Source organism: Oncorhynchus mykiss, chromosome 9, assembly GCF_057628025.1.
Source record: "Oncorhynchus mykiss isolate SJ-2025 chromosome 9, ASM5762802v1, whole genome shotgun sequence".
In the NCBI taxonomy this organism is placed as follows: domain Eukaryota; kingdom Metazoa; phylum Chordata; class Actinopteri; order Salmoniformes; family Salmonidae; genus Oncorhynchus; species Oncorhynchus mykiss.
In genome coordinates this window covers 6080919-6225097 of record NC_143030.1, presented here as the reverse complement: position 1 = coordinate 6225097, position 144179 = coordinate 6080919, and the positions used below count along the sequence as shown (strand labels likewise).

At 46.0% G+C, this 144179-nt stretch overlaps 5 protein-coding genes across 12 annotated transcripts in view; 1 reads left to right on the top strand and 4 right to left on the bottom strand.

The window, feature by feature from the left end:
* Window positions 1–12799: 12799 nt before the first annotated feature.
* Window positions 12800–21367, bottom strand: LOC110532886 (uncharacterized). Its single transcript, XM_036987079.2, has 7 exons — window positions 21079–21367; window positions 20051–20482; window positions 17728–17751; window positions 15674–15753; window positions 15093–15183; window positions 13703–13819; window positions 12800–13213 (listed from the first exon to the last, which is right to left on the bottom strand). Exons 1-7 carry the CDS (start codon window positions 21110–21112, stop codon window positions 13062–13064), a joined length of 930 nt encoding a protein of 309 aa, XP_036842974.2. The 5' UTR covers window positions 21113–21367; the 3' UTR covers window positions 12800–13061.
* A 5036-nt stretch (window positions 21368–26403) lies between these two features.
* On the bottom strand, window positions 26404–37782 carry anapc10 (anaphase promoting complex subunit 10). Its single transcript, XM_036987080.2, has 6 exons — window positions 37620–37782; window positions 33528–33643; window positions 33189–33279; window positions 30682–30802; window positions 27490–27560; window positions 26404–27374 (listed from the first exon to the last, which is right to left on the bottom strand). Exons 2-6 carry the CDS (start codon window positions 33640–33642, stop codon window positions 27215–27217), a joined length of 558 nt encoding a protein of 185 aa, XP_036842975.1. The 5' UTR covers window position 33643; window positions 37620–37782; the 3' UTR covers window positions 26404–27214.
* Window positions 37783–44554: 6772 nt separating this feature from the next.
* otud4 (OTU deubiquitinase 4) lies at window positions 44555–89494 on the bottom strand. Of its 3 annotated transcripts, XM_036987082.2 has the most exons (21): window positions 88928–89494; window positions 88327–88410; window positions 87763–87813; window positions 87598–87644; window positions 87334–87406; window positions 87154–87235; window positions 80979–81153; window positions 74118–74166; window positions 71926–72031; window positions 69163–69227; window positions 68974–69074; window positions 68769–68878; window positions 68341–68506; window positions 63323–63482; window positions 62938–62985; window positions 60014–61022; window positions 59571–59834; window positions 53405–53445; window positions 52465–53284; window positions 51697–51794; window positions 44555–45549 (listed from the first exon to the last, which is right to left on the bottom strand). In XM_036987082.2, the coding sequence occupies exons 1-21, from the start codon at window positions 89072–89074 to the stop codon at window positions 44938–44940; spliced, it is 4308 nt and encodes a 1435-aa protein (XP_036842977.2). In that variant the 5' UTR covers window positions 89075–89494; the 3' UTR covers window positions 44555–44937. The 3 variants fall into 3 exon arrangements, 2 of the variants coding, with proteins under 2 accessions (XP_036842977.2, XP_090039478.1); XR_016483033.1 differs by lacking the exon at window positions 63323–63482 and having other exon boundaries at window positions 88928–89481; XM_090183352.1 differs by lacking the exons at window positions 63323–63482; window positions 80979–81153; window positions 87154–87235; ... (3 more) ...; window positions 88327–88410; window positions 88928–89494 and having other exon boundaries at window positions 74118–74147.
* Window positions 89495–90043: 549 nt separating this feature from the next.
* LOC110531330 (SMAD family member 1) lies at window positions 90044–108128 on the top strand. 4 transcript variants are annotated; one of them, XM_036987083.2, is made up of 9 exons: window positions 90050–90193; window positions 92073–92513; window positions 92587–92802; window positions 95541–95822; window positions 96012–96131; window positions 98823–99044; window positions 102948–103108; window positions 103940–104035; window positions 105870–108128. In XM_036987083.2, exons 2-9 carry the CDS (start codon window positions 92330–92332, stop codon window positions 106011–106013), a joined length of 1425 nt encoding a protein of 474 aa, XP_036842978.2. In that variant the 5' UTR covers window positions 90050–90193; window positions 92073–92329; the 3' UTR covers window positions 106014–108128. The 4 variants fall into 4 exon arrangements, with proteins under 4 accessions (XP_090039477.1, XP_036842978.2, XP_090039476.1 ...); XM_090183350.1 differs by having other exon boundaries at window positions 92045–92513; XM_036987084.2 differs by having other exon boundaries at window positions 90050–90647.
* A 6476-nt stretch (window positions 108129–114604) lies between these two features.
* LOC110531324 (uncharacterized) overlaps window positions 114605–144179 on the bottom strand; it is a 55767-nt gene continuing 26192 nt past the window's right edge. Inside the window, exons 7-11 of one of the 3 annotated variants that reach the window (XM_090183349.1) lie at window positions 136745–136885; window positions 134826–134946; window positions 121735–122004; window positions 119081–119131; window positions 116631–116757 (exon numbers count right to left, since the gene is read on the bottom strand). In XM_090183349.1, the coding sequence (XP_090039475.1) occupies window positions 119083–119131; window positions 121735–122004; window positions 134826–134946; window positions 136745–136885 (581 nt within the window). In that variant the 3' untranslated portion in view covers window positions 116631–116757; window positions 119081–119082. Of the gene's footprint in view, window positions 116758–119080; window positions 119132–121734; window positions 122005–134825; window positions 134947–136744; window positions 136886–144179 lie in introns of all 3 variants that reach the window. The other 2 variants (XM_090183347.1, XM_090183348.1) reach the window with 2 other exon arrangements.

The window sequence follows — 144179 nt, the reverse complement described above, 5'->3', positions numbered from 1 at the left end:
TCAGTGGTCCTCAATGTGTTGGAGTCAGTGGTCCTCAATGTGTTGGAGTCAGTGGTCCTCAATGTGTTGGAGTCAGTGGTCTGCCGTAGACTGTAGGCTGCATCTCACTGTAGTAGACTGTAAACTGCATCTCACTGTAGTAGGCTGCATCTCACTGTAGTAGACTGTAGACTGCATCTCACTGTAGTAGACTGTAGACTGCATCTCACTGTAGCAGACTGCATCTCACTGTAGTAGACTGTATCTCACTGTAGTAGACTGCATCTCACTGTAGAAGGCTGCATCTCACTGTAGTAGGCTGTAGGCTGCATCTCACTGTAGTAGACTGTATCTCACTGTAGTAGACTGTAGACGGCATCTCACTGTAGTAGACTGTATCTCACTGTAGTAGACTGTAGACGGCATCTCACTGTAGTAGACTGTATCTCACTGTAGTAGACTGTAGACGGCATCTCACTGTAGTAGACTGTATCTCACTGTAGTAGACTGCATCTCACTGTAGTAGACTGTAGACTGCATCACAGAGACGCTCAGTTACATACATGATGTTACATGCTACTACAGTTACATACATGATGTTACATGCTACTACAGTTACATACATGATGTTACATTCTACCACAGTTACATACATGATGTTACATTCTACCACAGTTACATACATAATGTGATGTTACATACTACCACAGTTACATACATGATGTGATGTTGCATACTACTATAGTTACATACATGATGTGATGTTACACACATGATGTGATGTTACATACTACTACAGTTACATACATGATGTGATGTTACACACATGATGTGATGTTACATACTACTACAGTTACATACATAATGTGATGTTACATACTACTACAGTTACATACATAATGTGATGTTACATACTACCACAGTTACATACATGATGTGATGTTGCATACTACTACAGTTACATACATGATGTGATGTTACACACATGATGTGATGTTACATACTACTACAGTTCCATACATGATGTGATGTTACATACTACTACAGTTACATACATGATGTGATGTTACATACTACTACAGTTACATACATGATGTGATGTTACATACATGATGTGATGTTACATACTACTACAGTTACATACATGATGTGATGTTACATACTACTACAGTTACATACATGATGTGATGTTACATACTACTACAGTTACATACATGATGTGATGTTACATACATGATGTGATGTTACATACTACTACAGTTACATACATGATGTGATGTTACATACATGATGTGATGTTACATTCTACCACAGTTACATACATGATGTTACATTCTACCTCAGTTACATAATGTGATGTTACATACTACCACAGTTACATACATGATGTTACATTCTACCACAGTTATGTACATGATGTGATGTTACATTCTACTACAGTTACATACATGATGTTACATTCTACTACAGTTACATACATGAGGTGATGTTACATACATGATGTTACATTCTACCACAGTTACATACATGATGCTATGTTACATACATGATGTTACATTCTACCACAGTTACATACATTATGTTATATTCTACCACAGTTACATACATGATGTGATGTTACATACTACTACAGTTACATACATGATGTGATGTTACATACTACTACAGTTACATACATGATGTGATGTTACATACATGATGTGATGTTATATTCAACCACAGTTACATACATAATGTGATGTTACATACTACTACAGTTACATACATAATGTGATGTTACATACTACTACAGTTACATACATGATGTGATGTTACATACTACTATAGTTACATACATGATGTGATGTTACACACATGATGTGATGTTACATACTACCACAGTTACATACATGATGTGATGTTACACACATGATGTGATGTTACATACTACTACAGTTACATACATGATGTGATGTTACATACTACTACAGTTACATACATGATGTGATGTTACATACATGATGTGATGTTATATTCAACCACAGTTACATACATAATGTGATGTTACATACTACTACTGTTACATACATAATGTGATGTTACATACTACTACAGTTACATACATGATGTGATGTTACATACTACGACAGTTACATGCATGATGTGATGTTACATACATGATGTGATGTTACATACATGATGTGATGTTATATTCAAACACAGTTACATACATAATGTGATGTTACATACTACTACAGTTACATACATAATGTGATGTTACATACTACTACAGTTACATACATGATGTGATGTTACATACTACTATAGTTACATACATGATGTGATGTTACACACATGATGTGATGTTACATACTACCACAGTTACATACATGATGTGATGTTACACACATGATGTGATGTTACATACTACTACAGTTACATACATGATGTGATGTTACATACTACTACAGTTACATACATGATGTGATGTTACATACATGATGTGATGTTATATTCAACCACAGTTACATACATGATGTGATGTTACACACATGATGTGATGTTACATACTACCACAGTTACATACATGATGTGATGTTACACACATGATGTGATGTTACATACTACTACAGTTACATACATGATGTGATGTTACATACATGATGTGATGTTATATTCAACCACAGTTACATACATGATGTGATGTTACACACATGATGTGATGTTACATACTACTACAGTTACATACATGATGTGATGTTACATACTACGACAGTTACATGCATGATGTGATGTTACATACTACTACAGTTACATACATGATGTGATGTTACATACTACTACAGTTACATACATGATGTGATGTTACATACATGATGTGATGTTACATACTACTACAGTTACATACATGATGTGATGTTACATACATGATGTGATGTTACATACTACTACAGTTACATACATGATGTGATGTTACATACTACTACAGTTACATACATGATGTGATGTTACATACATGATGTGATGTTACATACTACGACAGTTACATACATGATGTGATGTTACATACTACGACAGTTACATACGTGAATTGATGTTACATACTACCACAGTTACATACATGATGTTACATTCTACCACAGTTACATACGTGATGTGATGTTACATACTACCACAGTTACATACATTATGTTACATTCTACCACAGTTACATACATGATGTTATATTCTACCACAATTACATACATGATGTTCCATACTTGATGTGATGTTACAAACTACTACAGTTACATACATGATGTGATGTTACATACTACTACAGTTACATACATGATGTTACATACTACTACAGTTACATACATGATGTTACGTATACTACTAAATACTACTACAGCTACAGTTGAAGTCAGAAGATTACAAACACTTAGATTGGAGTCATTAAAACTCGTATTTCAACCACTCCACAAATTTCTTGTTAACAAACTATAGTTTTGGCAAGTCGGTTAGGACATCTACTTTGTGCATGACACAAGTACAGACAGATTATTTCACTTATAATTCACTGTATCACAATTCCAGTGGGTCAGAAGTTTACATACACTAAGTTGACTGTGCCTTTAAACAAATTGGAAAATTCCAGAAAATCTTGACATGGCTTTAGAAGCTTCTGATAGGCTAATTGACACTCGCATTAACATCTGCTAACCATGTGTATGTGACAAATACATTTGATTTGATTTGATTTTGACATCATGGGAAAATCAAAAGAAATCAACCAAGATCTCAGAAAACAAATTGCAGACCTCCACAAGTCTGGTTCATTCTTGAGAACAATTTCCAAATGCCTGAAGGTACCATGTGGTGTTTATACGTTCAAGTATAATCATGGCTTTAGAAGCTTCTGATAGGCTATTTGACATAATTTGAGTCAATTGGAGGTGTACCTGTGGATGTTTTTTTCAAGGCCTACCTTCAAACGCAATGCCTCTTTGCTTGACATCATGGGAAAATCAAAAAAGAAATCAGCCGAGACCTCCACAAGTAAGGTTCATCCTTGGGAGCAATTTCCAAACGCCTGAAGGTTTATCTGTACAAATAATAGTACGCAAGTATAAACACCATGGGACCACGCAGCCATCATAACGCTCAGGAAGGAGACGCGTTCGTTCTGTCTCCTAGAGATGAACATATTTTGGTGTGAAAAGTGCAAAATCAATCCCAGAACAACAGCAAAGGACCTTGTGGAGATGCTGGAGGAAGCAGGTACAAAAGTATCTACATCCACAGTAAAAACGATTCCTATATCGACATAACCTGAAAGGCCGCTCAGCAAGGAAGAAGCCACTGCTCCAAAACCGCCATTAAAAAGCCAGACTACGGTTTGCAACTGCACATGGGGAAAATTATCGTATTTTTTGGAGAAATGTCCTCTGGTCTGATGAAACAAAAATATAACTGTTTGGCCATAATGTCCATCGTTATGTTTGGAGGAAAAAGGGGGACGCTTGCAAGCCGAAGAACACCATCCCAACCGTGAAGCATGGGGGTGGCAGCATCATGTTGTGGGGGTGCTTTGCTGCAGGAGGGACAGGTTCACTTCACGGAAAATTATGTGGATACATTGAAGCAACATCTCAAGACATCAGTCAGAAAGTTAAAGCTTGGTCGCAAATGGGTCTTCCAAATGGAGAATGACCCCAAGCATACTTCCAAAGTTGTGTCAAAATGGCTTATGGACAACAAAGTCAAGGTATTGTAGTGGCCATCACAAAGCCCTGGCCTCAATCCCATAGAAAATTTGTGGGCAGAACTGAAAAAATACGTGCGAGCAAGGTGGCCTACAAACCTGACTAAGTTACACCAGCTCTGTCAGGGGGAATGGGCCAAAATTCATCCAACTTATTGTGGGAAATTTTTGGGAGGCGATCCGAAACGTTTGACCCAAGTTAAACAATGTAAAGGCACTGCTATCAAATACTAATTGAGTGTATGTAAACTTCTGACCCACTGGGAATGTGATGAAAGAAGTAAAAGCTGAAATAAATCACTCTCTCTACTATTATTCTGACATTTCACATTCTTAAAATAAAGTGGTGACCCTAACTGACATAAGACAGGGAATTTTTACTAGGATTTAATGTATTTGGCTAAGGTGTATGTTGTATGTATGATGTTACATTCTACCACAGTTACATACATGATGTGATGTTACATACTACCACAGTTACATACATGATGTGATGTTACACACTACTACAGTTACATACATGTTACATACTACTACAGTTACATACATGTTACATACTACTACAGTTACATACATGTTACATACATGTTACATACTACTACAGTTACATACATGCTACATACTACTACAGTTACATACATGTTACATACTACTACAGTTACATACATGTTACATACTACTACAGTTACATACATGTTACATACTACTACAGTTACATACATGTTACATACTACTACAGTTACATACATGATGTTACATTCTACTACAGTTACATACATGATGTTATGTTACATACTACTACAGTTACATACATGATGTTACATACTGCTACAGTTACATACGTGATGTTACATACTACTACAGTTACATACATGTTACAGTACATACTACTACAGTTACATACATGTTACATACTACTACAGTTACATACATGTTACATACTACTACAGTTACATACATGTTACATACTACTACAGTTACATATATGTTACATACATGGTGTTACATACTACTACAGTTACATACATGTTACATACATGATGTGATGTTACATACTACTACAGTTACATACATGATGTGATGTTACATACTACTAAAGTTGCATACATGTTACATACTACTAAAGTTACATACATGTTACATACTACTGCATTTGCATACATGATGTTACATACTACTACAGTTACATACATGTTGTGATGTTACATACATGATGTGATGTTACATACTACTACAGTTACATACATGTTGTGATGTTACATACTACTACAGTTACATACATGATGTGATGTTACATACTACTACAGTTACTTACATGATGTGATGTTACATGTAGGAAACCAAAGTTGTCAGTGAATTAAAAATATTTGTATTGTTCATCTGGTGTCTCTCTGTTTAATGGCCAAGAAGGATATTTGCAGATTACTGCCCTGAGTTTACAAAACGTTAACGAGCACACATCTATGTGGCCGGGTGTGGAGCCAGAGACAGCAGTGGGGTCAATCTGTAGAACCCAGTTCCCTACATAGATCATTTTAAGCTTTCTGCCCATATAATACATATCAATGTCCCGGGAAAGTTGGTGGTTGTTTACAATGTCATTCCAGTCACATTGCGACAAACTGTCACATCGCATATTGAGCAACAACTGTCCCGGTTTAGGGACACCGATCCTGTAGAGGTTTTAATGTATTTCTGTAGCTGATGATCCATCATGTATGACATTCCTGGGAGTGTGTAAACATACATGTTTTATAACCATAGCATTTTTGTATGTTCTCTATAGTTATGCACAGTGATCAATTCAGCACATTTGGGCAAACTCCTGTCAGACTTGATACAAAATATTCTGTAGTGATGTAATTCTTCACTGGATCGGTCTGAAGCATTGCGCGCGCACTGCTGCCATCTTGTGGACAACATCTAAATGACATCTAGAATCCTACATCACTGTCTGGCCTTTCTCTTGCATTTCAAAGATGGTGCAAAATAAATTATAATTTTAAGCGGATGATTTTTCTGTTTGTATTCATCTTTCATCTAATGTGTTATATTATCCTACATTAATTTCCCATTTCCAAAAACTTCAAAGTGTTTCCTTTCAAATGGTACCAATAATATGCGTATCCTTGCTTCAGGTCCTGAGCTACAGGCAGTTAGATTTGTTACATTTTAGGCTGAAATTGGAGGGAAAAAAAAGGGGTCCGATCCTTATTAACCTGTCTCCTCCCCTTCGGTCTTGTCTTGATTAAGCTGGAGGAGCCATTCAAGTATTTTTTTTATCACTAATACAGTCTAATAAGCTAAAATCCTCTGGTGACAGAAATCACATGTGACGTCCCACAAGGTTCAATTTTGGGTCCGGTACTGTTCCGTTTATATACAGTACCAGTCGAAAGTTTGGACACACCTACTCATTTAAGGGTTTTTCTTTATTTTTTACTATTATCTACATTGTAGAATAATAGTGAAGACATCAAAACTATGAAATAACACATTGTGTAGTAACCAAAAAAAAGTTTTAAGCAAATCAAAATCTATTTTATATTTGAGATTCTTCAAAGTAGCCTTGATGACAGCTTTGCACACTCTTGGCATTCTCTCAACCAGCTTCATGAGGTAGTCACCTGGAATGCATTTCAATTAACAGGTGTGCCTTGTTAAAAGTTAATTTGTGGAATTGCTTTCCTTCTTAATGCGTTTGAGCCAATCAGTTGTGTTGTGACAAGGTAGGGGTGGTATACAGAAGATAGCCCTATTTGGTAAAAGACTAAATCAATATTATGGCAAGAACAGCTCAAATAAGCAAAGAGAAACGACAATCCATTATAATTTTAAGACATGGTCAGTCAATCTGGAAAATTTCAAGAACTTGCTGCAAAGAAACCACTACTAAAGGACACCAATAAGAAGAAGAGACTTGATTGGGCCAAGAAACACGAGCAATGGACATTAGACCTGTGTAAATCTGTCCTTTGGTCTGATGAGTCCAATTTGAGATTTTTGGTTCCAACCACCGTGTCTTTGTGAGACGCAGAGAAGGTGAACGGATGATCTTCGCATGTGTGGTTCCCACCGTGAAGCATGGAGGAGGAGGAGGTGTGATGGTGCTTTGCTGGTGACACTGTCAGTGATTTATTTAGAAACCATTTCCTTGCAGTCCTCCCTCTCTCTAAACCATTTCCTTGCAGTCCTCCCTCTCTCTAAACCATTTCCTTGCAGTCCTCCCTCTCTCTAAACCATTTCCTTTCAGTCCTCCCTCTCTCTCTCTAAATCATTTCCTTGCAGTCCTCTCTCTCTCTAAACCCTTTCCTTGCAGTCCTCCCTCTCTCTCTAAACCCTTTCCTTGCAGTCCTCCCTCTCTCTCTAAACCCTTTCCTTGCAGTCCTCCCTCTCGCCACAAAGATTGACAAAGGGAGGATGGGACGCTAAAATAATTCCCACCAAACTGAGTAAAACCTCTTCTGAACATTTACCTCTCCACACATTACCCAAACACATACATTACCCAAACACATTACCCAAACACATACATTACCTCTCCACGCTTTACCCAAACACATACCTTACCTCTCCACACATTGCCCAAACACATACATTACCTCTCCACACATTGCCCAAACACATACATTACCTCTCCACACATTACCCAGACACATACATTACCTCTCCACACAAACATTACATCTCCACACCAAACACATACATTACCTCTCCACACATTACCCACACACATACATTACCTCTCCACACAAACATTGCCTCTCCACACCAAACACATACATTACCTCTCCACACATTACCCACACACATACATTACCTCTCCACACATTACCTAAACACACACATTACTTCTCCACACATTACCCAAACACACACATTACCTCTCCACGCATTACCAGACACACACATTACCTCTCCACACATTACCCAAACACACATTACCTCTCCACGCATTACCCAGACACACACATTACCTCTCCACACATTACCTCTCCACACAAACATTGCCCCTCCACACCAAACATTTCCTCTCCACACAAAACACATACATTACCTCTCCACACCAAACACATACATTACCTCTCCACACATTACCCACACACCATACATGACCGCTCCACACATTACCCAAACACGCATATTACCTCTCCACACATTACCCAAACACACACATTATCTCTCCACAAATTACCCAAACACACACATTACCTCTCCAAACTTTGCCCAAACATGTACATTACCTCTCCACACATTACTTCTCCACACATTACCCAAACACACACATTACCTCTCCACACATTACCCAGACACACACATTACCTCTCCCCACATTACCTCTCCACACAAACATTACATCTCCACACCAAACACATACATTACTTCTCCACACATTACCCAGACACATACATTACCTCTCCACGCAAACATTGCCTCTCCACACCAAACATTACCTCTCCACACCAAACACATACATTACCTCTCCACACATTACCCAAACACACACATTACCTCTCCAAACATGACCCAAACACGCATATTACCTCTCCGAACATTACCCAAGCACATACATTACCTCTCTGCACATTACCCAAACACATACATTACCTCTCCACACATTACCCAAACACATACATTACCTCTCCACACATTGCTTCTCCACACATTACCCTGACACACCATACATTACCTCTCCACACATTACCCAAACACATACATTACATCTCCACACATTACCCAGACACATACATTACCTCTCCACACAAACATTACACCTCCACACCAAACACATACATTACCTCTCCACACATTACCCACACACATACATTACCTCTCCACGCAAACATTGCCTCTCCACACCAAACACATACATTACCTCTCCACACCAAACACATACATTACCTCTCCACACATTACCCACACATACATTACCTCTCCACACATTACCTAAACACACACATTACTTCTCCACACATTACCTCTCCACGCATTACCAAACACACACATTACCTTTCCACACATTACCCAAACACACATTACCTCTCCACGCATTACCCAGACACTCACATTACCTATCCACACATTACCTCTCCACACAAACATTGCCCCTCCACACCAAACATTTCCTCTCCACACAAAACACATACATTACCTCTCCACACCAAACACATACATTACCTCTCCACACATTACCCACACACCATACATGACCTCTCCACACATTACCCAAACACGCATATTACTTCTCCACACATTACCCAAACACACACATTACCTCTCCACAAATTACCCAAACATACACATTACCTCTCCAAACATTGCCCAAACACGTACATTACCTCTCCACACATTACTTCTCCACACATTACCCAAACACACACATTACCTCTCCACACATTACCCAGACACACACATTACCTCTCCACACATTACCTCTCCACACAAACATTACATCTCCACACCAAACACATACATTACTTCTCCACACATTACCCAGACACATACATTACCTCTCCACGCAAACATTGCCTCTCCACACCAAACATTACCTCTCCACACCAAACACATACATTACCTCTCCACACATTACCCAAACACACACATTACCTCTCCAAACATGACCCAAACACGCATATTACCTCTCCGAACATTACCCAAGCACATACATTACCTCTCTGCACATTACCCAAACACATACATTACCTCTCCACACATTGCCCAAACACATACATTACCTCTCCACACATTGCTTCTCCACACATTACCCTGACACACCATACATTACCTCTCCACACATTACCCAAACACATACATTACATCTCCACACATTACCCAGACACATACATTACCTCTCCACACAAACATTACACCTCCACACCAAACACATACATTACCTCTCCACACATTACCCACACACATACATTACCTCTCAACGCAAACATTGCCTCTCCACACCAAACACATACATTACCTCTCCACACCAAACACATACATTACCTCTCCACACATTACCCAAACACATACATTACCTCTCCACACATTGCTTCTCCACACATTACCCTGACACACCATACATTACCTCTCCACACATTACCCAAACACACACATTACCTCTCCAAACATTACCCAAACATGCACATTACCTCTCCACACATTACACATACACATACATTACCTCTCCACACATTACCCAAACACACACATTACCTTTCAAAACATTGCCCAAACACATGCATTACCTCTCCACACATTACCCAAACACACACATTACCTCTCCCCACATTACCCAAACACATACATTACCTATCCACACATTACCCAAACACATACATTACCTCTCCACACATTACCCAGACACACACATTTTCTCTCCACACATTACCTCTCCACACAAACATTACATCTCCACACCAAACACATACATTACCTCTCCACACATTACCCAGACACATACATTACCTCTCCACACAAACATTGCCTCTCCACACCAAACATTACCTCTCCACACCAAACACATACATTACCTCTCCACACATTACCCAAACACATACATTACCTCTCCAAACATTGCCCAAACACATACTTTACCTCTACACACATTACTTCTCCACACATTACCCTAACCGATGCATTACCTCTCCACACAACCATTACCTCTCCACACCAAACACATAAATTACCTCTCCACACATTACCCAAACACACACATTACCTCTCCGCACATTACCCAAGCACATACATTACCTCTCCGCACATTACCCACACACATTCATTACCTCTCCACACATTACCTCGCCACACATTGCCCAAACACATACATTACCTCTCCACACATGACCTATCCACTCATTACCTCTCCACACAAACATTACCTCTCCACACCAAACACATACAATACCTCTCCACACATTACCCAGACACACACATTACCTCTCCACACATTACCCCAAACACACACATTACCCAAACACATTACCCAAACACAGATATTACCTCTCCACACATTGCCCAAACACGTACATTACCTCTCCACACATTACCCCAAGCACACACATGACCTCTCCAAATAAAATATTATTGGTCACATACACATATTAAGTAGATGTTATTGCGGGTGTAATGAAATGCTTGTGTCTCCAGCTCCAACAGTGCAGTATTATCTAACAATACACACATATAAAGTATAAAGTCATGAATTTAAGGGAGGATGTAAATATTGGGACGAGCAGTGTCGAAGTGGCATTGACTGAAATACAGTAGAATAGAATACAGTATGTGTACATGTGGCTAGGGCCGTGCTCCATCTGCTGTTTCCCCTGTAGTCCACGATCAGCTCCTTTTTGTTTTTGTTGACGTTGAGTGTGAGGTTATTTCCCTGGCACCCCACTCTGCCAGGTCCCTCACCTCCTCCCTGCAGGCCGTCTCGTCGTTGTTGGTAATCAGGCCTACTATGATTGTGTTGGAGGCGTGCATGGCCACGCAGTCATAAGTGAACGGGGAGTACAGGAGAGGGCTGAGGATCAGCACAGTGGAGGTGTTGTTTTCTACCTTCACCACCAGGGGGCAGCCCGTCAGGAAGTCCAGGACCCAGTTGCGCAGGGCGGGGTTTCAGACTCAGGACCCTGAGCTTAACGATGAGCTTGGAGGTTACTATGGTGTTAAATGCTGAGCTGTAGTCAATGAACAGCATTCTTACATAGGTATTCCTCTTGTCCAGATGGGATAGGGCAGTGTACAGGCGATTGCATCGTCTGTGGATCTATTGAGGCAGAGCGGTATGCAAGCTGGAGTGGGTCTAAGGGTGTCAGGTAAGGTGGAGGTGATATGATCCTTGACTAGTCTCTCGAAGCATTGAAGTGGGTCTAAGGGTGTCAGGTAAGGTGGAGGTGATATGATCCTTGACTAGTAGTCTCTCAAAGCATTGAAGTGGGTCTAAGGGTGTCAGGTAAGGTGGAGGTGATACGATCCTTGACTAGTCTCTCGAAGCACTTACACGATGACAGAAGTAAGTGCTACGGAGCGACAGTCATTTAAGTTCCACGCGTCAACCCAAACACACACACACATTATTACATCAAGACACCACGTCAACTCCTCTGTTAAGTACTTTTATTTTTTTTATTCTAAAACCACGTGGCATCGCTCTCTTGGTATTGTCACGCTCAAAAAACATTATTAAAATGAATTACAGTATCAGAAATAGGAAAGTAAAAACTGATTTGGAGCCGTTTACATTCTGACATTTTATAGATCAAATAAAGGTGCTATGTACATCTTGATCTCGGTGAAGACGTTATCTGGACATACAGGGTCGAAGGTCAGGGCCGGAGCCGAGTAACACCATGTCACTCAAGGGTCAAAGGTCAGGGCTGGAGCCGAGTAACACCTTGTCACTCAGGTCGAGGTCCAGGCTAAAGCCAACCCTTTTTATGGGCGGAGTGACATCACTGGCACAGAAGTTGTTGAAGCTGTCTCCATCACTATCACCATGAGCCTGCTTCTCTCCTTCTGTTAGAGACGAAGAGAGACAGACAAACAGAGAGAGAGAGAGAGAGAGAGAGAGAAACAGAAAGAGACAGAGAGAGAGAGAGAGAGAGAGAGAAACAGAAAGAGAGAGAGAGAGAGACAGAGAAACAGAAAGAGAGAGAGAGACAGAGAGAGAGAAACAGAAAGAGACAGAAAGAGAAAGATGGAGATATCAGTTTTGCTCACAGTATGTTTTCACGTATCACTGACACCAGGGGACTACAGACTTAGTCTCTCCTTACTGTTCTCCCCAGTCTATTCCTGACACCAGGGGACTACAGACTTAGTCTCTCCTTACTGTTCTCCCCAGTCTATTCCTGACACCAGGGGACTACAGACTTAGTCTCTCCTTACTGTTCTCCCCAGTCTATTCCTGACACCAGGGGACTACAGACTTAGTCTCTCCTTACTGTTCTCCCCAGTCTATTCCTGACACCAGGGGACTACAGACTTAGTAAGAGTTTCCATTACCGTTCTCCCCTGTAGAGCCAGTCTCTCCAGCCCCCATAGCTGAGCCGTTAGCTACAGGGCTCATAGCATGGGGATCCTCATCACCACCCTCTCTCTCAGACTCCCAGATCTCCTGATCTAAACATATGGATATTACAGAGCATTCAGAAAGTATTCAGACCCCTTGACCCCCCCACCTCATCAATCTAACACACAATACCCCTTAATGACATCACAATACCCAATTATGACATCACAATACCCCATAATGACATCACAATACCCCATAATGACATCACAATACCCCATGACGACATCGCAATACCCTATAATGACATCACAATACCCCATAACGATGTCACAATACCCTATAATGACATCACAATACCTCATAATGACATCACAATACCCTACAATAACATCACAATACCCTATAATGACAAAACAAAAACAGGTTTAGACATTTTAGCAATTATTGTTTTTAAATACGGAAATATAACATTTGCATAAGTATTCAGACCCTTTACTCAGTACTTTGTTGAAGCACCTTTGGCAGCGATTACAGCCTTGAGTCTTCTTGGGTACGACGCTATAAGCTTGTCACACCTGTATTTGTGGATTTTCTCCCATTCTTCTCTGCAGATCCTCTCAAGCTCTGTGAGGTTGGATGGGGAGAGTTTTTGCTCTGACATGCACTGCCAACTGTGGAACCTTATATAGACAGGTGTGTGTCTTTCCAAATCATGTCCAATCAACTGAATTTACCACAGGTGGACTCCAAGTTGTAGTAACGTCTCAAGGATGATCAATGGAAACAGGATGCACCTGAGCTCCATTTTGAGTCTCCTAGCAAAGAGTTTACACTTTTCTCTACATTTGTGTACATTTCTAAAAACCTGTCTGTTCTTTGTCATTATAGGGTATTGTGTTTCGATTGATGAGGGGAAAAAAGTTACTGGTTACCAAATAGTAATGCCACCATGGTTACCAAATAGTAATGCCACCATGGTTACCAAATAGTAATGCCACCATGGTTACCAAATAGTAATGTCACCATGGTTACCAAATAGTAATGTCACCATGGTTACCAAATAGTAATGTCACCATGGTTACCAAATAGTAATGCCACCATGGTTACCAAATAGTAATGCCACCATGGTTACCAAATAGTAATGCCACCATGGTTACCAAATAGTAATGTCACTATGGGTACCAAATAGTAATGTCACTATGGGTACCAAATAGTAATGTCACCATGGTTAACAAATAGTAATGTCACTGGGTACCAAATAGTAATGTCACCATGGTTACCAAATAGTAATGTCACTATGGGTACCAAATAGTAATGTCACCATGGTTACCAAATAGTAACGCCACCATGGTTACCAAATAGTAATGTCACCATGGTTACCATTGTTGGGTTCGAAGGTTCCGGGTTGTTCCATGCAGGTGAGGGGGGTGTCGTGGTCATAACCTGGATACTGCAGATCAAACGAGTACCTCTGTGGAGAAACAATAATATCAGCATAGCGTAATTATCAGACACGTACCTCTGTGGAGAAAAGATCACATCCACATCTTAACGGCGACCAAAACACCAGTAATATTGAATGGTTATCAGACAACATAACCATTGTACATTAATTATCAGACAGATCTGAAGACTTGTATGGAATGTGACTCGATGACTGTGACCCACCTAGAACCTTTCAGAATTCATATTTCCTCATACCACTCCAGGTAAACAATATCGTTTTTCCCCCTTTCTTTTACCAAAGCCTTGGAGGAACAGACTGCAAAACATAGCCTTCACAACAAGTAAAGCCCTGAGTCTTCCTTCACTATGTAATACAGTAACAGGGTTGTGTTTTAAAGCCCTGAGTCTTCCTTCACTGTGTAATACAGTAACAGGGTTGTGTTTTAAAGCCCTGACTCTTCCTTCACTATGTAATACAGTAACAGGGTTGTGTTTTAAAGCCCTGGATGTCTCACCCTGGACTTCTTCCTCAGGATATAGAGAATCACCACCAGACACACAACAGCCAACAATATGAGAAACAGGATTACATAGCCTACAGGAGAGAGAGAGGGGGGGGGGGGGGTAGAGGGTGAGAGAGAGAGAGGGGGGTAGAGAGAGAGAGAGGGGGTGTAGAGGGCGAGAGAGAGAGAGAGAGTGTAGAGAGAGAGGGAGAGGGCGAGAGAGAGAGTAGAGAGAGAGGGGGGGTAGAGAGAGAGGGGGTAGAGAGAGGGAGAGGGGGTAGAGAGAGAGGGGGGGTAGATAGAGAGGAGGGGGGTAGAGAGAGAGGGGGGGTAGAGAGAGGGGGGGTAGAGAGAGGGGGGGTAGAGAGGGGGGTAGAGAGAAAATGGTGGATGGAGAGAGAGGGGGGGTAGAGAGAGGGTGGATGGAGAGAGAGGGGGGTAGAGAGGGTGGATGGAGAGAGAGGGGGGGTAGAGAGGGTGGATGGAGAGAGGGGGGTTAGAGAGAGAGGGGGTTAGAGAGGGAGGGGGTAGAGAGAGAGGGGGTAGAGAGAAAGGGGGTAGAGAGAAAATGGTGGATGGAGAGAGAGGGGGGGTAGAGAGGGTGGATGGAGAGAGAGGGGGGTAGAGAGGGTGGATGGAGAGAGAGGGGGGTAGAGAGGATGGATGGAGAGAGAGGGGGGGTAGAGAGGGTGGATGGAGAGAGAGGGGGGTAGAGAGGATGGATAGAGAGAGAGGGGGGGTAGAGAGAGAGGGGGGTAGAGAGGGTGGATGGAGAGAGAGGGGGGTAGAGAGGGTGGATGGAGAGAGAGGGGGGTAGAGAGGGTGGATGGAGAGAGAGGGGGGGTAGAGAGGGGGGGGTAGAGAGAGAGGGGGGTAGAGAGGGTGGATGGAGAGAGAGGGGGGTAGAGAGGGTGGATGGAGAGAGAGGGGGGTAGAGAGGGTGGATGGAGAGAGAGGGGGGTAGAGAGGGTGGATGGAGAGAGAGGGGGGTAGAGAGGATGGATGGAGAGAGAGGGGGGTAGAGAGGGTGGATGGAGAGAGAGGAGGGTAGAGAGGGTGGATGGAGAGAGAGGGGGGTAGAGAGGATGGATGGAGAGAGAGGGGGTAGAGAGGGTGGATGGAGAGAGAGGGGGGGTAGAGAGAGGGGGGTAGAGAGGGTGGATGGAGAGAGAGGGGGGGTAGAGAGAGGGTGGATGGAGAGAGAGGGGGGTAGAGAGGGTGGATGGAGAGAGAGGGGGGGTAGAGAGGGTGGATGGAGAGAGGGGGGTTAGAGAGAGAGGGGGTTAGAGAGGGAGGGGGTAGAGAGAGAGGGGGTAGAGAGAAAGGGGGTAGAGAGAAAATGGTGGATGGAGAGAGAGGGGGGGTAGAGAGGGTGGATGGAGAGAGAGGGGGGTAGAGAGGGTGGATGGAGAGAGAGGGGGGTAGAGAGGATGGATGGAGAGAGAGGGGGGGTAGAGAGGGTGGATGGAGAGAGAGGGGGGTAGAGAGGGTGGATGGAGAGAGAGGGGGGTAGAGAGGATGGATAGAGAGAGAGGGGGGGTAGAGAGAGAGGGGGGTAGAGAGGGTGGATGGAGAGAGAGGGGGGTAGAGAGGGTGGATGGAGAGAGAGGGGGGTAGAGAGGGTGGATGGAGAGAGAGGGGGGGTAGAGAGGGGGGGTAGAGAGAGGGGGGGGTAGAGAGGGTGGATGGAGAGAGAGGGGGGTAGAGAGGGTGGATGGAGAGAGAGGGGGGTAGAGAGGGTGGATGGAGAGAGAGGGGGGTAGAGAGGATGGATGGAGAGAGAGGGGGGTAGAGAGGGTGGATGGAGAGAGAGGAGGGTAGAGAGGGTGGATGGAGAGAGAGGGGGTTAGAGAGGATGGATGGAGAGAGAGGGGGTAGAGAGGGTGGATGGAGAGAGAGGGGGGGTAGAGAGAGGGGGGGTAGAGAGAGGGGGGTAGAGAGAGGGGGGTAGAGAGAGGGGGGTAGAGAGAGAGAATGTTGTGAATAGGGCTGCAGTTCATTCATAAACATTTGTCAAACAAAAAAGTTTTAAAAAATGACTCAAAATTCCTATTGGTCCTATATACCTGCAATGTCACTTCCCCTTGTAGCTGAAACACAAAACAAACACAGAAACAATGTCATCAATATATCATTTATATACAGTGTTATACACACAGACCAGAGAGACAACTGAAAGGTATCATGTAAAAAGCACAGACTGGTGTGTGTGTGTGTGTGTGTGTGTGTGTGTGTGTGTGTGCGTGCGTGCGTGCGTGCGTGCGTGCGTGTGCGTGTGTGTGTGTGGTTAGAGAGACAGGAAGACAGTTAACTAGCTTCAGGCCTGCAGCTACCGAACAATGCTTTGTTCTACTCACACCGACGAGTAGAACACAGTGCAGGAAGGGGAGGACCATCCTCCTCAGTCAATTTAATACAAATTAAAATTGTGAAAACATTGTTTTAAAAAAGTTACCCTTTTTTTTTTATAGATAAAACTATACTAAATATATTTACGTCACCAAATACTTATATAAAACACTGTGTTGCAATGAAGGTCTACAGTAGCCTCAACAGCACTCTGTAGGGTAGCACCATGGTGTAGCCAGGGGACAGTTAGCTTCCATCCTCCTCTGGGTACATTGACTTCAATACAAAACGTAGGAGGCTCATGGTTCTCACCCCCCTTCCATAGACTTACACTGTAATTAGGACATCTTCCGGAGGACGTCCTCCAACACCTATCAGAGCTCTTGCAGCATGAACTGACATGTTGTCCATCCAATCAAAGGATCAGAGAATGAATGTAGTACTGAAAGCATAAGCTACAGCTAGCTAGCACTGCAGTGCATAAAATGTGGTGAGTAGTTGACTCATAGAGAGAGAAAGACAATAATTGAACAGTTCTGATCAAATACATTTCCTCCAGAAGCGAGAGAGAGATGGAGAGATAGCTATATTTGGCTTTATTTATTTTTAAACTTTCGCTGTGAAAGTGAACGCAGCTGGCTAGTTTAGTTACTGAAAACACCCGGCTCAAACAAAAGAGAGAAAGTCATTTATTTTCTTCCTGTTTTACTTATCTAGCAAGTGCAGCTAGCTAGTTTAGCCTACTCAAACACCCGGCTCAAACAGAGGGATGCCATGTTAGCTAGCTGGCTATAACAGAGGGATGCTATATTAGCTAGCTGGCTATAACAGAGGGATGCTATGTTAGCGAGCTGGCTATAACAGAGGGATGCTATGTTAGCTAGCTGGCTATAACAGAGGGATGCTATGTTAGCTAGCTGGCTATAACAGAGGGATGCTATATTAGCTAGCTGGCTATAACAGAGGGATGCTATGTTAGCGAGCTGGCTATAACAGAGGGATGCTATGTTAGCTAGCTGGCTATAACAGAGGGATGCTATGTTAGCTAGCTGGCTATGACAGAGGGATGCTATGTTAGCTAGCTGGCTATGACAGAGGGATGTTATATTAGCTAGCTGGCTATGACAGAGGGATGTTATATTAGCTAGCTGGCTATGACTATCCAACACAACACTGGAACTCTTCCAAGTCAAGGTAAGTGTTTTGATTTTACAAATGTATTGCCACTGGGGCCCACTGGTGTAACTGCTAAACCGCTTGCTGACTGTACTGAATGATTGTAGCGGGTTTACTAACGCGTTAGTTCTAGTAGCTATGTTGACCATGACGTGACAACGATGTTAAGACTTTTTTTTATTTACAATGACGGCCTACCGGGGAACAGTTCAGGGGCAGAAGGACAGATTTTTACCTTGTCAGCTCGGGGGATTCAATCTTTCGGTTACTAGTCCAATGCTCTAACCACTAGGCTACCTGCTCTCACCACTAGGCTCTAACCACTAGGATACCTGCTCTAACCACTAAGCTCTAACCACTAGGCTAGCTGTTCTAACCACTAGGCTCTAACCACTAGACTCTAACCACTAGGCTACCTGCTCTAACCACTAGGCTACCTGCTCCAACCACTAGGCTACCTGCTCTAACCACTAGGCTCTAACCACTAGGCTACCTGCTCTAACCACTAGGCTCTAACCACTAGGATACCTACTCTAACCACTAGGCTCTAACCACTAGGCTACCTGCTCTAACCACACTAGGCTACCTGCTCTAACCACTAGGCTACCTGCTCTAACCACTAGGCTACCTGCTCTAACCACTAGGCTCTAACCACTAGGCTACCTGCTCTAACCACTAGGCTACCTGCACTAACCACAGGGACTAAAGACAGACAGGGAGAGAGAGCAGGGACTAAAGACAGACAGAGAGAGAGAGAGCAGGGACTAAAGACAGACAGAGAGAGAGAGCAGGGACTGAAGACAGACAGAGAGAGAGAGAGCAGGGACTAAAGACAGACACACACACACATAAGTTGTCCGTTACCTGGTAATGATGTTGTGGTTTCCGTGGTCGCAGTGGTCTCCCTGCCCTGTGATTGGCTGAGGGCTGTCAACCCTGACGATGTAGTCTGGGCGGTCTGGTTGGCTGTAGAGGGGGTCAGGCTGGCTGTAGAGGGGGACAGGTGGGCTGTAGAGGGGGTCAGGCTGGCTGTAAAGGGGCTCAGGTTGGCTGTAGAGGGGGTCAGGCTGGCTGTAGAGGGGGTCAGGCTGGCTGTAGAGGGGGTCAGGCTGGCTGTAGAGGGGCTCAGGTTGGCTGTAGACGGGGTCAGGCTGGCTGTAGAGGAGGTCAGGCTGGCTGTAGAGGGGCTCAGGCTGGCTGTAGAGGGGGTATCAGTAGGGGTGGAGGTGGAGTTGTTGGATATGCTGCCTTCAACAGAAACTTCCTCTGCTCTGGACCCCATCAGCACCAGGAGGCCTGGAGGACAGGAGAAATAGAGAAAACAGCTAATTCAGACTCATCCGACACATGCAGACTAAACATATCACAGTGATATGGTGGGAATGGATGGAAAGAGAGAGATAACAGAGAGGGAGAGATAACACAGAGAACAGAGAGAGAGAGAACAGATAGAGATAATTGAGAGAGAGAAGAGAGAGAGATAACAGAGAGGGAGAGATAACAGAGAACAGAGAGAGATAACAGACAGAGATAATTGAGAGAGAACAGAGAGGGAGAGAACAGAGAGAGATAACAGAGAGGGAGAGAGAGAACAGAGAGGGAGAGATAACAGAGAGAACAGAGAGAGATAACAGAGAGGGAGAGAGATAACAGAGAGAGATAACACAGAGGGAGAGATAACACAGAGAACAGAGAGAGATAACAGAGAGAGAGAGAAATAACACAGAGAACAGAGAGGGAGCGATAACACAGAGAACAGAGAGATAATTGAGAGAGAGAACAGAGAGAGAGAGAGAGAGAACAGAGAGCGATAACAGAGAGAGAGAGAGAACAAAGAGATAATTGAGAGAGGAAATAAGTGTTGTAGAACAATAAACAATTGATAAACTCACCCAGGACATAGATCTGAATGCAGATCGATGGCATATTGATGATTTATCACCTTATGGGTTTGGACAGTACCAAGTCTGTCACACGTGTAGAGACGAAAGTAAAGTCTTTTTCTCCTCAGCGTCTCTCTCTGACAGGAATTGAGTCACAGACCACAAACCGCTAGCTGGGCTGTCTCTTAGTAGACTATAGTCACTTCTCCTCGGCTCCTCTGTATCCTCATATTAGATGAAACCAACATACTGTAGGTATTCAACTCTGACCCTACGAACTCTGCAGTTTTCACTTCTACCTGATTACTAATATAACCCAGGTCTAAATCAGGCCCTGAGTAGAGGGGAATCACTAAATCAGTCTCTGATTAGAGGGGAATCACCCAACCGGTTTCCCAGGTCTAAATCAGTCCCTGATTAGAGGGGAATTACCCACCCGGTGTCCAAGATCTAAATCAGTCCCCGATTAGAGGAGAATCACCCACCTGGTGTCCCAGGTCTAAATCAGGCCCTGAATAGAGGGGAATCACCCACCTGGTGTCCCAGATCTAATTCAGTCCCTGATTAGAGGGGAATCACCCACCGGGTGTCCCAGGTCTAAATCAGGCCATGAATAGAGGGGAATCAACCACCTGGTGTCCCAGGTCTAAATCAGTCCCTGATTAGAGGGGAATCACCCACCTGGTGTCCCAGGTCTAAATCAGTCCCTGATTAGAGGGGAATCACCCACCGGGTGTCCCAGGTCTAAATCAGGCCCTGAATAGAGGGGAATCACCCACCTGGTGTCCCAGATCTAATTCAGTCCCTGATTAGAGGGGAATCACCCACCGGGTGTCCCAGGTCTAAATCAGGCCCTGAATAGAGGGGAATCAACCACCTGGTGTCCCAGGTCTAAATCAGTCCCTGATTAGAGGGGAATCACCCACCTGGTGTCCCAGGTCTAAATCAGTCCCTGATTAGAGGGGAATCACTCACCTGGTGTCCCAGATCTAATTCAGTCCCTGATTAGAGGGGAATCACCCACCCGGTGTCCCAGGTCTAATTCAGTCCCCGATTAGAGGGGAATCACCCACCTGGTGTCCCAGGTCTAAATCAGTCCCTGATTAGAGGGGAATCACTCACCTGGTGTCCCAGGTCTAAATCAGTCCCTGATTAGAGGGGAATCACTCACCTGGTGTCCCAGGTCTAAATCAGGCCGTGATTAGAGGGGAATCAACCACCGGATGTCCCAGGTCTAATTCAGTCCCTGGTTAGAGGGGAATCACCCACCGGGTGTCCCAGATCTATTTCAGTCCCTGATTAGAGGGGAATCACCCACCCGGTGTCCCAGGTCTAATTCAGTCCCTGATTAGAGGGGAATCACCCACCCGGTGTCCCAGGTCTAAATCAGGCCCTGAGTAGAGGGGAATCACCCACCTGATTAGAGGAGAATCACCCACCTGGTTAGAGTTGAGTTTGAGAGCTGTGGTGGATGGGTGCTGGCAAAGTTCTGTTTTCACTTGCACAGTTGGTTGATGAAGGGGAGACAGACGAGGGAGAGGAAGCTGCTTAAGACTATTGAAACACAACCCTGGCCCTCCCCTCTGACAGGAGGCTCACTCTCTCTCTGGCCCTCCCCTCTGACAGGAGACTCACTCTCTCTCTGGCCCTCCCCTCTGACAGGATGCTCACTCTCTCTCTCTGGCCCTCCCCTCTGACAGGATGCTCACTCTCTCTCTCTGGCCCTCCCCTCTGACAGGATGCTCACTCTCTCTCTCTGGCCCTCCCCTCTGACAGGATGCTCACTCTCTCTCTCCGGCCCTCCCCTCTGACAGGATGCTCACTCTCTCTCTCTGGCCCTCCCCTCTGACAGGATGCTCACTCTCTCTCTCCGGCCCTCCCCTCTGACAGGATGCTCACTCTCTCTCTGGTCCTCCCCTCTGACAGGATGCTCACTCTCTCTCTGGCCCTCCCCTCTGACAGGATGCTCACTCTCTCTCTCTGGCCCTCCCCTCTGACAGGATGCTCTCTGTCTCCCTGTGGTTCTCTCTCAATTTGCATTTGAATTCAAAGAGCTTTATTGTCATGGGGAAACATATGTTAACGTTGCCAAAGCAAGTGAACTAGATAATAAACAAAAGTTAAACAAAAAATGAACAGTAAACATCACACTCACAACAGTTCCAAAATAAGACAGACATTACAAATGTCATATTGTGTGTATGTACAGTGTTGTAATGATGTGCAAATAGTTCAAGTACAAAAAATAAATAAACATAAATATGGGTTGTGTCTACAATGGTGTTTGTTCTTCACTGGTTGCCCTTTTCTCGTGGCAACAGGTCACACGTCGTGCTGCTGTGACGGCACACTGTGGAATTATCAACACGTGGATTTGTTTCCGAATTCTTTGTAGGTCTGTGCAATCTGAGGAAAATGTGTGTCAGGAGGTCAGGAAGTGCAGCTCAGTTTCCACCTCATTTTGTGGGCAGTGAGCCAAGTGTGCCTACGACGGTCTTTCTCAAAAGCAAGGCTACGCTCACTGTGTGTGCTTCTCTCGGGCTCTCGCTCTGTCAGGAAGTAGACTTAACAAGGACGTTGTGTGCAGGTTGTTTCCAGGCAGAATTCAACCTCGTCTCCTTTACAGGCCACTGACAACTCAAAGGGGAATATACAGTACCAGTGTGCTGCCTTCAAATGCTCCCTGGAATCTCTTATTTCCCAGTTGTGAGGTCATAAATGTATAGATACAGTACCAGTCAAAGGTTTGGACACCTACTCATTCAAGGGTTTTTCTTCATTTTTACTATGTTCTAGAATTAATAGTGAAGACATCAAAACTATGAAATAACACATATGGAATCATGTAGTAACCAAAAAAAAAGTGTTCAACAAATAAAAATATATTTTATATTTGAGATACTTTAAAGTAGCCACCCTTTGCCTTGATGACAGCTTTGCACACTCTTGGCATTCTCTCAACCAGCTTCATGCGGTAGTCACCTGGAATGCATTTCAATTAACAGGTGCCTTGTTAAAAGTACATTTGTGGAATTTATTTCCTTCTTAATGCGTTTGAGCCAATCAGTTGTGTTGTGACATGGTAAGGGTGGTATACAGAAGATAGTCCTATTTGGTAAAAGACCAAGTCCATATTATGGCAAGAACAGCTCAAATAAACAAAGAGAAACGACAGTCCATCATTACTTTAAGACATGAAGGTCAGTCAATATGGAACATTTAAAAAACGTTGAAAGTTTCTTCAAGTGAAGTCGCAAAAACCATCAAGCGCTGTGATGAAACTGGCTCTCATGAGGACCGCCTCAGGAAAGGAAGACCCAGAGTTACCTCTGCTGCAGAGGATAAGTTCATTAGAGTTACCTGCACCTCAGGTTGCAGCACAACTAAATGCTTCACAGACACATCTCAACATCAACTGTTCAGAGGAGACTGCGTGAATCAGGCCTTGATGGTCAAATTGCTGCAAAGAAACCATGACTAAAGGACACCAATAAGAAGAGACTTGCTTGGGACAAGAAACACGAGCAATGGACATTAGACCGGTGGAAATCTGTCCTTTGGTCTGATGAGTCCAAATTTGAGATTTTTGGTTCCAACCGCCGTGTCTTTGTGAGATGCAGAGTAGGTGAACTGATGATCTCCATGTGTGGTTCCCACCGTGAAGCATGGAGGAGGAGGAGGTGTGAGGGTGCTTTGCTGGTGACACTGTCAGTGATTTATGTAGAATTCAAGGCACACTTAACCAGCATGGCTACCAACCACAGCATTCTGCAGCGATACGCCATCCCATCTGGTCTGGGCTTAGTGGGACTATCATTTGTTTTTCAACAGGACAATGACCCGTAACACACCTCCAGGCTGTGTAAGGTCTATTTGACCAAGAAGGAGAGTGATGGAGTGCTGCATCAGATGACCTGGCCTCCACAATCACCTGACGTCAACCCATTTGAGATGGTTTGGGATGAGTCAGACCACAGAAAAAAAGCCAACAAATGCTCAGCATATGTGGGAACTCCTTCAATACTGTTGGAAAAGCATTCCAGGTGAAGCTGGTTGAGAGAATGCCAAGTGTGAAAAGTTGTCATCAAGGCAAAGGGTGGCTACTTTGAATAATCTCAAATATATTTTGATTTATTGAACACTTTTTTGGTTACTACATGATTCCATATGTGTTATTTCATAGTGTTGATGTCTTCACTATAATTATACAATGTAGAAAATAGTAAAAATAAAGAAAAACCCTTGAATGAGTAGGTGTTCTAGAACTTTTGACTGGTCCTGTGTATAAAATGGAAAATGTCAAAGTGCCTCATTTAAAACCCACCCCTTGCATGCTATCCATCCAACCACGCCTCATATCCTGTGCTGCAGTACCAGAGTCTCCCTTCAGGAGGGGAGGCAGTGCCTCCTGCTGGTTAAACTGTGGTATAACACTGGATTAGGCTTGGACCTATAGCTAGTAAAAGCAGACCTATAGCTAGTAAGAGCAGACCTATAGCTAGTAAAAGCAGACCTATAGCTAGTAAAAGCAGACCTACGGGGATCAAACTCAAAACACATTTAATTCAACAACAGACAGAGAGATACATTCATTCCCAGTCAGACAGCGGGTCTAGTCACACGGGAGTAAACCTTACATGGTCTCGTTGAAGTCTTCAAATCATCTTTACATCAGACACCAACCGAAAGACAGGCCATCAGACTAATATGGAATTAACAACATCAATAACACACAGAGAGATGCCAACACGGCACCCTATTCCCTATATAGTGGTACTACTATAGACCAGAGCCCTATTCCCTATATAGAGCACTACTATAGACCAGAGCCCTATTCCCTATATAGAGCACTACTATAGACCAGAGCCCTATTCCCTATATAGAGCACTACTATAGACCAGAGCCCTATTCCCTATATAGAGCACTACTATAGACCAGAGCCCTATTCCCTATACAGAGCACTACTTTAGACCAGAGCCCTATTCCCTATATAGTACACTACTTTATACCAGAGCCCTATTCCCTATATAGTGCACTACTTTATACCAGAGCCCTATTCCCTATATAGTGCACTACTATAGACCAGAGCCCTATTCCCTATATAGTGGTACTACTTTAGACCAGAGCCCTATTCCCTATATAGTACACTACTTTATACCAGAGCCCTATTCCCTATATAGTGGTACTACTTTAGACCAGAGCCCTATTCCCTATATAGTGGTACTACTTTAGACCAGAGCCCTATTCCCTATATAGAGCACTACTATAGACCAGAGCCCTATTCCCTATATAGTGGTACTACTTTAGACCAGAGCCCTATTCCCTATATAGTACACTACTTTATACCAGAGCCCTATTCCCTATATAGTACACTACTTTATACCAGAGCCCTATTCCCTATATAGTGCACTACTATAGACCGGACCCCTATGTGTGTTCCTATGGACCCTTGTCAATAGTAGTGCACTATATAGGGAATAGGGCTCTGGTATAAAGTAGTGCACTATATAGAGAATAGGGCTCTGGTATATAGTAGTGCACTATATATAGGGAATAGGGCTCTGGTCTATAGTAGTGCACTATATAGGGAATAGGGCTCTGGTCTATAGTAGTGCACTATATAGGGAATAGGGTCTATACTAGTGTACTATATAGGGAATAGGGCTCTGGTCTATACTAGTGTACTATATAGGGAATAGGGTCTATACTAGTGTACTATATAGGGAATAGGGCTCTGGTCTATAGTAGTGCACTATATAGGGAATAGGGCTCTGGTCTAAAGTAGTGCACTATATAGGGAATAGGGCTCTGGTCTATAGTAGTGCACTATATAGGGAATAGGGCTCTGGTCTATAGTAGTGCACTATATAGGGAATAGGGCTCTGGTCTAAAGTAGTGCACTATATAGGGAATAGGGTGCCATTTGGGATGCATCAGAGACAGTAATACGTTGAGTGGCTCCATGTAATCTTAAATGAAAAGGATTTCAGGTTAACTTGAAAATTAGAATAATATTTCACTTTTTTTAAAAAAATTAGCATTCCAATTCCCTTATTTGTCAACACTGTACACTTAAGGGTTCCACCCGGAACTCTGGAAAGTTCTAGTCGGAACCCTGAGGAGGTTCCACCCGGAACCCTCAGTGTCATCTGATGGTGCGGTACATCATGAAGTCGACCGTGGTGCATCTTGGGAACTTGCCGATGGAGCTCTCCTCCACGGGGGTATATACTTTGATCTGTCTCATGTGCGTGTCTCTGCCGTTCTGGTGGTTGGCTAACACAGCGATCTGGATCATGAACGTCCTGACAAATGAAATCATTAGAAACATTAGGACAGAGAATTTAACATATAGAAAGAATATCATTGGTCAAAGCAGTGTGTTTGAGACACTTGTCAGAACAACACATAGAAATGTACCTGATGGGGTTGTTGACTGTGTCCAGAAGAGGGATGTGGATCCAACCGCTAGGCTCTACCATCTCTAACTGCTGCAGTGGGGGGAGGAGGAGGAAGAGGATGAAGAGGAGGAGGAAGAAGAGGAGGAAGAAGGAAGAGGAGGAAGAGGAGTGAGGAGGAGGAAGAGGAGGAGGAAGAGTCATTCACAATGTTCCCGGCGTTGTCTGTTGTGACATCATTCACTATGTTCCCGGCGTTGTCTGTTGCGATAGGGACTGTTATGTTAGGCTTCTCAAGTAGAAGTCTAAAAAGTTGGACCCATTCCAAAATGGACCTGGGGCTTTCCCACCCGGACAAATATGCATAAATACATTTATCAATATAGAGACCAGTTCCTTATAGACATGGATCCGAGTGAGGGAAGCAGCAGAAAAGTCTATTTGTAAGCTACTTTATTAACCAGAGCTGATACAGCTCAAGAGAGAGAGAGGAGGGGCCTTGAGAGAGAAAGAGCGAGAGAGAGAGGGGCCGCGAGAGCAGGGGGAGGAGGGGCTACGAGAGCGAGAGCAGGGGGAGGAGGGGCTACGAGAGAGAGAGCAGGGGGAGGAGGGGCTACGAGAGAGAGAGCAGGGGGAGGAGGGGCTACGAGAGAGAGAGCAGGGGGAGGAGGGGCTACGAGAGCGAGAACAGGGGGAGGAGGGGCTACGAGAGAGAGCATGGGGTGGAGGGGCTACGAGAGAGAGAGCAGGGGGAGGAGGGGCTACGAGAGAGAGAGCAGGGGGAGGAGGGGCTACGAGAGAGAGAGCAGGGGGAGGAGGGGCTACGAGAGCGAGAACAGGGGGAGGAGGGGCTACGAGAGAGAGCAGGGGGAGGAGGGGCTACGAGAGAGAGAGCAGGGGGAGGAGGGGCTACGAGAGAGAGAGCAGAGGGAGGAGGGGCTACGAGAGAGAGAGCAGGGGGAGGAGGGGCTACGAGAGAGAGAGCAGGGGGAGGAGGGGCTACGAGAGAGAGAGCAGGGGGAGGAGGGGCTACGAGAGAGAGAGCAGGGGGAGGAGGGGCTACGAGAGAGAGAGCAGGGGCTACGAGAGAGAGAGCAGGGGGAGGAGGGGCTGCGAGAGAGAGAGCAGGGGGAGGAGGGGCTGCGAGAGAGAGAGCAGGGGGAGGAGGGGCTACGAGAGAGAGAGCAGGGGGAGGAGGGGCTACGAGAGCGAGAGCAGGGGGAGGAGGGGCTACGAGAGAGCGAGCAGGGGGAGGAGGGGCTACGAGAGAGCGAGGAGGGGGAGGAGGGGCTACGAGAGAGAGAGCAGGGGGAGGAGGGGCTACGAGAGCGAGAGCAGGGGGAGGAGGGGCTACGAGAGCGAGAGCAGGGGGAGGAGGGGCTACGAGAGCGAGAGCAGGGGGAGGAGGGGCCTTGAGAGTGACAAGGAGGGAGGGATAGACAGCAACCAACCATAACAAGCCGACTCACGCTGGAATACTAACTTTTAGCTCGTCACAGCTAGTTAATTTATCATCCAATATGATGATTTAATACCCGTCTTGAATGCATCAATTGAGCATGTGCTTCCTTCAGCTACAAATAATATCACCTCCATTCAGACGACTGAATAGCAGCCTAGCTGTTGGCTCTTGGTCATTGTACCATATACTTCTCATTTCAATTTTAATTCCATCTTCCCGCTGATTAGATCATGTCCTAGCTTGCTTTGGCACACGGAGGGCTCTACGAATGTAGCGGAGCTCTTGGTGACATTGTGATTAGCCCCGAACAACGACAAGCTACACAACGCGACTCGTTGAGCAGTGGAGAGATCACACACCGTTAACGTTTTAAATCCACGGCTTCTCTGTCCATCGCCGACGTAGTCGACTGGGAGGCCAGAATGTTCCCAACCTGGAGATTTAAAACGACGACGGAAGATCCTACTGGTTTATGGATCCAACCATCTATAGAGTTCCCGGCTGAGCCTCACAAAATGTTTGTTTCAAATCTCCACAAGTTTAGATTAGAATTTTGATTACAACGTGCCCAAAACACACAGACTACAATGCCACCCCCCTCCCAACCCCACTCTGCTATACTTATGGTATACAACACAGAGTAGGCATAGCCTACAGACCGATTTAGTGGTTCTATTTAAAACATGTAATGTTTGTTGAATTCATTGGGGTTCATAGTGCCGGGGTCTCGTATCGTTAATGCATTAGTAATAACAGTTAACATGTAGACACTGATACATATAACAGCTATAACATCACATAACAGCTATAACATGACATAAGTTATAACATGTAGACACTGATACATATAACATGTAGACACTGATACATAACAGTTATAACATGTAGACACTGATACATAACAGTTATAACATGTAGACACTGATACATAAGTTATAACATGTAGACACTGATACATAACAGTTATAACATGTAGACACTAATACACAACAGTTATAACATGTACACACTGATACATAACAGTTATAACATCATATAACAGTTATAACATGTAGACACTGATACATAAGTTATAACATGTAGACACTGATACATAACAGTTATAACATGTAGACACTGATACATAACAGTTATAACATGTAGACACTGATACATAACAGTTATAACATCATATAACAGTTATAACATGTTATAACTGTTATGTATCAGTGTCTACATGTTATAACTGTTATGTATCAGTGTCTACATGTAGACACTGATACATAGCAGTTATAACATGTAGACACTGATACATAACAGTTATAACATGTAGACACTGATACATATAACAGTTATAACATGTAGACACTGATACATAACAGTTATAACATCATATAACAGTTATAACATGTAGACACTGATACATAACAGTTATAACATGTAGACACTGATACATAACAGTTATAACATGTAGACACTGATACATAACAGTTATAACATCATATAACAGTTATAACATGTTATAACTGTTATGTATCAGTGTCTACATGTTATAACTGTTATGTATCAGTGTCTACATGTAGACACTGATACATAGCAGTTATAACATGTAGACACTGATACATAACAGTTATAACATGTAGACACTGATACATATAACAGTTATAACATGTAGACACTGATACATAACAGTTATAACATCACATAACAGTTATAACATGTAGACACTGATACATAACAGTTATAACATCACATAACAGTTAAAGTTCTTACTCTGATCTCCTGCAGGTTGTGGAAGTTGTTTCCTACTCTGACAGAGATCTTACTGGGAGTGTAGCTCTCGTCTGACTTGTAGTCTGCATACATACACAACATCTTCACTGTAGTCTTTCTCCTGAGGAGAGGAGGAGAGAAGGAAGAGATGAATGATGATCTTTCTCCTGAGGAGAGGAGGAGAAAAGGAAGAGATGAATGATGATCTTTCTCCTGATGAGAGGAGGAGAAAAGGAAGAGATGAATGATGATCTTTCTCCTGAGGAGAGGAGGAGAAAAGGAAGAGATGAATGATGATCTTTCTCCTGAGGAGAGGAGGAGAAAAGGAAGAGATGAATGATGATCTTTCTCCTGAGGAGAGGAGGAGAAAAGGAAGAGATGAATGATGATCTTTCTCCTGATGAGAGGAGGAGAAAAGGAAGAGATGAATGATGATCTTTCTCCTGAGGAGAGGAGGAGAAAAGGAAGAGATGAATGATGATCTTTCTCCTGAGGAGAGGAGGAGAAAAGGAAGAGATGAATGATGATCTTTCTCCTGAGGAGAGGAGGAGAAAAGGAAGAGATGAATGATGATCTTTCTCCTGGGGAGAGGAGGAGAGAAGGAAGAGATGAATGATGATCTTTCTCCTGAGGAGAGAAGGAAGAGATGAATGATGATCTTTCTCCTGAGGAGAGGAGGAGAGAAGGAAGAGATGAATGATGATCTTTCTCCTGAGGAGAGAAGGAAGAGATGAATGATGATCTTTCTCCTGAGGAGAGGAGGAGAGAAGGAAGAGATGAATGATGATCTTTCTCCTGAGGAGAGGAGGAGAGAAGGAAGAGATGAATGATGATCTTTCTCCTGAGGAGAGGAGGAGAGAAGGAAGAGATTAATGATGTATGTTGGAGATGCCTTCATTGAGATCCTGATTGACTAATTCAGTCACAGGCAGAAAGTCAGGCAGGCAGGCAGACAGGGAGAAAGGCAGGCAGGCAGGCAGGGAGGGAGAAAGGCAGTCAGGCAGGCAGTGAGGGAGAAAGGCAGTCAGGCAGGCAGTGAGGGAGAAAGTCAGGCAGGCAGGGAGAAAGGCAGTCAGGCAGGCAGGGAGGGAGAAAGTCAGGCGGGCAGGGAGAAAGGCAGTCAGGCGGGGAGGGAGAAAGGCAGTCAGGCGGGGAGGGAGAAAAGCAGTCAGGCGGGGAGGGAGAAAGGCAGTCAGGCGGGGAGGGAGAAAGGCAGTCAGGCGGGGAGGGAGAAAGGCAGTCAGGCGGGGAGAAAGGCAGTCAGGCAGGGAGAAAGGCAGGCAGGCAGGGAGAAAGGCAGGCTGGCAGGGAGAAAGGCAGGCTGGCAGGGAGAAAGGCAGGCAGGCAGGGAGAAAGGCAGGCTGGCAGGGAGAAAGGCAGGCTGGCAGGGAGAAAGGCAGGCAGACAGGGAGAAAGGCAGGCAGACAGGGAGAAAGGCAGGCAGACAGGGAGAAAGGCAGGCAGACAGGGAGAAAGGCAGGTAGGCAGGCAGGGAGAAAGGCAGGTAGGCAGGCAGGGAGGGAGAAAGGCAGTCAGGCAGGGAGAAAGTCAGGCAGGCAGGGAGAAAGGCAGTCAGGCAGGCAGGGAGGGAGAAAAGCAGTCAGGCAGGCAGGGAGGGAGAAAGTCAGGCAGGCAGGGAGAAAGGCAGTCAGGCAGGCAGGGAGGGAGAAAGTCAGGCAGGCAGGGAGAAAGGCAGTCAGGCGGGGAGGGAGAAAGGCAGTCAGGCGGGGAGGGAGAAAGGCAGTCAGGCGGGGAGGGAGAAAGGCAGGCTGGCAGGGAGAAAGGCAGGCTGGCAGGGAGAAAGGCAGGTAGGCAGGCAGGGAGAAAGGCAGGTAGGCAGGCAGGGAGAAAGGCAGGTAGGCAGGCAGGGAGAAAGGCAGGCAGGCAGGGAGAAAGGCAGGCAGGGAGAAAGGCAGGCAGGGAGAAAGGCAGGTAGGCAGGGAGACAGGCAGGCAGGGAGACAGGCAGGCAGGCAGGCAGGTAGAAAGGCAGGCAGGTAGAAAGGCAGGTAGGCAGGGAGACAGGCAGGCAGGGAGACAGGCAGGCAGGCAGGCAGGTAGAAAGGCAGGCAGGCAGGGAGAATGGCAGGCAGGCAGGCAGGGAGACAGGCAGGCAGGCAGGGAGAAAGACAGGCAGGGAGAAAGGCAGGTAGGCAGGGAGACAGGCAGGCAGGGAGACAGGCAGGCAGGCAGGTAGAAAGGCAGGCAGGCAGGGAGAAAGGCAGGCAGGCAGGGAGGGAGAAAGGCAGGCAGGCAGGGAGGGAGAAAGGCAGGCAGGGAGGGAGAAAGGCAGGCAGGCAGGGAGAAAGGCAGGCAGGCAGGGAGAAAGGCAGGTAGGCAGGGAGAAAGGCAGGTAGGCAGGGAGAAAGGCAGGGAGAAAGGCAGGCAGGCAGGGAGACAGGCAGGCAGGCAGGGAGAAAGACAGGCAGGCAGGCAGGCAGGCAGGGAGAAAGGCAGGCAGGCAGGGAGAAAGGCAGGTAGGCAGGGAGAAAGGGATACAGACTGTACCTAAACTGGATGTTGACTAGGTGTGGCTGGGATCCATCAGACTGCCAGTATGTCTCCAAGTTATCATCTCTCAGCTGGTCCACACCAAAACCTAGAGGGAGGGGGGCAGAGTCAGTGTATGAGTTCACCAGTCAGCTGACTAGAGGAGCAGAGAAAGAACACCAGGGATGAGTTCATCAGAGACGGAGGAAAACACAAGGGTTGAGTTCATCAGACAACAAACAAACTGAAACCCGGGAGGGACTGTCCTGAATGGTCCAATAACTAGTTTTCATTACCTTTGCAAAACATTGTTTTTGCTACAGTGTGCACTAATGAATAGAACCCAACAGAACTCACCTGGTTTACAGGAAGACAGAGACCACACCGCCTGAGAGCCGATCTCCCGGACCGTCCCGGTCCTCTCCAGCTGCTTGGGGTCAGAACCTGGCGGGGTCTTACTGGGGGTCGCCATGCTACACACACACACACAACACAGGAAGGAACAAAAACCATTGAAAATAGAATGAATTACATCAGAGGTTGCAGCCCCAATCGCTGTTGTCTGATAGGGTGGATGGTGGCGGCGTTGACAGCTCCCGCTAGGACAGCTTTACGGTGTTAATCATTACCTTGCTTGATCCCGGAGTTGCTCCGATCACTCCCTACGACTTATTAAAAATACCTATTATGTAGGTATTCTTATCTTGTATTAGTTATTATTAGCTGTATGGATGTAGAACAGTAAGTGTAGTTAAGTAGGATGGGGGCAGCCATAGCTGTACGGATGTAGAACAGTAGGTGTAGTTAAGTAGGATGGGGGCAGCCATAGCTGTACGGATGTAGAACAGTAGGTGTAGTTAAGTAGGATGGGGGCAGCCATAGCTGTATGGATGTAGAACAGTAGGTGTAGTTAAGTAGGATGGGGGCAGCCATAGCTGTACGGATGTAGAACAGTAGGTGTAGTTAAGTAGGATGGGGGCAGCCATAGCTGTATGGATGTAGAACAGTAGGTGTAGTTGAGTAGGATGGAGGCAGCCATAGCTGTATGGATGTAGAACAGTAAGTGTAGTTTAGTAGGATGGAGGCAGCCATAGCTGTACGGATGTAGAACAGTAGGTGTAGTTAAGTAGGATGGAGGCAGCCATAGCTGTACGGATCTGGAACAGTAAGTGTAGTTGAGTAGGATGGAGGCAGCCATAGCTGTATGGATGTAGAACAGTAGGTGTAGTTAAGTAGGATGGGGGCAGCCATAGCTGTACGGATGTAGAACAGTAGGTGTAGTTAAGTAGGATGGAGGCAGCCATAGCTGTACGGATCTGGAACAGTAAGTGTAGTTGAGTAGGATGGAGGCAGCCATAGCTGTATGGATGTAGAACAGTAGGTGTAGTTAAGTAGGATGGGGGCAGCCATAGCTGTACGGATGTAGAACAGTAGGTGTAGTTAAGTAGGATGGAGGCAGCCATAGCTGTACGGATGTAGAACAGTAGGTGTAGTTAAGTAGGATGGAGGCAGCCATAGCTGTACGGATCTGGAACAGTAGGTGTAGTTAAGTAGGATGGAGGCAGCCATAGCTGTACGGATCTGGAACAGTAAGTGTAGTTGAGTAGGATGGAGGCAGCCATAGCTGTATGGATCTGGAACTGTAAGTGTAGTTTAGTAGGATGGAGGCAGCCATAGCTGTATGGATCTGGAACAGTAAGTGTAGTTGAGTAGGATGGAGGCAGCCATAGCTGTATGGATCTGGAACAGTAGGTGTAGTTTAGGAGGATGGAGGCAGCCATAGCTGTACGGATCTGGAACAGTAAGTGTAGTTGAGTAGGATGGAGGCAGCCATAGCTGTATGGATCTGGAACAGTAGGTGTAGTTTAGGAGGATGGAGGCAGCCATAGCTGTACGGATCTGGAACAGTAAGTGTAGTTTAGTAGGATGGAGGCAGCCATAGCTGTATGGATCTGGAACAGTAAGTGTAGTTTAGTAGGATGGAGGCAGCCATAGCTGTACGGATGTAGAACAGTAAGTGTAGTTTAGTAGGATGGAGGCAGCCATAGGTGTATGGATCTGGAACAGTAAGTGTAGTTTAGAAGATGGAGGCAGACATAGCTGTATGGATCTGAACAGTAAGTGTAGTTTATTAGGATGGAGGCAGCCATAGCTGTACGGATCTGGAACAGTAAGTGTAGTTTAGTAGGATGTAGACAGCCATAGGTGTATGGATCTGGAACAGTAAGTGTAGTTTAGTAGGATGGAGGCAGCCATAGCTGTATGGATCTGGAACAGTAAGTGTAGTTTAGTAGGATGGAGGCAGCCATAGCTGTATGGATCTGGAACAGTAAGTGTAGTGTAGGAGGATGGAGGCAGCCATAGCTGTATGGATCTGGGCGGACCGACGAGAGACGGCAGAATGTCTGACAAACGCAGGGAGACGGCAGAATAGGTGCCTAGAGTTTTCAAGAGCTAGACAAAAACACAGGTCATCTAAAGCAGGGGTGTATAAATTCCAAATGTACCACACGGATCTAGATGATGTCGTAGCCTTTGATCGCATAGCTACAGCAGAGGTACGGAGGTAAAATCATTGACGTAATGATTTGAGTTTGTAGAATATATTTTTCTAGTTGTAAACACAATTTGCAAAATGTGTAACTGATGAGTGGTGAACATGAAAAGAATCATCTGTATTTGTAAACACATTCCCAAACTTGTAAACTTAAAAATTTGCGAGCAATCTAGATTTGTCCACTTTGCAGCATATCAATTTTGCACACTCTAAACCATTTACAATTGTCGTCCCGTGAAGGCCTGATCAGGTCAGACTGATGTGGTGTACTCATTAATGCCATCGGATTAATTCCGGAACATATTCCAGTCTGTGCAAAACAGTCCTGTAGTTTAGTATCCGCTTCATTGGACCACTTCCCGTTGAATGCGTCACTTGCACTTCCTGTTTGAGTTTTTGCTTGTAAGCAGGAATCAGGAGGATAGAGTTATGGTCAGATTTGCCAAATTGGGGGGAGAGGGAGAGCTTTGCACGCGTCTGTGTGTGTGGAGTAAAAGTGGTCTAGAGTTGTTCCCTCCCCCCTCTGGTTGCACATGATGGTAGAAATGAGGTGAAACAGATTTCAGTTTTCCTGCTTTCAGAGCGCCGCCTCTACTGGGAGCACGCCGCCGCACGCCGCCTCTACCGGGAGCACGCCGCCTCTACCGGGAGCACGCCGCCTCTACCGGGAGCACGCCGCCTCTACCGGGAGCACGCCGCCTCTACCGGGAGCACGCCGCCTCTACCGGGAGCACGCCGCCTCTACCGGGAGCACGCCGCCTCTACCGGGAGCACACCGCCTCTACTAGGAGCACACCGCCTCTACTAGGAGCACACCGCCTCTACCAGGAGCACACCGCCTCTACCGGGAGCACACCGCCTCTACCGGGAGCACACCGCCTCTACCGGGAGCACACCGCCTCTACCGGGAGCACACCGCCTCTACTAGGAGCACACCGCCTCTACCGGGAGCACACCGCCTCTACCAGGAGCACACCGCCTCTACTAGGAGCACACCGCCTCTACTAGGAGCACACCGCCTCTACTAGGAGCACACCGCCTCTACTAGGAGCACACCGCCTCTACTGGGAGCACACCGCCTCTACTGGGAGCACACCGCCTCTACTGGGAGCACACCGCCTCTACCGGGAGCACACCGCCTCTACCGGGAGCACACCGCCTCTACCGGGAGCACACCGCCTCTACCGGGAGCACACCGCCTCTACCGGGAGCACACCGCCTCTACCGGGAGCACACCGCCTCTACCGGGAGCACACCGCCTCTACTGGGAGCACACCGCCTCTACTGGGAGCACACCGCCTCTACTGGGAGCACACCGCCTCTACTGGGAGCACACCGCCTCTACTGGGAGCACACCGCCTCTACTGGGAGCACACCGCCTCTGGTGGTAAATAGACAGCTATAAAGAATATAGATGAGAACTCTCTTGGTATATAGTTTGGTCTACAGCTTATCATGAGATACTAACCCTCACGCCAAACAACATGTGACAATTACAGTTCTGAGATATCATTACCTACCTTATTAAATTAAATTTAAAAAAAATTGCCCTCATGGTTTGAGATTGCAATGCAGTGACCTGGATTCAAATGTTCCTGCGGTCACAACGCGAAATACTAAGCACTATTTTATCACGGCGAACTATCACGGCTTGTGGCTACAAGGGGAAAGCAGAGGACTTTTTCATTCAAGCCTGAAGTGACGTGCGCTAGTAGTACGCAAAATACAGTATCGATTACCATGGGAGTTGGCAACATGACAATAACAAGTATCACGTCGATAACCCTTTACGCATCTCTGTCGAGTTAGCTAGCTAGCTATGTTATTAACAGTCATGCAAAACCATTTGTGCCAGAAACAAGAACGTTCTTATACACAGTTAGTTATATTACCTTACTCCGATGTCGTGGTTTTCCTTTTTCGTTTTTAACTAATCGTAGATGGCATTTGTTTAATGAAATATGAAATTACTGTTGCTTTTTTTTGCTACTTCGAATCTCCCACTTCTCGCTCCAGGTTTGGTCGCATGTTGATGACGACACAGGAAGTGGAGACACTTCTGTCGCACAACAATGTCTTTCTCGCGCGATCTTTTCCTTCCGACTTCTCTCCTAGATCGAACGAAAGAGCATTTATGTAACTCTCTTTTTCTGTCTCTCCCTTGAAATTAAGTTGTAAAGTTAGACCTAGACACTGATCTTGGGACAGTTATTCTCCCCTTTGGTGAGGGTTAGGGCGTGGGGGTTACACTGATCCTAGACCTGTGCTTAAGGGCAGTTCTCAAATGTCCTGTTATGCATCTTACATACATTGTCCATCTGTGGTACCAGTATGAGGTGTGATAAAGGCCGTAAATGAACCGCAGGGGGAAACTGAACGCATTACAAACTCCTTGTTGAACGTGTGAACACAAAAACAAAAAAAATCTGATGTTTTTTCTGTCACACTTTGAGGTTTTATATATAAATTATTTTTAAATTCATTGATTGAAAAAGTTTTAGGCTAGAACTTTATTTTGTATTTATTTAACTAGGCATGTCAGTTAAGAACAAATTCTTATTTACAGTGATGGCCTACCGGGAAACAGTGGGTTAACTGTATTATTCAGGGGTAGAAGGACAGATTTGTACCATGTCAGCTCAGGGATTCGATCGTGCAACCTTTCGGTTACTGGCTTACATATCCCTTTCTATTTGTGCCACTTCCCAGCTCAGTGAGACTACTGAACGCATGTCTACTGCCTGCATGACCCGTGAAAGTCTGATTCATTTCGTTCGGTTTACTCGAGTGGCCTGCGCCGCCTTGCATATACTCCAGAATGTTATGAAGATCAGATGAAATGTAAAGTCCCTCTTTGCCATGCAAATTAACTGAATCCCCCAAAAAACATTTCCACTGCATTTCAGCCCTGCCACAAAAGGACCAGCTGACATCATGTCAGTGATTCTCTAGTTAACACAGGTGTGAGTGTTGACGAGGACAAGGCTGGAGATCACTCTGTCATGCTGATTGAGTTAGAATAACAGACTGGAAGCTTCAAAAGGAGGGTGGTGCTTGGAATCATTGTTCTTCCTCTGTCAACCATGGTTACCTGCAAGGAAACACGTGCCGTCATCATTGCTTTGCATAAAAAGGGCTTCACAGGCAAGGATATTGCTGCCAGTAAGATTGCACCTAAATAAACCATTTATCAGATCATCAAAAACTTCAAGGAGAGGTTCAATTGTTGTGAAGAAGGCTTGGGTTGCTCAAGAAAGTCCAGCAAGTGCCAGGACCGTCTCCTAAAGTTGATTCAGCTGTGGGATCGGGGCACCACCAGTACAGAGCTTGCTCAGGAATGGCAGCAGGCAGGTGTGAGTGCCTCTGCACGGACAGTGAGGCGAAGACTTTTGGAGGATAGCCTGGTGTCAAGAAGGGCAGCAAAGAAGCCACTTCTCTCCAGGAAAAACATCAAGGACAGACTGATATTCTGCAAAAGGTACAGGGATTGGACTGCTGAGGACTGGGGTAGTCGTTTTCTCTGATGAATCCCCTTTCCGATTGTTTGGGGCATCCGGAAAAAAGCTTGTCCGGAGAAGACAAGGTGAGCGCTACCATCTGTCCTGTGTCATGCCAACAGTAAAGCATCCTGAGACCATTCATGTCTGGGGTTACTTCTCAGCCAAGGGTGTGGGCTCACTCACAATTTTGCCTAAGAACACAGCCATGAATAAAGAATGGTATCAACACATCCTCCAAGAGCAACTTCTCCCAACCATCCAGGAAGAGTTTGGTGACGAACAATGCCTTTTCCAGCATGATGGAGCACCTTGCCATAAGGCAAAAGTGAGAACTCAGTGGCTCAGGGAACAAAACATCGATATTTTGGGTCCATGGCCAGGGAACTCCCCAGACCTTAATCCCATTGAGAACTTGTGGTCAATCCTCAAGAGGCGGATGGACAAACAAAAACCCACATATTCTGACAAACTCCAAGCATTGATTAAGCAAGAATGGGCTGCCATCAGTCAGGATGTGGCCCAGAAGTTAATTGACAGCATGCCAGGGCGGATTGCAGAGGTCTTGAAAAAGAAGGGTCAACACTACAAATATTGACTCTTTGCATCAACTTCATGTAATTGTCAATAAAAGCCTTTGACACTTATCTGTCACATGATCTCAGTATATATACACACCTGTTCTGAAAGGCCCCAGAGTCTGCAACACAACTAAGCAAGGGGCACCACCAAGCATGTCGCACCATGAAGACCAAGGAGCTCTCCAAACAGGTCAGGGACAAAGTTGTTGAGAAGTACAGATCAGGGTTGGGTTATAAAAAAATATCTGAAACTTTGAACATCCCACGGAGCACCATTAAATCCATTATTAAAAAATGTATTGAATATGGCACCACAACAAACCTGCCAAGAGAGGGACGCCAACCAAAATTCACAGACCAGGCAAAGAGGGCATTGATCAGAGAGGCAACAAAGAGACCAAAGATAACCCTGAAGGAGCTGCAAAGTTCTACAGCGGAGATGGGAGCATCTCTCCATAGGACCACTTTAAGCCGTACACTCCACAGAGCTGGGCTTTACGGAAGAGTGGCCAGAAAATAATAAGCCAACATGTTTGGTGTTCGCCAAAAGGTATGTGGGAGATTCCTCAAACATATTGAAGAAGGAACTCTGGTCAGATGAGACTAAAATTGAGCTTTTTGGCCATCAAGGAAAATGCTGTCTGGCGCAAACCCAACACCTCTCATCACCCCGAGAACACCATCCCCACAGTGAAGCATAGTGGTGGCATCATCATGCTGTGGAGATGTTTTTCATTGGTTGGGACTGGGAAACTGGTCAGAATTGAAGGAATGATGGATGGCGCTAAATACAGGGAAATTCTTGAGGGAAACCTGTTTGTCTTCCAGAGATTTGAGACTGGGACGGAGGTTCACCTTCCAGCAGGACAATGACCCTAAACATACTGCTAAAGCAACACTCAAGTGGTTTAAGGGGAAACATTTAAATGTCTTGGAATGGCCTAGTCAAAGCCCAGACCTCAATCCAATTGAGAATCTGTGGTATGACTTAAAGATTGCTGTACACCAATGGAACCCATCCAACTTGAAGGAGCTGGAGCAGTTTTGCGTTGAAGAATGGGTAAAAATCTCAGTGGCTAGATGTGCCTGGCTGATAGAGACATACCCCAAGAGACTTGCAGCTCTAATTGCTGCAAAAGGTGGCTCTACAAAGTATTGACTTTGGGGGGGGGGGGAATGGTTATACACGCTCAAGTTCAGTTTTTTTTGTATAATTTCTTCTTTGTTTCACAAAAAATAGTTTGAATCTTTAAAGTGGTGTTGTGTAAATCAAATGATACAAACTCCCCCCCCAAAAAATATATTTTAATTCCAGGATGTCAGGCAACAAAATAGGAAAAATGTCAAATCACCAATAACATTTGATTTGAATGTAGTGCATGGAGACTCTAAAATGGATTAAAACAATTCTCTCAAAGTGAAAACAGGTTTGTATTTGTTTTTGCTAAATTTATTAAAAATATAAAACTTATTTACATAAGTATTCAGACCCTTTACTATGAGACTCGAAATGGAGCTCAGGTGCATCCTGTGGCCATTGATTGAGATGTTTCTTCAACTTGAGTCCACCTGTGGTAAATTCAATTGATTAAATGTCACTTGGAAAATACACACACCTGTCTATATAAAGGTCTCATAGTTGACAGTGCATGTCAGAGCAAAAACCAAGCCATGAGGTCAAAGGAATTGTCCGTAGAGCTCTGAGACAGGATTGTATCGAGTCACAGATCTGGGGAAAGGTACCTAAACATTTCTGCAGCAATTGAAGGTCTCCAATAGCACAGTGGTCTCCATTATTCTTAGATGGTGGATTTGTACTTCTTCCAAGACACTTCCTGGATCTGGCCGCCTGGCCAGACTGAGCAATCGGGGGAGAAGGGCCATGGTCAGGTGGTGGATCAAGAACCCGATGGTCACTCTGAAAAACCTCCATAGTTCCTCTGTGGAGGGATCTGAATACTTTCCAAATACACTGTGTGTGTGTGTGTGTGTGTGTGTGTGTGTGTGTATGTATACTCCCGTTCAAAAGTTTGGGGTCACTTAGAAATGTCCTTGTTTTTGAAAGATAAACCATTTTTTTGACCATTAAAATAAAATCACATTGATAATGTTGTAAATGAATGTAGCTGGGAATATCTACAGTTGAAGTCGGAAGATTACATACATTTGATCTCAGTTTTTCACAATTCCTGACATTTAATCCTAGTAAACATTCCCCATTTTAGTTCAGTTAGGATCACCACTTTATTTTAAGAATGTGAAATGTCAGAATAATAGTAGAGAGAATGATTTATTTCAGCTTTTATTTATTTTTATTTCTTACATCACATTCCCAGTGGGTCAGAAGTTTGCACTCAATTAGTATTTGGTAGCAATGCCTTTAAATTGTTTAACTTGGGTCAAACGTTTCAGGTAGCCTTCCACAAATTTACAAGAAGTTGGGTGATTTTTTTAGCCCATTCCTCCCGACAGAGCTGGTGTAGCTGAGTCAGGTTTGTAAGCCTCCATGCTCACACAAGCGTTTTAAGTTCTGCCACAAATTTTCTATAGGATTGAGGTCAGGGCTCTGTGATGGCCACTCCAATACATTGACTTTGTTGTCCTTAAGCCATTTTGCCATAACTTTGGAAGTATGCTTGGGGTCATTGTCCATTTGCAAGACCCATTTGCGACCAAGCTTTAACTTCCTGAATGATGTGTTGAGATGTTGCTTCAATAGATCCACATAATTTTCCTGCCTCATGATGCCATCTCTTTTGTGAAGTGCACCAGTCCCTCATGCAGCAAAGCACCCTCACAACATGATGCTGCCACCCCCGTGCTTCATGGTTGGGCTGGTGTTCTTCGGCTTGCAATCCTCCCCCTTTTCCTCCAAACATAACGATGGTCATTATGGCCAAACAGTTCTATTTTTGTTTCATCAGACCAGTGGACATTTCTCCAAAAAGTACGATCTTTGTCCCCATGTGCAGTTGCAAACCGTAGCCTGGCTTTTTAATGGCGGTTTTGGAGCAGTAGCTTCTTCCTTGCTGAGCGGCCTTTCAGGTTGTCGATGTAGGACTCATTTTACTGTGGATATAGATACTTTTGTACCCGTTTCCTCCAGCATCTTCACAAGGTCCTTTGCTGTTGTTCTGGGATTGATTTCCACTTTTCGCACCAAAGTACGTTCCTCTCTAGGAGACGGAACGAGTCTCCTTCCTGAGTGGTATGATGGCTGCGTGGTCCCATGGTGATTATACTTGCGTACTATTGTTTGTACAGATGAACCTTCAGGCATTTGGAAATTGCTCCCAAGGATGAACCAGACTTGTGGAGGTCTCGGCTGATTTATTTTTGATTTTCCCATGATGTCAAGCAAAGAAGCGCTGAGTTTGAAGGTAGGCCTTGAAATACATCCACAGGTACACCTCCAGTTGACTCAAATGATGTCAATTAGCCTATCAGAAGCTTCTAAAGCCATGACATCATTTTCTGGAATTTTCCAAGCTGTTTAAAAGGCATAGTCAACTTAGTGTATGTAAACTTCTGACCCACTGGAATTGTGATACAGTGAAATATAAGTGAAATAATCTGTCTAAACAAATGTTGGAAAAATTCCTTGTGTCATGCACAAAGTAGATGTCCTAACCGACTTGCCAAAACTATAGTTTGTTGACAAGAAATTTGTGGAGTAGTTGAAAAATAAGTTAAAAGGACTCTGTGGTTGAAAAACGAGTTTCAACCAACCTAAGTGTAAGTAAACTTCCAACTTCAACTGTATATAGGCGTACAGAGGCCCATTATCAGCAACCATCAATCCTGTGTTCCAATGGCACGTTGTGTTAGCTAATCCAAGTTGATCATTTTAAAAGGCTAATTAATCATTATAAAACCCTTTTGCAATTATGTTACACAGCTGAAAACTGTTGTTCTGATTAAAGAAGCAATTAAAAACCGGCCTTCTTTAGACTAGTTGAGTATCTGGAGCATCAGCATTTGTGGGTTCGATTACAGGCTCAAAATGGCCAGAATCAAAGACCTTTCTTCTGAAACTCGTCAGTCTATTCTTGTTCTGAGAAATGAAGGCTATTCCATGCGAGAAATTGCCAAGAAACTGAAAATCTCGATCTCGTGCAACGCTGTGTACTACTCCCTTCACAGAACAGCACAAACTGGCCCTAACCAGAATAGAAAGAGTGGGAGGCCCCGGTGCACAACTGAGCAAGAGGACAAGTACATTAGAGTGTCTAGTTTGAGAAACAGACACCTCACAAGTCCTCAACTGGCAGCTTCATTAAATAGTATCCGCAAAACACCAGTCTCAACGTCAACAGTGAAGAGGCGACTCTGGGATGCTGGCCTTCTAGGCAGAGTTCCTCTGTCCAGTGCCTTTTCAAATGATAAACTTGGATTAGCTAACACAACGTGCCATTGGAACACAGGAGTGATGGTTTCTGATAATAATGGCCCTCTGTACTCCTATGTAGATATTCCATAAAAAAAATCAGCTGTTTCCAGCTACAATAGTCATTTACAACATTAACCATGTCTACACTGTATTTCTGATCAATTTGACGTTATTTTAAATGGACAAGAATTGCTTTTTTAAAAATTGTTTTTTTTAAAGTACATTTAAGTGACCCCAAACTTTTGAACGGTAGTATAAGTATAAGTATATATATATATATATATATATATAATCCCATTTATATATATTTACTGACGCGTCAGAAATAATTTTTTCTGAAACAGAAAAGAAAGGAAATGTCTAATAGAGCAAACTTTTATTAAATGAAAATTCAAACATCTAAGTGGAATAACATCTACCTGGAATAACATTAACTACCTGTGCAGGATTAACATCTTTCAGAGGAGATAGTCTGTATCCCAAGTGACACCCTAATCCCTATATAGTGCACTACTTTTGACCAGGGCCCTATGGGGGGTAGTGCACTATATATGGGATACAGCCTGAGTCCAGAAAGCAACAATAACACGGAGACACTTGACAGATTTTTTTTTCTTTTTTAAAAGAGGAGTCCAACGACAGCTATATAATCCCACAAACCAGACGATTAAAATACCAAATCAGAAAAAAACAAAAATATAAACAACCCCCCCCCCAAAAAAACATATCAGCCAATCAAATCTCACAAATCTGTATAAGGGGGGTTCCTCATCCCACTAGAGTTGCCTGCCTCTCTGCCATTGGATTGCTGTTGATTGTAGTGGTAGCTCCTCCCCCGACCCCTCACATTTTGTCCTTTAGAGGTGGCGTCGCCCCCTCTTCCTTCCTGCTTCCTGTCCCCTCGGTCTTGCTCCCGGAAACCTTCCCTGTTATCTCTCCTCCCCACTCCTCGGTAACCTCCTACCCCCCGTCTCTCCCCCCTCCAACGGTTCTCTCTATACCCTCTGGCTCCTCCTCCCTCCTCGTGTCCTCCCCTCCCTCCTCCACCTCTGAAGGAGCGACTGTAGAACTTCTTTCCGTTTCTGAGGGTGTGGTCATTAGGGTCTAGCCACTCCCCTCCCTCCCAGTCTCGGTCCAATGATGTTACGCCGCTTGGGGCCTGGGGTACTAAATATGAAGTCACGCCCCAGCTCCCCCCCGTCGTCTCATTGGTCGTTTTCATGTTAAACTCCGCCCCGCTCTGGGTCATGGGGGCGTCGCCCGCACCCTGCATCGCCATGCCGACGGATACATCCTTGAACACGGTCTGGGCACTTACTGTTGTTATCAGGTGACCCTCGGGGACCCATGTGACCTGAGAGAGGTAAGAGAGATTAGTAACAGTACAGTACAAAATCAGAAACACTGAACATACACAGATGAAATCAACAACAACAAAATCCCTAAAATTTAAGTAGATCAAAATACACATTTGGGTAGAGTGTCACTGACATCCACCTTGAGGGGTTATAAGATTGGTGGAATCATTTCAAAAGTTGCATAAACACACAGACTAACAAAATGAAATAATGGACGTTTGCCTAAAAGTGTATTTTGAACACAGCAGAGTTTCAGAATAGGTGATTAGAGAGACGACCATAAATCATGGAGAACAAGATCCTGCACCCTCAACATAGTAAGGGAAACAGCCAACTTGTACCGCCATTCAATGGAAAGGAAGTGGATTCATGTCTGTTTGAGCAGGATTCCCTAAAAAATGGCCGCCAGACATTTGGTCACTGCTCTTCCAAAGTGTTCTGGTGAGAAACGCTCAGAAAATGTACCGTCGCTTTCCCTCTCGACCAGAGTCCAGATTATGACACTGTTATAAAAGATGTTATCAGCCTCCCGGGTGGCGCAGTGGTTAAGGGAGCTGTACTGCAGCGCCAGCTGTGCCACCAGAGACTCTGGGTTCGCGCCCAGGCTCTGTCGTAACCGGTCGCGACCGGGAGGTTCGTGGGGCGACGCACAATCGTCCGGGTTAGGGAGGGTTTGGCCGGTAGGAATGTCCTTGTTAATCGCACACCAGCGACTCCTGTGGCAGGCCGGGCGCAGTGCGCACTAACCAAGGTTGCCAGGTGCACAGTGTTTCCTCCGTGTCTCTTGTCGAAGTGTAACAGGTGATATAAGGGGCTGGCCCAGGTGATATTTAGGGGCTGGCCCAGGTGATATTTAGGGGCTGGCCCAGGTGCTATTTAGAGGCTGGCCCAGGTGATATTTAGCCCAGGTGATATTCAGCGGCTGGCCCAGGTGATATTCAGCGGCTGGCCCAGGTGATATTTAGCCCGGGTGATATTCAGCGGCTGGCCCGGGTGATATTCAGCGGCTGGCCCGGGTGATATTCCGCGGCTGGCCCGGGTGATATTCCGCGGCTGGCCCGGGTGATATTCCGTGGCTGGCCCGGGTGATATTCCGCGGCTGGCCCGGGTGATATTAGGGGCTGGCCCAGGTGATATTAGGGGCTGGCCCAGGTGATATTCAGCGGCTGGCCCAGGTGATATTTAGCTGATGGCCCAGGTGATATTAGGGGCTGGCCCAGGTGATATTTAGCTGATGGCCCAGGTGATATTAGGGGCTGGCCCGGGTTATATTCAGCGGCTGGCCCGGGTGATATTCAGCGGCTGGCCCGGGTGATATTCAGCGGCTGGCCCGGGTGATATTCAGCGGCTGGCCCGGGTGATATTTAGCTGATGGCCCGGGTGATATTAGGGGCTGGCCCAGGTGATATTTAGCTGATGGCCCAGGTGATATTAGGGGCTGGCCCAGGTGATATTCAGCTGATGGCCCAGGTGATATTAGGGGCTGGCCCAGTTGATATTCAGCTGATGGCCCAGGTGATATTAGGGGCTGGCCCAGGTGATATTTAGCTGATGGCCCAGGTGATATTAGGGGCTGGCCCGGGTTATATTCAGCGGCTGGCCCGGGTGATATTCAGCGGCTGGCCCGGGTGATATTCAGCGGCTGGCCCGGGTGATATTTAGCTGATGGCCCGGGTGATATTAGGGGCTGGCCCAGGTGATATTTAGCTGATGGCCCAGGTGATATTAGGGGCTAGCCCAGGTGATATTCAGCTGATGGCCCAGGTGATATTAGGGGCTGGCCCAGGTGATATTCAGCTGATGGCCCAGGTGATATTTAGCGGCTGACCCAGGTAATATTTAGCTGATGGCCCAGGTGATATTAGGGGCTGGCCCAGGTGATATTTAGCTGATGGCCCAGGTGATATTAGGGGCTGGCCCAGGTGATATTTAGCTGATGGCCCAGGTGATATTAGGGGCTGGCCCAGTTGATATTTAGCTGATGGCCCAGGTGATATTCAGCGGCTGGCCCAGGTGATATTCAGCTGATGGCCCAGGTGATATTAGGGGCTGGCCCAGGTGATATTCAGCTGATGGCCCAGGTGATATTAGGGGCTGGCCCAGGTGATATTCAGCTGATGGCCCAGGTGATATTTAGCGGCTGACCCAGGTAATATTTAGCTGATGGCCCAGGTGATATTAGAGGCTGGCCCAGGTGATATTAGGGGCTGGCCCAGGTGATATTAGGGGCTGGCCCAGGTGATATTAGGGGCTGGCCCAGGTGATATTAGAGGCTGGCCCAGGTGATATTAGGGGCTGGCCCAGGTGATATTAGGGGCTGGCCCAGGTGATATTAGGGGCTGGCCCAGATGATATTCAGCTGATGGCCCAGGTGATATTTAGCGGCTGACCCAGGTAATATTTAGCTGATGGCCCAGGTGATATTAGAGGCTGGCCCAGGTGATATTTAGCTGATGGCCCAGGTGATATTAGGGGCTGGCCCAGTTGATATTTAGCTGATGGCCCAGGTGATATTAGGGGCTGGCCCAGGTGATATTCAGCTGATGGCCCAGGTGATATTAGGGGCTGGCCCGGGTGATATTCAGCGGCTGGCCCGGGTGATATTCAGCGGCTGGCCAGGGTGATATTTAGCTGATGGCCCAGGTGATATTAGGGGCTGGCCCAGGTGATATTTAGCTGATGGCCCAGGTGATATTAGGGGCTGGCCCAGGTGATATTTAGCTGATGGCCCAGGTGATATTAGGGGCTGGCCCAGTTGATATTTAGCTGATGGCCCAGGTGATATTAGGGGCTGGCCCAGGTGATATTCAGCTGATGGCCCAGGTGATATTTAGCGGCTGACCCAGGTAATATTTAGCTGATGGCCCAGGTGATATTAGAGGCTGGCCCAGGTGATATTAGGGGCTGGCCCAGGTGATATTAGGGGCTGGCCCAGTTGATATTTAGCTGATGGCCCAGGTGATATTAGGGGCTGGCCCAGGTGATATTTAGAGGCTGGCCACTCACATTGGGTGTCTTTTAGGGCCCAGTTGTTGTTGCTAGTCATCTTCCAGTGGACCCCCCATGAGTGTCTTTCAGAACCCCTCCTAAAACCCCACCTGGTTCATTCTGGTTGTTGTCAGTGACTTAGTTTGGTTTTCTAGCTGGGGAACGTAACATTCCAGAAATGAGCCGAATAATCTTTTTTGCAAAATGTTAAAATTATTAACACAGTGGACCATACAGCCCATCTATAGTGTAACATAGTGGACCATACAGCCCATCTATAGTGTATTATTGTAACATAGTGGACCATACAGCCCATCTATAGTGTAACATAGTGGACCATACAGCCCATCTATAGTGTATTATTGTAACATAGTGGACCATACAGCCCATCTATAGTGTAACACAGTGGACCATACAGCCCATCTATAGTGTAACACAGTGGACCATTCAGCCCATCTATAGTGTAACATAGTGGACCATACAGCCCATCTATAGTGTAACATAGTGGACCATACAGCCCATCTATAGTGTATTATTGTAACATAGTGGACCATACAGCCCATCTATAGTGTACCATAGTGGACCATACAGCCCATCTATAGTGTATTATTGTAACATAGTGGACCATACAGCCCATCTATAGTGTACCATAGTGGACCATACAGCCCATCTATAGTGTATTATTGTAACACAGTGGACCATACAGCCCATCTATAGTGTAACATAGTGGACCATACAGCCCATCTATAGTGTAACATAGTGGACCATACAGCCCATCTATAGTGTAACATAGTGGACCATACAGCCCATCTATAGTGTATTATTGTAACACAGTGGACCATACAGCCCATCTATAGTGTAACATAGTGGACCATACAGCCCATCTATAGTGTACCATAGTGGACCATACAGCCCATCTATAGTGTATTATTGTAACATAGTGGACCATACAGCCCATCTATAGTGTATTATTGTAACACAGTGGACCATACAGCCCATCTATAGTGTAACATAGTGGACCATACAGCCCATCTATAGTGTAACATAGTGGACCATACAGCCCATCTATAGTGTAACATAGTGGACCATACAGCCCATCTATAGTGTAACATAGTGGACCATACAGCCCATCTATAGTGTAACATAGTGGACCATACAGCCCATCTATAGTGTAATATTGTAACACAGTGGACCATACAGCCCATCTATAGTGTAACATAGTGGACCATACAGCCCATCTATAGTGTATTATTGTAACACAGTGGACCATACAGCCCATCTATAGTGTAACATAGTGGACCATACAGCCCATCTATAGTGTAACATAGTGGACCATACAGCCCATCTATAGTGTAACATAGTGGACCATACAGCCCATCTATAGTGTAACATAGTGGACCATACAGCCCATCTATAGTGTAACATAGTGGACCATACAGCCCATCTATAGTGTAACATAGTGGACCATACAGCCCACCTATAGTGTAACATAGTGGACCATACAGCCCATCTATAGTGTAACATAGTGGACCATACAGCCCATCTATAGTGTAACATAGTGGACCATACAGCCCACCTATAGTGTAACATAGTGGACCATACAGCCCATCTATAGTGTAACATAGTGGCCCATACAGCCCATCTATAGTGTAACACAGCCTGGGGTTGGTCCATCTGCATTTACCACAGGAAGAAAAATAACATTACTGTGGTTGACTAGATGGTATACAGTATACAGTTGACTAGATGGTATACAGTATACAGTTGACTAGATGGTATACAGTATACAGTCAAAAGTGACTTTAAGCAGCAGGTGAGGAGAACTAACTCCCGCAGGTGAGGAGAACTAACTCCCGCAGGTGAGGAGAACTAACTCCCGCAGGTGAGGAGAACTAACCCTGCAGGTTAGGAGAACTAACCCAGCAGGTTAGGAGAACTAACCCTGCAGGTTAGGAGAACTAACCCAGCAGGTTAGGAGAACTAACTCCCGCAGGTTAGGAGAACTAACCCAGCAGGTTAGGAGAACTAACTCAGCAGGTTAGGAGAACTAACTCCCGCAGGTTAGGAGAACTAACTCCCGCAGGTTAGGAGAACTAACTCCCGCAGGTTAGGAGAACTAACTCCCGCAGGTTAGGAGAACTAACCCAGCAGGTTAGGAGAACTAACCCAGCAGGTTAGGAGAACTAACCCAGCAGGTTAGGAGAACTAACCCAGCAGGTTAGGAGAACTAACCCAGCAGGTTAGGAGAACTAACTCAGCAGGTTAGGAGAACTAACTCTGCAGGTTAGGAGAACTAACTCTGCAGGTTAGGAGAACTAACTCTGCAGGTTAGGAGAACTAACTCTGCAGGTTAGGAGAACTAACTCTGCAGGTTAGGAGAACTAACTCTGCAGGTTAGGAGAACTAACTCTGCAGGTTAGGAGAACTAACTCTGCAGGTTAGGAGAACTAACTCTGCAGGTTAGGAGAACTAACTCTGCAGGTTAGGAGAACTAACTCAGCAGGTTAGGAGAACTAACTCCCGCAGGTTAGGAGAACTAACCCAGCAGGTTAGGAGAACTAACCCAGCAGGTTAGGAGAACTAACCCAGCAGGTTAGGAGAACTAACCCAGCAGGTTAGGAGAACTAACTCCCGCAGGTTAGGAGAACTAACTCCCGCAGGTTAGGAGAACTAACCCAGCAGGTTAGGAGAACTAACCCAGCAGGTTAGGAGAACTAACCCAGCAGGTTAGGAGAACTAACCCAGCAGGTTAGGAGAACTAACCCAGCAGGTTAGGAGAACTAACCCAGCAGGTTAGGAGAACTAACCCAGCAGGTTAGGAGAACTAACCCAGCAGGTTAGGAGAACTAACCCAGCAGGTTAGGAGAACTAACCCAGCAGGTTAGGAGAACTAACTCTGCAGGTTAGGAGAACTAACTCTGCAGGTTAGGAGAACTAACCCAGCAGGTTAGGAGAACTAACCCAGCAGGTTAGGAGAACTAACCCAGCAGGTTAGGAGAACTAGGTTAAAGTTAGGAAAAGGGTAAAGGGTTAGCTAAAATGCTAACATTCTCTCCGACCATGCACCTTTTATTTTTATTTTTTTTTTACAATACTTTGGCAAACGATGTAGCCCACTTAGTCAGGACGCCAATTGCTGCTCCATCAAGACTTACCTGCTCAGTAGGAGGAAGAGGGTTCACTAGCAGAATGCCAGCCGTCTTCATGTCTCCCTGTCCTCTGTCTGCGAAGCCTGCAAGAACAGTCTGTAAAGCTGAGACAATAACCCGAACATTAGAGACCGACCAAACCGTCCACTTATATCGTTGATTACCATAAATAACTTTAAAAAAAAGGTCCCTACTAGAGAAATGTGAGGCTTGAAATTACCTCTAAATCCTGTTAGTAAAGTGAGAGAACGTGTTCAACCTCTAAATCCTCTCTGTTAGTAAAGTGAGAGAATGTGTTCATCCTCTAAATCCTCTCTGTTAGTAAAGTGAGAGAACGTGTTCATCTCTAAATCCTCTCTGTTAGTAAAGTGAGAAAACGTGTTCATCTCTAAATCCTCTCTGTTAGTAAAGTGAGAGAATGTGTTCATCTCTAAATCCTCTCTGTTAGTAAAGTGAGAGAACGTGTTCATCTCTAAATCCTCTGTTAGTAAAGTGAGAGAATGTGTTCATCTCTAAATCCTCTCTGTTAGTAAAGTGAGAGAATGTGTTCATCTCTAAAACCTCTCTGTTAGTAAAGTGAGAGAACGTGTTCATCTCTAAAACCTCTCTGTTAGTAAAGTGAGAGAACGTGTTCATCTCTAAAACCTCTCTGTTAGTAAAGTGAGAGAATGTGTTCATCTCTAAATCTGTGTAAACAAGTAAAAAGAGTGATAAGTTGGAAACAAAAAACGAAACAAAATCGATCACATAAAATGTAGAGAGGTCCACACTCACCTCTCTCTGTGTTGGAAGCAGTAGTACTAGACAAGGTAGTAGCATCAGTAGTAATATTGACAACAGAGGTAGTATTAGCATTAGGGATCTCCAGGGGGCTGTGGCTGGACCTCATACCCAGGGAAGAGGCACCGCTGGCGGGGCGAGGATCCAGCGGTCCTTGGGTCTGGTTCCCACTGGGCAGCCTCGGGGGAGGGTACCCCAGAGCCGCTGATTGGTACTGGGGTACGGAGGGAGGGGAGGCGGCTGGAGCTGGAGTGTAGGGCTGAGCTTGAGAGGTGTGGGTAGAGGATTGGGGTGCAGTCGGGTACTGGTTGGGAGGTGCAGTCGGGTACTGGTTGGTAGGTGCAGGTTGGGGTGCTTGTGGAGAGTATTGTGTCAGGGGTGTGGGTACAGAACATACCCCAGCGTAGGCGTTCGGTCGCGGGGTAACGTTGCTACACCAGGGTAGAGAGCCAGCCATACGTGGCTGGAACGGCACGGGCTGGGTTGAGGCAGGGTGAAGGTGGCGGTTGGAAGGGTACCCCAGGGCGGAGCGCCCATCCTGCCCGTATCTGAACTCCATATGCTGGGGAGGTTCTGCAGCCAATTGGGGGGTTGATCTCTGGAGGTTGTCATGCAGATGGAGGCCCCCCAAACCCGAGGAGGAGGGGTACTGAGGGTGGGGGTGTCCGTACCCCTCCTGGGGCGCGGTGGAGGGGTGGGAGGGGTACCAGTGGGAAGAGGGGAGGGAGACTGAGGGTAGTTTGGGCTGCATGCTGTAGGCCTGGTGAAGAGGGAGGATGTAAGAGTGGGGGGGCCACATGGGGTTGGTGAACGCCTGGAGGGGGAAGGGAGGGAGGGGGGAAAATAGTGCAAGTGTTTTGGTCAGTAGCGTATTTACAGACACTTGTTAAGAGCTACCAAGATACGCTGCTAGGCAATGTAGTATGGTCATTACCTTCACACCAAGGTTGAAGAAAAACCTCAGGATGTTGACATCTGTAGAGAGAGCATTTAAACATAAAAAAAAAAAGAGGTTTTGTCAGATATTATTCATCGTAATCAGACAGGTGTTTTACATGGACGATACATTGGGGATAATATAAGTACTGGAAACAATAGAACACTGTGAAGACTCTGGGAAACCAGGCCTGGTATTCAGAGCCGACTTTGAAAAGGCTTTTGATAAAGTACGACTAGAATTTACATATAAATTCCTGAAATATTTTACATTTTTGGAGAATCTCTTATATAAACGGGTTAAAGTTATGTATAGTACCACCAGGTGTAAAATAGTAAATAAATGGCTACTTCTCAGAAAGTATAAACTGTCAAGAGGAGTAAAACAAGGTTGTCCACTATCAGCATATATATTTAATATGGCCATCGAAATGTTAGCTGTTAAAATTAGATGCAATATTAATATGAAAGGCCTAGAAATGCAGGGCTGAAACGCCAGGCTACCTGCCTCTAACCACCAGGCTACCTGCCTCTAGCCACTAGGCTACGCTACCTGCCTCTAGCCACTAGGCTACGCTACCTGCCTCTAGCCACTAGGCTACGCTACCTGCCTCTAGCCACTAGGCTACGCTACCTGCCTCTAGCCACTAGGCTACGCTACCTGCCTCTAGCCACTAGGCTACGCTACCTGCCTCTAGCCACTAGGCTACGCTACCTGCCTCTAGCCACTAGGCTACGCTACCTGCCTCTAGCCACTAGGCTACGCTACCTGCCTCTAGCCACTAGGCTACGCTACCTGCCTCTAGCCACCAGGCTACCTGCCTCGAACCACCAGGCTACCTGCCTCGAACCACCAGGCTACTTGCCTCTAGCCACTAGGCTACCTGCCTCGAACCACCAGGCTACCTGCCTCGAACCACCAGGCTACCTGCCTCGAACCACCAGGCTACCTGCCTCGAACCACCAGGCTACCTGCCTCTAGCCACTAGGCTACCTGCCTCGAACCACCAGGCTACCTGCCTCGAACCACCAGGCTACCTGCCTCGAACCACCAGGCTACCTGCCTCGAACCACCAGGCTACCTGCCTCGAACCACCAGGCTACAGTGCCTTGCGAAAGTATTCGGCCCCCTTGAACTTTGCGACCTTTTGCCACATTTCAGGCTTCAAACATAAAGATATAAAACTGTATTTTTTTTGTGAAGAATCAACAACAAGTGGGACACAATCATGAAGTGGAACGACATTTATTGGATATTTCAAACTTTTTTAACAAATGAAAAACTGAAAAATTGGGCGTGCAAAATTATTCAGCCCCTTTACTTTCAGTGCAGCAAACTCTCTCCAGAAGTTCAGTGAGGATCTCTGAATGATCCAATGTTGACCTAAATGACTAATGATGATAAATACAATCCACCTGTGTGTAATCAAGTCTCCGTATAAATGCACCTGCACTGTGATAGTCTCAGAGGTCCGTTAAAAGCGCAGAGAGCATCATGAAGAACAAGGAACACACCAGGCAGGTCCGAGATACTGTTGTGAAGAAGTTTAAAGCCGGATTTGGATACAAAAAGATTTCCCAAGCTTTAAACATCCCAAGGAGCACTGTGCAAGCGATAATATTGAAATGGAAGGAGTATCAGACCACTGCAAATCTACCAAGACATGGCCGTCCCTCTAAACTTTCAGCGCATACAAGGAGAAGACTGATCAGAGATGTAGCCAAGAGGCCCATGATCACTCTGGATGAACTGCAGAGATCTACAGCTGAGGTGGGAGACTCTGTCCATAGGACAACAATCAGTCGTATATTGCACAACTCTGGCCTTCATGGAAGAGTGGCAAGAAGAAAGCCATTTCTTAAAGATATCCATAAAAAGTGTTGTTTAAAGTTTGCCACAAGCCACCTGGGAGACACACCAAACATGTGGAAGAAGGTGCTCTGGTCAGATGAAACCAAAATTGAACTTTTTGGCAACAATGCAAAACGTTATGTTTGGCGTAAAAGCAACACAGCTGAACACACCATCCCCACTGTCAAACATGGTGGTGGCAGCATCATAGTTTGGGCCTGCTTTTCTTCAGCAGGGACAGGGAAGATGGTTAAAATTGATGGGAAGATGGATGGAGCCAAATACAGGACCATTCTGGAAGAAAACCTGATGGAGTCTGCAAAAGACCTGAGACTGGGACGGAGATTTGTCTTCCAACAAGACAATGATCCAAAACATAAAGCAAAATCTACAATGGAATGGTTCAAAAATAAACATATCCAGGTGTTAGAATGGCCAAGTCAAAGTCCAGACCTGAATCCAATCGAGAATCTGTGGAAAGAACTGAAAACTGCTGTTCACAAATGCTCTCCATCCAACCTCACTGAGCTCGAGCTGTTTTGCAAGGAGGAATGGGAAAAAATTTCAGTCTCTCGATGTGCAAAACTGATAGACATACCCCAAGCGACTTACAGCTGTAATCACAGCAAAAGGTGGCGCTACAAAGTATTAACTTAAGGGGGCTGAATAATTTTGCACGCCCAATTTTTCAGTTTTTGATTTGTTAAAAAAGTTTGAGATATCCAATAAATGTCGTTCCACTTCATGATTGTGTCCCACTTGTTGTTGATTCTTCACAAAAAAAATACAGTTTTATATCTTTATGTTTGAAGCCTGAAATGTGGCAAAAGGTCGCAAAGTTCAAGGGGGCCGAATACTTTCGCAAGGCACTGTACCTGCCTCTAGCCGCCAGGCTAGGCTACCTGCCTCTAGCCGCCAGGCTAGGCTACCTGCCTCTAGCCGCCAGGCTAGGCTACCTGCCTCTAGCCGCCAGGCTAGGCTACCTGCCTCTAGCCGCCAGGCTAGGCTACCTGCCTCTAGCCGCCAGGCTAGGCTACCTGCCTCTAGCCGCCAGGCTAGGCTACCTGCCTCTAGCCGCCAGGCTAGGCTACCTGCCTCTAGCCGCCAGGCTAGGCTACCTGCCTCTAGCCGCCAGGCTAGGCTACCTGCCTCTAGCCGCCAGGCTAGGCTACCTGCCTCTAGCCTACCTGCCTCTAGCCGCTAGGCTAGGCTACCTGCCTCTAGCCTACCTGCCTCTAGCCGCCAGGCTCTAACCACTAGGCTACCTGCTCTAACCACTAGGCTACCTGCTCTAACCACTAGGCTACCTGCTCTAACCTCTAGGCTACCTGCTCTAACCTCTAGGCGACCTGCTCTAACCTCTAGGCGACCTGCTCTAACCTCTAGGCGACCTGCTCTAACCTCTAGGCGACCTGCTCTAACCTCTAGGCGACCTGCTCTCACACCAGTCTTTTCAAACCACAATCTGAATCCCTCCACAGCGTCAGAGGATCTAGATACTTTTAGAATCTGAATCCCTCCACAGCCTCAGAGGATCTAGATACTGTTAGAATCTGAATCCCTCCACAGCCTCAGAGGATCTAGATACTGTTAGAATCTGAATCCCTCCACAGCCTCAGAGGATCTAGATACTGTTAGAATCTGAATCCCTCCACAGCCTCAGAGGATCTAGATACTTTTGCTAACCTCTCTGGATTAAAACCAAATTATGTACTATATTACTTATTGGATTACTAAAAAATAGTAACTTTTACATTACCGTGTAGGATAATATTTGTAAATAATATCATAAATAGGACTGGTGGAGTTGAGTCACACATGCAGCTAACAAAAATATATGGAAATGTAATTTTGGGTAGAGCAGACAACAGACTAAAAACAAATTGTAGAATTACCACAAAAATGCAAGAGGAAGGGGGAGAAAGTAAGGAGCTTGTATGTCGGCCCTGAATTAAAGACCAAAATCGGCTAAAGAAAATTGTGATAAATAAAAAAAAGTATACCAGTTTAATTTAAGGATTACAAAAAAAATGAACAGCTGTGCCATATAGATTGGAGGCCAGTTGGGAGGAGATTGTAGACGTACCGATTCCATGTCACATGGTTTATGAACTGATACGCAAAACAACACCAGATTCAAAACTTTAATTTTTAAATTTAAAATTATAGAAAATTCTTGCAAGCAATAGAATGTTCTATATGGGTGATGCAACCATCTCAGCTCTGCAGATTTTGCTGCGAAGAGGCAGAATCATTAGATCATTTGTTTTGGTACTGTCCATACGAAGCTCGTTTTTGGTCATTGGTCCATGAAATGGACTGAAGAATTGCAACATTTACCTGGAGCTAACTCTGCAATTGCACTACTGGGGTGATTTGAAAAGTTATAATCAATCAATAATACTCTGAGTAAAAAAAAAATAAAAAATAAATGTATCTTTAAATTTACAATCTGTAGAATATATGAGAACAGAAAGGTTCAGAGCTTTTGTGAAACAGCAAAATATGACAAATAGAAATCAAAACTGGATGGTGGTCAGAGATAGATGGGAGGGGTTGAGGGGAGATGGGAGGGGTTGAGGGGAGATGGGAGGGGTTGAGGGGAGATGGGAGGGGTTGAGGGGAGATGGGAGGGGTTGAGGGGAGATGGGAGGGGTTGAGGGGAGATGGGAGGGGTTGAGGGGAGATGGGAGGGGTTGAGGGGAGATGGGAGGGGTTGAGGGGAGATGGGAGGGGTTGAGGGGAGCTGGGAGGGGTTGAGGGGAGATGGGAGGGGTTGAGGGGAGATGGGAGGGGTTGAGGGGAGATGGGAGGGGTTGAGGGGAGCTGGGAGGGGTTGAGGGGAGCTGGGAGGGGTTAAGGGGAGATGGGAGGGGTTGAGGGGAGATGGGAGGGGTTGAGGGGAGCTGGGAGGGGTTGAGGGGAGCTGGGAGGGGTTGAGGGGAGCTGAAGGATGGGACTGGATGGTGTTCAGAGATAGATGGGAGGGGTTTAGGGGAGCTGAAGGATGGGACTGGATGGTGTTCAGAGATAGATGGGAGGGGTTGAGGGGAGCTGAAGGATGGGACTGGATGGTGTTCAGAGATAGATGGGAGGGGTTGAGGGAGGCTGAAGGATGGGACTGGATGGTGTTCAGAGAGCGATGGGAGGGGTTGAGGGGAGCTGAAGGATGGGACTGGATGGTGTTCAGAGATAGATGGGAGGGGGTTGAGGGGAGCTGGGAGGGGTTAAGGGGAGATGGGAGGGGTTGAGGGGAGATGGGAGGGGTTGAGGGGAGATGGGAGGGGTTGAGGGGAGATGGGAGGGGTTGAGGGGAGCTGAAGGATGGGACTGGATGGTGTTCAGAGAGAGATGGGAGGGGTTGAGGGGAGCTGAAGGATGGGCCTGGATGGTGTTCAGAGATAGATGGGAGGGGTTGAGGGGAGCTGGGAGGGGTTGAGGGGAGCTGAAGGATGGAACTGGATGGTGTTCAGAGAGAGAGATGGGAGGGGTTGAGGGGAGATGGGAGGGGTTGAGGGGAGCTGAAGGATGGAACTGGATGGTGTTCAGAGATAGATGGGAAGGGTTAAGGATTGCTGAAGGGTGGGACTGGATGGTGTTCAGAGATAGATGGGAGGGGGTTGAGGGGAGCTGAAGGATGGGACTGGATGGTGTTCAGAGATAGATGGGAGGGGTTGAGGGGAGCTGAAGGATGGGACTGGATGGTGTTCAGAGATAGATGGGAGGGGCTGAGGGGAGCTGAAGGATGGGACTAAAACAAACTTAATATAACTATTGTAAAATAGATTGAGTCTGTAAAATGTATATATCAGAGGTGGGACCAAGTCATTGTTTTACAAGGCACAAGTAAGTCTCAAGTCTTAGCACTCAAGTCTCTCCAAGCCTCCCCAAGTCTCCCCAAGCCGTTAAATGAAGAGTTTGATGCGCTGCACACTGTTTAATAGCATAATGTTTTATATATTTCAGCTTGGAGAGGCTTGGGGAGGCTTGGGGAGGCTTGGGGAGGCTTGGGGAGGCTTGGGGAGGCTTGGAGAGGCTTGGGGAGGCTTGGAGAGGCTTGGGGAGGGTATCAAGTCAGATCGAGTCAAAAGGCTCAAGTCCAAGTTAAGTCACGAGTCATTGGTGTCAAAGTCGAGTTGCAAGTCATCATATTTGTGACCCGTGTCATGTGACCCCGAGTCCGTGTCATGTGACCCCGAGTCCACACCTCTGGTATGTATGAGCTGGAAGTAGAAGCCTAAGTGTTGTTGTCCATTAGTTAACGGGTGGTAGGGTTAGGGGACAATAATAAAATATATATTTCACTACTCACCTCGTGGCAGGTCCTCTCCCGTGTGGATATAAGAATAAGGGGGAGTCTGGACTATCTCTTCCCTGTCAGACAAAGGGAACCCTGGGAACAAGGGGTCTTGGTAGAGATGAGCCAGCTGGTGGAACGACAGGGGGGGCTGGGTGACAGTCTGGGGCTGGAGGGGGGCTGGGGAGAGCCCGGGGGGAAGGGAAGGGTGGGAGGAAGGATGAGGAGGGTGGTTGGTGGGGAGGAAGGAAGTGGGGGGAACACCGATGTGGGATAAAGCTGTTGAAGAGGAGAGACAATTTTATTTGTACTTGTTCTTTAACAAATCCTGCCAAGGTGGCAGCATTGAGATGAACTGAGAGGTAAACTACAAGGAGAGACAAGTAAAATCACTTCTTTATTAGGGAACATAGAAAACAAACACAAAAAGGTGAGTGGAACACTTTAGGGGATGTTACCTGGGGTGTAGGCTGAGGAGACCTCACTGGATGTAGGATCCAGGGAGAGGGGGGGCTGGGAGAGGGTGGGCTGGGAGAGGGGGGGCTGGGAGAGAGAACATTGGGGTACATAGGGTTGACCAGATTGTGGAAGAGAGGAGGGGTGGGTGAGATTGAGAGAGGGGGGGTTGAGAGGGACAGTCTGTATTGTCTGAGGGGATTGGTCCACCGTGTCGGGCACAGAAGTCACCGTGTTGGGCACAGAAGTCACCGTGTCGGGCACAGAAGTCACCGTGTCGGGCACAGAAGTCACCGTGTCGGGCACAGAAGTCACCGTGTCGGGCACAGAAGTCACCGTGTCGGGCACAGAGGTCACCAGAGGTAGGGCAGTTAAAACCCCAGACACAGGTGGGACGAGGTGAGGGGTGGGGACGACAGGAACAGCAGCAGTTGTTTTAGGCCAGGATTTGACATGGATAGGGGTGGAAGGAATGGTGGTTGGAGGAAGGCTGGGAGTAGCAGGAAGGTTAGGAGTAGCAGGAAGGTTAGGAGTAGCAGGAAGGTTAGGAGTGGGAGGAAGGTTAGGAGTAGGAGGAAGGTTAGGAGTAGGAGGAAGGTTAGGAGTGGGAGGAAGGTTAGGAGTGGCAGGAAGGTTAGGAGTGGCAGGAAGGTTAGGAGTGGCAGGAAGGTTAGGAGTGGCAGGAAGGTTAGGAGTGGGAGGAAGGTTAGGAGTGGCAGGAAGGTTAGGAGTGGCAGGAAGGTTAGGAGTGGCAGGAAGGTTAGGAGTGGCAGGAAGGTTAGGAGTGGCAGGAAGGTTAGTAGTGGCAGGAAGGTTAGGAGTGGCAGGAAGGTTAGGAGTGGCAGGAAGGTTAGGAGTGGCAGGAAGGTTAGGAGTGGCAGGAAGGTTAGGAGTGGCAGGAAGGTTAGGAGTGGCAGGAAGGTTAGGAGTGGGAGGAAGGTTAGGAGTGGGAGGAAGGTTAGGAGAAGGAGGTGATGGGGTCTTCCTCTCCTCCTCTAGTGTTGATCTCCTCTACAAAACACAACAGGTAAAGATTAGCATCAAAAACACCCACAGGCCCTCCAGACAGACAGACACAGAGACAGACAGACGCACCCACAGGCCCTCCAGACAGACAGACACAGAGACAGACAGACGCACCCACAGGCCCTCCAGACAGACAGACAGACACAGACACACCCACAGGCAGACAGACAAACCCACAGACAGACAGAAACCCACCCACCCACCCACAGGCCCTCCAGACAGACCCACCCACCCACAGGCCCTCCAGACAGACCCACCCACCCACAGGCCCTCCAGACAGACCCACCCACCCACAGGCCCTCCAGACAGACCCACCCACCCACAGGCCCTCCAGACAGACCCACCCACCCACAGGCCCTCCAGACAGACCCACCCACCCACAGGCCCTCCAGACAGACCCACCCACCCACAGGCCCTCCAGACAGACCCACCCACCCACAGGCCCTCCAGACAGACCCACCCACCCACAGGCCCTCCAGACAGACCCACCCACCCACAGGCCCTCCAGACAGACCCACCCACCCACAGGCCCTCCAGACAGACCCACCCACCCACAGGCCCTCCAGACAGACCCACCCACCCACAGGCCCTCCAGACAGACCCACCCACCCACAGGCCCTCCAGTCAGACCCACCCACCCACAGGCCCTCCAGACAGACCCACCCACCCACAAGCCCTCCAGACAGACCCACCCACCCACAGGCCCTCCAGACAGACCCACCCACCCACAGGCCCTCCAGACAGACCCACCCACCCACAGGCCCTCCAGACAGACCCACCCACCCACAGGCCCTCCAGACAGACCCACCCACCCACAGGCCCTCCAGACAGACCCACCCACCCACAGGCCCTCCAGACAGACCCACCCACCCACAGGCCCTCCAGACAGACCCACCCACCCACAGGCCCTCCAGACAGACCCACCCACCCACAGGCCCTCCAGACAGACCCACCCACCCACAGGCCCTCCAGACAGACCCACCCACCCACAGGCCCTCCAGACAGACCCACCCACCCACAGGCCCTCCAGACAGACCCACCCACCCACAGGCCCTCCAGACAGACCCACCCACCCACAGGCCCTCCAGACAGACCCACCCACCCACAGGCCCTCCAGACAGACCCACCCACCCACAGGCCCTCCAGACAGACCCACCCACAGGCCCTCCAGACAGACCCACCCACAGGCCCTCCAGACAGACCCACCCACAGGCCCTCCAGACAGACCCACCCACAGGCCCTCCAGACAGACCCACCCACAGGCCCTCCAGACTGACCCACCCACAGGCCCTCCAGACAGACCCACCCACAGGCCCTCCAGACAGACCCACCCACAGGCCCTCCAGACAGACCCACCCACAGGCCCTCCAGACTGACCCACCCACAGGCCCTCCAGACTGACCCACCCACAGGCCCTCCAGACAGACCCACCCACAGGCCCTCCAGACAGACCCACCCACAGGCCCTCCAGACAGACCCACCCACAGGCCCTCCAGACAGACCCACCCACAGGCCCTCCAGACAGACCCACCCACAGGCCCTCCAGACAGACCCACCCACAGGCCCTCCAGAAAGACCCACCCACAGGCCCTCCAGACAGACCCACCCACAGGCCCTCCAGACAGACCCACCCACAGGCCCTCCAGACAGACCCACCCACAGGCCCTCCAGACAGACCCACCCACCGGCCCTCCAGACAGACCCACCCACAGGCCCTCCAGACAGACCCACCCACAGGCCCTCCAGACAGACCCACCCACAGGCCCTCCAGACAGACCCACCCACAGGCCCTCCAGACAGACCCACCCACAGGCCCTCCAGACAGACCCACCCACCGGCCCTCCAGACAGACCCACAGTTTGAAATAAAGACAATTCAAAGTGTTTAGAATGTAACTCACCATGCCTCTGCCTGTCCTCTTCTTCCCCTCACTGGCATTAGACACCACCTGAGAGCGAGACAGAAAGACAGCAGGGGCAGAGACAGAGGGGACAGAGACAGCGGGAGAAGTTTATCACGGGTTAAGTATAGTCTTAACAAAAAAACATGTTGACCCACGCCTCCTCCTCGCCCCCCCAGACACACGCCTCCTCCTCGCCCCCCCCAGACACACGCCTCCTCCTCGCCCCCCCCGACACACGCTCCCCCCCCCCCCCAGACACATGCCTCCTCCTCACCCCCCCCAGACACACGCCTCCTCCTCACCCCCCCCAGACACACGCCTCCTCCTCACCCCCCAAACACACGCCTCCTCCTCACCCCCCAAACACACGCCTCCTCCTCACCCCCAGTGCAGGGAAGCTTCTCTCATCCCGTAGCGCCATCTCCAGCAGGGCCATGTTCCTCTGCTCCTCCTCTTTGGCTTGACGCTGTGCCTCTGATAGACCAAATGCTGCTACTGCTGCTACTGATGCTGCCTCTGACACAGAGCTGGAAGAGGGTCTCCTGATACACAGTCAACAACCAGCCACCACAGTCAATAACCAGCCACCACAGTCAATAACCAGCCACCACAGTCAATAAACCAGCCACCACAGTCAATAAACCAGCCACCACAGTCAATAAACCAGCCACCACAGTCAATAAACCAGCCACCACAGTCAATAAACCAGCCACCACAGTCAACAACCAGCCACCAGTCAACAACCAGCCACCACAGTCAATAACCAGCCACCACAGTCAACAACCAGCCACCACAGTCAATAACCAGCCACCACAGTCAACAACCAGCCCACACAGTAAATAACCAGCCACCACAGTCAATAACCAGCCAACAACCAGCCACACAGTCAATAAACCAGCCACACAGTCAATAAACCAGCCACCACAGTCAACAACCAGCCACCACAGTCAACAACCAGCCACCACAGTCAACAACCAGCCACCACAGTCAACAACCAGCCACCACAGTCAACAACCAGCCACCACAGTCAACAACCAGCCACCACAGTCAACAACCAGCCACCACAGTCAACAACCAGCCACCACAGTCAATAACCAGCCCACACAGTCAACAACCAGCCACCACAGTCAATAACCAGCCAACAACCAGCCACACAGTTAATAAACCAGCCACACAGTCAATAACCAGCCACCACAGTCAATAACCAGCCACCACAGTCAATAACCAGCCACCACAGTCAACAACCAGCCACCACAGTCAACAACCAGCCACCACAGTCAATAACCAGCCACCACAGTCAACAACCAGCCCACACAGTCAATAACCAGCCACCACAGTCAATAACCAGCCAACAACCAGCCACACAGTCAATAAACCAGCCACCACAGTCAATAACCAGCCACCACAGTCAATAACCAGCCACCACAGTCAATAACCAGCCACCACAGTCAATAACCAGCCACCACAGTCAATAACCAGCCACCACAGTCAACAACCAGCCACCAGTCAACAACCAGCCACCACAGTCAACAACCAGCCACCACAGTCAACAACCAGCCCACACAGTCAACAACCAGCCCACACAGTCAATAACCAGCCACCACAGTCAATAACCAGCCACCACAGTCAATAACCAGCCACCACAGTCAATAACCAGCCAACAACCAGCCACACAGTCAATAAACCAGCCACCACAGTCAATAACCAGCCACCACAGTCAATAACCAGCCACCACAGTCAATAACCAGCCACCACAGTCAACAAACCAGCCACCACAGTCAACAAACCAGCCACCACAGTCAATAAACCAGCCACCACAGTCAATAAACCAGCCACCACAGTCAATAAACCAGCCACCAGTCAATAAACCAGCCACCACAGTCAATAACCAGCCACCACAGTCAATAACCAGCCACCACAGTCAATAACCAGCCACCACAGTCAATAACCAGCCAACAACCAGCCACACAGTCAATAAACCAGCCACCACAGTCAATAACCAGCCACCACAGTCAATAACCAGCCACCACAGTCAATAACCAGCCACCACAGTCAACAAACCAGCCACCACAGTCAACAAACCAGCCACCACAGTCAATAAACCAGCCACCACAGTCAATAAACCAGCCACCACAGTCAATAAACCAGCCACCACAGTCAATAAACCAGCCACCACAGTCAATAACCAGCCACCACAGTCAATAACCAGCCACCACAGTCAACAACCAGCCACCACAGTCAACAACCAGCCACCACAGTCAATAACCAGCCACCACAGTCAACAACCAGCCCACACAGTCAATAACCAGCCACCACAGTCAATAACCAGCCAACAACCAGCCACAGTCAATAAACCAGCCACCACAGTCAATAACCAGCCACCACAGTCAATAAACCAGCCACCACAGTCAATAAACCAGCCACCACAGTCAACAACCAGCCACCACAGTCAATAACCAGCCACCACAGTCAATAACCAGCCACCACAGTCAACAACCAGCCACCACAGTCAATAACCAGCCACCACAGTCAACAACCAGCCCACACAGTCAACAACCAGCCACCACAGTCAATAACCAGCCAACAACCAGCCACACAGTCAATAAACCAGCCACCACAGTCAATAAACCAGCCACACAGTCAATAAACCAGCCACACAGTCAATAAACCAGCCAACACAGTCAATAACCAGCCACCACAGTCAATAACCAGCCAGTCAATAACCAGCCAGTCAATAACCAGCCAGTCAATAACCAGCCAGTCAATAACCAGCCAGTCAATAACCAGCCAGTCAATAACCAGCCAGTCAATAACCAGCCAGTCAATAATCATCCAGTCAATAATCATCCAGTCAATAACCAGCCACACAGTCAATAACCAGCCAGTTAATAATGAGTAACAGTGCATTTGGAAAGTATTCAGACCCCCTTGACTTTTTCACACATTTTGTTAAGTTCCGGCCTTATTTTAAAAACGGATCCCATAAAACATGTTCCTCATCAATCGACACACACCCCATAATGACAAAGTGAAAACAGGTTTATTCATTTTTGCAAATGTCATTAAAAAAATAAAATAAAACAGAAATACCTTATTTAAATAAGTATTCAGACACCTTTTGCTAGAAGACTCAAAATTGAGCTCAGGTGCATCCTGTTTCCATTGATCATCCATCACAGTCCAACTGTGGTAAATTCAGTTGTGGTAAATTCAGTTGATTGGACATGATTTGGAAAGGCAAACACCTGTCCATGTGTGACCGACAACCTGGATTCGGTCTTAAGTAGCAAAATTTTAAAATGTTTTTATTTTAAATTTTACATTGGATAAAAGTAGAGACTCAGCGCTAGAAAATGGTATATCCGACACTACACCCGAGGAACAATGGGAAAGTAATTCTGCTTGTAAAGTTGCTAAACTTGTAACCCCACTTTTGAGAAATTGGCCCGTGAATGTTTTGGTACTACTAAAGGAGAGCTCGTCTTTGTCTACACCCATTCAGCATTGTTCACACCCTCTGAAGCTTTAGCCCCACCCATTCAGCATCGTTCACACCCTCTGAAGCTTTAGCCCCACCCATTCAGCATCGTTCACACCCTCTGAAGCTTTAGCCGCACCCATTCAGCATCGTTCACACCCTCTGAAGCTTTAGCCCCGCCCATCTCTTTAAGGATTCACATGTGAGGCCATGTACTAAACACATGCTATATCAAATAAATGTTTATTTGTCACATGCACAAAATATAGCAGGTGTAAAAGGTACAGTGATTGTTTTTGATATTGCTACTATGCACTAAGAGTCCCAAAAAAATATGTTATTGTTATTAGATGATGCTTACCCGACAAACTTGTCTAAATTGATTAAGATTGAATCCTACTACACCGGCTCTGACGCTCGTCTGATGTGGCATGGGCTTGAAAACTATTACGGACTACAAATGGAAACCCAGACGCGAGCTGCCCAGTGACGGGAGCCTACCAGACGAGCTAAATGCCTTCTATGCTCGATTCGAGGCAAGCAACACTGAAGCATGCATGAGAGCACCAGCTGTTCTGGATGACTGGAAAAAAACGGTGCGGTAGAAAGAGCTGTCAACACTGAACAGCTCACATTATAGACAGAAGCTTGCTACATGGCAGACCAATCCAAACTCATCTCTCTCGGCATGTCCAGCCCATACATTATTTAAGCCAATCATGGCTAGTGGGAAGGCTGCTTGCTTATTCCAAAGCAAATAGTCATTTAACTATTTTATTCGTATTTATGGATGGAATACAAGTTTGTTATTAAGGCACATGAAAGTTCACATGTCCCAGAAGGCATTTCTGCCCCAAAACGCATTTTGATAAAACTTTTAATTAAGTGAAGCGCGACATACGCGAAACGATTCACATTAGGTCCCACAGTTGACAGTGCACGTCAAAACAAAACCCAGCCATGAGGTCGAAGGAACTGTCCGTAGAGCTCAGAGACAGGATTGTGTCGAGGCACAGATCTGGGCAAGAGTACCAAAACATGTCTGCAGCATTGAAGGTCACTGACAGAGCTCCAGAGAACCTTCCAGAAGGACAACAATCTCTGCAGCACTTCACCAAATCAGGCCTTTAAAAAGGTAGAGTGGCTAGATGGAAGCCACTCCTCAGTAAAACGCACAGGACAGCCCGCTTGGAGTTTGCCAAAAGGCACCTAAAGTCTCTCAAACCATGGGAAACAAGATTCTGTGGTCTGAAGAAACAAAGATTGAACTATTTGGCTTGAATGCCAAGCGTCACGTCTAGACGAAACCTGGCACCATCCCTACGGTGAAGCATGGTGGTGGTAGAATCATGCTGTGGGGATGTTTTTCAGTGACAGGGACTGGGAGACTAGTCAGGATCGAGGGAAAGATGAACAGAGCAAAGTACAGAGAGATCCTGGATGAAAATCTGCTCCAGAGCGCTCAGGTCCTCAGACTGGGGTGAAGGTTCACCTTCCAACAGTACAAAAACCCTAAGCACACAGCCAAGACAACGCAGGAGTGTCTTCGGGACAAGTCTCTGAATGTCCTTGAGTGGCCCAGCAAGAGCCCGGACTTGAACCCGATCGAACATCTCTGGAGAGACCTGAAAATAGCTGTGCAGCAACGCTCCCCATCCAACCTCACAGAGCTTGAGAGGATCTGCAGAGAAGAATGGGAGAAACTCCCCAAATACAGGTGCGCCAAGCTTGTAGCTTCATACCCAAGAAGATTTGATTGTGTAATCGCTTCCAAAGGTGCTTCAACAAAGTACTGAGTCTGAATACTTATGTAAATGTGATATTTCCGTGTTTTTGTTTTGTAATTTATGGGGAAATTGTTTGTAGATTGATGGTTTATTTTCCCATCTGTGTAAAAATGTAGTATTGGGGTCCAAACAGACCTGGTGTTGGTGCTCCGGACACCTCCCTCCTCTACGGTGGCCTGCAGGGGCTTCTGGACACCGCGGCCACCACTTTGGGAGGGTCCTTTAGCCTGGGAGACAGACGGCGTTGCCGACGGCGTTGAAGCCTTCCCTGACTTCCTCCCTCTTCCCCTGCCCTCCCAATCTGGAGAGAGAGAGAGAGAGAGAGAGAGAGAGGGAAGAGTTGAGAGTGTTCAACAACAGAACACTAAAACAACTATATTCCAGAACACAAGAGATCGATCAAAGACTCTCGAATCCAGAGCAGGAAAAGGTGCAAGAGGTTTCATAGAGTTAGTGGCTAGGGGACATGTGTAATGCCCTTACCAAAGACTAGGGGGCAGACGTAGGGGACATGTGTAATGCCCTTAACAGAGATTAGGGGGCTATCGGACAGTTGTCCTTACCAGAGTTTGGAGCAGAGCCGTTGTTCAGTCTCTTTCCGTCTCGGGCCACCGTGCTCCAGGACAACGTCTCATCTGTGGGGGGGCGCAGGTTCCAGAGGGACACAGTGTGTCTGGACAAACACACAAATTAATGTTATATAAAAAAAAATAATAATTAAGAGTAAATCAGAGAACAAAGATAATATAAAAAGGAGAGATGACCTACTTCTTGCCCAGTTCCTCTATGAAGACAGTGACGGGCCCGTTGTCAGGCGACACTTCCTGGATGTAGGCGCCATAGTAACGCCCACCGTTGTCAAGGCGAACCTAGAGGGGGCGGGACAGAACAACACTATCAGAGAGCATCCACACAAAAAAAAAATAGTCAGTGGAGAGAAGACCACACACACCGTACCTTGCACTTGTCTCCCACTGTATACTGCATCCCAGCGGCGATGCAGAAATCCAGCTTCTGCTGAGCTGAAACAGGAAGTAACCAAGTTATAACAGGTGAACAAGATCACCATGACACCACCACAGGTACCAAGGTTACTATAGTAAATGACAACTGAAACAAACAAAACAAAAATACAATTGAAAAACTATTAAGCCCCAAAAAATAAAAACTTTTGTATTTGATAAAAAATAAAACGTCTGGAGTGATGAATCACGTGTCACCATCTAGCAGTCCGACAGACAGATCTGGAGTGATGAATCACGTGTCACCATCTGGCAGTCCGACAGACAGATCTGGAGTGATGAATCACGTGTCACCATCTGGCAGTCCGACAGACAGATCTGGAGTGATGAATCACGTGTCACCATCTGGTAGTCCGACAGACAGATCTGGAGTGATGAATCACGTGTCACCATCTGGTAGTCCGACAGACAGATCTGGAGTGATGAATCACGTGTCACCATCTGGCAGTCCGACAGACAGATCTGGAGTGATGAATCACGTGTCACCATCTGGCAGTCCGACAGACAGATCTGGAGTGATGAATCACGTGTCACCATCTGGCAGTCCGACAGACAGATCTGGAGTGATGAATCACGTGTCACCATCTGGCAGTCCGACAGACAGATCTGGAGTGATGAATCACGTGTCACCATCTGGCAGTCCGACAGACAGATCTGGAGTGATGAATCACGTGTCACCATCTGGCAGTCCGACAGACAGATCTGGAGTGATGAATCATGTGTCACCATCTGGCAGTCCGACAGACAGATCTGGAGTGATCAATCACGTATCATCATCTGGCAGTCCGACAGACAGATCTGGGTTTGCCGGATGCCAGGAGAACGTTCCCTGCCCTAATGCATATTGCCAACTGTAAAGTTTGGTGGAGGAGGAATAATGGTCTGGGGCTGTTTTTTTCATGGATCGGGCCCCTTAGTTCCAGTGAAGGGACATTTTAACACTAGGACATCCAATTACATTCTACACGATTCTGTGCTTCCAACTTTATGGCAACAGTTTGGGGAAGGCCCTTTCCTGTTTCAGCATGACAATGTCCCCGGTGCACAAAGTGAAGTCCATACAGAAATGGTTTGTTTAGATCGGTGTGGAAGAACTTGACTGGCCTGCACCGAGCCCTGACCTCAACCCCATCGAACACCTTTGGGAAGAATTGGAACACCGACTGCGATCCAGGCCTTAATCGCCCAACATCAGTGCCCGACCTCACTAATGCCACAGTCCCCGCAGAAATGTTTCAACATCTAGTGGAAAGCCTTCCCAGAAGAGTGGAGGCTGTTATAGCAGCAATGTTCCAACATCTAGTGGAAAGCCTTCCCAGAAGAGTGGAGGCTGTTATAGCAGCAACTCCATATTTAAGCCCATGATTTTGGAATGAGATGTTGGACGAGCAGGTGTCCACACACTGTTAGTCATCGGGGGAGGCAGGTATCCTAGTGGTTAGAGTAACCGAAAGGTTTCAAGATCGAATCCCCGAGCTGACAAAGTAAAAATCTGTCTTTCTGCCCCTGAACAAGGCAGTTAACCCCACTGTTCCCCTGAACAAGGCGGTTAACCCCACTGTTCCCCTGAACAAGGCGGTTAACCCCACTGTTCCCCTGAACAAGGCGGTTAACCCCACTGTTCCCCTGAACAAGGCGGTTAACCCCACTGTTCCCCTGAACAAGGCGGTTAACCCCACTGTTCCCCTGAACAAGGCGGTTAACCCCACTGTTCCCCTGAACAAGGCGGTTAACCCCACTGTTCCCCTGAACAAGGCGGTTAACCCCACTGTTCCCCTGAACAAGGCGGTTAACCCCACTGTTCCCCTGAACAAGGCGGTTAACCCCACTGTTCCCCTGAACAAGGCAGTTAACCCACTGTTCCCCTGAACAAGGCAGTTAACCCCACTGTTCCCCTGAACAAGGCAGTTAACTCCACTGTTCCCCTGAACAAGGCAGTTAACCCCACTGTTCCCCTGAACAAGGCAGTTAACCCCACTGTTCCCCTGAACAAGGCAGTTAACCCCACTGTTCCCCTGAACAAGGCAGTTAACCCACTGTTCCCCTGAACAAGGCAGTTAACCCACTGTTCCCCTGAACAAGGCAGTTAACCCACTGTTCCCCTGAACAAGGCAGTTAACCCCACTGTTCCCCTGAACAAGGCAGTTAACCCCACTGTTCCCCGGTAGGCCGGGTCATTGAAAATAAGAATGTGTTCTTAACTGACTTGTTAAATAAAGGTAAAACAAAAACATTTAATGCAGTGACCGACTCATAGATTGACAGCACGTACAGATGACCGACTCATAGGTTGACAGCACGTACAGATGACCGACTCATAGGTTGACAGCACTCACAGATGACCTGCTCATAGGTTGACAGCACGTACAGATGACCGACTCATAGGTTGACAGCACGTACAGATGACCGACTCATAGGTTGACAGCACGTACAGATGACCGACTCATAGGTTGACAGCACGTACAGATGACCGACTCATAGGTTGACAGCACGTACAGATGACCGACTCATAGGTTGACAGCACGTACAGATAAACCTACTCACAGGTTGACAGCACGTACAGATGACCGACTGCTGTATCAGCAGTCAGACGAGCTGTCTGGACAAAGTGCTTTCTATATCCCTCGTCTTTTAAATGACCGAAATCCTTCTTGACGTAATTGATGGGAATTGGATTTAAAGTATCTTAAAAACGTACCTCTCTTGGACTTGACCCAGACATCGTACTCAGTGTTTCTGTAGAGGAAGGGGTTGAGAGAACGTCTGACCCTGTTGGAGAAGGGTGGGCCTCGACTTCCTCGACCCTGAAACACACAGCAATAAACAACCAGGGATGTGACAAATGTATAATTCTGATTAATAACGTTTAAACTGCCATCAAAAAATAATAATAATAATTAAAACTATAAGGGAAAAAAATGATTAAATTACACAATTCACAATGCAGAATAACGGTCCAATTAGGCCGTACACCACAGTTCATTAGATACACCCATCTAGTACTGGTCCAATTAGGCCGTAGACCACAGTTCATTAGATACACCGATCTAGTACTGGTCCAATCTAGTACTGGTCCAATTAGGCCGTAGACCACAGTTTATTAGATACACCCACCTAGTACTGGTCCAATTAGGCCGTAGACCACAGTTCATTAGATACACCCATCTAGTACTGGTCCAATTAGGCCGTACACCACAGTTCATTAGATACACCCATCTAGTACTGGTCCAATTAGGCCGTAGACCACAGTTCATTAGATACACCGATCTAGTACTGGTCCAATCTAGTACTGGTCCAATTAGGCCGTAGACCACAGTTTATTAGATACACCCACCTAGTACTGGTCCAATTAGGCCGTAGACCACAGTTCATTAGATACACCCATCTAGTACTGGTCCAATTAGGCCGTAGACCACAGTTTATTAGATACACCCATCTAGTACTGGTCCAATTAGGCCGTAGACCACAGTTTATTAGATACACCCATCTAGTACTGGTCCAATCTAGTACTGGTCCAATTAGGCCGTAGACCACAGTTTATTAGATACACCCATCTAGTACTGGTCCAATTAGGCCTTAGACCACAGTTTATTAGATACACCCATCTAGTACTGGTCCAATCTAGTACTGGTCCAATTAGGCCGTAGACCACAGTTCATTAGATACACCCATCTAGTACTGGTCCAATTAGGCCGTAGACCACAGTTTATTAGATACACCCATCTAGTACTAGTCCAATTAGGCCCGTTATTAGTACTGGGTCGTACCCCCCTTCGCCTCCAGAACTGCAGTCATATACCTTTGAAAGCGTGTCGGCTACGCCTTGTTTGTCTGGAAGGGTTTACTGCGGCTTTTTAGATTCAGACAAAAAAATATCTATATATATTTGTAATAACTTCCCTGGTTAATGGTCGATGCACCATTTAACTCGTCTGTAAAGGAGTACCGCTTCTGAAGCGGGACTAACTTCCATCACTAGGCAACCAGAACTGTCAATCAAATAATAGAGCTGCCTGCCTTCTGCCTGGCAACAAAAACAAATAATACTTTTTAGAAGTTAGTTAATCGCCAAATATATTTAATAGAAAACTCATTTTTTGAATCCACTCCTAGGATAGGCTATTTATAGGATATAAATAAATAAAATATATAATAAATATGTTTTTTTTAATTTATATAGATATACACACAGTACCAACCAAAAGGTTTGGACACTCAACTTATTCAAGGGTTATTCTTTATTTTTTACTATTTTCTACTCTCTAGAATAATAGTGAAGACATCAAAACTATGAAATAACACATATGGAATCGTGTAGCAACCAAAAATAAAAAACTTTGAAATAAATCAAAATATATTTGATGAGATTCTTCAAAGAAGCCACCCTTTGCCTTGATGACAGCTTCACACTGCTTCTTGACACACCTCTCGCTTAACCCAGAAGCCAAAGCGTCGGAGGGAAACACTGTCCAACTGGCCGACCGAAATCAGCTTGCAGGCCCGCCATAAGGAGTCGCAAGAGTGCGATGGGACAAGGAAACCCCAGGCCAGCCAAACCATCCCCTGACCCGGACGACGCTGGGCCAACTGTGCGCCAACCTCATGGGGCCAGCTGTGACACAGCCTGGGATCAGCCTGGGATCAAACCCGGGGCTGTAGTGACACCTCAACGCGATGTAGTACTGAACACACACTGGCATCATCAGCGAAAAAGAGAGTAGCCAGCTGCATTGTTGATTTTAATTTTTTTCCCCGTTCGGGATTTTGAAACGTTCAGGATACCAATTTAACATAACGGTTCATTACAAATCAATAACCAATAAACAGAGAGAGATCAATAACAGAGAGAACAGAGAAAGAAGCCTACTCTACTGTGTGTGTTATAGTTACCTTAGCGGTGAGTCCCCGGGCTGCAGGTCCAGCTGGTCCATCCTGGCTCCTGTGGATCACAACGACATAAATATTATATATTCAGACCCGGGTTTCCGTGGCGACGGATATTTAACCGGACGCGTTTTTTAAAATTTACTGAACATTTGAGAAATTTACCGGACCCATATAAATTTAGTGCTTAAAGCCGATTAGATAATATAGTAAATCGTTAAGATTTAGAATATGGTAAGTCACATGAACAGAACATGCAAAAAAAAAATCGAGGATGCAACGATGTGCAATCCTTAGAAAATTCTGATAAAAATAACTGTCCACATCTATACTGAACAAAAAATATGAACGCATATGTTGGTGAAGTGTTGGTACAACGTTTCATGAGCTGAAATATAAGATCTCAGAAATGTTCCATATGAACAAAAATAAAGCTTATTTTTCTTCTCAAATTTCACGTCACAAATTTGTTTACACCCCTGTTGGTTTTTTTGCCAAGAGAATCCATCACACCTGACAGGTGTGTTATATCAAGAAGCTGATTAAACAACATGATGATTACACAGGTGCACCTTGGGCTTGGGACAATAAAAGGCCACTCTAAAATGTGAAGTACTGTCACAGAATGTCACAGATGTCTCAAGTTGAGGGAGCGTGCAGTTGGAATGCTGACTGCAGGAATGTCCAGCAGAGCGGTTGCCAGATGTTCATTTCTCTACCATGAGCCGCCACCAACGTTGTTTTAGAGAATTTGGCAGTACGTCCAACCGGCCTCACAATTGCAGACCACATGTAACTACGCCAGCCCAGGACCTCCACATTCAGCTTCTTCACCTGTGGGATCTTCTGAGACCAGCCACCCAGACCGCTGATGAAACTGTGGGCTTGCAAAACCAAAGAAGTTCTTCACAAACTGTCAGAAACCGTCTCAGGAAAGCTGGTCGTCCTCACCAGGGTCTTGACCTGACTGCAGTTTGGCGTCGTAACCGACTTCAGTGGGAAAATGTTCACCTTCGATGATCACTGGGACGCTGGAGTAGCTCTTCACAGATGAAACCTGATTTCAACTGTACCAGGAAGACGGGCCACAATCAACAGCCTGATCAACTCTATGTGAAGGAGATGTGTCACGCTGCATGGTGATCAAATGGTGATCCACACCAGATACTGACTGGTTTTCTGATCCACACCAGATACTGACTGGTTTTCTGATCCACACCAGATACTGACTGGTTTTCTGATCCACACCAGATACTGACTGGTTTTCTGATCCACACCAGATACTGACTGGTTTTCTGATCCACACCAGATACTGACTGGTTTTCTGATCCACACCCCTACCTTTATTTTTAAGGTATCTGTGACCAACAGATTCATTTCTGTATTCCGAGTCATGTGAAATCCATAGATTAGGACCTAATTAATTCTATTTAAATTGACTGATTTCCTAAAATGAACTGTAACTCAGTAAAATATTTTTAATTGTTGCATGTTGAGTTTATATTATTGTTCAGTGTAGTTTCCCTAAGCCAACAAGACGAGTAACGAACCGCGAAATCACTAGCCAACAAGACGAGTAACGAACCGCGAAATCACTAGCCAACAAGACGAGTAACGAACCGCGAAATCACTAGCCAACAAGACGAGTAACGAACCGCGAAATCACTAGCCAACAAGACGAGTAACGAACCGCGAAATCACTAGCCAACAAGACGAGTAACGAACCGCGAAATCACTAGCCAACAAGACGAGTAACGAACCGCGAAATCACTAGCCAACAAGACGAGTAACGAACCGCGAAATCACTAGCCAACAAGACGAGTAACGAACCGCGAAATCACTAGCCAACAAGACGAGTAACGAACCGCGAAATCACTAGCCAACAAGACGAGTAACGAACCGCGAAATCACTAGCCAACAAGACGAGTAACGAACCGCGAAATCACTAGCCAACAAGACGAGTAACGAACCGCGAAATCACTAGCCAACAAGACGAGTAACGAACCGCGAAATCACTAGCCAACAAGACGAGTAACGAACCGCGAAATCACTAGCCAACATGTCAATCTACTATAGTAAGGAACATCAGAATCACTAGCCAACATGTCAATCTACTATAGTAAGGAACATCAGAATCACTAGCCAACATGTCAATCTACTATAGTAAGGAACATCAGAATCACTAGCCAACATGTCAATCTACTATAGTAAGGAACATCAGAATCACTAGCCAACATGTCAATCTACTATAGTAAGGAACATCAGAATCACTAGCCAACATGTCAATCTACTATAGTAAGGAACATCAGAATCACTAGCCAACATGTCAATCTACTATAGTAAGGAACAGCAGAATCACTAGCCAACATGTCAATCTACTATAGTAAGGAACATCAGAATCACTAGCCAACATGTCAATCTACTATAGTAAGGAACATCAGAATCACTAGCCAACATGAACATCAGAATCACTAGCCAACATGTCAATCTACTGTCAAACCCTAGTAAGAAAGTTGATCCGCCTGTCCAAACAGACTCTGGGACAGTTGTGGGACGATAGATTCCCAAATTCATACAATCAGCAGGCCTAAGCTACATGATTATTATTTTTTTTAAAGTCTGATGCAAGAGATCAGAACATTTAGATTAAAATAAGTTTTATAATGTGAAGAAGTAATAGTTTATTAAGGCTACGCGCAAATGTTCTTTCCCATAATGCAATTAGCAGTAAAACACCATTGTGAAAAGGGCATATCATGCGAACGTCTTCGTGTGACCAGATACCCCGGTTAGAAAGGATGGGGGCTCTAACATGCAACAACTAGCGGTGGGTTGTTAATATGAAGTTGGGTTGACTCACATTTTTACTGAGGAATAGGATTGTTACATTTAAAAATATATATATATTTGACTAGGCAAGCCAGTTTAAGAACAAGTTCTTATTTTCACATTACCACTGGGTGCAACGCTACACGCGATAGTTTTATTAAATCGCGTGGATGTTTGTGTAATTGAAATCCATGTGTCCAAGTCAAAACATCTTATTTTTTTATGTCCTCGTGATATTTTGACATCCGCACCAGGTGGCTTATAGCAGCAACCAACTAGTATAGGCTTCCTATGTGGTACAGCTGTACCCACAGAGCCTATAGCAGCTGTACCCACAGAGCCTATAGCAGCTGTACCCACAGAGCCTATAGCAGCTGTACCCATAGAGCCTATAGCAGCTGTACCCATAGAGCCTATAGCAGCTGTACCCACAGAGCCTATAGCAGCTGTACCCATAGAGCCTATAGCAGCTGTACCCATAGAGACTATAGCAGCTGTACCCATAGAGACTATAGCAGCTGTACCCACAGAGCCTATAGCAGCTGTACCCATAGAGCCTATAGCAGCTGTACCCACAGAGCCTATAGCAGCTGTACCCACAGAGCCTATAGCAGCTGTACCCATAGAGCCTATAGCAGCTGTACCCATAGACTATAGCAGCTGTACCCATAGATACTATAGCAGCTGTACCCATAGAGCCTATAGCAGCTGTACCCACAGAGCCTATAGCAGCTGTACCCACAGAGACTATAGCAGCTGTACCCATAGAGACTATAGCAGCTGTACCCACAGAGCCTATAGCAGCTGTACCCATAGAGACTATAGCAGCTGTACCCACAGAGCCTATAGCAGCTGTACCCATAGATACTATAGCAGCTGTACCCATAGAGACTATAGCAGCTGTACCCACAGAGCCTATAGCAGCTGTACCCATAGAGACTATAGCAGCTGTACCCATAGAGCCTATAGCAGCTGTACCCATAGAGCCTATAGCAGCTGTACCCATAGAGACTATAGCAGCTGTACCCATAGAGCCTATAGCAGCTGTACCCATAGAGACTATAGCAGCTGTACCCATAGAGACTATAGCAGCTGTACCCATAGAGCCTATAGCAGCTGTACCCACAGTGTCTCTAATCCAGTCAACATTAAGTCCTGACGTTGTTTAGCTGGAATATGATCCTGGATGTAAACTCCAACTCCAACCCCCAGATCTATTTCTGTCCCTCCTGAACATATTGTATCCATGTAGAGAGATCTCAGCATCCTCAAAGGAAGAGTCCAAGTGAGTCTCTGATAGCCGCCAAGACATGAATATTGTCTGACTGCACCTAGACAGCATATTTCATGAATTTTTATTCCTTTAATCCGTATATATTCTAGTGAGCAATTAACAGATCTCTGTTATATTTACACGTCCAGACATGAATCGGCAGTTGGAATCTGAGAGAGATAATCAGCGTGTGTGTGTGTGTGTGTGTGTGTGTGTGTGGCTAGAATTACGTGTAATGTCTTTTTAAGTTGTTGCAGTATATCTGATATTTGTCTCAAACACTGTTCCCTCCTCTGTTGCTTGGACCAGGTCTCTCTTAAAAAACAAACATTTTTTGTTTTTGTTTTACCTCAATGAAATTTAGCAAACGGCACATGGACAACGAAAGAAAGTTGATATAATTGCCTCCACAGACATGTTTTGTTCCCCCCCCCCCTCCACTAGGCTACTTTGAAATGCAAGGTAAAGACATGCCTTATATAATATGTAGTAAAAATGTTCCAGGTTTCAAACAATTAAGTAAATGGTTTTCAAAAAAGCTGCATACTGCCTCCAGCTCTTTGCAGAGGGGTGCGTGAGGCGCCGAGGAAGAGGAGGCCTTCCGTTGACACTTGCTTGTTTGATATGCTGAAGCAGCAACTCTCACTCCCCCCGACAGAGCCCTAGAGAGGAAAATCTCTCTGTACGCCTATGATAAGATACATAAAATATACTGTAAAAAAAAAAACGCCAATTTAATTTTGAATAAATTATGCAAATTAACATTTAGACCAATAAGCGTGACCAGTCAAATGCATTTCCATTCACTGGTATGTCCATCAGTGTAGAGTCTATAAAGCATTATGTCCATCAGTGTAGAGGTTATAAAGCATTATGTCCATCAGTGTAGAGGTTATAAAGCATTGTGTCCATCAATGTAGAGGTTATAAAGAATTATGTCCATCAATGTAGAGGTTATAAAGAATTATGTCCATCAATGTAGAGGTTATAAAGCATTATGTCCATCAGTGTAGAGGTTATAAAGAATTATGTCCATCAATGTAGAGGCTATAAAGCATTATGTCCATCAATGTAGAGGCTATAAAGCATTATGTCCATCAATGTAGAGGCTATAAAGCATTATGTCCATCAATGTAGAGGTTATAAAGAATTATGTCCATCAATGTAGAGGTTATAAAGCATTATGTCCATCAATGTAGAGGCTATAAAGCATTATGTCCATCAATGTAGAGGCTATAAAGCATTATGTCCATCAATGTAGAGGCTATAAAGCCTAATGTCCATCAATGTAGAGGCTATAAAGCATTATGTCCATCAATGTAGAGGCTATAAAGCCTTGTGTCCATCAATATAGAGGCTATAAGGCCTAATGTCCATCAATGTAGAGGCTATAAAGCCTAATGTCCATCAATGTAGAGGCTATAAGGCCTAATGTCCATCAATGTAGAGGCTATAAGGCCTAATGTCCATCAATGTAGAGGCTATAAAGCCTAATGTCCATAAATGTAGAGGCTAATAAACATTATGTCCATCAATGTAGAGGCTATAAGGCCTAATGTCCATCAATGTAGAGGCTATAAGGCCTAATGTACATCAATGTAGAGGCTATAAGGCCTAATGTCCATCAATGTAGAGGCTATAAGGCCTAATGTCCATCAATGTAGAGGCTATAAGGCCTAATGTCCATCAATGTAGAGGCTATAAGGCCTAATGTCCATCAATGTAGAGGCTATAAAGCCTAATGTCCATCAATGTAGAGGCTATAAAGCATTATGTCCATCAATGTAGAGGCTATAAAGCCTAATGTCCATCAATGTAGAGGCTATAAAGCATTATGTCCATCAATGTAGAGGCTATAAAGCCTTGTGTCCATCAATGTAGAGGCTATTAAACAAAATACCAATTTTATTTCTCAGCCTGTCACTTATTATTGTATTGTATTGTTTTGTTTATATATACACTTTTATTTATCTATTTTATTATTATTTACAAAAATATTTTTGTTGTTTTGTTGTCAAAAGTCAGCTATTACTGGCTGCCGGAGACTGGGATTCCCATCTAATGGATAAAAAGAGATGGTTCATCCACATTCCTAAATGACATATTGGTTTCCTTACCCGGTGAGCTGAATATGGACACGATACGACAGCAACCCATGCTTTGGTTTTGGTTAACCTGGACACCGTTTCAAATGCTAACATTATAGCATCTGTGGCTCAAATTCAATGCAAGTCAACGGTAACCATATTAGCATTTTCATGTTTCGTGTCCAAATCATCCCCATCTAAAAATAGATTGTGTCAATTAAGTTTAAATCTAAATCATTTGGACATGAAACATGGAATTGGGCATATAGCTACTATTGACTTGCATTGGGTTTGGTTCTGTAAAAGAGCCGTCCCTAGAACAGTTCCTAGAGCCGTCCCTAGAACAGTTCCTAGAGCCGTCCCTAGAACAGTTCCTAGAGCCGTCCCTAGAACAGTTCCTAGAGCCGTCCCTAGAACAGTTCCTAGAGCCGTCCCTAGAACAGTTCCTAGAGCCGTCCCTAGAACAGTTCCTAGAGCCGTCCCTAGAACAGTTCCTAGAGCCGTCCCTAGAACAGTTCCTAGAGCCGTCCCTAGAACAGTTCCTAGAGCCGTCCCTAGAACATTTCCTAGAGCCGTCCCTAGAACAGTTCCTAGAGCCGTCCCTAGAACAGTTCCTAGAGCCGTCCCTAGAACAGTTCCTAGAGCCGTCCCTAGAACAGTTCCTAGAGCCGTCCCTACCAGAGAGCGTCCTCTCCCTCCAGGTCCGACTCGTCGCTGCTACGACACTGCTCGTTGTCCGGGTCGTCTTCGAGAAGGTCGTTACCACGGTTACCGGTACCGCCCTTCAGACAGGGAGCCACCACGGAATGGTCCGTGCCACACACGCGCTCATAGAGGAGCTCGTACAGGACGGCTGCAGAGAGAGAGAGAGGGCAGGACACACACACACACACAGAGACACACACACACAGAGGCACACACACACAGAGGCACACACACACAGAGGCACACACACACAGAGGCACACACACACAGAGGCACACACACACAGAGGCACACACACACAGAGGCACACACACACAGAGGCACACACACAGAGGCACACACACACACACACACAACATCAGTAAAAACAACCTGTTGACTGCCTTGTTATTCTGTTGATAGATAAACCTTCGCCCCAACATATATTTCAAAGGCAAGTACTCCAGGAAGGTTTGAACTGCCTGGTTGCAGATCTGTGGTCATTGACCACACGAGGAGGCAAAACAGTACAGCCAGCTAATAGCACAAACCTAAAATGGTGAAATGACTCATCGGAATTCACAGTGGCAGACAGAGGGCAGTGTTCTTCACAAGAGAGGGGGGTTCCATTAACCTGGTCCCAAACAGAGAGAGGGGGGGGGTTCCATTAACCTGGTCCCAAACAGAGAGAGGGGGGGGGGGTTCCATTAACCTCGTCCCAAACAGAGAGAGGGGGGGGGGGGGGTTCCATTAACCTGGTCCCAAACTGAGAGAGGGGGGGGGTTCCATTAACCTGGTCCCAAACAGAGAGAGGGGGGGGGTTCCATTAACCTCATCCCAAACTGAGAGAGGGGGGGGGGGGTTCCATTAACCTCGTCCCAAACAGAGAGAGGGGGGGGGGGGGGGGGTTCCATTAACCTGGTCCCAAACTGAGAGAGGGGGGGGGGGTTCCATTAACCTCGTCCCAAACTGAGAGAGGGGGGGGGGGTCCATTAACCTCGTCCCAAACTGAGAGAGGGGGGGGGGGGTTCCATTAACCTCGTCCCAAACTGAGAGAGGGGGGGGGTCCATTAACCTCGTCCCAAACTGAGAGAGGGGGGGGGGTTCCATTAACCTCGTCCCAAACTGAGAGAGGGGGGGGGTCCATTAACCTCATCCCAAACTGAGAGAGGGGGGGTTCCATTAACCTCGTCCCAAACAGAGAGGGGGGGTGGTTCCATTAACCTCGTCCCAAACAGAGGGGGGGGGGGGGGGTTCCATTAACCTCGTCCCAAACAGAGGGGGGGGGGGGGGTTCCATTAACCTCGTCCCAAACTGAGAGGGGGGGGGGTTCCATTAACCTCGTCCCAAACTGAGAGGGGGGGGGTTCCATTAACCTCGTCCCAAACTGAGAGGGGGGGGGGGGTTCCATTAACCTCGTCCCAAACTGAGAGAGGGGGGGGGTTCCATTAACCTCATCCCAAACTGAGAGAGGGGGGGGGGTTCCATTAACCTCATCCCAAACTGAGAGAGGGGGGGTTCCATTAACCTCATCCCAAACTGAGGGGGGGTTCCATTAACCTCATCCCAAACTGAGAGAGGGGGGGTTCCATTAACCTCATCCCAAACTGAGAGAGGGGGGTTCCATTAACCTCATCCCAAACTGAGAGAGAGGGGGTTCCATTAACCTCATCCCAAACTGAGGGGGGGTTCCATTAACCTCATCCCAAACTGAGAGGGGGGGAGGTTCCATTAACCTCGCCCCAAACTGAGAGGGGGGGGGGGTTCCATTAACCTCGTCCCAAACTGAGAGAGGGGGGGGGGGGTTCCATTTACCTTGTCCCAAACTGAGAGAGGGGGGGGTTCCATTAACCTCGTCCCAAACTGAGAGGGGGGGGTTCCATTAACCTCGTCCCAAACTGAGAGGGGGGGGGTTCCATTAACCTCGTCCCAAACTGAGAGAGGGGGGGGGGTTCCATTAACCTCGTCCCAAACTGAGAGAGGGGTTCCATTAATCTCGTCCCAAACTGAGAGGGGGGGGGTTCCATTAACCTCGTCCCAAACTGAGAGAGGGGGGGGGGGGTTCCATTAACCTCATCCCAAACTGAGGGGGGGGGGGGGTTCCATTAACCTCATCCCAAACTGAGAGGGGGGTGGAGGGGGGGGTTCCATTAACCTCGTTCCAAACTGAGAGAGGGGGGGGGGGGGGGGGGTTCCATTAACCTCATCCCAAACAGAGAGAGGGGGGGGGGGGTTCCATTAACCTCATCCCAAACAGAGAGAGGGGGGGGGGGGGGGTTCCATTAACCTCATCCCAAACAGAGAGAGGGGGGGGGGGGTTCCATTAACCTCGTCCCAAACAGAGAGGGGGGGGGGTCCATTAACCTCATCCCAAACTGAGGGGGGGGGGGGGGGGTTCCATTAACCTCATCCCAAACTGAGGGGGGGGGGTTCCATTAACCTCATCCCAAACTGAGAGAGGGGGGGTTCCATTAACCTCCTCCCAAACTGAGAGAGGGGGGGGGGGGTTCCATTAACCTCGTCCCAAACAGAGAGAGGGGGGGGGGGGGGGGTTCCATTAACCTGGTCCCAAACTGAGAGAGGGGGGGGGGGGTTCCATTAACCTCGTCCCAAACTGAGAGAGGGGGGGGGGGTCCATTAACCTCGTCCCAAACTGAGAGAGGGGGGGGGGGGTTCCATTAACCTCGTCCCAAACTGAGAGAGGGGGGGGGTCCATTAACCTCGTCCCAAACTGAGAGAGGGGGGGGGGGTTCCATTAACCTCGTCCCAAACTGAGAGAGGGGGGGGGTCCATTAACCTCATCCCAAACTGAGAGAGGGGGGGTTCCATTAACCTCGTCCCAAACAGAGAGGGGGGGTGGTTCCATTAACCTCGTCCCAAACAGAGGGGGGGGGGGGGGGTTCCATTAACCTCGTCCCAAACAGAGGGGGGGGGGGGGGTTCCATTAACCTCGTCCCAAACTGAGAGGGGGGGGGGTTCCATTAACCTCGTCCCAAACTGAGAGGGGGGGGGTTCCATTAACCTCGTCCCAAACTGAGAGGGGGGGGGGGGGTTCCATTAACCTCGTCCCAAACTGAGAGAGGGGGGGGGGTTCCATTAACCTCATCCCAAACTGAGAGAGGGGGGGGGGTTCCATTAACCTCATCCCAAACTGAGAGAGGGGGGGTTCCATTAACCTCATCCCAAACTGAGGGGGGGTTCCATTAACCTCATCCCAAACTGAGAGAGGGGGGGTTCCATTAACCTCATCCCAAACTGAGAGAGGGGGGTTCCATTAACCTCATCCCAAACTGAGAGAGAGGGGGTTCCATTAACCTCATCCCAAACTGAGGGGGGGTTCCATTAACCTCATCCCAAACTGAGAGGGGGGGAGGTTCCATTAACCTCGCCCCAAACTGAGAGGGGGGGGGGGTTCCATTAACCTCGTCCCAAACTGAGAGAGGGGGGGGGGGGTTCCATTTACCTTGTCCCAAACTGAGAGAGGGGGGGGTTCCATTAACCTCGTCCCAAACTGAGAGGGGGGGGTTCCATTAACCTCGTCCCAAACTGAGAGGGGGGGGGTTCCATTAACCTCGTCCCAAACTGAGAGAGGGGGGGGGGTTCCATTAACCTCGTCCCAAACTGAGAGAGGGGTTCCATTAATCTCGTCCCAAACTGAGAGGGGGGGGGTTCCATTAACCTCGTCCCAAACTGAGAGAGGGGGGGGGGGGTTCCATTAACCTCATCCCAAACTGAGGGGGGGGGGGGGTTCCATTAACCTCATCCCAAACTGAGAGGGGGGTGGAGGGGGGGGGTTCCATTAACCTCGTTCCAAACTGAGAGAGGGGGGGGGGGGGGGGTTCCATTAACCTCATCCCAAACAGAGAGAGGGGGGGGGGGGTTCCATTAACCTCATCCCAAACAGAGAGAGGGGGGGGGGGGGGGGTTCCATTAACCTCATCCCAAACAGAGAGAGGGGGGGGGGGGTTCCATTAACCTCGTCCCAAACAGAGAGGGGGGGGGGTCCATTAACCTCATCCCAAACTGAGGGGGGGGGGGGGGGGGGGTTCCATTAACCTCATCCCAAACTGAGGGGGGGGGGTTCCATTAACCTCATCCCAAACTGAGAGAGGGGGGGTTCCATTAACCTCCTCCCAAACTGAGAGGGGGGGGGTTCCATTAACCTCGTCCCAAACTGAGAGAGGGGGGGTTCCATTAACCTCGTCCCAAACAGAGAGGGGGGGGGGGGGTCCATTAACCTCGTCCCAAACAGAGAGAGGGGGGGTTCCATTAACCTCGTCCCAAACTGAGAGAGGGGGGGGGGGTTCCATTAACCTCGTCCCAAACAGAGAGGGGGGGGTTCCATTAACCTCGTCCCAAACTGAGAGAGGGGGGGGGGTTCCATTAACCTCATCCCAAACTGAGGGGGGGGGGGGGGTTCCATTAACCTCATCCCAAACTGAGGGGGGGGGGTTCCATTAACCTCATCCCAAACTGAGAGAGGGGGGGTTCCATTAACCTCCTCCCAAACTGAGAGGGGGGGGGTTCCATTAACCTCGTCCCAAACTGAGAGAGGGGGGGTTCCATTAACCTCGTCCCAAACAGAGAGGGGGGGGGGGGTCCATTAACCTCGTCCCAAACAGAGAGAGGGGGGGTTCCATTAACCTCGTCCCAAACTGAGAGAGGGGGGGGGGTTCCATTAACCTCGTCCCAAACAGAGAGGGGGGGGGGTTCCATTAACCTCGTCCCAAACTGAGAGAGGGGGGGTCCATTAACCTCGTCCCAAACTGAGAGAGGGGGGGTTCCATTAACCTCGTCCCAAACTGAGAGAGGGGGGGGGGGTCCATTAACCTCGTCCCAAACTGAGAGAGGGGGGGGGGGGTCCATTAACCTCGTCCCAAACAGAGAGGGGGGGGGTTCCATTAACCTGGTCCCAAACAGAGAGGGGGGGGGTTCCATTAACCTCGTCCCATACTGAGAGAGGGGGGGGGGTCCATTAACCTTGTCCCAAACTGAGAGAGGGGGGGGGGGGTTCCATTAACCTCGTCCCAAACTGAGAGAGGGGGGGGGGTTCCATTAACCTCGTCCCAAACAGAGAGGGGGGGGGGTTCCATTAACCTCGTCCCAAACTGAGAGAAGGGGGGGGGTCCATTAACCTCGTCCCAAACAGAGAGGGGGGGGGTTCCATTAACCTCATCCCAAACTGAGAGAAGGGGGGGGGGGGGGGGGGGGGGGGGGGTTCCATTAACCTCGTCCCAAACTGAGAGAAGGGGGGGGGGGGGGTTCCATTAACCTGGTCCAGGCATGTTTTGTTTCCAGGCTGTAAGTTTAAAATCGCATTTGATTTATGCTGCAGTAGTTTGTGTGTCGGGGGGGCTAGGGTCAGTTTGTTATATCTGGAGTACTTCTCCTGTCTTATCCGGTGTCCTGTGTGAATTTAAGTGTGCTCTCTCTAATTCTCTCTTTCTTTCTCTCTCTCGGAGGACCTGAGCCCTAGGACCATGCCCCAGGACTACCTGACATGATGACTCCTTGCTGTCACCAGTCCACCTCCAGTTACAACTGTTCTGCCTGTGATTGTTATTATTTGACCATGCTGGTCATTTATGAACATTTGAACATCTTGGCCATGTTCTGTTATAATCTCCACCCGGCACAGCCAGAAGAGGACTGGCCACCCCACATAGCCTGGTTCCTCTCTAGGTTTCTTCCTAGGTTTTGGCCTTTCTAGGGAATTTTTCCTAGCCACCGTGCTTCTACACCTGCATTGCTTGCTGTTTGGGGTTTTAGGCTGGGTTTCTGTACAGTACTTTGAGATATCAGCTGATGTACGAAGGGCTATATAAATACATTTGATTTGGAATCAGGCTACCCTCCCAGGCGTGACCCAGGTGCCCCGTTCTGTATATACGGGTGTTTTTCACGTGCAAAAAGAGAATACGCTTTTTGATTTGAAAAAACAACAACAACTCTATCTGCCTTCCTCATGAAAACGAGTTTGAAAAACACATCTGGACGATTCACTGCTCCCTGGATTGACAACATGACCGAGCAGCAGAGATTCCTGTTCTATTGGAGAAGGGCGCTGCTCCCTTACCACTTCCGCCCCGATGACGTGTCGGACCATACCCCAGGCCAGATTAATCTAACCCCCTGACTGTGTGTGTGTGTGTGTGTGTTCTTAACTCACACTGGCACAGGGCAGCATTCTTCACATGAGCTATGGGGTAGACACTGTCGTAATGGTTCCCGTTCAGGAAGCACAGACGCACCTAACGGACACAAAGCAACAAAAGTTTGCCTCGGGTCAAAAGTAGTGAATAGAAATCAGGATGCAGTGTTGTTTAAACACGGTGCGTTTGTTTTTTACCTTGTCATTAAAGCCGTTGTCCGTGATTTGAACAGGAGGTTTACCAGGGGTCTGGAAGATGATGAAATCACTCCTGGATAAACAAATGCATTTAGAGAACATAGACCAAGCTTTAGTCTCAGTAAATAACTACTAACATGTAAACAAACACACATTTTATTTTTTCACCTTTATTTAACCAGGTAAGCTAGTTGAGAACAAGATATCATTTACAAGAGAGACAGACGACAAGGTCAAGATGATGAACGTGATGAAAATTCTTACTTGTACATCAGAGCCAGTGCACATATCTCCACCTCTCCCACCCAGTGCTGAAAAAAAAAAACATTTTATATGAATCAGCTAAGCACTAAGAACTGCCTAAAGTACAGGAATTCATATTAGTTTGGAGTTACAGTCATGTGTGTTGGACACGGATAAACAGTTTACCTGAGGGTCCTCAAGTTTCATTATGTACTCCTCGAAGTCTCCTTCTATGAACTGGAGGAGAGCAATAAAGAGACAGGGATGAGAGAGACAGAGAGAGAGGGATGAGAGAGACAGAGAGAGAGGGATGAGAGAGAGAGAGAGAGAGGGATGAGAGAGAGACAGAGACCGAGAGATAGATAGAGACACAGAGACAGAGGGATGAGAGCGAGAGAGAGATAGAGAGGGATGAGAGAGAGATAGAGACAGACAGAGAGACAGAGATAGACAGAGAGAGAGGGATGAGAGAGACACAGAGACACAGAGAGATAGAGACACAGAGAGATAGAGACACAGAGAGATAGACACAGAGAGATGGACACAGAGAGATAGAGACACAGAGAGATAGAGACACAGAGAGATAGAGACACAGAGACAGAGACAGATGAGAGAGAGAGGGAGATGAGCGAGACAGACAGACAGACAGAGAGAGACACACACAGAGAGACACTTCTAAGCCAATATAATATAACGCAGTTGGTTCAAGTGGTAACTTGGTTGAGGCCTTCCTATTAACTAGCTTCCTACCGCTGCATAGTTCTCCTTGTTCTTCTTTAGATACTGCACACAGGTGGCACGGACTTTGGTATGGAGGCTTTGACAGTGTAACACCTGAGAAACACCACACACGAAAACCCAGTCAAAAATAGTGCACTAAAGTAGCTAGTAAACTTCAGGCTTAACAAACTAGCTAGCAGGCTAACATAAGACTGGACCAACACACTGATTGCTACCTTAGCTAACTAACCATCTCGCTAAAAACACAACTTGACTAAATTCTCCTGGACCAAGTCTCCCTGAAAGTAATACAAAATAAATAAAGTTGCCATTGTTTTTATTAGTTGAGATTCAAGTTAAAAATGTTTGCAATATATAAATGATGTTTGTTTGGACTTTTAACGTGAGGATGAGAAAAAACAGCCTGGATTAAAAACACGTGCATGGAAAGAAAGAGAGAGGGTGTGTGTGTGTGAAACACTGTTGAGGACTTTCCTCTCGGAAATGTCTACGAAGCTAAACAAGTTAACTTTATTAAAAAGCTTATTTTTTTTATTATTAAAAAGAGCCGTCTGTGATATTTTGTTTTTCTTTGATTTGTCATGTGAATAACGTTCAACTTGGACTTTACCTGTTCAGCTACAGCCCGAAATAAACACGACCCGTCTTTGGCTATTTTTTTCCGGTGAAAGCCGATGGATTTCAGGTATTCGTCCATACATTTTTCTACACTTTTTTCGTTGTTATTTTGCCGCATGTTTGGTTGACATCCGTCCATAGTTGGTTTATCGATGCTGTCGAGTCTTGATAAGTCTCACTAGAGACACTAAAGAGTTAGTTAGCTTTCTGGTTAACTAACAATATAAAACGTTTTCCATTCAGGCTGTGCAATGAATACCAGGAAACTGTATATATAATGACTGCTGTTTTGTTTCGGTGGAAGCGTCAAGCTTTCGTTTTCACCAAAACATTCCTTTATAGTCTCATTAGTTTATTTTTTTCTAGACTGTCAATTAAAGACTAAATATACCGTGTGTTATATTAACTCGCTATCGTGTACAATTACATAGATGACATAGCTAACATGTATTCACCAACAACAACAAAAATAACGAAACAAATAGCTTCTCGTTTTAGTCCACGGTTGTCTCCTCGCTGTTTTACTCTCCACTGAAGTTTGGTAACTCGACTGGCCGCTGGGAGTTGTAGGCAACACGCCCTTCCTGTGCGCAGGGGCAGAGTGCCAAGAGAACTACATTAACCAACTTGCCCCCCACGCAGATTCTCTTCTCTTTTCCAAACAAACTGTAACGAAAGTAATAAAATTAAATTAAAAATTAAAAAGGTCTAGAAACATAAAATAAATATTTGATTTGTAAGGTTGTTTGTGATTTGATGGTGAATTATCTCTCAACACTAGCAAACTACTATATATGTTTGCTATATATATATATATATATATTTTTTATCTTCCTCCATTTAACACATTCTCAAAAGGAGTTGTTACCAGAGGAGATCGGTGGAAACTATCCTTTGGTTTTATATATATATATATATATATATACATATATATATTTTTTACGTGTTTTTTTAATAATATTATGCTTATATGTTGTTATTTATAGATTATACAAATATATATTTTTTTGTAGATGTCAGAGAGAATGGAAAACCTTACACGATAACCCAATAATATAACCTTATATATAATGTATATGTCGTGTCATGGTTTCTAATTTGTTTTTGCCCCTCCTCCTACGCGGTGCTGTCCCAGGGAGGGCGTTTTGCCAGTGGTTCTGCCTTAAATGTGACGCTAGAGTCCGGCAAGCGGGAGGCGAGGAGTCCGGTGTTGTTCTGGAGCGCTTTAAAACAAAAAATAACGTCTGTTTAAAACACGGTAATGTAAATGCTTCCTATAATTTAAATACAAAATAAACAACAGTCCTATGTTTTTCCGAAGAAATTGTTTGTTTAAATCGTTTGTTCGAAGCTCAAACTAGAGTAAGAGTTTATTTTACGATTCCAGAGTCGTCCAACTTTTCGCTCTATTGTCGTTCTCATCCAGACAAGACTTATCCCCAAAGCATGTAGGCCTATCTGATCATAAACCGTTTTTTTTATTTAGTTAAGTTAATAGTTTATCCGTTTAGAATCGGTTAAACGATGAACGTTATTATTTTTAAGACCCCGTTTTCTCTCCCTGTAGAAATAACAGTCGGATGTAGTTAGAAACGGATTGTTGTTGTCGTTATGATTTCTCCTTGTAGCAATGATCACATCAAAATACATTTGATTGGATCACATGTACCGCCACTGGAGTGACTGACAGGCCGTCTCTGTCTGAAGCCCAGGTCGGTTGAAAGTGCTCTCAGACCGGGCAAGCTTACAGGCCTGTCTCCTGGTCGGTCATAAACAATGTAGCTTCGTTCTCCACAAGGCGGGATAGGAGAGTGTCCCAAGGGGGGGAGGCAAAGGCAGGGTTGCTGTTGCAACATAACACTCTCTCTCTCTCCTGACCCTCCACATCTCCATCTCCCAATTAAACCGCGCCATGGCCGTCCGTGCCTGGACACATTGATTTTTTTTCTTCAGCTGTCTATCCTGCAGTTAGAAGCAGGGAAATGTGTTGTATCTAATGCGGTAGTGGTGGTAGGATGGAGCATCAGGCAGTGAAATGAGAAGGATAGTTTACAGCTAGCCGATTCTTTCAGATCTAGGGCGGGTTAGTTTGAGAGTTAAGCTGCTGTGCTCTCTGTCCAATTCTGACCGAATTGTCTGCCTGTCTCTCTCTCTCTCTCTCAGGTGTGCTGTCTGTCTCTCTCTCTCTCAGGTGTGCTGCCTGTCTCTCTCTCTCAGGTGTGCTGCCTGTCTCTCTCTCTCTCAGGTGTGCTGCCTGTCTCTCTCTCTCTCAGGTGTGCTGCCTGTCTCTCTCTCTCTCAGGTGTGCTGCCTGTCTCTCTCTCTCTCAGGTGTGCTGCCTGTCTCTCTCTCTCAGGTGTGCTGCCTGTCGCTCTCTCTCTCTGGTGCGCTGCCTGTCTCTCTCTCTCTCTCTCTCTCTCTCTCTGGTGCGCTGCCTGTCTCTCTCTCTCTCTCTCTGGTGCGCTGCCTGTCTCTCTCTCTCTCTCTCTGGTGCGCTGCCTGTCTCTCTCTCTCTCTCTTTCTCTCTCTCTGGTGCGCTGCCTGTCTCTCTGTCTCTCTCTGGTGCGCTGCCTGTCTCTCTGGTGCGCTGCCTGTCTCTCTGGTGCGCTGCCTGTCTCTCTCTCTCTCTCTCTCTGGTGCGCTGCCTGTCTCTCTCTCTCTCTCTTTCTCTCTCTCTGGTGCGCTGCCTGTCTCTCTGTCTCTCTCTGGTGCGCTGCCTGTCTCTCTGGTGCGCTGCCTGTCTCTCTGGTGCGCTGCCTGTCTCTCTGGTGCGCTGCCTGTCTCTCTGGTTCGCTGCCTGTCTCTCTCTCTGGTGCGCTGCCTGTCTCTCTGGTGCGCTGCCTGTCTCTCTCTCTTTCTCTCTATCTGGTGCGCTGCCTGTCTCTCTCTCTCTCTCTTTCTCTCTCTCTGGTGCGCTGCCTGTCTCTCTGTCTCTCTCTGGTGCGCCGCCTGTCTCTCTGGTGCGCCGCCTGTCTCTCTGGTGCGCCGCCTGTCTCTCTGGTGCGCCGCCTGTCTCTCTGGTGCGCCGCCTGTCTCTCTGGTGCGCTGCTTGTCTCTCTGGTTCGCTGCCTGTCTCTTGTTCTCAGATGTACTGTCTGTCTCTCTCTCAGGTGTGCTCTCTCTCTCTCTCTCTCTCAGGTGTGCTGTAAGGCGTGACAGCCTTATCTGGTCCTACGACTGCCCAACACAACTGGCCAACCTAGATCCCTCCGTGCAGTAACACTCTACAGGCCAGAGGCTAGCTAGGGCACAACAACAGAGTGTGATCCTCTCCACACTACTTAGTGTGCATCTGTATGTGACTGAGAGGGAGATACTGAGTACCCGTGTGTTACTGTACTGTATTTGAGGATATTCTCCCAGAGGACCCGGTCCTTCCCTACGTCGTCATCAAGATGAACGTGACGTCGCTATTCTCCTTCACCAGCCCGGCGGTGAAGAGGCTGCTGGGATGGAAACAGGGGGATGAGGAGGAGAAGTGGGCAGAGAAGGCAGTGGACGCCCTAGTGAAGAAACTGAAGAAGAGGAAGGGAACAATGGAGGAGCTGGAGAAGGCCCTCAGCTGTCCCGGACAGCCCAGTGAGTGGTCTGGGGGGGGGGGGGGGGGTGGTGGTGTGTGTGTGTCTCTAAATCCTCTCCCCTCTCCCACCAGGTAAGTGTGTGACCATCCCTCGGTCGTTGGACGGTCGTCTCCAGGTATCCCATCGTAAAGGTCTCCCCCACGTCATCTACTGCAGAGTGTGGAGATGGCCCGACCTACAGTCTCATCACGAACTCAAGGCCTTGGAGTGCTGCCAATTCCCCTTCACAGCCAAACACAAAGATGTCTGTATCAACCCCTACCACTATAAGAGAGTGGACAGTCCTAGTGAGTATACACTGACCCCCTAGTGAGGTTACACTGACCCCCTAGTGAGGTTACACTGACCCCCTAGTGAGGTTACACTGACCCCCTAGTGAGGTTACACTGCCCCCCTAGTGAGGTTACACTGCCCCCCTAGTGAGGTTACACTGCCCCCCTAGTGAGATTACACTGCCCCCCTAGTGAGGTTACACTGCCCCCCTAGTGAGGTTACACTGCCCCCCTAGTGAGGTTACACTGCCCCCCTAGTGAGGTTACACTGCCCCCCTAGTGAGGTTACACTGCCCCCCTAGTGAGGTTACACTGCCCCCCTAGTGAGGTTACACTGCCCCCCTAGTGAGGTTACACTGACCCCCTAGTGAGTATAAACTGACCCCCTAGTGAGTATAAACTGACCCCCCAGTGAGTATGTTACACCGACCCCCTAGTGAGTATACACTGCCCCCTAGTGAGTATACACTGCCCCCTAGTGAGTATACACTGCCCCCTAGTGAGTATACACTGCCCCCTAGTGAGTATACACTGCCCCCCTAGTGAGGTTACACTGCCCCCCTAGTGAGGTTACACTGCCCCCCTAGTGAGGTTACACTGCCCCCCTAGTGAGGTTACACTGCCCCCCTAGTGAGGTTACACTGCCCCCCTAGTGAGGTTACACTGCCCCCCTAGTGAGGTTACACTGCCCCCCTAGTGAGGTTACACTGCCCCCCTAGTGAGGTTACACTGCCCCCCTAGTGAGTATACACTGCCCCCCTAGTGAGTATACACTGACCCCCTAGTGAGTATAAACTGACCCCCTAATGAGTATAAACTGACCCCCTAGTGAGTATGTTACACCGACCCCCTAGTGAGTATGTTACATTGACCCCCTAGTGAGTATACACTGCCCCCTAGTGAGTATACACTGCCCCCTAGTGAGTATACACTGCCCCCCTAGTGAGTATACACTGCCCCCCTAGTGAGTATACACTGCCCCCCTAGTGAGTATACACTGCCCCCCTAGTGAGTATACACTGCCCCCCTAGTGAGTATACACTGCCCCCCTAGTGAGTATACACTGCCCCCCTAGTGAGGTTACACTGCCCCCCTAGTGAGTATACACTGCCCCCCTAGTGAGTATACACTGCCCCCCTAGTGAGGTTACACTGCCCCCCTAGTGAGGTTACACTGCCCCCCTAGTGAGGTTACACTGCCCCCCTAGTGAGGTTACACTGCCCCCCTAGTGAGGTTACACTGCCCCCCTAGTGAGGTTACACTGCCCCCCTAGTGAGGTTACACTGCCCCCCTAGTGAGTATACACTGTCCCCTAGTGAGTATACACTGACCCCTAGTGAGGTTACACTGCCCCCTACTGAGTATACACTGACCCCCTACCACAACAAGAAATTGGACAGCCCTAGTAAGTATAAGGCAGGAGGGGGTGTGGTGGTATAAGGCAGGAGGGGGTGTGGTGGTATAAGGCAGGAGGGGGTGTGGTGGTATAAGGCCCGGAGGGGGTGTGGTGGTATAAGGCCCGGAGGGGGTGTGGTGGTATATGGCCCGGAGGGGGTGTGGTGGTATATGGCCCGGAGGGGGTAAATGGCCACTAAATTGACGAAAGTGTGTGGACCTCTCCTTGTGCACGGGGTTATTGTCATGCTGAAACAGGAAAGGGACCCAGCGGATGCCAGGAGAACGCTACCTGCCCCAATGAAAAATGCCATCTATAAAGTTTCCTCCTCCACCAAACTTTACAGTTGCCACTATGCATTTGGGGCAGGTAGCGTTCTCCTGGCATCCCCCAAATCCAGATTAGTCCGCCGTACTGCCAGATGGTGAAGTGTGATCGATCACTCCAGAGAACTGCTCCAGAGTCCAATGGCAGCAAGCTTTACACCACTCCAGCCAACGCTTGGCATTGCACATGGTGATCTTAGGCTTGTGTGCGGCTGCTCGGCCATGGAAACCCATTTCATGAAGCTCCTGACGAACAGTTCTTGTGCTGACGTCCAGAGGCAGTTTGGAACTCGGTAGTGAGGGTTGCAACCGAGGACAGAAGATATTTATACGCTTCAGCACTCTGCGGTCCCGTTCTGTGAGCTTCTGTTGCCTACCACTTCTCAGCTGAGCCGTTGTTGCTCCTAGACATTTCCACTTCACAATAACAGCACTTACAGTTGACCGGGGTCAGCTCTAGCAGGGCAGAAATTTGACGAACTGACTTGTTGTAAAGGTGGCATCCTAAGACGGTGCCACATTATAAGTCACTGAGCTCTTCAGTAAGGCCAGTCTACTGCCAATGTTTGTCTATGGAGATTGCATGTCAGCAACGAGTGTGGCTGAAATGGCCAAAGCCACTAATTTGAAGCGGTGTCCACATACTTTTGTGTATATACAATGTACCACAGCTAAGGGCTGTTCTTACCCACGATGCAACTCAGAGTGCCTGGACACAACCCTTAGCCGTGGTATATTGGCCACATACCACAAACCCCCGAGGTGCCTTATTGCTATTATAAATTAGTTACCAACATAATTAGAGCAGTAAAAATTAATGTTTTTGTCATACCCCGTGGTATACGGTCTGATATACCACCGCTTTCAGCCAATCAGCATTCGGGGCTCGAACAGCCCAGTTTATAATAACAAGTATACTATCTGAAATTGACCTCTACAAGGTTTTAGCTGTATGGAAATAGAGCCAGCTTGCCTTTATTGATAAGGGACTGACACCTTCCTCCTCCCCCTTTCTCTCCCCCCCTCCTCAGTGCTGCCCCCTGTCCTGGTCCCTAGGAACAGTGACCTCACAGCGAGGCCGGGGATGCAGCCCCGTTACCATGGCGCCATCGACCAGAACGAGCCTCTCATGCCCCACAACGCCACTTTCCCAGAATCCTTCCCTCCAGGCGGGGGCGGCAACGAAGGGTTGGCGTTCCCTTGTTCCCCTGGCAACAGCTTCCCCAGTTCGCCCGGCAGTGGGTCCAGCAGCATCTCCGCGTTCCCCCACTCCCCACTTAGCTCCGACCCAGACAGCCCCTTCCATGTCCCGGGTAAGACTGGTCCTGAGCTGGCTCACCTCTGGAGCCCTCTCTTTCCTCCCTCTCTCTCCTCTTTCCTCCCTCTCTCTCCTCTCCTCTCTACAGCTTACCTGGAGCGTCTTACTCTATACAGCTGTGTTCAATTAGTTTTCTATGCCGTAGGTTGTTGTGTTTGCTAATAAATGGTGTGTTGTAACACAGCTGACACCCCGCCCCCAGCCTACATGCCTCCAGATGATTATTTGATTCAGGACTGCTCCCAGCCAATGGAAACCAACCTCCTCGCCATGCCAACCGGCCTAGATACCAACAACAGGCCAGGTAACCACAGAAACGCAGTATGCCCATAGACATTAATATCCGCTCTTCCTGCCTCTCTTCTCTCTCGCTATCCCTCTCTTCTTTCTCCCTCTCTCCTTCTCTCCTTCCTCCTCTTTCTCTCTAGATGTATCTGAATAACCTCCTCTCTGTCTGTCTCTGTCTCTTTCTCTAGATGACATTAATATCCGCTCTTCCTGCCTCTCTTCTCTCTCGCTATCCCTCTCTTCTTTCTCCCTCTCTCCTTCTCTCCTTCCTCCTCTCTCTCTCTAGATGTAGCTGAATAACCTCCTCTCTGTCTCTCTCTGTCTCTCTCTGTCTCTCTCTGTCTCTCTCGGTCTCTCTCTGTCTCTCTCTCTCTAGATGTTCAGCTAGTAGCCTACGAGGAACCAAAACACTGGTGTTCTTTAGTGTACTATGAGCTGAATAACCTCCTCTCTGTCTCTCTCTGTCTCTCTCTGTCTCTCTCTGTCTCTCTCGGTCTCTCTCGGTCTCTCTCTGTCTCTCTCTGTCTCTCTCTCTCTAGATGTTCAGCTAGTAGCCTACGAGGAACCAAAACACTGGTGTTCTATAGTGTACTATGAGCTGAATAACCTCCTCTCTGTCTCTCTCTCTCTCTCTCTCTAGATGTTCAGCCAGTAGCCTACGAGGAACCAAAACACTGGTGTTCTATAGTGTACTATGAGCTGAATAACCTCCTCTCTGTCTCTCTCTGTCTCTCTCTAGATGTTCAGCCAATAGCCTACGAGGAACCAAAACACTGGTGTTCTATAGTGTACTATGAGCTGAATAACCTCCTCTCTGTCTCTCTCTCTCTCTCTCTCTCTCTCTAGATGTTCAGCCAGTAGCCTACGAGGAACCAAAACACTGGTGTTCTATAGTGTACTATGAGCTGAATAACCTCCTCTCTGTCTCTCTCTCTCTCTCTCTAGATGTTCAGCCAGTAGCCTACGAGGAACCAAAACACTGGTGTTCTATAGTGTACTATGAGCTGAATAACCTCCTCTCTCTCTCTCTCTCTCTCTCTAGATGTTCAGCCAGTAGCCTACGAGGAACCAAAACACTGGTGTTCTATAGTGTACTATGAGCTGAATAACCTCCTCTCTGTCTCTCTCTGTCTCTCTCTAGATGTTCAGCCAGTAGCCTACGAGGAACCAAAACACTGGTGTTCTATAGTGTACTATGAGCTGAATAACCTCCTCTCTGTCTCTCTCTGTCTCTCTCTGTCTCTCTCGGTCTCTCTCTGTCTCTCTCTCTCTAGATGTTCAGCCAGTAGCCTACGAGGAACCAAAACACTGGTGTTCTATAGTGTACTATGAGCTGAATAACCTCCTCTCTGTCTCTCTCTCTCTCTCTCTAGATGTTCAGCCAGTAGCCTACGAGGAACCAAAACACTGGTGTTCTATAGTGTACTATGAGCTGAATAACCTCCCCTCTCTCTCTCTCTAGATGTTCAGCCAGTAGCCTACGAGGAACCAAAACACTGGTGTTCTATAGTGTACTATGAGCTGAATAACCTCCTCTCTGTCTCTCTCTCTCTCTCTCTAGATGTTCAGCCAGTAGCCTACGAGGAACCAAAACACTGGTGTTCTATAGTGTACTATGAGCTGAATAACCTCCTCTCTGTCTCTCTCTGTCTCTCTCTAGATGTTCAGCCAGTAGCCTACGAGGAACCAAAACACTGGTGTTCTATAGTGTACTATGAGCTGAATAACCTCCTCTCTGTCTCTCTCTGTCTCTCTCTAGATGTTCAGCCAGTAGCCTACGAGGAACCAAAACACTGGTGTTCTATAGTGTACTATGAGCTGAATAACCTCCTCTCTGTCTCTCTCTCTCTCTCTAGATGTTCAGCCAGTAGCCTACGAGGAACCAAAACACTGGTGTTCTATAGTGTACTATGAGCTGAATAACCTCCTCTCTCTCTCTCTCTCTAGATGTTCAGCCAGTAGCCTACGAGGAACCAAAACACTGGTGTTCTATAGTGTACTATGAGCTGAATAACCTCCTCTCTGTCTCTCTCTGTCTCTCTCTAGATGTTCAGCCAGTAGCCTACGAGGAACCAAAACACTGGTGTTCTATAGTGTACTATGAGCTGAATAACCTCCCCTCTCTCTCTCTCTAGATGTTCAGCCAGTAGCCTACGAGGAACCAAAACACTGGTGTTCTATAGTGTACTATGAGCTGAATAACCTCCTCTCTGTCTCTCTCTCTCTAGATGTTCAGCCAGTAGCCTACGAGGAACCAAAACACTGGTGTTCTATAGTGTACTATGAGCTGAATAACCTCCTCTCTGTCTCTCTCTGTCTCTCTCTAGATGTTCAGCCAGTAGCCTACGAGGAACCAAAACACTGGTGTTCTATAGTGTACTATGAGCTGAATAACCTCCCCTCTCTCTCTCTCTAGATGTTCAGCCAGTAGCCTACGAGGAACCAAAACACTGGTGTTCTATAGTGTACTATGAGCTGAATAACCTCCCCTCTCTCTCTCTCTAGATGTTCAGCCAGTAGCCTACGAGGAACCAAAACACTGGTGTTCTATAGTGTACTATGAGCTGAATAACCTCCTCTCTGTCTCTCTCTCTCTCTCTCTCTCTAGATGTTCAGCCAGTAGCCTACGAGGAACCAAAACACTGGTGTTCTATAGTGTACTATGAGCTGAATAACCTCCTCTCTGTCTCTCTCTGTCTCTCTCTAGATGTTCAGCCAGTAGCCTACGAGGAACCAAAACACTGGTGTTCTATAGTGTACTATGAGCTGAATAACCGCGTGGGTGAGGCGTACCTGGCGTCAGACTCCAGTGTTCTGGTCGACGGCTTCACCGACCCGTCCAATAACCGCAACCGCTTCTGCCTCGGCCTGCTGTCTAACGTCAACCGCAACTCGACCATAGAGAACACACGCAGGCACATCGGCAAAGGTGAGACTCGAGAGTTTAGCTTTAGAAATATTGGTGAGACTGTGTCTATGGCAACAGGGAAGACCCACTAGATGTTGGACCGTTGCTGTGGGGGGGGACATGCTTCCATTCAGCCACAAGAGCCTTAGTGAGGACAGGCACTGACGTTGGGGGTGATTAGGCCTGGCTCGCAGTCGGCGTCCCAATTCATCCTAAAGGTGTTCGATGGGTTTGAGGCCAGGTGTACAAAGCTCTTAGAGACTTACTCAGAAAGACTCACAGCTGTTAGAGACTGACCCAGAAAGACTCACAGCTCTTAGAGACTGACCCAGAAAGACTCACAGCTCTTAGAGACTGACCCAGAAAGACTCACAGCTCTTAGAGCCTTACCCAGAAAGACACAGCTCTTAGAGACTGACCCAGAAAGACTCACAGCTCTACCCAGCTCTACCCAGACTCACAGCCTTACCCAGAAAGGCACATCTGTAATACCTTTCTAACACGTATTGACTCAGGGGTGTAAAATACTTACATTGCTGTGAAAAAGTATTTCCCCCAATTTCAGATTTTCTCTATTTCTGAATGTTTTTGATACAAAATGTTATCAGATCTTCAACCAAAACCTAATATTAGATCAAGGGAACTTGACTTTACAATTAACAAAAATAAAATGGATACTTTATTTAATGAACAAAGTTCTGCAAAACCCAATTCCCCTTTTTCCCCTTTACACTCAACTGGTTGTGCCACTTCCTGTAGCTGCCATGACTCCAACCAAACACTTCCTGTAGCTGCCATGACTCCAACCAACCACTTCCTGTAGCAGCAATGACTCCAACCAAACACTTCCTGTAGTTGTTGACCAACCAAACACTTCCTGTAGTTGTGGATCAGTCTCTCACGTCTCTGTGGAGGAGTTTACTGTAGCTGCAATGACTCCAACCAACCACTTCCTGTAGTTGTGGACCAACCAAACACTTCCTGTAGTTGTGGATCAGTCTCTCACGTCTCTATGGAGGAGTTTACTGTAGCTGCAATGACTCCAACCAACCACTTCCTGTAGTTGTGGACCAACCAACCACTTCCTGTAGTTGTGGACCAACCAAACACTTCCTGTAGTTGTGGACCAGTCTCTCACGTATCTGTGGAGGAAGTTTGACACACTGTCAAGCTCTGCCACAACATCTCAATTGGGTTTAGGTCTGGACTTTGACTAAGGCTTCTATGAAGGCAAGTCGTCCAGGTCCTGAGGTAGCAAAGCCTCCCCAAACCATCACACTACCACCACCATGCTGGACCCCAAACCATCACACTACCACCACCATGCTGGACCCCAAACCATCACACTACCACCACCATGCTGGACCCCAAACCATCACACTACCACCACCATGCTGACCCCAAACCATCACACTACCACCACCATGCTGGACCCCAAACCATCACACTACCACCACCATGCTGGACCCCAAACCATCACACTACCACCACCATGCTGGACCCCAAACCATCACACTACCACCACCATGCTGACCCCAAACCATCACACTACCACCACCATGCTGGACCCCAAACCATCACACTACCACCACCATGCTGGACCCCAAACCATCACACTACCACCACCATGCTGGACCCCAAACCATCACACTACCACCACCATGCTGACCCCAAACCATCACACTACCACCACCATGCTGACCCCAAACCATCACACTACCACCACCATGCTGGACCCCAAACCATCACACTACCACCACCATGCTGACCCCAAACCATCACACTACCACCACCATGCTGGACCCCAAACCATCACACTACCACCACCATGCTGACCCCAAACCATCACACTACCACCACCATGCTGGACCCCAAACCATCACACTACCACCACAATGCTGACCCCAAACCATCACACTACCACCACCATGCTGGACCCCAAACCATCACACTACCATCACCATGCTGACCCCAAACCATCACACTACCACCACCATGCTGGACCCCAAACCATCACACTACCACCACCATGCTGACCCCAAACCATCACACTACCACCACCATGCTGGACCCCAAACCATCACACTACCACCACCATGCTGACCCCAAACCATCACACTACCACCACCATGCTGGACCCCAAACCATCACACTACCACCACCATGCTGGACCCCAAACCATCACACTACCACCCCCATGCTGGACCCCAAACCATCACACTACCACCACCATGCTGACCGTTGGTATGAGGGATTTTACTGTGGAATGCAGTGTTTTGGTTTTCACCAGACATAATGGGACCCATCTCATCCAAAAAGTGGACTCCAGTTTGCCAAAAAGCACCTGGATGATCATCAAGACTCGAGGAAGAATATGGACAGATGTTTCAAAGGTTTAACGTTTTGAAATACCAACGAGATGTATAGATAGCCATGTCCTCGTTCAGCCACGACTCTAAACATAAATGCAGGACCCTGTCTTTCAAAGATAATTAGTAAAAATCCAAATAACTTCACAGATCTTCATTGTAAAGGGTTTAAACACTGTTTCCCATTGCTTGTTCAATGAGCCATAAACAATTAATGAACATGCACCTGTGGAACGGTCGTTAAGACACCAACAGCTTATAGACGGTTGGCAATTAAGGTCACAGTTATGAAAACCTAGGACACTAAAGAGGTATTTCTGCTGACTCTGAAAAACACCAATAGAAAGATGCCCAGGGTCCCTGCTCATCTGCGTGAATGTACCTTAAGCATGCTGCAAGGAGGCATGAGGACTGCAGATGTAGCCAGGGCAATAAATTGCAATGTCCGTACTGTGAGATGCCTAAGACAGCGCTACAGGGAGACAGGACAGACAGCTGATCGTCCTCGCAGCGGCAGACCATGTGTAACAACACCTGCACAGGATTGGTACATCACACCTGCGGGACAGGTACAGGATGGCAACAACAACTGCCCGAGTTACACCAGGAACGCACAATCCCTCCATCAGTGCTCAGACTGTCCTCAATATGCTGAGAGAGGCTGGACTAAGGGCTTGTAGGCCTGTTGTAAGGCAGGTCCTCACCAGACCTCACCGGCAACAACGTCGTCTATGGGCACAAACCCACCGTTGTTGGACCAGACAGGACTGGGAAAAAGTGCTCTTCACTGACGAGTCGCAGTTTTGTCTCATATAGGGGTGAGGGTCGGATTCGTGTTTATCGTCGAAGGAATGAGTGTTACACCGAGGCCTGTACTCTGGGGCAGGATCGATTTGGAGGTGGAGGGTCCGTCATGGTCTGGGGCGGTGTGTCACAGCATCATCGGACTGAGCTTGTTGTCATTGCAGGCAATTTCAACAGGGAAGACATCCTCCTCCCTCATGTGGTACCCTTCCTGCAGGCTCATCCTGACATGACTCTCCAGCATGACAATGCCACCAGCCATACTGCTCGTTTTGTGCGTGATTTCCTGCAAGACAGGAATGTCAGTGTTCTGCCATGGCCAGCGAAGAGCCCGGATCTCAATCCCACTGAGCACGTCTGGGACCTGTTGGATCGGAGGGTGAGGGCTAGGGCCAGTTCTTCAGTTCCCGTTGGTAGTAATAGTCTCTAACAGAGCTCATCCAGTTTATTCTCCAGTGATTGACAGGATAGTCTCTCTAACAGAGCTCATCCAGTTTGTTCGCTAATAGAAAATGGCAGTCTATTGTAGTCTCGTCAGGGTGCCAGCTCACCTCTTTCACAGCCACTTCCTCTTTGGAGTCCCGCGGATCAGGGCCTGGTCCGGAGTAACGCTCAGAGCTGCCGACTAATTGAAGTAGACATTTTCATCAAAATCGAAGTTAGTGATTGTTGTTGCTCTGATGTCCAGAGGCTGTTTTCGGTCATAGGAGACATTTTATGCATTTAAATAAAGAAATAATCCTCTCCCCAGGTGTCCATCTCTACTACGTAGGAGGTGAGGTGTATGCAGAGTGTCTGAGTGACACCAGTATCTTCGTTCAGAGTCGTAACTGTAACTATCATCACGGTTTCCACCCCACCACGGTGTGTAAGATCCCTAGTGGCTGCAGTCTGAAGATCTTTAACAACCAGGTAGGTAGACAGGACACACACACACACACACACACAACGACCGGAAGGTTCCAATTCTACCTCTCTGTCTTTCAGAGGAGAATATAATATAATTATAAACCCCACTGGTCAATCGTTTTAGAACATTCCAGGGTTATTCTTTATTTTTTGACTATTTTCTACATTGTAGAATAATAGTGAAGACATCAAAACTATGAAATAAAACATATGGAATCGTGTAGTAACCGAAAAAAAGTGTTAAATAAATATTTTATTTTCTTTTGACTACCTCATGAAGCTGGTTGAGAGAATGCCAAGAGTGTGCAAAGCTGTCATCAAGGCGAAGGGTGGCTACTTGGAAGAATCTAAAATAGAGAATATATTTTGATTTGTTTAACACTTCTACTACATGATTCCATATGTGTTATTTCATAGTTTTGATGTCTTCAGTATTATTCTACAATGTAGAATATAGTCAAAAATAAAGAAAAACCCTGGAATGAGTAGGTGTTCTAAAACCCTGGAATGAGTAGGTGTTCTAGAACCCTGGAATGAGTAGGTGTTCTAGAACCCTGGAATGAGTAGGTGTTCTAAAACCCTGGAATGAGTAGGTGTTCTAGAACCCTGGAATGAGTAGGTGTTCTAGAACCCTGGAATGAGTAGGTGTTCTAGAACCCTGGAATGAGTAGGTGTTCTAGAACCCTGGAATGAGTAGGTGTTCTAGAACCCTGGAATGAGTAGGTGTGTCCAAACTTTTGACTGGTACTGTACATATACTTTATATAGTATACGGCAGAAGACACATTTCTACCTTGTACAATTGGAATGTAAACTTCTATTGTTCTTCACCAGGAATTTGCCCAGCTACTGGCCCAGTCAGTGAACCACGGCTTTGAGGCTGTTTACGAGCTCACCAAGATGTGTACCATACGCATGAGCTTCGTCAAGGTAAACATGAGGTCAGGGGAGGGGCTAAGGGTTACAGGTGGGCAATGTGTACCGTACGCATGAGCTTCGTCAAGGTAAACATGAGGTCAGGGGAGGGGCTAAGGGTTACAGGTGGGCAATGTGTACCGTACGCATGAGCTTCGTCAAGGTAAACATGAGGTCAGGGGAGGGGCTAAGGGTTACAGGTGGGCAATGTGTACCGTACGCATGAGCTTCGTCAAGGTAAACATGAGGTCAGGGGAGGGGCTAAGGGTTACAGGTGGGCAATGTGTACCGTACGCATGAGCTTCAAGGTAAACATGGGGTCGGGGGAGGGGTCAATTTGTTTTTCAACCACTCCACAAATTTCTTGTTAACAAACTATAGTTTTGGCAAGTCGGTTAGGACATCTACTTTGTGTATGACACAAGTCATTTTTCCCACCATTGTTTACAGACAGATGATTTCACATGTAATTCAGCTTGGTCACAAATGGGTCTACAAAATAGACAATGACCCCAAGCAGACTTCCAAAGTTGTGTCAAAATGGCTTAAGGACAACAAAGTCAAGGTATTGGAGTGGCCATCAGAAAGTTACCTGAAATGTTTGACCCAAGTTAAACAATTTAAAGGCAATGCTACCTAATACTAATTGAGTGTACGTAAACTTCTGACCCACTGTGATGAAAGAAATAAAAGCTGAAATAAATTATTCGCTCTACTATTATTCTGACATTTTACATTCTTAAAATGGTGATCCTAACTGACCTAAAACAGGGATTTTTTTACTAGGATTAAATGTCAGGAATTGTGAAACTGAGTTTAAATGTATTTGGCTAATGGTGTATGTAAACTTCAGACTTCAACTATAGTTCCACATTGATCTGGTACTTCCTGTATATAGTTCCACATTGATCTGGTACTTCCTGTATATAGTTCCACATTGATCTGGTACTTCCTGTATATAGTTCCACATTGATCTGGTACTTCCTGTATATAGTTCCACATTGATCTGGTACTTCCTGTGTATAGTTCCACATTGATCTGGTACTTCCTGTGTATAGTTCCACATTGATCTGGTACTTCCTGTATATAGTTCCACATTGATCTGGTACTTCCTGTATATAGTTCCACATTGATCTGGTACTTCCTGTATATAGTTCCACATTGATCTGGTACTTCCTGTATATAGTTCCACATTGATCTGGTACTTCCTGTATATAGCTCCACATTGATCTGGTACTTCCTGTATATAGTTCCACATTGATCTGGTACTTCCTGTATATAGTTCCACATTGATCTGGTACTTCCTGTATATAGTTCCACATTGATCTGGTACTTCCTGTATATAGCTCCACATTGATCTGGTACTTCCTGTATATAGTTCCACATTGATCTGGTACTTCCTGTATATAGTTCCACATTGATCTGGTACTTCCTGTATATAGTTCCACATTGATCTGGTACTTCCTGTATATAGTTCCACATTGTTCTGGTACTTCCTGTATATAGTTCCACATTGATCTGGTACTTCCTGTATATAGCTCCACATTGATCTGGTACTTCCTGTATATAGCTCCACATTGATCTGGTACTTCCTGTGTAGCTCTATTCTTGTGTATTTTATATTACTCAGGGCTCATAAGCATTTCACGGTTAAGTCTCTACCCGTTGTTTTCGGCACGTGACAAATACAATTAGATTTGAAGGGTCAGGGGTTAACAGGTGGTCTACGAGCTCATCCCATTCTCTGGTCTTGCTGTCTCTGAATGCTCAATCCTGCAACTTTTCAGTTGTGTTGTGCAGTGTACCCTCTAATCGTGTGTGTGTGTGTGTGCTCCTCTTCCTCCCCCAGGGTTGGGGTGCAGAGTACCACCGCCAGGACGTGACCAGCACCCCCTGCTGGATAGAAGTGCACCTGCACGGCCCTCTACAGTGGCTGGACAAAGTGCTCACACAGATGGGCTCTCCCCATAACGCCATATCCTCCGTGTCCTAACACACACACAGCCTCTCGACGCCACATGTTCAAATTTAGTTTTTTGTAACTTCTTTTTTTATTTTTTCAAATCTGCTGAGAGAGAGAGAGAAAAAACACAACACAACGTTATTCATCATCCCATATTACAATATCGGTCTTGACTGGAGCAGCCTAGAGAACCAGCTATGGATAGCTAGGCTAATTGAGGCCACATGCTGCAATTTCTCCCCAACCCCATTCAGATGAGAAAACATCAGCCTACCTATCGGTTACTCCCAACCCCATTCAGATGAGAAAACATCAGCCTACCTATCGGTCACTCCAACCCCATTTTTGCTAACTTTGAGTTCCCATATGTTATTCCATCTTGCATTAGTGAACTCACTCCACTTGCGTCACATTGAGCCTCTTTGATTGGCCAACATAACAACAAGCTACACAGTAAAGGCTACCGGTCTTTTTTACGGGACCGCGTTATAAAAACTACCTTGAAAAGTTAGTGAATTATCTGATATTTCATGGTATATCCTTGTATGTAACAATGTCATATGGGTAATTTTAATTTACCATGACCAAACTGGACAATCAGGACTGAGGGATTATCTGGCCTCAATCGGGACCGAGACATCTGTGATCGGCTAGCACTGCCTGGCCTCAATCGGGACCGAGACATCGTCTGTGATCGGCTAGCACTGCCTGGCCTCAATCGGGACCGAGACAAATGTGATTGGCTAGCACTGCCTGGCCTCAAACAGGACCGAGACATAATCTGTGATCGGCTAGCACTGCCTGGCCTCAATCAGGACCGAGACATAATCTGTGATCGGCTAGCACTGCCTGGCCTCAATCAGGACCGAGACATCGTCTGTGATCGGCTAGCACTGCCTGGCCAGCCAGGACAATCGAGGAATCTTTTCTTAATTGGATTTGCTCAACTCCTACGTCCTCTCGCCTCCTTTTGTAAAAGGCCAAAGGGTAATCAAGAGGCGTCGAGGAGAGGTAACACGGGACGAAAATGCGCTTGCATGAAACGAGACTCCTAGTCCACTCGCACGTCATCAGGCAAATCACTTGGATCCCAATTCAAATATGCAAAGTGATCAGAACAAATGATGCTAGTTGTGAAGTACATGTTCTAGATAAAACTAAGTAGTATATTGTTTTTAAACTGTGACAAAACGAAAGCTGATTCAAAGGGGAGGGGATGTTGTTGATTTCAAAACTCTTCTGTGAAGGACTTTGGTAGGACACACGTGACTGTCCTCCATGAGAGGTGGCTATCGAGGAGGGGAGGGACCGTCTTCCGTTTCGCCTGCTAACGAATTGCCATCTCCTCGACTACCTATTGGTTTCTGGGTCACGGAGGAGAGAGAGGGTGGAGGATGGACTTTTGCCCAAATGAGAAAAAGGCCCTTTCCAGTGCGTTTATATTCATCTTTATATTCAGGTTATGTCCCAAATGGAACACTTGTTCCCTTTTTTATAGTGCACTACTTTAACCCCAATGGACCCTGGTCAATAGTAGTGGACTATAAATGTAAGAAGGGTATCATTTGGTTGTCACTACAGTAGTATATGTTTGTATCCCAAATGGCTCCCTATTCCCTACATAGTGCACTACTTTAGACCAGGACCTATAGGGCACCCTATTCCCTACATAGTGCACTACTTTAGACCAGGACCTATAGGGCACCCTATTCCCTACATAGTACACTACTTTAGACCAGGACCTATGGGGCACCCTATTCCCTACATAGTGCACTACTTTAGACCAGGACCTATAGGGCACCCTATTCCCTACATAGTACACTACTTTAGACCCTGGCCTATAGGGCACCCTATTCCCTACATAGTACACTACTTTAGACCAGGACCTATGGGGCACCCTATTCCCTACATAGTACACTACTTTAGACCAGGACCTATAGGGCACCCTATTCCCTACATAGTGCACTACTTTAGACCCTGGCCTATAGGGCACCCTATTCCCTACATAGTGCACTACTTTAGACCCTGGCCTTTAGGGCTCTGTAGAGGAAATGGGCTGCCATTACAGACAGACTGTCTGTTCCATAAACACCTGTAGTTTTATTATTTTTTAAATTGAAATAAAAGCGAGCATTTCTTATTGGATGTGGTTTGGAGTCTGTTTTCTTCCTGCCTGGTGAATAAAGAGACGACTGAAGAGAGAGGACTGTCTCTACGGCCAGGATCACTGTGTACTCTGTAGTGATAAACACTATGGTCAGTTTACTCTGTAGTGATAAACACTATGGTCAGTTTACTCTGTAGTGATAAACACTATGGTCAGTTTACTCTGTAATGATTAACACTATGGTCAGTTTACTCTGTAGTGATTAACACTATGGTCAGTTTACTCTGTAGTGATAAACACTATGGTCAGTTTACTCTGTAGTGATTAACACTATGGTCAGTTTACTCTGTAGTGATTAACACTATGGTCAGTTTACTCTGTAGTGATAAACACTATGGTCAGTTTACTCTGTAGTGATTAACACTATGGTCAGTTTACTCTGTAGTGATTAACACTGGTCAGTTTACTCTGTAGTGATTAACACTATGGTCAGTTTACTCTGTAGTGATTAACACTATGGTCAGTTTACTCTGTAGTGATTAATACTATGGTCAGTTTACTCTGTAGTGATTAACACTATGGTCAGTTTACTGTGTAGTGATAAACACTATGGTCAGTTTACTCTGTAGTGATAAACACTATGGTCAGTTTACTCTGTAGTGATTAACACTATGGTCAGTTTACTCTGTAGTGATAAACACTATGGTCAGTTTACTCTGTAGTGATAAACACTATGGTCAGTTTACTCTGTAGTGATAAACACTATGGTCAGTTTACTCTGTAGTGATAAACACTATGGTCAGTTTACTCTGTAGTGATAAACACTATGGTCAGTTTACTCTGTAGGGATAAACACTATGGTCAGTTTACTCTGTAGTGATTAACACTATGGTCAGTTTACTGTGTAGTGATAAACACTATGGTCAGTTTACTCTGTAGTGATAAACACTATGGTCAGTTTACTCTGTAGTGATAAACACTATGGTCAGTTTACTCTGTAGTGATAAACACTATGGTCAGTTTACTCTGTAGTGATAAACACTATGGTCAGTTTACTCTGTAGTGATAAACATTATGGTCAGTTTACTCTGTAGTGATAAACACTATGGTCAGTTTACTCTGTAGTGATAAACACTATGGTCAGTTTACTCTGTAGTGATTAACACTATGGTCAGTTTACTCTGTAGTGATAAACACTATGGTCAGTTTACTCTGTAGTGATTAACACTATGGTCAGTTTACTGTGTAGTGATAAACACTATGGTCAGTTTACTCTGTAGTGATAAACACTATGGTCAGTTTACTCTGTAGTGATAAACACTATGGTCAGTTTACTGTGTAGTGATTAACACTATGGTCAGTTTACTGTGTAGTGATTAACACTATGGTCAGTTTACTGTGTAGTGATTAACACTATGGTCAGTTTACCTCATGTTTCAGCAGGATAATGCACAACCACATTGTTGCATAAGCTACGGACAACGAACACAGTTGCATTTTATTAATGCCAATTTGAATGCACGAAGATAGAGATACCGTGATGAGATCCTGAGGCCCATTGTCGTGCCATTCACCTCATGTTTCAGCATGATAATGCACGGGCCCCATGTAACAAGGATCTGTACACAATTCCTGGAAGCTGAAAAAGTCCCAGTTTTTCCATCACCTGCATACTCACCAGACATGTCACCACATTGAGCATGTTTGGGATGCTCTGGATGGATGTGTACGACAACGTGTTCCAGTTCCCGTCAATATCCACCAACTTCACACAGCCATTGAAGAGGAGTGGGACAACATTCCACAGGCCACAATCAACAGCCTGATCAACTCTATGTGAAGGAGATGTGTCACGCTGCATGAGGCCAATGGTGATCACACCAGATACAGACTGGGTTTCTGATCCACACCCCTACCTTTATTTTAAAGGTGTCTGTGACCAACAGTTGAATATCTGTATTACCAGTCATGTGAAATCTATAGATTAGGACCTAATTAATTGATTTAATTTGACATCAGTAGGGTAAAATCACTGGGGAAGCCAAGCCACCCCCAACTGCCATATTACAATCTACGTGATGATTGTTGTTTGCTCTCTAACCTGTTAGTTCCTGTGTCTTGACACCCTCAACCTGTTAGTTCCTGTGTCTTGACACCCTCAAACTGTTAGTTCCTGTGTCTTGACACCCTCAACCTGTTAGTTCCTGTGTCTTGACACCCTCAAACTGTTAGTTCCTGTGTCTTGACACCCTCAACCTGTTAGTTCCTGTGTCTTGACACCCTCAAACTGTTAGTTCCTGTGTCTTGACACCCTCAAACTGTTAGTTCCTGTGTCTTGACACCCTCAAACTGTTAGTTCCTGTGTCTTGACACCCTCAAACTGTTAGTTCCTGTGTCTTGACACCCTCAACCTGTTAGTTCCTGTGTCTTGACACCCTCAAACTGTTAGTTCCTGTGTCTTGACACCATGATATGTAGTCCTGAGGCCGAGACAATAAGAAGACACAGTGTCAGAATAAATTCCAACTTTTTGTTTCATCACAAAACCGGAGATGAACCTCTGTCCGATTTGGTCCACGAAACATATTGCATGTTACAGGTCAAGAAAGGTCAAGAAAGGTCATGTTTCTGACATTTTCGGACCACTAAAACAACTATTGATTATGAAACGCAGAGAGGTACCGCAAGTCACAAAGAAAACAGGAGCTGCCTTCACTATTCCAGCACCATTTCATCAACAGGAGCTGCCTTCACTATTCCAGCACCATTTCATCAACAGGAGCTGCCTCCACTATTCCAGCACCATTTCAACAACAGGAGCTGCCTCCACTATTCCAGCACCATTTCAACAACAGGAGCTGCCTTCACTATTCCAGCACCATTTCAACAACAGGAGCTGCCTTCACTATTCCAGCACCATTTCAACAACAGGAGCTGCCTCCACTGTTCCAGCACCATTTCAACAACAGGAGCTGCCTCCACTATTCCAGCACCATTTCATCAACAGGAGCTGCCTTCACTATTCCAGCACCATTTCAACAACAGGAGCTGCCTCCACTATTCCAGCACCATTTCATCAACAGGAGCTGCCTTCACTATTCCAGCACCATTTCAACAACAGGAGCTGCCTCCACTATTCCAGCACCATTTCAACAACAGGAGCTGCCTTCACTATTCCAGCACCATTTCAACAACAGGAGCTGCCTCCACTATTCCAGCACCATTTCAACAACAGGAGCTGCCTTCACTATTCCAGCACCATTTCAACAACAGGAGCTGCCTCCACTATTCCAGCACCATTTCATCAACAGGAGCTGCCTCCACTATTCCAGCACCATTTCATCAACAGGAGCTGCCTTCACTATTCCAGCACCATTTCAACAACAGGAGCTGCCTCCACTATTCCAGCACCATTTCAACAACAGGAGCTGCCTTCACTATTCCAGCACCATTTCAACAACAGGAGCTGCCTTCACTATTCCAGCACCATTTCATCAACAGGAGCTGCCTTCACTATTCCAGCACCATTTCAACAACAGGAGCTGCCTTCACTATTCCAGCACCATTTCAACAACAGGAGCTGCCTTCACTATTCCAGCACCATTTCATCAACAGGAGCTGCCTTCACTATTCCAGCACCATTTCAACAACAGGAGCTGCCTCCACAACTCCAGCACCATTTCAACAACAGGAGCTGCCTTCACTATTCCAGCACCATTTCAACAACAGGAGCTGCCTTCACTATTCCAGCACCATTTCAACAACAGGAGCTGCCTTCACTATTCCAGCACCATTTCAACAACAGGAGCTGCCTTCACTATTCCAGCACCATTTCATCTTCACTAGTTTCAACATCATCAAATCACCTCCGCTCAGTCTAATACAGTGACAACTAAAAAGATACCAGAAACTATTTAGTCCAATCAACATAAGCTAAATATGATGTGTGTGTGTGTGTGTGTGTGTGTGTGTGTGTGTGTGTGTGTGTGTGTGTGTGTGCCAATGCCATCCTCTTTCATGTTGTCCAAACGGTCTCTGACTCTGTCATTCAGTACACGCTTTTAGTTTGTTGTTGTCCTACCTGGATAAAATGTTTACTCGCTAGCGTAACTTCCTTTCATGGTCAACAATACGCCATGCCAGCTAGTTAACATTAGCCTACTACATCTAGTTACATGTTGAACTTCCCTCCTCTCAGGCCAGCTAGTTAACATTAGCCTACTACATCTAGTTACATGTTGAACTTCCCTCCTCTCAGGCCAGCTAGTTAACATTAGCCTACTACATCTAGTTACATATTGAACTTCCCTCCTCTCAGGCCAGCTAGTTAACATTAGCCTACTACATCTAGTTACATGTTGAACTTCCCTCCTCTCAGGCCAGCTAGTTAACATTAGCCTACTACATCTAGTTACATATTGAACTTCCCTCCTCTCAGGCCAGCTAGTTAACATTAGCCTACTACATCTAGTTACATATTGAACTTCCCTCCTCTCAGGCCAGCTAGTTAACATTAGCCTACTACATCTAGTTACATATTGAACTTCCCTCCTCTCAGGCCAGCTAGTTAACATTAGCCTACTACATCTAGTTACATATTGAACTTCCCTCCTCTCAGGCCAGCTAGTTAACATTAGCCTACTACATCTAGTTACATATTGAACTTCCCTCCTCTCAGGCCAGCTAGTTAACATTAGCCTACTACATCTAGTTACATATTGAACTTCCCTCCTCTCAGGCCAGCTAGTTAACATTAGCCTACTACATCTAGTTACATATTAAACTTCCCTCCTCTCAGGCCAGCTAGTTAACATTAGCCTACTACATCTAGTTACATATTGAACTTCCCTCCTCTCAGGCCAGCTAGTTAACATTAGCCTACTACATCTAGTTACATATTGAACTTCCCTCCTCTCAGGCCAGCTAGTTAACATTAGCCTACTACATCTAGTTACATATTGAACTTCCCTCCTCTCAGGCCAGCTAGTTAACATTAGCCTACTACATCTAGTTACATATTGAACTTCCCTCCTCTCAGGCCAGCTAGTTAACATTAGCCTACTACATCTAGTTACATATTGAACTTCCCTCCTCTCAGGCCAGCTAGTTAACATTAGCCTACTACATCTAGTTACATATTGAACTTCCCTCCTCTCAGGCCAGCTAGTTAACATTAGCCTACTACATCTAGTTACATATTGAACTTCCCTCCTCTCAGGCCAGCTAGTTAACATTAGCCTACTACATCTAGTTACATATTGAACTTCCCTCCTCTCAGGCCAGCTAGTTAACATTAGCCTACTACATCTAGTTACATGTTGAACTTCCCTCCTCTCAGGCCAGCTAGTTAACATTAGCCTACTACATCTAGTTACATATTGAACTTCCCTCCTCTCAGGCCAGCTAGTTAACATTAGCCTACTACATCTAGTTAGATATTGAACTTCCCTCCTCTCAGGCCAGCTAGTTAACATTAGCCTACTACCTCTAGTTACATGTTGAACTTCCCTCCTCTCAGGCCAGCTAGTTAACATTAGCCTACTACATCTAGTTACATATTGAACTTCCCTCCTCTCAGGCCAGCTAGTTAACATTAGCCTACTACATCTAGTTACATATTGAACTTCCCTCCTCTCAGGCCAGCTAGTTAACATTAGCCTACTACATCTAGTTAGATATTGAACTTCCCTCCTCTCAGGCCAGCTAGTTAACATTAGCCTACTACATCTAGTTACATATTGAACTTCCCTCCTCTCAGGCCAGCTAGTTAACATTAGCCTACTACATCTAGTTAGATATTGAACTTCCCTCCTCTCAGGCCAGCTAGTTAACATTAGCCTACTACCTCTAGTTACATGTTGAACTTCCCTCCTCTCAGGCCAGCTAGTTAACATTAGCCTACTACATCTAGTTACATGTTGAACTTCCCTCCTCTCAGGCCAGCTAGTTAACGTTAGCCTACTACATCTAGTTACATATTGAACTTCCCTCCTCTCAGGCCAGCTAGTTAACATTAGCCTACTACATCTAGTTACATATTAAACTTCCCTCCTCTCAGGCCAGCTAGTTAACATTAGCCTACTACATCTAGTTAGATATTGAACTTCCCTCCTCTCAGGCCAGCTAGTTAACATTAGCCTACTACATCTAGTTACATATTGAACTTCCCTCCTCTCAGGCGAGGGGCACAACAACATATGAATTAATGGCTGAATCTTTTGGTATCCATGAGAACAGCCCGACGACGTACTCTCGGCTAAAACCTCGGAAGAACTGACTTGGGAGTCGCATCAGAGACCCTGTTCAGCTACCGTGGCGACATCGACGTCATCCTAATAGAACGTTAGGACAACGGGCGGAAGAGAGAAGGGGCGGAAGAGACAACGGGCGGGCGGAAGAGACAACGGGCGGGCGGAAGAGACAACGGGCGGAAGAGAGAAAGCAGTAACCTAGGATACGAACGTCCCGTGGAGGCCGATTAAACAGTGTGCGTCAAGTGAGACAAACGTTGCAATTAAACAAGACTTTTTTTTATTTTGTATTTTTTTAATGATACATTATTTGTAGACATTGAGCGCTGGCTGACAAACTGTAGCCTTATTCCAAACAGCAAACCCTGTTTAGCCTTTTTTTTTTTAATAAGGATAATTAAATACTGTATAAAAAAAACATTTAGACAAACCAAACATTCTGACCGGATGCCAAAAGAAGAATGAATAAGTATATTCATATATATTATAGTATATTCTAGTCTACGGTGTCATTATACATAAAAACAACTTAATCTATAAGCCAATCAACAGCCAGTAGAGTTTGGATATACCAACGGACAAGGCAGACATTTATACATGTAATAAAAGGATACGTGCCAAAATTGCGCCCTATTCCCTATGTAGTGCACTACTTTGGACCAGTGCCCTATGAGCCTTGGCTAAAAGTAGTGCACTATAAAGGGGGCCATTTGGGGATGCCTTGTAAAAATCACAATAATGTTTGCGAAGCATAGAGGAAGTTGTCATATATAACTCTAGTGCAGGGGTGCACAGCCTTATTGTCTATGTTCAGTAATAGTGTGTATATATATATATATATATATATATATATATATATATATGTATATATATACACACACAATATTAGACCTTGTTGTTTTAGTTTTGACATCCTGCATTTAGTTCAGTCTTTATCGTCCTGAGGACATATTACATTAGCCCTGTGTGACTGTTGGGAGAGGAAGAGGAGAAGAGAGGTAGAGGAGAGAGGGAGGAGAAGAGAGGTAGAGAAGAAGAGGAGAAGAGAGGTAGAGGAGAGAGGGAGGAGAAGAGAGGTAGAGAAGAAGAGGAGAAAGGGGGTAGAGGAGGGAGGAGAAGAGAGGTAGAGAAGAAGAGGAGAAAGGGGGTAGAGGAGGGAGGAGAAGAGAGGTAGAGAAGAAGAGGAGAAAGGGGTAGAGGAGGAGGAGAAGAGAGGTAGAGAAGAAGAGGAGAAAGGGGTAGAGGAGGGAGGAGAAGAGAGGTAGAGAAGAAGAGGAGAAGAGAGGTAGAGGAGAGAGGGAGGAGAAGAGAGGTAGAGAAGAAGAGGAGAAAGGGGGTAGAGGAGGGAGGAGAAGAGAGGTAGAGAAGAAGAGGAGAAAGGGGGTAGAGGAGGGAGGAGAAGAGAGGTAGAGAAGAAGAGGAGAAAGGGGTAGAGGAGGAGGAGAAGAGAGGTAGAGAAGAAGAGGAGAAAGGGGGTAGAGGAGGAGGAGAAGAGAGGTAGAGAAGAAGAGGAGAAAGGGGGTAGAGGAGGAGGAGAAGAGAGGTAGAGAAGAAGAGGAGAAAGGGGTAGAGGAGGGAGGAGAAGAGAGGTAGAGAAGAAGAGGAGAAAGGGGGTAGAGGAGGGAGGAGAAGAGAGGTAGAGAAGAAGAGGAGAAAGGGGGTAGAGGAGGAGGAGAAGAGAGGTAGAGAAGAAGAGGAGAAAGGGGGTAGAGGAGGAGGAGAAGAGAGGTAGAGAAGAAGAGGAGAAAGGGGGTAGAGGAGGAGGGAGGTTGATTAGGTTGGCTCTGTCAGACCTAGGTAGGCTAGGAAAGAGAGTTTGGGTGAAGGAGAGGAAGAGCGGGAGGGAGAGGAGGGTCTGGGGCTAGAGAGGGGTCTGAGGGAGAGCAGGGTGGTGAGGGGGACGAGAAAAAGGTCTGACCCCCTAAACCAGGAAGAGAGAGAAGAGGAGGAGAGGGGATTCAGGGCTGAACGGTGTATATGCTGTCCTGCGTGTGTGTGTCCGTGTGAGGGTGTGTGTGTGTGTCCGTGTGAGGGTGTGTGTGTGTGTCCGTGTGAGGGTGTGTGTGTGTGTCCGTGTGAGGGCGTGTGTTCGGGGTGTTTGAGTCGGCAGTGCAGACGGAGGCTGTCTCGGCGTTTGGCGCTGTAAGGGCAGAGGTCGCAGGTGAAAGGTCGCTCCCCCGTGTGCACACGCACGTGTTCTATCAGCTTATTGGCTGTTCGGGCCAGGTGGCCACACCTCTCGCAGCGGTACTGGTTGCCCTGACGATGACACCTGACGTGGGCCTGGAGCTCCGGTTGCCGTGAAAACGACCTTTGGCAGATGCGGCAACGGTGCTGGTCCGTCGTTGAGTGCGACGAGCGCATGTGTGTTACCATGGAGACAGGCCGACTGGTGGAGAACGAACAGAGAGGGCACCTGGGGTTCAAAAAGACAAGGTAAGAGACACACAAAGACACACACACATAGAACACACATTAACACACACACATAGAACACACATTAACACACACACACACATTAACACACACATTAACACACACACACACACACACACACACATAGAACACACATTAACACACACACACATTAACACACACATTAACACACACACATAGAACACACACACATAGAACACACATTAACACACACACATAGAACACACACACACAAACACACACACACACACAAAGACACACACACAAAGACAAACACAAGCAGTCACAGTTTGTATTAATAAACTGCAGAGGGAGGGAGAGAGGTTAGAGAGAACAGCTAACCTACTACAGAGGGAGGGAGAGCGGTTAGAGAGAACAGCTAACCTACTACAGAGGGAGGGAGAGAGGTTAGAGAGAACAGCTAACCTACTACAGAGGGCGGGAGAGAGGTTAGCGAGAAAAGCTAACCTACTACAGAGGGAGGGAGAGAGGTTAGAGAGAACAGCCTACTATAGAGGGAGGGAGAGAGGTTAGAGAGAACAGCTAACCTACTACAGAGGGAGGGAGAGAGGTTAGAGAGAACAGCTAACCTACTACAGAGGGCGGGAGAGAGGTTAGCGAGAAAAGCTAACCTACTACAGAGGGAGGGAGAGAGATCAGAGAACAGCTAACCTACTACAGAGGGAGGGAGAGAGGTTAGAGAGAACAGCTAACCTACTACATAGGGATGGAGAGAGGTCAGAGAGAACAGCTAACCTACTACAGAGGGAGGGAGAGAGGTTGAGAGAACAACTAACCTACTACAGAGGGAGGGAGAGAGGTCAGAGAGAACAGCTAACCTACTACAGAGGGAGGGACAGAGGTTAGAGAGAACAGCTAACCTACTACAGAGGGAGGGAGAGAGGTCAGAGAGAACAGCTAACCTACTACAGAGGGAGGGAGAGCGGTTAGAGAGAACAGCTAACCTACTACAGAGGGAGGGAGAGAGGTTAGAGAGAACAGCTAACCTACTACAGAGGGCGGGAGAGAGGTTAGCGAGAAAAGCTAACCTACTACAGAGGGAGGGAGAGAGGTTAGAGAGAACAGCCTACTATAGAGGGAGGGAGAGAGGTTAGAGAGAACAGCTAACCTACTACAGAGGGAGGGAGAGAGGTTAGAGAGAACAGCTAACCTACTACAGAGGGCGGGAGAGAGGTTAGCGAGAAAAGCTAACCTACTACAGAGGGAGGGAGAGAGATCAGAGAACAGCTAACCTACTACAGAGGGAGGGAGAGAGGTTAGAGAGAACAGCTAACCTACTACATAGGGATGGAGAGAGGTCAGAGAGAACAGCTAACCTACTACAGAGGGAGGGAGAGAGGTTGAGAGAACAACTAACCTACTACAGAGGGAGGGAGAGAGGTCAGAGAGAACAGCTAACCTACTACAGAGGGAGGGACAGAGGTTAGAGAGAACAGCTAACCTACTACAGAGGGAGGGAGAGAGGTCAGAGAGAACAGCTAACCTACTACAGAGGGAGGGAGAGAGGTTAGAGAGAACAGCTAACCTACTATAGAGGGAGGGACAGAGGTTAGAGAGAATAGCTAACCTACTACAGAGGGAGGGAGAGAGGTTAGAGAGAACAGCTAACCTACTACATAGGGATGGAGAGAGGTCAGAGAGAACAGCTAACCTACTACAGAGGGAGGGAGAGAGGTCAGAGAGAACAGCTAACCTACTACAGAGGGAGGGAGAGAGGTTAGAGAGAACAGCTAACCTACTACATAGGGATGGAGAGAGGTTAGAGAGAACAGCTAACCTACTACAGAGGGAGGGAGAGAGGTCAGAGAGAACAGCTAACCTACTACAGAGGGAGGGACAGAGGTTAGAGAGAACAGCTAACCTACTACAGAGGGAGGGAGAGAGGTCAGAGAGAACAGCTAACCTACTACAGAGGGAGGGACAGAGGTTAGAGAGAACAGCTAACCTACTACAGAGGGAGGGAGAGAGGTCAGAGAGAACAGCTAACCTACTACAGAGGGAGGGAGAGAGGTTAGAGAGAACAGCTAACCTACTATAGAGAGGAGAGCAGAGGGAGGGGAGGAGAGGAGAGCAGAGGGAAGAGAGGAGAGGAGAGGGAAGAGAGGAGAGCAGAGGGAGGAGAGGAGAGCCGAGGGAGGGGAGGAGAGGAGAGGGAGGAGAGGAGAGCAGAGGGAGGAGAGGAGAGCCGAGGGAGGGGAGGAGAGGAGAGGGAGGAGAGGAGAGCAGAGGGAGGAGAGGGGTGACTGTGATGAAAAAGATAGGATGATGATGATGTCACTTACATTTAAATAGCCCCTCCCATCAGTACTGTGGCCCACAGCCCTTCATACACCCTGCAGAACAGAACCACTACCTCAGATAGAAGACACACACACAGGGGCCCTAACACACTCAGGCCCTAACACACACACACAGGCCCTAACACACACAGGCCCTAACACACACACACAGGCCCTAACACACCCACACAGGCCCTAACACACACACAGGCCCTAACACACACACAGGCCCTAACACACCCACACAGGCCCTAACACACACACACGGGCTCTAACACACACACAGGCTCTAACACACACACGGGCCCTAACACACACAGGCCCTAACACACACACACAGGCCCTAACACACACACGGGCTCTAACACACACACAGGCCCTAACACACACGGGCTCTAACACACACACAGGCCCTAACACACACACACGGGCCCTAACACACACACACGGGCCCTAACACACACACACGGGCCCTAACACACACACACAGGCCCTAACACACACACAGGCCCTAACACACACAGGCCCTAACACACACACACAGGCCCTAACACACCAACACAGGCCCTAACACACACACAGGCCCTAACACACACACAGGCCCTAACACACCCACACAGGCCCTAACACACACACAGGCCCTAACACACACACACGGGCTCTAACACACACACACAGGCCCTAACACACACACACAGGCCCTAACACACCAACACAGGCCCTAACACACACACAGGCCCTAACACACACACAGGCCCTAACACACCCACACAGGCCCTAACACACACACAGGCCCTAACACACACACACGGGCTCTAACACACACACACAGGCCCTAACACACACACAGGCCCTAACACACACACACGGGCTCTAACACACACACACAGGCCCTAACACACACACGGGCTCTAACACACACACGGGCCCTAACACACACACAGGCCCTAACACACACATGGGCCCTAACACACACACACACACACACACACACACACACACACACACACACACACACACACACACACACACACACACACACACACACACACACACACACACACACACACACAGGGCCTAACACACACACACACACACAGGGCCCTAACACACACACAGGGCCCTAACACACACACACAGACCCTAACACACACACAGGCCCTAACACACACACGCACATGGCCCTAACACACACACACAGGCCCTAAAACACACACACGGGCCCTAACACACACACGGGCCCTAACACACACACAGGCCCTAACACACACACGGGCCCTAACACACACACACGGGCTCTAACACACACACACACAGGCCCTAACACACACACGGGCCCTAACACACACACAGGCCCTAACACACACACGGGCCCTAACACACACACACACACAGGGCCTAACACACACACACACAGGGCCCTAACACACACACACGGGCCCTAACACACACACACGGGCCCTAACACACACACACACACGGGCCCTAACACACACAGAAACACACACACACACAGAAACACACACACACACAGAAACACAGGCCAAAACACACACTAGACGACCTACACCACAACATCAGTGTACTCTACTCCAAACCCACAAAACAGGAAGTCTGAGACGGAAGGAGGGAAGAAAGAGGAGAGGTTGACTGGCAACCAGAGGAACACGTGATGGGGAGAGGAGAGGAGGCGTGAGGTGAGGAGAGGAGGAGAGGAGAGGGGTGAGGAGAGGAAGAGAGGAGAGGAGAGGAGGGGTGAGGAGAGGTGAAGAGAGGAGGGGTGAGGAGAGGAGAGGTGAGGAGAGGAGGAGAGGAGAGGAGGGGGGAGAGGAGAGGAGAGGAGGAGAGGAGGGGGGAGAGGAGAGGAGAGGAGGGGTGAGGAGAGGAGAGGAGAGGAGGAGAGGAGGGGTGAGGAGAGGAGGGGTGAGGAGAGGAGGAGAGGAGAGGAGGGGTGAGGAGAGGAGGGGTGAGGAGAGGAGAGGAGGAGAGGAGGGGTGAGGAGAGGAGGGGAGGAGAGGAGGGGTGAGGAGAGGAGAGTAGTGGAGAGAGGAGGAGAGGAGAGTAGTGGAGAGAGGAGAGGAGAGGTAGTAAACGGTTAGGATAGAGGAGAAAGAAGTAAGGTAAGGAGACGAGGAGAGGAGAGGTAGTAAACGGTTAGGATAGAGGAGAAAGCAGTAAGGTAAGGAGACGAGGAGAGGAGAGGTAGTAAACGGTTAGGATAGAGGAGAAAGCAGTAAGGTAAGGAGACGAGGAGAGGAGAGGTAGTAAACGGTTAGGATAGAGGAGAAAGCAGTAAGGTAAGGCAGTAGTATACACTGGTTAACACTCAGCCAGTCAGTCAGATAGTTACTAAGTTAGTTAGTAGTCAGTCAGCTAGTTAGTTTGTTAGTTAATCAGTAGTCAGTCAGTTATCAGTCAGTTTGCTAGTTAGTTAACCAGTAGTCAGTCAGCCAGTTAGTTAGTTAACCAGTAGTCAGTCAGCCAGTTAGTTAGTTAGTTAGTTGGTTAGTTACTTAGTTAACCAGTAGTTAGTTAGTTAGTTCATTAGTTAGTGAACCAGTAGTTAATCCGTTGGTCAGTTAGTTAGTCAGTTAGTTAATTCATTGGTTAGTTAGTTAGTCAGTCAGTTAGTTAGTTAGTTAGTGGTTAACCCTCACCTGAGCTCTCCAGATTGTGGGCTGTCTCTTCCATCAGGTAAGTCTTTGGGGGTGTGGCCTGCCAACAGGTGTGTCTGTAGGTAGTCTTGGCTCGCTGCCTCTCCAAGTGTGTGAGAGCTGGCGTGAGCCCTCATGGCCCGCTCCTCACTGGTGGAGTGATCACACACACTGCAGCGGAGAGTGAACGCATCGCGCTCCCATTCACTGTGCTCCGTCATGTGACCAAGGAACAGGCTCCACCCCTCCAGCTCGAACCCGCACACGTGACACCTAAAAGGGGAGGGGCAATGATCATCATAGTGTGTGTGTGATAGTTACCTGTAGTAGTAGTTACCTGTAGTAGTAGTTACCTGTAGTAGTAGTCACCTGTAGTAGTAGTAGTTACCTGTAGTAGTAGTAGTTACCTGTAGTAGTAGTTACCTGTAGTAGTAGTCAGCTGTAGTAGTAGTTACCTGTAGTAGTAGTTACCTGTAGTAGTAGTCACCTGTAGTAGTAGTAGTTACCTGTAGTAGTAGTAGTCCCCTGTAGTAGTAGTCACCTGTAGTAGTAGTTACCTGTAGTAGTAGTTACCTGTAGTAGTAGTAGTTACCTGTAGTAGTAGTCACCTGTGGTAGTAGTCACCTGTAGTAGTAGTCACCTGTAGTAGTAGTTACCTGTAGTAGTAGTCACCTGTAGTAGTAGTGTTGGGGAATAATCAGAATTAGTTGGTAACATAGGTAAGATGTTTTATATTCATCATATGTTTGTAAGTTACTTCTCATCAGAATGTTGTGTTTGTATAATACTGTGGCGGGGTTGCAGTATCTGTTCTCTGTCAAGACTAAGTTGCTTGGGCCGCAGAGAGGGGAGAGGTCAAGCGTATATCTCTTGGCTCCACAATGTCTGTGTGCCAGTCAGTGTGTCTCTGTGATCTTGTCAAGATAGGATGGATTTGATATATGGCTGTTGATTTGGAGGATTGGTTTATGGTTCTGAGTTTGAGAGAAGAACATAGTTTAGGAGACAAAGCTGAACGATAAATTATGGCCAATGCTGTCTGGCTATGTGTGTCTTTGCTATAAAGGATCTCAGTTGCAATGTGTAAGGGACTCTCAGAGAATTAATTTATAGACACTGAATTGATCTGAGAGTCACAGGGTTGTGGTGGAGCTCATATAATTAAAGATGGACTTTATGATAACTCTGACTTGTGTGTGGTTTGCTCTCATGATTTGGTAAATACTGGGAAATTTCCACGACAGTAGTCACCTGTAGTAGTAGTCACCTGTAGTAGTAACCTGTAGTAGTAGTCACCTGTAGTAGTAGTTACCTATAGTAGTAGTCACCTGTAGTAGTAGTTACCTGTAGTAGTAGTTACCTGTAGTAGTAGTTTAAGCCAGTGGTGTGAGTTACCTGTAGTAGTAGTTACCTGTAGTAGTAGTCACCTGTAGTAGTAGTTACCTGTAGTAGTAGTCACCTGTAGTAGTAGTTACCTGTAGTAGTAGTTACCTGTAATAGTAGTTACCTGTAGTAGTAGTAGTTACCTGTAGTAGTAGTTACCTGTAGTAATAGTAGTTTAAGCCAGTGGTGTGAGTTACCTGTAGTAGTAGTTACCTGTAGTAGTAGTCACCTGTATTAGTAGTTACCTGTAGTAGTAGTTACCTGTAGTAGTAGTCACCTGTAGTAGTAGTTACCTGTAGTAGTAGTTACCTGTAGTAGTAGTCACCTGTAGTAGTAGTCACATGTAGTAGTAGTCATCTGTAGTAGTAGTTACCTGTAGTAGTAGTCACCTGTAGTAGTAGTCACCTGTAGTAGTAGTCATCTGTAGTAGTAGTTACCTGTAGTAGTAGTTACCTGTAGTAGTAGTTACCTGTAGTAGTAGTTACCTGTAATAGTAGTCACCTGTAGTAGTAGTCACCTGTAGTAGTAGTTACCTGTAGTAGTAGTCACCTGTAGTAGTAGTTACCTGTAGTAGTAGTTACCTGTAGTAGTAGTTACCTGTAGTAGTAGTCATCTGTAGTAGTAGTTACCTGTAGTAGTAGTCACCTGTAGTAGTAGTTACCTGTAGTAGTAGTTACTTGTAGTAGTAGTTTAAGCCAGTGGTGTGAGTTACCTGTAGTAGTAGTTAGCTGTAGTAGTAGTTACCTGTAGTAGTAGTTACCTGTAATAGTAGTCACCTGTAGTAGTAGTTACCTGTAGTAGTAGTTACCTGTAGTAGTAGTCACCTGTAGTAGTAGTTACCTATAGTAGTAGTTACCTGTAATAGTAGTTACCTGTAATAGTAGTTACCTGTAGTAGTAGTAGTCACCTGTAGTAGTAGTTACCTGTAGTAGTAGTCACCTGTAGTAGTAGTTACCTGTAGTAGTAATAGTCACCTGTAGTAGTAGTAGTTGAAGCCGATGGTGTGAGTTACCTGTAGTAGTAGTTACATGTAGTAGTAGTTACCTGTAATAGTAGTTACCTGTAATAGTAGTTACCTGTAGTAGTAGTAGTCACCTGTAGTAGTAGTTACCTGTAGTAGTAGTTACCTGTAGTAGTAGTCACCTGTAGTAGTAGTTACCTGTAGTAGTAGTTACCTGTAGTAGTAGTAGTCCCCTGTAGTAGTAGTAGTTACCTGTAGTAGTAGTAGTTACCTGTAGTAGTAGTTACCTGTAGTAGTAATCAGCTGTAGTAGTAGTTACCTGTAGTAGTAGTTACCTGTAGTAGTAGTTACCTGTAGTAGTAGTTGAAGCCAGTGGTGTGAGTTACCTGTAGTAGTAGTCACCTGTAGTAGTAGTTACCTGTAGTAGTAGTTACCTGTAGTAGTAGTAGTCCCCTGTAGTAGTAGTAGTTACCTGTAGTAGTAGTAGTTACCTGTAGTAGTAGTTACCTGTAGTAGTAATCAGCTGTAGTAGTAGTTACCTTTAGTAGTAGTTACCTGTAGTAGTAGTTACCTGTAGTAGTAGTTGAAGCCAGTGGTGTGAGTTACCTGTAGTAGTAGTTACCTGTAGTAGTAGTCACCTGTAGTAGTAGTTAGCTGTAGTAGTAATAGTCACCTGTAGTAGTAGTAGTTGAAGCCGATGGTGTGAGTTACCTGTAGTAGTAGTTACCTGTAGTAGTAGTTACCTGTAATAGTAGTTACCTGTAATAGTAGTAGTTACCTGTAGTAGTAGTAGTCACCTGTAGTAGTAGTTACCTGTAGTAGTAGTTACCTGTAATAGTAGTTACCTGTAGTAGTAGTAGTTACCTGTAGTAGTAGTTACCTGTAGTAGTAGTAGTTGAAGCCGGTGGTGTGAGTTACCTGTAGTAGTAGTTACCTGTAATAGTAGTTACCTGTAATAGTAGTTACCTGTAATAGTAGTAGTTACCTGTAGTAGTAGTAGTCACCTGTAGTAGTAGTTACCTGTAGTAGTAGTTACCTGTAATAGTAGTTACCTGTAGTAGTAGTTACCTGTAGTAGTAGTTACCTGTAGTAGTAGTAGTTGAAGCCGGTGGTGTGAGTTACCTGTAGTAGTAGTTACCTGTAATAGTAGTTACCTGTAGTAGTAGTAGTTACCTGTAGTAGTAATAGTCACCTGTAGTAGTAGTAGTTGAAGCCGGTGGTGTGAGTTACCTGTAGTAGTAGTTACCTGTAGTAGTAGTTGAAGCCAGTGGTGTGAGTTACCTGTAGTAATAGTTACCTGTAATAGTAGTTACCTGTAGTAGTAGTAGTTACCTGTAGTAGTAGTCACCTGTAGTAGTAGTTACCTGTAGTAGTAATAGTCACCTGTAGTAGTAGTAGTTGAAGCCGATGGTGTGAGTTACCTGTAGTAGTAGTTACCTGTAGTAGTAGTTACCTGTAATAGTAGTAGTTACCTGTAGTAGTAGTTACCTGTAATCGTAGTAGTTACCTGTAGTAGTAGTTACCTGTAGTAGTAGTTACCTGTAGTAGTAGTTACCTGTAATAGTAGTAGTTACCTGTAGTAGTAGTAGTCACCTGTAGTAGTAGTTACCTGTAGTAGTAGTTACCTGTAGTAGTAGTTACCTGTAATAGTAGTAGTTACCTGTAGTAGTAGTCACCTGTAGTAGTAGTTACCTGTAGTAGTAGTTGAAGCCGGTGGTGTGAGTTACCTGTAGTAGTAGTTACCTGTAGTAGTAGTTACCTGTAGTAGTAGTTACCTGTAATAGTAGTAGTTACCTGTAGTAGTAGTCACCTGTAGTAGTAGTTACCTGTAGTAGTAGTTACCTGTAGTAGTAGTTACCTGTAGTAGTAGTTACCTGTAATAGTAGTAGTTACCTGTAGTAGTAGTCACCAGTAGTAGTCACCTGTAGTAGTAGTTACCTGTAGTAGTAGTCACCTGTAGTAGTAGTTACCTGTAGTAGTAGTAGTCACCTGTAGTAGTAGTTACCTGTAGTAGTAGTTACCTGTAGTAGTAGTTACCTGTAGTAATAGTTACCTGTAATAGTAGTAGTTACCTGTAGTAGTAGTCACCTGTAGTAGTAGTTACCTGTAGTAGTAGTTACCTGTAGTAGTAGTTACCTGTAATAGTAGTTACCTGTAGTAGTAGTTACCTGTAGTAGTAGTAGTTACCTGTAGTAGTAGTTGAAGCCGGTGGTGTGAGTTACCTGTAGTAGTAGTTACCTGTAGTAGTAGTTACCTGTAGTAGTAGTCACCTGTAGTAGTAGTTACCTGTAGTAGTAGTTACCTGTAGTAGTAGTCACCTGTAGTAGTAGTTACCTGTAGTAGTAGTTACCTGTAGTAGTAGTTACCTGTAATAGTAGTAGTTACCTGTAGTAGTAGTCACCTGTAGTAGTAGTTACCTGTAGTAGTAGTTACCTGTAGTAGTAGTTACCTGTAGTAGTAGTTACCTGTAATAGTAGTAGTTACCTGTAGTAGTAGTCACCAGTAGTAGTCACCTGTAGTAGTAGTAGTTACCTGTAGTAGTAGTAGTCCCCTGTAGTAGTAGTCACCTGTAGTAGTAGTTACCTGTAGTAGTAGTTACCTGTAGTAGTAGTAGTTACCTGTAGTAGTAGTCACCTGTGGTAGTAGTCACCTGTAGTAGTAGTCACCTGTAGTAGTAGTTACCTGTAGTAGTAGTCACCTGTAGTAGTAGTGTTGGGGAATAATCAGAATTAGTTGGTAACATAGGTAAGATGTTTTATATTCATCATATGTTTGTAAGTTACTTCTCATCAGAATGTTGTGTTTGTATAATACTGTGGCGGGGTTGCAGTATCTGTTCTCTGTCAAGACTAAGTTGCTTGGGCCGCAGAGAGGGGAGAGGTCAAGCGTATATCTCTTGGCTCCACAATGTCTGTGTGCCAGTCAGTGTGTCTCTGTGATCTTGTCAAGATAGGATGGATTTGATATATGGCTGTTGATTTGGAGGATTGGTTTATGGTTCTGAGTTTGAGAGAAGAACATAGTTTAGGAGACAAAGCTGAACGATAAATTATGGCCAATGCTGTCTGGCTATGTGTGTCTTTGCTATAAAGGATCTCAGTTGCAATGTGTAAGGGACTCTCAGAGAATTAATTTATAGACACTGAATTGATCTGAGAGTCACAGGGTTGTGGTGGAGCTCATATAATTAAAGATGGACTTTATGATAACTCTGACTTGTGTGTGGTTTGCTCTCATGATTTGGTAAATACTGGGAAATTTCCACGACAGTAGTCACCTGTAGTAGTAGTCACCTGTAGTAGTAACCTGTAGTAGTAGTCACCTGTAGTAGTAGTTACCTATAGTAGTAGTCACCTGTAGTAGTAGTTACCTGTAGTAGTAGTTACCTGTAGTAGTAGTTTAAGCCGGTGGTGTGAGTTACCTGTAGTAGTAGTTACCTGTAGTAGTAGTTACCTGTAGTAGTAGTTACCTGTAATAGTAGTAGTTACCTGTAGTAGTAGTCACCTGTAGTAGTAGTTACCTGTAGTAGTAGTTACCTGTAGTAGTAGTTACCTGTAGTAGTAGTTACCTGTAATAGTAGTAGTTACCTGTAGTAGTAGTCACCAGTAGTAGTCACCTGTAGTAGTAGTTACCTGTAGTAGTAGTCACCTGTAGTAGTAGTTACCTGTAGTAGTAGTAGTCACCTGTAGTAGTAGTTACCTGTAGTAGTAGTTACCTGTAGTAGTAGTTACCTGTAGTAATAGTTACCTGTAATAGTAGTAGTTACCTGTAGTAGTAGTCACCTGTAGTAGTAGTTACCTGTAGTAGTAGTTACCTGTAGTAGTAGTTACCTGTAATAGTAGTTACCTGTAGTAGTAGTTACCTGTAGTAGTAGTAGTTACCTGTAGTAGTAGTTGAAGCCGGTGGTGTGAGTTACCTGTAGTAGTAGTTACCTGTAGTAGTAGTTACCTGTAGTAGTAGTCACCTGTAGTAGTAGTTACCTGTAGTAGTAGTTACCTGTAGTAGTAGTCACCTGTAGTAGTAGTTACCTGTAGTAGTAGTTACCTGTAGTAGTAGTTACCTGTAATAGTAGTAGTTACCTGTAGTAGTAGTCACCTGTAGTAGTAGTTACCTGTAGTAGTAGTTACCTGTAGTAGTAGTTACCTGTAGTAGTAGTTACCTGTAATAGTAGTAGTTACCTGTAGTAGTAGTCACCAGTAGTAGTCACCTGTAGTAGTAGTAGTTACCTGTAGTAGTAGTAGTCCCCTGTAGTAGTAGTCACCTGTAGTAGTAGTTACCTGTAGTAGTAGTTACCTGTAGTAGTAGTAGTTACCTGTAGTAGTAGTCACCTGTGGTAGTAGTCACCTGTAGTAGTAGTCACCTGTAGTAGTAGTTACCTGTAGTAGTAGTCACCTGTAGTAGTAGTGTTGGGGAATAATCAGAATTAGTTGGTAACATAGGTAAGATGTTTTATATTCATCATATGTTTGTAAGTTACTTCTCATCAGAATGTTGTGTTTGTATAATACTGTGGCGGGGTTGCAGTATCTGTTCTCTGTCAAGACTAAGTTGCTTGGGCCGCAGAGAGGGGAGAGGTCAAGCGTATATCTCTTGGCTCCACAATGTCTGTGTGCCAGTCAGTGTGTCTCTGTGATCTTGTCAAGATAGGATGGATTTGATATATGGCTGTTGATTTGGAGGATTGGTTTATGGTTCTGAGTTTGAGAGAAGAACATAGTTTAGGAGACAAAGCTGAACGATAAATTATGGCCAATGCTGTCTGGCTATGTGTGTCTTTGCTATAAAGGATCTCAGTTGCAATGTGTAAGGGACTCTCAGAGAATTAATTTATAGACACTGAATTGATCTGAGAGTCACAGGGTTGTGGTGGAGCTCATATAATTAAAGATGGACTTTATGATAACTCTGACTTGTGTGTGGTTTGCTCTCATGATTTGGTAAATACTGGGAAATTTCCACGACAGTAGTCACCTGTAGTAGTAGTCACCTGTAGTAGTAACCTGTAGTAGTAGTCACCTGTAGTAGTAGTTACCTATAGTAGTAGTCACCTGTAGTAGTAGTTACCTGTAGTAGTAGTTACCTGTAGTAGTAGTTTAAGCCAGTGGTGTGAGTTACCTGTAGTAGTAGTTACCTGTAGTAGTAGTCACCTGTAGTAGTAGTTACCTGTAGTAGTAGTCACCTGTAGTAGTAGTTACCTGTAGTAGTAGTTACCTGTAATAGTAGTTACCTGTAGTAGTAGTAGTTACCTGTAGTAGTAGTTACCTGTAGTAATAGTAGTTTAAGCCAGTGGTGTGAGTTACCTGTAGTAGTAGTTACCTGTAGTAGTAGTCACCTGTATTAGTAGTTACCTGTAGTAGTAGTTACCTGTAGTAGTAGTCACCTGTAGTAGTAGTTACCTGTAGTAGTAGTTACCTGTAGTAGTAGTTACCTGTAGTAGTAGTTACCTGTAATAGTAGTAGTTACCTGTAGTAGTAGTCACCAGTAGTAGTCACCTGTAGTAGTAGTTACCTGTAGTAGTAGTCACCTGTAGTAGTAGTTACCTGTAGTAGTAGTAGTCACCTGTAGTAGTAGTTACCTGTAGTAGTAGTTACCTGTAGTAGTAGTTACCTGTAGTAATAGTTACCTGTAATAGTAGTAGTTACCTGTAGTAGTAGTCACCTGTAGTAGTAGTTACCTGTAGTAGTAGTTACCTGTAGTAGTAGTTACCTGTAATAGTAGTTACCTGTAGTAGTAGTTACCTGTAGTAGTAGTAGTTACCTGTAGTAGTAGTTGAAGCCGGTGGTGTGAGTTACCTGTAGTAGTAGTTACCTGTAGTAGTAGTTACCTGTAGTAGTAGTCACCTGTAGTAGTAGTTACCTGTAGTAGTAGTTACCTGTAGTAGTAGTCACCTGTAGTAGTAGTTACCTGTAGTAGTAGTTACCTGTAGTAGTAGTTACCTGTAATAGTAGTAGTTACCTGTAGTAGTAGTCACCTGTAGTAGTAGTTACCTGTAGTAGTAGTTACCTGTAGTAGTAGTTACCTGTAGTAGTAGTTACCTGTAATAGTAGTAGTTACCTGTAGTAGTAGTCACCAGTAGTAGTCACCTGTAGTAGTAGTAGTTACCTGTAGTAGTAGTAGTCCCCTGTAGTAGTAGTCACCTGTAGTAGTAGTTACCTGTAGTAGTAGTTACCTGTAGTAGTAGTAGTTACCTGTAGTAGTAGTCACCTGTGGTAGTAGTCACCTGTAGTAGTAGTCACCTGTAGTAGTAGTTACCTGTAGTAGTAGTCACCTGTAGTAGTAGTGTTGGGGAATAATCAGAATTAGTTGGTAACATAGGTAAGATGTTTTATATTCATCATATGTTTGTAAGTTACTTCTCATCAGAATGTTGTGTTTGTATAATACTGTGGCGGGGTTGCAGTATCTGTTCTCTGTCAAGACTAAGTTGCTTGGGCCGCAGAGAGGGGAGAGGTCAAGCGTATATCTCTTGGCTCCACAATGTCTGTGTGCCAGTCAGTGTGTCTCTGTGATCTTGTCAAGATAGGATGGATTTGATATATGGCTGTTGATTTGGAGGATTGGTTTATGGTTCTGAGTTTGAGAGAAGAACATAGTTTAGGAGACAAAGCTGAACGATAAATTATGGCCAATGCTGTCTGGCTATGTGTGTCTTTGCTATAAAGGATCTCAGTTGCAATGTGTAAGGGACTCTCAGAGAATTAATTTATAGACACTGAATTGATCTGAGAGTCACAGGGTTGTGGTGGAGCTCATATAATTAAAGATGGACTTTATGATAACTCTGACTTGTGTGTGGTTTGCTCTCATGATTTGGTAAATACTGGGAAATTTCCACGACAGTAGTCACCTGTAGTAGTAGTCACCTGTAGTAGTAACCTGTAGTAGTAGTCACCTGTAGTAGTAGTTACCTATAGTAGTAGTCACCTGTAGTAGTAGTTACCTGTAGTAGTAGTTACCTGTAGTAGTAGTTTAAGCCAGTGGTGTGAGTTACCTGTAGTAGTAGTTACCTGTAGTAGTAGTCACCTGTAGTAGTAGTTACCTGTAGTAGTAGTCACCTGTAGTAGTAGTTACCTGTAGTAGTAGTTACCTGTAATAGTAGTTACCTGTAGTAGTAGTAGTTACCTGTAGTAGTAGTTACCTGTAGTAATAGTAGTTTAAGCCAGTGGTGTGAGTTACCTGTAGTAGTAGTTACCTGTAGTAGTAGTCACCTGTATTAGTAGTTACCTGTAGTAGTAGTTACCTGTAGTAGTAGTCACCTGTAGTAGTAGTTACCTGTAGTAGTAGTTACCTGTAGTAGTAGTCACCTGTAGTAGTAGTCACCTGTAGTAGTAGTCATCTGTAGTAGTAGTTACCTGTAGTAGTAGTCACCTGTAGTAGTAGTCACCTGTAGTAGTAGTCATCTGTAGTAGTAGTTACCTGTAGTAGTAGTTACCTGTAGTAGTAGTTACCTGTAGTAGTAGTTACCTGTAATAGTAGTCACCTGTAGTAGTAGTCACCTGTAGTAGTAGTTACCTGTAGTAGTAGTCACCTGTAGTAGTAGTTACCTGTAGTAGTAGTTACCTGTAGTAGTAGTTACCTGTAGTAGTAGTCATCTGTAGTAGTAGTTACCTGTAGTAGTAGTCACCTGTAGTAGTAGTTACCTGTAGTAGTAGTTACTTGTAGTAGTAGTTTAAGCCAGTGGTGTGAGTTACCTGTAGTAGTAGTTAGCTGTAGTAGTAGTTACCTGTAGTAGTAGTTACCTGTAATAGTAGTCACCTGTAGTAGTAGTTACCTGTAGTAGTAGTTACCTGTAGTAGTAGTCACCTGTAGTAGTAGTTACCTATAGTAGTAGTTACCTGTAATAGTAGTTACCTGTAATAGTAGTTACCTGTAGTAGTAGTAGTCACCTGTAGTAGTAGTTACCTGTAGTAGTAGTCACCTGTAGTAGTAGTTACCTGTAGTAGTAATAGTCACCTGTAGTAGTAGTAGTTGAAGCCGATGGTGTGAGTTACCTGTAGTAGTAGTTACATGTAGTAGTAGTTACCTGTAATAGTAGTTACCTGTAATAGTAGTTACCTGTAGTAGTAGTAGTCACCTGTAGTAGTAGTTACCTGTAGTAGTAGTTACCTGTAGTAGTAGTCACCTGTAGTAGTAGTTACCTGTAGTAGTAGTTACCTGTAGTAGTAGTAGTCCCCTGTAGTAGTAGTAGTTACCTGTAGTAGTAGTAGTTACCTGTAGTAGTAGTTACCTGTAGTAGTAATCAGCTGTAGTAGTAGTTACCTTTAGTAGTAGTTACCTGTAGTAGTAGTTACCTGTAGTAGTAGTTGAAGCCAGTGGTGTGAGTTACCTGTAGTAGTAGTCACCTGTAGTAGTAGTTACCTGTAGTAGTAGTTACCTGTAGTAGTAGTAGTCCCCTGTAGTAGTAGTAGTTACCTGTAGTAGTAGTAGTTACCTGTAGTAGTAGTTACCTGTAGTAGTAATCAGCTGTAGTAGTAGTTACCTTTAGTAGTAGTTACCTGTAGTAGTAGTTACCTGTAGTAGTAGTTGAAGCCAGTGGTGTGAGTTACCTGTAGTAGTAGTTACCTGTAGTAGTAGTCACCTGTAGTAGTAGTTAGCTGTAGTAGTAATAGTCACCTGTAGTAGTAGTAGTTGAAGCCGATGGTGTGAGTTACCTGTAGTAGTAGTTACCTGTAGTAGTAGTTACCTGTAATAGTAGTTACCTGTAATAGTAGTAGTTACCTGTAGTAGTAGTAGTCACCTGTAGTAGTAGTTACCTGTAGTAGTAGTTACCTGTAATAGTAGTTACCTGTAGTAGTAGTAGTTACCTGTAGTAGTAGTTACCTGTAGTAGTAGTAGTTGAAGCCGGTGGTGTGAGTTACCTGTAGTAGTAGTTACCTGTAATAGTAGTTACCTGTAATAGTAGTTACCTGTAATAGTAGTAGTTACCTGTAGTAGTAGTAGTCACCTGTAGTAGTAGTTACCTGTAGTAGTAGTTACCTGTAATAGTAGTTACCTGTAGTAGTAGTTACCTGTAGTAGTAGTTACCTGTAGTAGTAGTAGTTGAAGCCGGTGGTGTGAGTTACCTGTAGTAGTAGTTACCTGTAATAGTAGTTACCTGTAGTAGTAGTAGTTACCTGTAGTAGTAATAGTCACCTGTAGTAGTAGTAGTTGAAGCCGGTGGTGTGAGTTACCTGTAGTAGTAGTTACCTGTAGTAGTAGTTGAAGCCAGTGGTGTGAGTTACCTGTAGTAATAGTTACCTGTAATAGTAGTTACCTGTAGTAGTAGTAGTTACCTGTAGTAGTAGTCACCTGTAGTAGTAGTTACCTGTAGTAGTAATAGTCACCTGTAGTAGTAGTAGTTGAAGCCGATGGTGTGAGTTACCTGTAGTAGTAGTTACCTGTAGTAGTAGTTACCTGTAATAGTAGTAGTTACCTGTAGTAGTAGTTACCTGTAATCGTAGTAGTTACCTGTAGTAGTAGTTACCTGTAGTAGTAGTTACCTGTAGTAGTAGTTACCTGTAATAGTAGTAGTTACCTGTAGTAGTAGTAGTCACCTGTAGTAGTAGTTACCTGTAGTAGTAGTTACCTGTAGTAGTAGTTACCTGTAATAGTAGTAGTTACCTGTAGTAGTAGTCACCTGTAGTAGTAGTTACCTGTAGTAGTAGTTGAAGCCGGTGGTGTGAGTTACCTGTAGTAGTAGTTACCTGTAGTAGTAGTTACCTGTAGTAGTAGTTACCTGTAATAGTAGTAGTTACCTGTAGTAGTAGTCACCTGTAGTAGTAGTTACCTGTAGTAGTAGTTACCTGTAGTAGTAGTTACCTGTAGTAGTAGTTACCTGTAATAGTAGTAGTTACCTGTAGTAGTAGTCACCAGTAGTAGTCACCTGTAGTAGTAGTTACCTGTAGTAGTAGTCACCTGTAGTAGTAGTTACCTGTAGTAGTAGTAGTCACCTGTAGTAGTAGTTACCTGTAGTAGTAGTTACCTGTAGTAGTAGTTACCTGTAGTAATAGTTACCTGTAATAGTAGTAGTTACCTGTAGTAGTAGTCACCTGTAGTAGTAGTTACCTGTAGTAGTAGTTACCTGTAGTAGTAGTTACCTGTAATAGTAGTTACCTGTAGTAGTAGTTACCTGTAGTAGTAGTAGTTACCTGTAGTAGTAGTTGAAGCCGGTGGTGTGAGTTACCTGTAGTAGTAGTTACCTGTAGTAGTAGTTACCTGTAGTAGTAGTCACCTGTAGTAGTAGTTACCTGTAGTAGTAGTTACCTGTAGTAGTAGTCACCTGTAGTAGTAGTTACCTGTAGTAGTAGTTACCTGTAGTAGTAGTTACCTGTAATAGTAGTAGTTACCTGTAGTAGTAGTCACCTGTAGTAGTAGTCACCTGTAGTAGTAGTTACCTGTAGTAGTAGTTACCTGTAGTAGTAGTCACCTGTAGTAGTAGTTACCTGTAGTAGTAGTTACCTGTAGTAGTAGTTACCTGTAATAGTAGTAGTTACCTGTAGTAGTAGTCACCTGTAGTAGTAGTTACATGTAGTAGTAGTCACCTGTAGTAGTAGTTACCTGTAGTAGTAGTTACCTGTAGTAGTAGTTACCTGTAGTAGTTGTTACCTGTAATAGTAGTAGTTACCTGTAGTAGTAGTCACCTGTAGTAGTAGTTACCTGTAGTAGTAGTTACCTGTAGTAGTAGTTACCTGTAATAGTAGTAGTTACCTGTAGTAGTAGTCACCTGTAGTAGTAGTTACCTGTAGTAGTAGTTACCTGTAGTAGTAGTTACCTGTAGTAGTAGTTGAAGCCGGTGGTGTGTGTCTTAGAAGTGTGTGAAGCCAGGTGATGGTTGAGACTCCTCTGACACTGGGCTTGGTACGAACACACTGGACACCTATACCTACTGACTACTGGGAGAGAGGGAGGAAAGAGGGTGAAAAAAGAGAGAGAGAGAGTAGAGGGGACAGAGAGAATAGGAGGGAGAGAGAGGAGGGGTAAGACAGAGAGGGAGGAGGGGTAAGACAGAGAGGGAGGAGGGGTGCGACAGAGAGGGAGGAGGGGTAAGACAGAGAGGGAGGAGGGGTAAGACAGAGAGGGAGGAGGGGTGCGACAGAGAGGGAGGAGGGGTGCGACAGAGAGGGAGGAGGGGTACGACAGAGAGGGAGGAGGGGTAAGACAGAGAGGGAGGAGGGGTAAGACAGAGAGGGAGGAGGGGTAAGACAGAGAGGGAGGAGGGGTAAGACAGAGAGGGTAAGAAAGAGAGGGAGGAGGGGTAAGACAGAGAGGGAGGAGGGGTAAGACAGAGAGGGTAAGAAAGAGAGGGAGGAGGGGTAAGACAGAGAGGGAGGAGGGGTAAGACAGAGAGGGTAAGACAGAGAGGGAGGAGGGGTAAGACAGAGAGGGAGGAGGGGTAAGACAGAGAGGGAGGAGGGGTAAGACAGAGAGGGAGGAGGGGTAAGACAGAGAGGGAGGAGGGGTAAGACAGAGAGGGAGGAGGGGTAAGACAGAGAGGGAGGAGGGGTAAGACAGAGAGGGAGGAGGGGTAAGGCGGCTTGCGTGAGAACAAATAGGATTACTGGACAGGTGCTTGATTAACCTTTAACTTTAGAGCCTGTTATTTGAGCCCTGACCTCTGACCACAGTGTGCTATTTGACCTCTAACCCCACAGGGTGCTATTTGACCTCTAACCCCACAGGGTGATATTTGACCTCTAACCCCACAGGGTGCTATCTGACCTCTAACCCCACAGGGTGCTATTTGACCTCTAACCCCACAGGCTTTATTGTTAATGACTCAACCAGTGCCTGTGCCTCATACGGTGCCATATTACCTACATAGGGACCACAGACAGTGTGTTCGCCTGTTACGTCCCCCAGTTTATGTGTTGTAGTTTGTGTATTTGCATGTGTTTATTTCAGGAAATGGCTTCCTGAAATCCCTCAAGCAGCTGATTGGTTGACTCCAGGGCTAATTGGAGAGCTGACCCCGCCCCCTCGTCAAGACACAACTGTCTCCAGTTACACATTCAATCTGAAGCTATATAAAAGCCAGTGTTCTGTTCAGGAGAGAGAGATTTTGCTGGGCGGTCATTGCAGAGAGATTGAATGTGAGAGAGATTTGCTGGGAGGTCATTGCAGAGCGATTGTTCACTATAGAGATATTTGCTGGAGGTTGATTGTGCTGGGAGTTCATTGCTGAGAGTGGGTATGTTCTGAGTTTGTTGCTCAGGTAGAGCTTAGTTGATGTCCTTTGTTTCTTAGTTTGTTTGTGAAATTGTTTAATATCCTGTTTCATTTGTTCCCAGGGGAGAAGGGGAAGGCACCTTGGGAGTGCTTAGGCAAGAGGCCCGCGGGCATACATATACCCGTAGTATATTCACTGTCTAGGCACACTAGGTAAGACCTGGGCGGACCACCCCCTGTATTTTGGTTAGGGCACCAGGTGGTGCTAAATTAGGTAAAAGTGGGTAGGCAGGTAAGATAGGAGAGGGGGGGGCTTTGAGATGTACTTTCTTTGCTTTGGTTCCGTCCAGCCCCTTTTCCCCATATTACCGTGTAAAGGAATAAAGTCCTTGTAAACGGTACCACATTCTGCCTGTGTCATTCTTACTCGCACCTACAGTCCATACCTTTTTCACTTCACAGAGAGTTTAGTTGTAGCAGGGTGTTGCGTTCCCTCTTCATAGAGGCGTGCGTAACATCGCCTACCGTGCTGTGGTTTGTCTGGGGAGGGTTGAGTAAGGTCCCGCTGGTTCGGGCGGGCAGAGGGCGTGTGTGTAAGGGGCTTCTCCGCCACAGGACTAGAGAAGGATCCGTTTTCTTTCAGCTCGTTGGCTTTGCAGACTTTTTCTGAAGAGAAACAAGAGCCAAATGTTAGTTACCTAGACTGCTGTAGCGTTTAGTTACCTAGACTGCTGTAGCGTTTAGTTACCTAGACTGCTGTAGCGTTTAGTTACCTAGACTGCTGTAGCGTTTAGTTACCTAGACTGCTGTAGCATTTAGTTACCTAGACTGCTGTAGCATTTAGTTACCTAGACTGCTGTAGCATTTAGTTACCTAGACTGCAGTAGCATTTAGTTACCTAGACTGCAGTAGCATTTCACAGCTACATTTAGTTACCTAGACTTTTGTAGCATTTAGTTACCTAGACTGCTGTAGCATTTCACGGCTACATTTAGTTACCTAGACTGCTGTAGCATTTAGTTACCTAGACTGCTGTAGCATTTAGTTACCTAGACTGCTGTAGCATTTAATTACCTAGACTGCTGTAGCATTTCACAGCTACATTTAGTTACCTAGACTGCTGTAGCATTTCACAGCTACATTTAGTTACCTAGACTGCTGTAGCATTTCCCGCTACATTTAGTTACCTAGACTGCTGTAGCATTTAGTTACCTAGACTGCTGTAGCATTTAGTTACCTAGACTGCTGTAGCATTTAGTTACCTAGACTGCTGTAGCATTTAGTTACCTAGACTGCTGTAGCATTTAGTTACCTAGACTGCTGTAGCATGTAGTTACCTAGACTGCAATAGCATTTAGTTACCTAGACTGCAGTAGCATTTCACAGCTACATTTAGTTACCTAGACTTTTGTAGCATTTAGTTACCTAGACTGCTGTAGCATTTCACGGCTACATTTAGTTACCTAGACTGCTGTAGCATTTAGTTACCTAGACTGCAGTAGCATTTCACAGCTACATTTAGTTACCTAGACTGCTGTAGCGTTTAGTTACCTAGACTGCTGTAGCATTTAGTTACCTAGACTGCTGTAGCATTTAGTTACCTAGACTGCAGTAGCATTTAGTTACCTAGACTGCAGTAGCATTTCACAGCTACATTTAGTTACCTAGACTTTTGTAGCATTTAGTTACCTAGACTGCTGTAGCATTTCACGGCTACATTTAGTTACCTAGACTGCTGTAGCATTTAGTTACCTAGACTGCTGTAGCATTTAGTTACCTAGACTGCTGTAGCATTTAGTTACCTAGACTGCTGTAGCATTTCACAGCTACATTTAGTTACCTAGACTGCTGTAGCATTTCACAGCTACATTTAGTTACCTAGACTGCTGTAGCATTTCCCGCTACATTTAGTTACCTAGACTGCTGTAGCATTTAGTTACCTAGACTGCTGTAGCATTTAGTTACCTAGACTGCTGTAGCATTTAGTTACCTAGACTGCTGTAGCATTTAGTTACCTAGACTGCTGTAGCATTTAGTTACCTAGACTGCAATAGCATTTAGTTACCTAGACTGCAGTAGCATTTCACAGCTACATTTAGTTACCTAGACTTTTGTAGCATTTAGTTACCTAGACTGCTGTAGCATTTCACGGCTACATTTAGTTACCTAGACTGCTGTAGCATTTAGTTACCTAGACTGCAGTAGCATTTCACAGCTACATTTAGTTACCTAGACTGCTGTAGCATTTAGTTACCTAGACTGCTGTAGCATTTCACAGCTACATTTAGTTACCTAGACTGCTGTAGCATTTCACAGCTACATTTAGTTACCTAGACTGCTGTAGCATTTCACGCTACATTTAGTTACCTAGACTGCTGTAGCATTTAGTTACCTAGACTGCTGTAGCATTTAGTTACCTAGACTGCTGTAGCATTTAGTTACCTAGACTGCAGTAGCATTTCACAGCTACATTTAGTTACCTAGACTGCTGTAGCATTTCACGGCTACATTTAGTTACCTAGACTGCTGTAGCATTTAGTTACCTAGACTGCTGTAGCATGTAGTTACCTAGACTGCTGTAGCATTTAGTTACCTAGACTGCAATAGCATTTAGTAACCTAGACTGCTGTAGCATTTCACAGCTACATTTAGTTACCTAGACTGCTGTAGCATTTCACAGCTACATTTAGTTACCTAGACTGCTGTAGCATTTCACAGCTACATTTAGTTACCTAGACTGCTGTAGCATTTCACGCTACATTTAGTTACCTAGACTGCTGTAGTATTTAGTTACCTAGACTGCTGTAGCATTTCACAGCTACATTTTGTTACCTAGACTGCTGTAGCATTTAGTTACCTAGACTGCTGTAGCATTTCACAGCTACATTTAGTTACCTAGACTTTTGTAGCATTTAGTTACCTAGACTGCTGTAGCATGTAGTTACCTAGACTGCTGTAGCATGTAGTTACCTAGACTGCTGCAGCATGTAGTTACCTAGACTGCTGTAGCATGTAGTTACCTAGACTGCTGTAGCATGTAGTTACCTAGACTGCTGTAGCATGTAGTTACCTAGACTGCAGTAGCATTTCACAGCTACATTTAGTTACCTAGACTTTTGTAGCATTTAGTTACCTAGACTGCTGTAGCATTTCACGGCTACATTTAGTTACCTAGACTGCTGTAGCATTTCACGGCTACATTTAGTTACCTAGACTGCTGTAGCATTTAGTTACCTAGACTGCAATAGCATTTAGTAACCTAGACTGCTGTAGCATTTCACAGCTACATTTAGTTACCTAGACTGCTGTAGCATTTCACAGCTACATTTAGTTACCTAGACTGCTTTAGCATTTAGTTACCTAGACTGCTGTAGCATTTCACAGCTACATTTAGTTACCTAGACTTTTGTAGCATTTAGTTACCTAGACTGCTGTTGCATTTCACGCTACATTTAGTTACCTAGACTTTTGTAGCATTTAGTTACCTAGACTGCTGTAGAATTTCACGGCTACATTTAGTTACCTAGACTGCTGTAGCATTTCACGGCTACATTTAGTTACCTAGACTGCTGTAGCATTTCACGGCTACATTTTGTGGTATAATTTCGGACACAAACGCTTTAATGACAAACTCTGGGAATGCAACAATAACATTGTGGTTAACATTTGATATACACTGAGTGGACAAAACATCAAGAACACCTGTTCTTTCCCTGAGACTGACCAGGTGAATCCAATCAGTGTAGATGTAGGGGAGGAGACAGGTTAAATAAATCTTTTTTAAGCCTTGAGACAATTGAGACATGGATTGTGTATGTTTGCCATTCAGAGGGTGAATGGGCAAGACAAAAATATTGAAGTGCCTTTGAACAGGGTATGGTAGTAGGTGCCAGGTGCACCGGTTTGTGTCAAGAACTGCAACGCTGCTGGGTTTTTCACGCTCAACAGTTTCTTGTGTGTATCAAGAATGGTCCACCACTGCAAAGGACATCCAGCCAACTTGGTACAATGTGGGAAGCATTGGAGTCAACATGGGACAGCATCACTGTGGAACGCTTTCAACACCATGTAGAGTCCCCGACGAATTGAGGCTGTTCTGAGGGCAATATTATGAAGATGTCCTTAATGTTTTGTACATGCAAGTGTATACTGTGTGTACCTTACAGTTGGTAGAAGGTTCTAGAGTGTAGTAGAATTATTTAGAGTGAGGTGGTTGTACCTGACAGTTGGTAGAAGGTTCTAGAGTGTAGTAGAATTATTTAGAGTGAGGTGGTTGTACCTGACAGTTGGTAGAAGGTTCTAGAGTGTAGCAGAATTATTTAGAGTGAGGTGGTTGTACCTGACAGTTGGTAGAAGGTTCTAGAGGGTAGTTAGGTTCTAGAATGTCGTAGAAGGCTGTAGAGTGTGGTGGTTGTACCTTACAGTTGGTAGAAGGTTCTAGAGTGTAGCAGAATTATTTAGAGTGAGGTGGTTGTACCTTACAGTTGGTAGAAGGTTCTAGAGTGTAGCAGAATTATTTAGAGTGAGGTGGTTGTTCCTGACAGTTGGTAGAAGGTTCTAGAGTGTAGCAGAATTATTTAGAGTGAGGTGGTTGTACCTGACAGTTGGTAGAAGGTTCTAGAGTGTAGCAGAATTATTTAGAGTGAGGTGGTTGTACCTGACAGTTGGTAGAAGGTTCTAGAGCAGGGGTGTCAAAGTCAAATGGACGGAGGGCCAAATAAAAAAATCAGCTACAAGACGAGGGCCGGACTGTTCGAATGTTCATTGAAAAATTTTTAAATGACGCATATAGTCTAGTGAACCTAATTGAACCTACTGAAAACCTAACAAATATATTACAATATGATCAGATAAATAAAGCAATATTTTCTTATGGCTCTGTCAGTAATCTTTAATTTTCAACAGACACAAAAGACAAATTTCCTTTATATAAATATCCCCATAACATGAACATTAAATGAAAGAAACCGGTATTCAAGGCACCATCAGTAGACTATATTTTCTATTTTAGCAAAAGTGGGCTAAATTTACTTCAAAGAAAAAACAATAATAGCAATTTTCTATCATCCACTCAACTGAAATATTTTTAAAATATAATTGGATTGAAATACAAAAAAATAAAGTGCAAAAATCTATTAATCAAAAACAACACTTTGTTTAAGGAGAAGTAACATGCAGTGAAAACAAATATTAAATTTTAACTTTTAAACTTGAACTGAGTAAAAACTCTAAATATGTGATTGCACAGTAATGTTCACTTGTTTGAGGTTGAGGGTGATACTTGGTGGTGTCCCATCTTTTCCACAAGTTCATCAATGTTCGGGGTAAGGCTCTGAGCTGAAGAAATCCTCAGAATTGAGTGGAGGTGTTCAGCAGTAAGTCGACTTCTGTGTGATGTTTTGTTCAGGTTCATCAAAGAAAACAGTTGTTCACACAGGTATGTGCTGCCAAACATAGACAACGTTTGAGCAGCCTGGATGCGCAGCTGGGGCATTGTGCCGGGGAGGAAACGGGCGAACTCCGCAGCACCCACTGCCGCATATTTTGCCCTCAGTGCATCATTGCATTGGAGGTCAATCAACTCCATTTGGAGGTTTGGTGGTGAGCTTTCCACGTCAACAGCAAATGGGTTACCGAGCAGTTCCAACCTGCTTTTTTGTGCTTCAAAGTCAGCAAATCGGCGTCGAAAGTCAGCGGCAAGCATACCTATTTTATCAGCCAACTGTGTGCTCGGGAACGCACTGGTAGAGAGCTTCTCTTTCATGGTCTGGCAGCTGGGAAAGTGGCTCAAATTTTCTTTACGCATCTGCGTCTCCCACAGAGTCAGTTTGGTTTTAAATGCCTTCACTGTACTGTACATATCAGAGATGACACGATCCCGACCCTGCAGCTGCAAGTTTATTGCATTCAGATGACTCGTAATGTCACACAGAAAAGCCATTTCACACAGAAACATTTCGTCTCGGAGTTGTGTTGTGTCTTTCCCTTTGCTGTCCAAGAACAGACAAATCTCCTCACGAAGCTCGAAACATCTTTGAAGCACCTTTCCCTGGCTTAGCCATCGCACCTCTGTGTGATAAGGCAAATCACCATGCTCCGTTTCTAACTCCGTCAGAAATGCCTTGAACTGGCGGTGATTCAAACCTTTGGCTCTGATAAAGTTAACTGTGCGCGTGATGATGCTCATTACATGCTCCATTTTCAAGGCTTTACCGCACAACGCTTCCTGGTGTATGATACAATGATAAGCTGTCAGCTCACCTGTCGCGTTTTCCTCTTGCATCTTTTCCCGTATCTTCGCCACCAGTCCGCTCCTGTGTCCACACATCGCAGGTGCTCCGTCGGTTGTCAAACCCACGAGTTTTTCCCAAGGCAGCTCCATCTCATTTACACATCTTGACACCTCTTCATACAAATCATGCCCCGTAGTTGTGCCATGCATAGGACGTAAAGCCAAAAACTCCTCTGTCACGCTTAGGTTGGAGTCCACTCCGCGGATGAAAATTGACAACTGGGCAATGTCAGAAATGTCGGTGCTCTCATCCACAGCCAAGGAATATGCAATAAAATCTTTTCCCTTTTTCACAAGCTGCTCTTTTAGATTGATGGACAACTGGTCTACTCTCTCGGCAATGGTGTTTCTGCTCAGACTCACATTTAAAAAGAGTTGCCTTTTTTCTGGGCAAACTTCGTCACAAACTTTAATCATGCAGTTTTTGATGAAATCCCCCTCCGTAAATGGCCGGGCTGATTTAGCGATCTCTTCTGCCAAAATAAAACTGGCCTTGACAGCAGCCTGGCCTTGTGATTTGGCTTTTTTGAACAGAGCCTGTCGAGATTTGAGGCCTCGTTTTAATTCCTCTGCCTTTTGTAGCCTTTGTTCCATGTCCATATTCTTGTTTTTGTCCGCGTGTTTCGTTTCATAATGTCGTCTCAGATTATACTCTTTCAGTACCGCCACACTTTCTCCACACAGAAGACACACAGGTTTTCCAGCTACCTTCGTGAACATATACTCCGACTCCCACCTTGTTTGAAACCCCCGGTTCTCAGTATCCACCTTCCGTTTTGCCATTTTTGATGGGTATCTGAAAGTTAATTTTACTGTGATGCTGACGACTGCTGTGCCAATAAATATTGAAATGAAGCAGCCTACTGCTCGGTGCGTCACCTTTGCATTGTGGGAAATGTAGTATTGGTGCGTGTAAAAGATCTGCGGGCTGCCGGCTTGCTGCGGGCCGGTTCTAATAATAAATCAAGATCATCCCAGGGGCCGTAAAAAACCTTCTTGCGGGCCGGATGTGGCCCGCGGGCCTTGACTCTGACATATGTGTTCTAGAGTGTAGCAGAATTCTTTAGTGTGGTGGTTGTGCCTGACGGTTGGTAGAAGGTTCTACAGTGTAGTAGAAGGCTCTAGAGTGTAGTTAGAATGTTCTAGAGTGTCGTAGAAGGCTGTATAGTGTGGTGGTTGTACCTGACAGTTGGTAGAAGGTTCTAGAGGGTAGTTAGGTTCTAGAATGTCGTAGAAGGCTGTAGAGTGTGGTGGTTGTGCCCGACAGTTTGTAGAAGGTTCTAGAGTGTAGTAGAAGGCTGTTGAGTGGGGTGGTTGTGCCTGACAGTTTGTAGAAGGTTCTAGAGTGTAGTAGAAGGCTGTAGAGTGTGGTGGTTGTGCCTGACAGTTTGTAGAAGGTTCTAGAGTGTAGTAAAAGGCTGTTGAGTGGGGTGGTTGTGCCTGACAGTTTGTAGAAGGTTCTAGAGTGTAGTAGAAGGCTGTTGAGTTGGGTGGTTGTGCCTGACAGTTGGTAGAAAGTTCTAGAGTGTAGTTAGGTTCTAGAGTGTAGTTAGAAGGTTCTAGAGTGTAGCATAATTCTTTAGAGTGTGGTGGTTGTATCTGACAGTTGGTAGACAGTTCTAGAGCAGGGGTGTCAAACATACGGCTCACCGGTGATTTGAATAAAAA

Excerpts from the sequence above, each read along its gene's own strand:
- LOC110531330 (XM_036987083.2), top strand. The coding sequence starts at position 92,330 with ATGAACGTGACGTCGCTATTCTCCTTCACCAGCCCGGCGGTGAAGAGG. Across the intron at positions 96,132-98,822 it reads AGATACCAACAACAGGCCAG|ATGTTCAGCCAGTAGCCTAC; the intron begins GTAACCACAGAA and ends GTCTCTCTCTAG. Across the intron at positions 104,036-105,869 it reads TACGCATGAGCTTCGTCAAG|GGTTGGGGTGCAGAGTACCA; the intron begins GTAAACATGAGG and ends TTCCTCCCCCAG.
- otud4 (XM_036987082.2), bottom strand. The coding sequence starts at position 89,074 with ATGGACGGATGTCAACCAAACATGCGGCAAAATAACAACGAAAAAAGT. Across the intron at positions 69,075-69,162 it reads CAGTGGGAGACAAGTGCAAG|GTTCGCCTTGACAACGGTGG; the intron begins GTACGGTGTGTG and ends CGCCCCCTCTAG. Across the intron at positions 53,285-53,404 it reads TCTTCAACCTTGGTGTGAAG|GCGTTCACCAACCCCATGTG; the intron begins GTAATGACCATA and ends TTCCCCCTCCAG.
- LOC110532886 (XM_036987079.2), bottom strand. The coding sequence starts at position 21,112 with ATGCCATCGATCTGCATTCAGATCTATGTCCTGG. Across the intron at positions 15,754-17,727 it reads AAGGGGAAGTGACATTGCAG|GCTATGTAATCCTGTTTCTC; the intron begins GTATATAGGACC and ends TCTCTCCTGTAG. Across the intron at positions 15,184-15,673 it reads TCCTGAGGAAGAAGTCCAGG|AGGTACTCGTTTGATCTGCA; the intron begins GTGAGACATCCA and ends GTTTCTCCACAG.
- anapc10 (XM_036987080.2), bottom strand. The coding sequence starts at position 33,642 with ATGGCGACCCCCAGTAAGACCCCGCCAGGTTCTGACCCCAAGCAGCTG. Across the intron at positions 27,561-30,681 it reads ACAACCTGCAGGAGATCAGA|CAGTTAGAGATGGTAGAGCC; the intron begins GTAAGAACTTTA and ends CCCCCACTGCAG. Across the intron at positions 27,375-27,489 it reads ACAGTCAACAACCCCATCAG|GACGTTCATGATCCAGATCG; the intron begins GTACATTTCTAT and ends TTCATTTGTCAG.